The sequence below is a fragment of the Tachyglossus aculeatus genome, chromosome 2 (genome assembly GCF_015852505.1).
Source record: "Tachyglossus aculeatus isolate mTacAcu1 chromosome 2, mTacAcu1.pri, whole genome shotgun sequence".
NCBI classification, from domain to species: Eukaryota; Metazoa; Chordata; class Mammalia; order Monotremata; family Tachyglossidae; genus Tachyglossus; species Tachyglossus aculeatus.
The window spans coordinates 175,328,101-175,470,634 of NC_052067.1; the positions used below are offsets into that span (position 1 = coordinate 175,328,101).

General features: G+C 51.0%; 3 protein-coding genes and 1 gene segment (V, D, J or C); 1 reads left to right on the forward strand and 3 right to left on the reverse strand.

Annotated features, from left to right (window-relative positions):
• The first annotated feature begins 6,764 nt into the window (after positions 1–6,764).
• LOC119940711 (transient receptor potential cation channel subfamily V member 6-like) lies at positions 6,765–43,552 on the forward strand. The gene is made up of 14 exons (XM_038760978.1): positions 6,765–6,808; positions 25,435–25,557; positions 26,171–26,308; positions 26,817–26,915; positions 27,108–27,283; positions 27,902–28,048; positions 28,289–28,501; positions 38,702–38,788; positions 38,924–39,000; positions 39,227–39,392; positions 40,782–40,848; positions 41,353–41,621; positions 41,878–41,984; positions 42,205–43,552. Exons 2-14 carry the CDS (start codon positions 25,503–25,505, stop codon positions 42,551–42,553), a joined length of 1,950 nt encoding a protein of 649 aa, XP_038616906.1. The 5' UTR covers positions 6,765–6,808; positions 25,435–25,502; the 3' UTR covers positions 42,554–43,552.
• A 137-nt stretch (positions 43,553–43,689) lies between these two features.
• Positions 43,690–77,870, reverse strand: EPHB6 (EPH receptor B6). 2 transcript variants are annotated; one of them, XM_038760957.1, is made up of 17 exons: positions 77,834–77,870; positions 57,472–57,684; positions 56,259–56,323; positions 55,109–55,892; positions 53,904–54,059; positions 53,412–53,741; positions 51,141–51,265; positions 50,712–50,874; positions 47,653–47,767; positions 47,045–47,100; positions 46,696–46,815; positions 46,271–46,518; positions 45,958–46,176; positions 45,677–45,826; positions 44,671–44,864; positions 44,295–44,450; positions 43,690–44,045 (listed from the first exon to the last, which is right to left on the reverse strand). In XM_038760957.1, exons 2-17 carry the CDS (start codon positions 57,590–57,592, stop codon positions 43,937–43,939), a joined length of 3,111 nt encoding a protein of 1,036 aa, XP_038616885.1. In that variant the 5' UTR covers positions 57,593–57,684; positions 77,834–77,870; the 3' UTR covers positions 43,690–43,936. The 2 variants fall into 2 exon arrangements, with proteins under 2 accessions (XP_038616885.1, XP_038616893.1); XM_038760965.1 differs by lacking the exon at positions 77,834–77,870 and adding an exon at positions 70,462–70,489.
• Positions 77,871–95,284: 17,414 nt separating this feature from the next.
• PRR29 (proline rich 29) lies at positions 95,285–108,587 on the reverse strand. The gene is made up of 6 exons (XM_038765416.1): positions 108,533–108,587; positions 105,729–105,820; positions 104,616–104,893; positions 103,816–103,886; positions 97,738–97,790; positions 95,285–95,410 (listed from the first exon to the last, which is right to left on the reverse strand). The coding sequence occupies exons 1-6, from the start codon at positions 108,585–108,587 to the stop codon at positions 95,285–95,287; spliced, it is 675 nt and encodes a 224-aa protein (XP_038621344.1).
• Positions 108,588–140,526: 31,939 nt separating this feature from the next.
• Positions 140,527–142,534, reverse strand: part of LOC119944232 — a 10,824-nt gene continuing 8,816 nt past the window's right edge. Inside the window, 3 exon segments of the C gene segment in view lie at positions 140,527–140,836; positions 141,152–141,258; positions 141,903–141,920. Of these exon segments, the coding sequence occupies positions 140,816–140,836; positions 141,152–141,258; positions 141,903–141,920 (146 nt within the window).

Consider the following 142,534-nt stretch of genomic DNA (forward strand, 5'->3'; position numbering starts at 1 on the left):
ACACACAGATAGGCACACACGCACACACACACAGAAACATGGACGGACACACCGACAGACACACACAATGAAACCCAGACTGACAGACACATAGAAATACAAGCAAACACACACAGAAACAAAGACATAGATGCACAAACAGGCACACGCACACAGACACACAGAAACACAGACTGACAGGCACAAGCAGACAGTGGGAACCCTGAGGAACAGATATGACCAAATCCACTATGCCCGTCTGATCCAGTTGTCTACAGGATTGGGAAGGGTTTAGTACAGTGTTCTGCACAGAGTAAGCGCTTATTAAATAGATTTGATTTAGTTGGCTACCCAACCAAATCACCCTAACTGTGGGTGTCCCTCAAGGTTCAGTTGTGGGTCCCCTTCTGTTCTCCATCTACAGTCACTCCTTTGGAAAATTCATTCACTCCCAGGGCTTCAACTACCACCTCTGATACCCAGATGATACCCAAATCTCCATCTCCAGCCTGATCTCTCTTCCCTTTCTGCGGTCTCGTATTTCCTCCTGCCTTCAAGACATCTCTACTTGGATGTCCCGCAGTCACCTCAAACTTAACGTGTCTAAAACAACTCCTTGTCTTCCCACTCAAGCCCTGTCCTTTCCCTGACTTTCCCTTCACTGTAGATGGCACCACCATCCTTCCTGTCTTAATAGTAACTGTGGTAGTTGTTAAGCACATACTATGTGCCAGGCACTGTACTACTAAGTCTTACGAACCCATAACCTTAGCGTTATCCTTGACTCTTCTCGCTCATTCAACCCACATATTCTATCCATCACTAAATCCTATCAGTTCGACCTTCACAATATTGCTAAAATCCCCCCCTTCCTCTCCATCCAAACTGCTACCACTTTTTTCCAAGCACTTAGCCTGTCCCGCCTAGATTACTGCATCGGTTGTATTTATTGAGCGCTTACTGTGTGCAGAGCACTATACTAACTGCATCAGCCTCCTTGCTGACCTCCCTGCCTCCCACCTCTCCCCACCCCAGTCCATACTTCATTCATTCATTCAATCGTATTTATTGAGGGCTTACTGTGTGCAGAGCACTGTACTAAGCTCTAGGGAAGTACAAGTCGGCAACATATGGAGATGGTCCCTACACAACAATGGGCTAGTGCTTAATGCGTGCAGAGCACTGTTTTAATCAATCAATCAATCAATCGTATTTATTGAGCGCTTACTGTGTGCAGAGCACTGTACTAAGCGCTTGGGTAGTACAAGTTAGCAACATATAGAGACAGTCCCTACCCAACAGTGGGCTCAATTTAGCAATAGAGATAATCCCTGCCCACAATGGGCTCACAGTCTAGGAGGGGGGAGACAGACATCAAAAGAAGTAAACGGGCATCAATAGCATCTATATAAATAAGTGGAATTATAGGTATATACACATCAAAACAAGTAAACAGGCATTAACACAAATAGAATTATAGATATGTAAATATATACACAAGTACTTAGTACAGTGCTCTGCACACAGTAAGCGCTCAATAAATACGACTGAATGAATGAAAAGTGCTGTGGGGTGAGGAAGGGGGTAGAGCAAAGGGAGTGAGTCAGGGCGGTGGGGGGGAAGGGGGAGCTGAGGAAAAGGGGGGCTTAGTCCGGGAAGGCCTCCTGGAGGAGGTGAGCCTTCAGTAGGACTTTGAAGGGGGCAAATGTGACTGTTTGGTGGATGTGTGGAGGGAGGGCATTCCAGGCCAGAGGTAGGACGTGGACCAGGGGTCGACAGCAGGACAGGCAAGAATGAGGCACAGTGAGAAGGTAGTGGCAGCAGAGGAGTGGAGGGTGTGGGCTGGGCTGTAGAAGGAGAGAAGGGAGTTGAGGTAGGAGGGGGCGAGGGGATGGACAGCCTTGAAGCCAAGAGTGAAGAGTTTTTGCTTGATACGAAAGTTGACAGGCAACCACTGGAGATTTTTGAGGAGGGGGGTGACATACCCAGAGCGTTTCTGTAGAAAGATAATCTGGGCAGCAGAATGAAGTATGTACCGAAGTGGGGAGAGACAGGAATTTGGGAGCTCAGAAAGGAGGCTGAAGCAGTAATCCAGTCCTGTTAGGATGAGGTGGTGGTACTAATGTGGTAGGAGTTTGGATGGAGAGGAAAGGGCGGATCATGCGATGTTATGAAGGTGAGACCCGCAGGTTTTGGTGATGGATTGGATGTGTGGGGTGAATGAGAGAGAGAGAGGAGTCAAAGGTGACACCGAGGTTGCAGGCTTGTGAGACGGGAAGGATAGTTGTGCCTTCCACAGTGACAGGAATGTCAGGGAGCAGACAGGGTTTGGGAGGGAAGATAAGAAACTCTGTCTTGGACATGTTGAGTTTTGGGTGGCGGGAGGACATCCAAGTGGAGATGTTCTGAAGGCAGGAGGAGATGTGAGCCTGGAGAGAGGGAGAGAGAACAGGGGAAGAGAACTAGATGTGGGTACCATCCGTGTAGAGATGATAGTTGAAGCCGTGGGAGCGAATGAGTTCACCAAGGGAGTGACTATAGATGGAGAACAGAAGGGGACTAAGAACTGACCCTTGAGGAACCCCCACCAGGGTTCCTTCACTTTGCTGCCCGGATCACTTTTCTACAAAAACGTTCAGGACATGTTTCCCCGTTCCTCAAGAACCTCTGGTGTTGCCAATCTACCTCTGCATCAAACAGAAACTTCTTACCATTGGCTTTAAAGCACTCAAATATCTTGCCCTCTCCTACCTCACCTCACTTCTTTCCTTCTAACCACCAGCCCACACACTTGGCTCCCCTAATGCTGACCTTCTCACTGTTCCTCGATCTCCTCTATCTCACTGCTGACCTCTCACCCACGTCCTGCCTTTAGCCTGGAACACCCTCCCTCCTCCTATCGGACAGACAATGACTCTCCCCCTCTTCAAAGCTTTATTTAAGGCACATCTCCTCCAAGAACACTTCCCTAAGCCCTCTGTTCCTTTATTTCCACTCCCTTCTTCTCCACCCTGACTTGCTCCCTTTATTTATCCCCCCTCCCAGCCCCACAGAACTTATGTCAACATCTGTCATTTATTTATTTATATAAACGTCTGTCTCTCCCTTTAAACTGTAAGCTTGTTGTGGGCAGGGAATGTGTCTGTTACACATTGTAATCTCCCAAGATCGTATTATAGTGTTCTGCACACAGTAAGTGGTCAATAAATTTGATTGGCTGCCTGCCTGACTGGGAAGGAGTCAGACAGAAAGCCATTCATTCATTCATTCATTCATTCATTCAATCGTATTTATTGAGCACTTACTGTGTACAGACTACTGTACTAAGCGCTTGGGAAGTACAATCAGAAACAATATGAAGGGAGGTGAGCACTTAGATACTTAATCCGCCCAAAGCCCCACAGCACTTATATACAGTCTTTACACTGGGTTGCTTTCCCATCCGTAATCTATTTTAACGTCCTGTCTCCCCCTAGACTGTGAGCTCCTTAAGGGCAGGGATAATGTCTACCAACTGCATTGTACTTTACTCTCCCTGATGCTTAGTAATAATAATAATTATTATTATTATTACAAGGTGAGGGATACAAGCTGATCAGATTGTCCCACCTGGGGCTCACTGTCTTAATCCCCATTTTATAGATGAGGTAACTGAGGCACAGAGAAGTGAAGTGACTTGCCCAAGGTCACACAGCAGACAAGTAGCAGATCCAGGATTAGAACCCATGACCTTCTGACTTCCTGCCCCATGCTTCATGAGCGCTTACTGTGCAGAGCAATGTACTAGAGAAACAGCGTGGCTCAGTGGAAAGAGCCTGGGCTTTGGAGTCAGAAGTCATGGGTTCAAATCCCTTCTCTGCCAATTGTCAGCTGTGTGACTTTGGGCAAGTCACTTAACTTCTCTGTGCCTCAGTTCCTTCATCTGTAAAATGGGGATTAAGACTGTGAGCCCCACGTGGGACAATCTGATCACCTTGTATCCCCCCCAGTGCTTTGAACAGTGCTGTGCACATAGTAAGTGCTTAACAAATGCCATCATTATTAAGTCACTTCATTTCTTAGAACTGTGCTCAGCGCTTAGAACAGTGGTTTGCACATAGTAAGCGCTTAATTAATGGCATTATCATTATTATTTCCCTGGGCCTCAGTTACCTCATCTGTAAGATGGGGACTGAGACTGTGAGCCCCACGTGGGACAGGGACCCAACCCAATTTGCTTATATGTACCCCAGCACTTAGTCTGGGAAGGCCTCCTGGAGGAGGTGAGCCTTCAGTAGAGCTTTGAAGGGGGCAAATGTGATTGTTTGGTGGATGTGTGGAGGGAGGGCATTCCAGGCCAAGCACTGGGGTGGATACAAAGAGGCCTTTCCAGACTGACCCCCCCCACTTTTCCTCTGCTCTTCCTCCCCTCCCCATCACTCCCACTCCCTCCCTCTGCTCTACCCCTTCCCCTCCCCACATCACTTGTTTACATTTGTACATATTTGTTACTCCATTTATTTTATTAATGATGTGTATATAGTTAGAAATCTACTTATCTATTTTGATGGTATTGACGCCTGTCTACTTGTTTTGTTTTGTTGTCTGACTCCACCTTTTAGACTGTGAGCCCGTTGTTGGGTAGGGATTGTCTCTACCTGTTGCCGAATTGTACTTTCCAAGCGCTTAGTACAGGGCTCCGCACACAGTAAGCGCTAAATACGATTGAATGGATGAGCAAATCGGGTTGGACAGAGTCATGGACGTATGATTGACAGATTGGGAGGAGGTAATAATAATTATAATTATGGTATTTATTAAGCGCTTACTATGTGCCAGGCACTAAACTAAGTGCTGGAAGTGGGACGGAGAGCCAAAGAAGTAGGGGGAGAAGCGGGAGAAAACTCACATATCCCGCGTGGGATGAGCTCGGTTCTCTTTCCCCGCAGCCCTGCCGTTAGCCTTAAGGCCGGGGCCCCTTGCCGGGGGGCGCGGGGAGGGAAGAGGAGGACGGGCAAGAGGAGGAGGAGGAAAAGAAGGAGGAGGAGGAAAAGAAGGAGAAGGAAAAGGAGAAGGAAGAGCGAGGAGGAGGAAAAGAAGAAGGAAAAGGAGGAGAAGGAAGAGCGAGGAGGAGGGAAAGGAGGCAGAGGAGAAGGAAGTGCAAGGAGGAGGAAAAAGAAGAGGAGGAGGAGGAGGAAAAGGAGAAGGAAAAAGAGGAGAAGGAAGAGCGAGGAGGAGGGAAAGGAGGCAGAGGAGAAGGAAGTGCAAGGAGGAGGAAAAGGAAGAGGAGGAGGAGGAGGAAAAGGAGGAGGAGGAGGAAAAGGAGGCGGAGGAAAAAAGGAAGAGGAGAAGGTGGAGGATGTTTGTTAATTTGTATTGATGCCTGTATCCCCCCCACCCCCGACCCTAGACTGTGAGCTCCTAGTGGACAAGGATCGTCTCCCTTTATTGTACTTTCCAAGTGCTCAGCACAGTGCTCTACACACAGTAAGCGCTCCATAAATACGATTGAATGAATGACTGAATGAAGAGGAGGAGGAAAAGGAGGAGGAGGAGGAGGAGGATGTCTGTTTCGTTGTATTGATGTCTGTCCCCTTCCCCACAGCACCTGTATATACGTATATATGTTTGTACGTATTTATTACTCTATTTATTTATTTATTTATTTTACTTGTACATATCTTTTCTATTTATTTTATTTTGTTAGTATGTTTGGTTTTGTTCTCTGTCTCCCCCTTTTAGACTGTGAGCCCACTGCTGGGTAGGGACTGTCTCTATATGTTGCCAATTTGTACTTCCCAAGCGCTTAGTACAGTGCTCTGCACATAGTAAGCGCTCAATAAATACGATTGATGATGATGATGATGATGATGTCCCCCACCCTCACGCCCTCTGCACTGTGAGCTCGTTGTGGGCAGGGATTGTCCGTCTTTATTACTACATTGTACTTTCCCAAGCTCTTAGTACAGTGCACTGCACACAGTAAGCGCTCAGTAAATACGACTGAACGAATGAATGAATGAGGAGGAGGGGGAGGAGGAGGAGAAGAAGGAGGAAGAAGAAGAAGGGGTGGAGGAGGACAAAGAGGAGGCGAAGGAGAGAGGAGGAGGAAGAAGAGGTGGAGGAGGAGAAGAAGGAAGAGGTGGAGAAGGAGGAAGAAGAGGTGAAGGAGGAGGAGGAAGAAGTGGTGGAGGAGGAGACAGGAGGAGGAGGAGGTGGGAGAGGGAGGGGTCCGGCGTGGGTTCGGGTCTGTGGGGCAGCAGGAGGGCGGGCGTTGCTGCCTCTTTAAATGTGGAGGTGAGCGGGGTGGAGGGAGCTAGTGTCGGCCCGCCGCAGCCCCCGGACCCCGGCCCGCCTCCCGCAGCCCCCGGCCCGCAGCCCCCAGCCTCCCGCAGCCCCCAGCCCCGAGAAGGCCCCGCGGCCGGCGTTGGCTCCGGCGTCGGGCCGGCCTCCGCACGGCTGCCCCGGCTCCCGACGGCTCCGGGGGAACCGAGCGCCCGGCCCGGCCCGGCCCGGCCCGGCCCCACCGGCCGCCCTGAGCCCAGAGACAGAGCGAGAGGGAGAGGGAGACAGAGACAGAGACAGAGAGGGACAGACAGACAGAGACAGGGAGAGAGAGCCGCGCTGACCCCCCGAGGGTGGAGGACACGGGTCCGCCGGACAGGCCGCCGAGCCCCGGGGGGCCGGGGCCTCATGGGCCCCCCGGGCCGAGACCCCCCGGGCCGCTCCCCCTCCGCCCAGGCCGGCCCGGCCTGTGGGCCTGGCTCTGCCGCTGCTTCCAGGGGCGGCTGCCCGAGGCCGGAGCCGGGGCCCAGCGCCTGGACGAACTCAGCCTGCTGCAGCACAAGAGGTACGGAGGGACCCGGCCTAAGCCCCCCCGCCCCCGCCAACCGCCCGCCAAACCCCAAGCCCCCTCCAGCGCAAGCCCGACCCGCTCGCAAAACCCCCAGATCTCCAGGCCGGGGCTGCCTCCGCCTGTCCCCCTGCCAGGCCCAGCCCCTGGACGGGGTCACCCCTTGGGGACACCGCCCAGGGGCTGGTGCCTTGACTTTGGAGGGCTTCCGTTAATCATGGCATGGGCGGGGGGGATACAGGGTGATCAGGTGGCCCCCCGTGGGGCTCACGGTCTTCATCCCCATCTTACAGAGGTTCAAGTTAAGTGCCTTGCCCAAGGTCACACAGCTGACATGCGGCAGAGCCGGGATTCCAACCCATGACCTCCGACTCCCAAGCCCGGGCTCTTTCCAGCGAGCCACGGAGTTGCAGGGAGGTCAAGGGGCACCCGTCGGACTCCCCGGGTGGACGGCAGGAGGGACAGGGGCCCGGGGCCCGGGCGCTGCCCATCTGAAAGCTCAGCGTCACCATCGGAATCCTTTCCCACCTGGGAGAGCCTGGGGAAGGGGAGAGCTGTTAATCGGTCAACTGTATTTACTGAGCGCTTTCTCTGCGCAGAGTGCTGTAATAAGCACCTGGAAGGGTGCGATATAACAAAGTGGGTAGATGTGTTCCTGCCCACAGTGAGCTTACAGTCTAGAGGACTGTTAGCCAGAGAAGCAGGGGTCTGCCCACCTCCCCCCGCCCCACCAGGCCCAGAACCCTCTGGGTGGGTGTCAAAGGGTCGCTGGAGGCCAGGAAGGGACACGGGAGGAGACCTTGGGGTCCCCTTTGGTGATGCCGGGTATGCGTGAGAGAGTCCTGGGCTACGTTCCGGGAGCTAGATGAGGCCATCGGACGGCCAGCGGGTAGTTGGCCAAGCTGGGCTCAGCCGGCCAGCGAGGGCCTTCCCCGAAGCTGCCGGAGCGATGTGGACATTTTTATGTGGAAATTCCTGGCACAGCCCCTCCCGGGGCTCCTGTCTGGCTCACCCAACCCTGATCTGCTATTGGTGCCTGTCTACTTGTTCTGTTTTGTTGTCCGTCTCCCCTTTCTAGACTGTGAGCCCATTGTTGGGTAGGGATTGTCTTTATCTGTTGCCAAATTGTACTTTCCAAGTGCTTAGTACAGTGCTCTGAGCACAGTAAGCGCTCAATAAATATGATTGAATGAATGAATGAATGAATGGTCTGGTCTGGGTCCGAGATCTGTCAGAGGCTGGGGGCAATCACTGAGGTGGAAGCCTGGACCCCGCCAGAGGCTGAGGGGGAATCCCTGAGGTAGGCTGGGCCCTGTCAGGGGCAGGGGTCCCTGAGGCGGGACCTTGGGCCCAATCAGAGACCCGAAGGGATCCTTGAGGTGGAAGCCAGGGCCCCGTCAGGGGTTGGGGAGATTCCTGAGGTGGGAGCCCTGACTCTGTCAGAGCCTGGGGAGTTCCTGAGGCGGGAGCCCGGACCCTGTCAGAGACAGGGGGGATCACTGAGGTGGAATCCCGGGCCCTGTTAGAGGGAGGGATCTGTATATATGTATATATGGTTGTACATATTTATTACTCTGTTTATTTATTTATTTATTTATCTTGTACATTTCTATCCTATTTATTTTATTTTCTTGGTATGTTTGGTTCTGTTCTCTGTCTCCCCCTTTTAGACTGTGAGCCCACTGTTGGGTAGGGACTGTCTCTATGTGTTGCCAATTTGTACTTCCCAAGCGCTTAGTACAGTGCTCTGCACATAGTAAGCGCTCAATAAATACGATTGATTGATTGATTGATTGAGGGGGGATCGCTGAGGTGGAATCCCGGGCCCTGTTAGAGGCTGGGGGGAGATCTGGAGAGGCTGGAGGATATCTGGAGATCTTTGAATGCAGTGTAGAGGGGCTCAGTGGAAAGAGCATGGGCTTTGGAGTCAGAGGTCATGGGTTCAAATCCCAGGTCCGCCAATTGTCAGCTGTGTGACTGTGGGCAAGTCACTTAACTTCTCGGTGCCTCAGTTACCTCATCTGCAAAATGGGGATTAAGACTGGGAGCCCCCTGTGGGACAACCTGATCACCTCGTAACCTCCTCAGTGCTTAGAGCAGTGCTCTGCTATAGTGAGTGCTTAATAAATGCCATTATTATTATTATTATTATTATTATTATTATTATTATTATTATTATTATCCCTGAGGTAGCCTGGGCCCTGTCAGAGGCAGGGATCCCTAAGGCAAGGAGCCTGGGCCCAATGAGAGACTGGGCAGATCCTTGAGGTGGAAGCCCAAACCCCATCAGAGCCTGGGGAGAACGCTGAGGCGGAAGCCTGGGCCCCGTAAGAAGCTGGGCGATCACTGAGGCGGAAGCTAGATTGTAAGCTGTTGGTATGTTATACTGTATTGTCTCTCGAGCTTACTACAGTGCTCTGCACACAGTAAGCTCTCCATAAATATGACTGACTGACTGAGTCCTGTCAGAGGCTGGGATCCCTGAGGTGGGAGCCCGGGCTGAAGGTCAGCCCAGCTCCCTAGTAAGCTCCTTGAGGGCAGGGATCCATCTAATAACTCGGTTGCACTTTCCCAAGTGCTCAGTACAGTGCTCCGCTTCCAGTTCATGTTCATACCATTTTTTTTATTGGTGGTAGGTAGTAGTAGTAATAGCATTTATTGAGCACCCGCTTGGGGCAGTGTACTGTCCTGGGCACTTGGGGAGTACAGAATAAAGAAGGCATACGTCCCCTGCCTACAAGAAACTTCTGTTCTAATGGAGAAAATAAACTATTGACTACTCCAGAGGTCTAAATAAATAAAGCAGACACACCGATACTTGTGAAGGTGAGTGGTTGGCTGAGGGGATGATAGGGTTATCATCCCCCTTTTAGACTGTGAGCCCACTGTTGGGTAGGGACTGTCTCTGTGTGTTGCCAACTTGTACTTCCCAAGCACTTAGTACAGTGCTCTGCACACAGTAAGTGCTCAATAAATATGATTGATGGTGATGGTTAAGAGCCCTGGGAGAGGACTCAAGAAGCAGGTTGGCTTAGTGGAAAGAGCCCGGGCTTGGGAGTCAGAGGATATGGGTTCTAATCCCGGCTCCTCCATTTGTCCGCTGTGTGACCTTGGGAAAGCCACTTTTCTGTTCCTCAGTTACCTCATCTGTAAAATGGGGATTAAGACTGTGAGTGCCCTGTGGGACAACCTGACTACCTTGTATCTACCCCAGTGCTTAGAACAGTGCTTGGCTCATAGTAAACACTTAAAAAATACCATTATTATTATTATTATCATAAGACCAACTGGAGGAGGAGGGATTTTAGGACGCTCTGCAGGTAGGGCGTGCCCTGGTCTGAAGGATTTGGGATTTGTGGGGCCCCAGCCGCCGCAGCCCCCCAGGGCAGAGAGCACGTCTGAGTGGCGACGTTGTAGTCGGTGTCGGTGGGGTGACAGAGGACCGTTGTTTCAGAAAGAACAGGCAGGGGCCCAGGGTTTGGAGGAAATGGGAAGCACAGAGGCCTGAAGGATTGAGCCGGCGGGATGGGCCCCCCCCACACCCGGTGGAGGTAAGCGGGCTGGGCTCCCCCGGTAAGGCCCCGCAGGGTGGGCTCCCTTGCTGGAGTGGGCTGACCAAGCTTTCTGAGGGGAGAGCAATACCCCGTTGCAGGGGCGGGAAGACTTGGGTCCATTGATCAATCGATCAATCAATCGTATTTATTGAGCGCTTACTGTGTGCAGAGCACTGTACTAAGCGCTTGGGAAGTACAAGTTGGCAACATATAGAGACAGTCCCTACCCAACAGTGGGCTCACAGTCTAGAAGGGGGAGACAGAGAACAAAACCAAACATACTAACAAAATAAATAGAATAGATATGTACAAGTAAAATAAATAAATAGAGTAATAAATATGTACAAACATATATACGTATAGACAGGTGCTGTGGGGAAGGGAAGGAGGTAAGATGGTGGGGACGACGAGGGGGAGAGGAAGGAAGGGGCTCAGTCTGGGAAGGCCTCCTGGAGGAGGTGAGTTCTCAGTAGGGCCTTGAAGGGAGGAAGATCTCTCAGCTTCTGTCCAAGTCCTGCGTGTTCTCCCTCCGGCCGGCCCCAAGCCTCAGTTTCCCTGCAGGAATGGCCAGCCGTCCTTGAGCAGGTGAGGGTAGGGCCGGGGCCTGAGATGGGGAAGTGGGCAGTGGTGCTCAGGGACCGGATGGTGCCCGACTCTCTGCCCAACTCTGTTCCTCTTTCCCTGGAGGGCGATGGCAGCCGGGTATTTGACAGGAGGGCCGTGGGGCAGACTGGGTCCCGGCCCAGAACATGCCCTCTGGTGACGGGTTGGTACGAGGACACAGGGGACTGGGCAACTTGAGTGGACACGGGCCTGCCAAACGAGGGGTCCCGCAGTGTGGGGGGTAACGGGGATTGCCCGAGGCTGTTGGTGGCAGGGGGGTGGGGGCCTCACCCTGGGGACCTCCATCAGCGGCAGGGACGGGTGACCCTGGGGAAGGGCAGCCCCTGGGGCTGGGTGTGCCAGTGGGGAACTCAAGCCACTCCTCATCCTGCCCCTACTGTGCCCTCCTCCTGGGAGGGGGATGGAGCTCCTGACCTATGTATCCCCACTCCCCAGCCTGTGTGTTTCCTGGCCTGCATGGGAGGGGCTGGGCCTGGCCATCCCTCTGTGTTTCTGGGGGGCACCACAGTGTTGCCTTCTCTGGACCCATTGCCTAGGCTTGCTCAGGCCTGGAATATTACCCACATGGAGACCTGGGTCTATCTGGAGTGGAAATTGCCCTCTCCACACTCTCTCTCTGTGCTGTCTGCAGCAGTTCAGTCCAGGGCCTCCTTGGCCCCCCACGGCCTCCCGTGCCCTCCAGCAGCTCCCTGGGCCTGGCTGGGTGACCCGGGATCCTGGCCGACCCCCTCCCCCCATTGCTCGGCTCCGAGAGCCGCAGGAAAAAGCTACAAAACCTGAATCGGAGCGGGCAGCAGCCCGGACTGCCAGATGGACAGAGGGCCAGCCCTGTGCCGTCCCCCTTACCCCTCCCCTAGCCCCAGCTCCCCTGGCCCATCTCACCCCTCAGCCTTCTCCACCATCCCGCTCTCCCTCTCTGGAGTTGGGCCCTGTTGGGAGCCATACAAGGCTAGGGAGGGCCCATACTTAGGGGCCCTTACTGTAGACGTGTGTGTGTGTGTGTGCGTGTGCACGCGCACACACACCACACACACACCACCACCCCTGTGTCCTGCTTTCCAGTCCCAGGCACACTGCACAGTGTGCCCACACAAGCCTGGGGGAATGGCACCCCCACCCACCCCCACCAAACAACTCCAGCTCCTAGCAACAAAACTAACACACACACACACACACACACACACACACACACAATCCCCTGAACCCATTCCCACACAGAACACACATGCTTTACATTCACCACTCTCTCACACGCCCCTCTCTCCTGCAGGTCGGGGGAGGAAGCAGGGAGTGCACTGGGCAGCAAGCCAGGACACCTGGCTCTGCCCCAGCCGTGGGCGTAGTGCCAAAGAGGCCTTTTCCCCCTGCCAAGCCTCAGTTTCCCCACCCTCTTTCCCTCCCCAAGAGTCCTGGTCACCTTCTTTCTCCATCTTGGTACTCCCTCCACCCTTCCCCCACCAATCCAACAGAACCACAGTGCTCCCTGTTTTCAAAGCCTTCCTAAAATCCTTTCTCCACCATCAAGTCTTCCCTGATTGAGTTCCCAAAACCTGTTACTCAACCCCTCAGCCACCTCTAGCGCTTACAGATGTATATATTGATATTCTTCCTCTGCACTTATATACATAGGTATTGTTCAGTCTATTTTGATTTTGAAAATATTTTCATGTCTGACTTCCGCCCCCCTTTTCTCCTCTCCCTGCCCCAGTGTTTAAGCTCCCTGTGGACAGGGAATGCATCTCACGTTTTTAGGAGCCGAAGTAATAGTAATAGTGCTTATGAAGTGCTTACTGTGTGCTGAGCACTGCACTGAGTTCATGGATGAGAGTTAGATGCGATCCCTGGCTTCCCAGGGGCTCAGAATTTAAGAATGACGTAAGCCAGGGTTTGGTGACAGACATAGTAGTAAAGATGAAATAATACAGATATAATCCAATGTAAATTGTTCAGAATCCACCCATCCAGTGGCATCCAAAGGTTCCCAAGGCTCTAGCATCTGTGAAAGCCTGAAGCTGCCTCTGTGGAATTTCCCGGCGGCTCGGTGTGCATGGGGCGGGTTGGGAGCGGGGCTCCCACATGTCACAGCGGGAGGTGGTGGGTGGATCTCAGTGGCTTCTCTTTGAGGTTCTGCTCGGGAGAGCTTTTCATTGGAGAAGAAGGAAACCCAGCTGAGAGAGAACTAAGAAGGAAACCCAGCTCGAAGAGAGCTAAAAAGGAACCCAGCTCAGAGGGATCTAGAAAGATACTCAGCTTGGCGAGAAGTAGAAAGAAGAAGAAGCAGCGTGGCTCAGTGGAAAGAGCATGGGCTTTGGAGTCGGAGGTCATGGGTTCAAATCCCAGCTCTGCCAATTCTCAGCTATGTGACTTTGGGCAAGTCACTTCACTTCTCTGGGCCTCAGTTACCTCATCTGTAAAATGGGGATGAAGACTGTGAGCCCCACATGGGACAACCTGATCATCTTGTAACTTCCCCAGTGCTTAGAACAGTGCTTTGCACATAGTAAGCGCTTAATAAATGCCATTATTATTTTTTTAGAGGAGCAGCGTGGCTCAGTGGAAAGAGCCTGGGCTTTGGAGTCAGAGGTCATGGGTTCAAATCCCGGCTCCGCCAACTGTCAGCTGTGTGACTTTGGGCATGTCACTTAACTTCTCTGGACCCTAGTTCCCTCATCTGTAAAATGGGGATTAAGACTTTGAGCCCCCCGTGGGACAACCTGATCACCTTGTAACCCCCCAGCGCTTAGAACAGTGCTTTGCACATAGTAAGTGCTTAATAAATGCTATCATTATTATAGAAAGAAAGCCAGCTCGGAGAGCGTTAGAAAGGAACCCAGATCGCCAGTGGCTCCTGTTGTCTGCAAGTCCTCAGTGACTTTATTTCGAAAGTGGTTTGATCCAGCCCTTGATGTGTGGGGGCGGGAACCAGTGGATCAGTGGCTAGAGCTCCGGCCTGGGAGTCAGAAGGTCATGGGTTCTAATCCCAGCTCTCCCACTTGTCTGCTGTGTGACGTTGGGCAAGTCACTTTACTTTTCTGTGCCTCAGTTACCTCACCTGTAAAATGGGGAGCGAGACTGTGAGCGCTACCTGGGACAGGGACTGTGTCCAACCCGATTTGCTTGTATCCACCCCAGTGCTCAGTACAGCGCTTAACAATTTCTACTATTATTATTAGAATGTATCTGAGACAGAGAGTGTGGGGCAGGGGTAGGAAAACCTGCTTGGCCTAGTGGAGAGAACATAGGCTTGGCAGTCAGAAGGAACTGGCTCTTCCACGTAATAACAATAATAATAATAATAGTATTTGTTAAGCGCTTACTCTGTGCCAACCACTGTTCTGTGCACCGGGTAGATACAAGGTAACCAGGTTGTCACACGTGGGGCTCCAGTTTTAATCCCCATTTTACAGATGAGGAAACTGAGGCACAGAGAAGTTAAGTGGCTTGCCCAAGGTCACACAGCGGACAAGTGGTGAAGCCGGAATTAGAACCCACGTCCTCTAATTCCCAAGCCCGTGCCTTTGCCACTAAGCCACACTGCTTCTTCACTTGTCTGCTGTGTGACGCTGGGTTCAAATCCCGCCTCCGCCACATGTCTGCTGTGTGACCTTGGGCAAGTCACTTCACTTCTCTGAGCCTCAGTTACCTCATCTGTAAAATGGGGATTATGACTGCGAGCCCCATGCGGGACAACCTGATCACCTTTTATCCCCCCCCCAGCGCTTAGAACAGTGCTTTGCACATAGTAAGCGCTTAACAAATGCCAAAAAAAAATCACTTAACTTCTCTGAGCCTCAGTTACCTTGTCTGTAAAGTGGGGATTAAGACTGTGAGCCCCTTATGGGACAAGGATTATGTCCAACCTGAATACCTTTTGCCTACCTCAGCACTTAGTACAGTGCCTGGCACATAATAAGTGTTTAACAAATACCAACAATAATAATAATAACGATGATGATGATGATAATATTCCCGGCTGATAAAACTGGCTCTCCCGGAAGTAAGGCCCTCCACCGATCTGACATTTGGACGGTGAGAAAGCGTCCGGTGGCAGTGGGACAGAAACACACCCAACGTGGCTTCTCTGGGCAGTGGGTGTCACTAGGAAAGAAAATGCAGGGGTGCCTGCATAAACGAGGGAAGGGGCCAAATGCAGCTTGAGCCAGAAGGCCCTGGCTTCCAGTCCTTCTCCTCCACTTGTCTGCTGTATGACCGTGGGCGTCACTTCACTTCTCTGTGCCTCGGTTACTTCATTTTTAAAATGGGGATTAAGACTGTGAGCCCCATGTGGGACAGCCACCATGTCCAACCTGATTTGCTTGTATCTACCCCAGTGTTTAGAACAGTGCTTGACACATAGTGCTTAACAAATACCATCATTACTATTTTTAGGGGACCTGTGTTCTCATCCTGGCTTTGCCCCTTGCCCACTGTGTGACCTTAGGAAGTTCACTTAACTTATCTGAGCCTCAGTTTCCTCATCTGTAAAGACAATCAATTGTATTTATTGAACACTTACTGTGTGCAGAGCACTGTAGTGCTTGAGAGAGGACGAGAAGCAGTGTGGCCTAGTGGAAAGAGCACAGGCCTTGGAGTCAAAGGACCCTGGGTCCTAATTCTTGCTCCACCATATCTGCTCCGTGACCTTGGGCAGTCACTTAATGTCTCTGTGCATCTGTCCTCATCTTCAAAATAGGTATTCAGTACCTATGCTCTCTCTTAATTAGAATGTTAGCTCATTCATTCATTCATTCATTCAATCGTATTTATTGAGCGCTTACTGTGTGCAGAGCACTGTACTAAGTGCTTGGGAATTATAAGTCGGCAACATAGAGAAACGGTACCTACCCAACAGCGTGGGCTCACAGTCTAGAAGGGGGAGACAGACAGCAAAACAAATCATATTAACAAAATAAAATCAATTGAATAAATATGTACAAGTAAAATAGAGTAATAAATACGTACAATTCGTTCATTAGCTCCTTCTGGGACTTGATTATCTTGTATATAGCCTGGGGCTTAGTACAGTGCTTGGCACATAGGAAGTGCTTAACAAATACCACGGGCATTATTAATGCAACAGGGTTGGTAGACATGTTCCCTGCCCACAAGAGGCTTGCCATCTAGAGGGAGAGGCAGACACTAAAATCAGTTAGAGACATGGGCATAAGTGCTGCGCGGCTGAGGGTGAATAAAGGGTACAAATCCAAGGGCAAGGATGATGTAGAAGGGAGAGGGAGTAGCGTAAATAAGGGCTTAGTCAGGGAAGGCCTTCTGAAGGAGATACGCTTTTAATAAGGCTTTGAAGGTAGGAAAAGTGATCCTCTGTTGTATTTGAAGGGAAGGACGTTGAGCAGCAGAATGGCCTAATGGATAGAGCACGGGCCTGAGAGTTAGATGGTCCTGGGTTGTAATCTCGGCTCTGCCATTGTCTGCTGTGTGACCTTGGGCAAATCACTTCACTTCTCTGCTCCTCTGTTCCCTCATCTGTAAAATGGGGATTAAGACTGTAAACCCCACATGGGACGTGGAGTGTGTCTAATCTGATTTGCTTGTATCCACCCCAGCGCTTAGTTCAGTGCTTGGCACAGTGTAAACACTCAACAAATACCACAATTGTTATTATTGTTATTAAGGGAGTTCCAGGCCAGCGGCAGGACATGGGTAAAGGGTCAGCCATAAGAAACTGGGGATTCAATACCTGTTCTCCCTCCCCTAATGCTATAAACCCCATGTCGGACAAGCATTGTGTCCAACTTGGTCATCTTCTATCTACCCCAGCGCTTAGTACAGTACTTGGCTCATAGTAAGCTCTGAATAAGCACCATGGAGAAGCAGCATGGCGTCGTGGATAGAGCACGGGTCTTGGAGCCAGAAGGTTGTGGGTTCTAATCCCAGTTCCGCCACTTGTCTACTGTGTGACCGTGTGCAAGTCACCTCATTTCTCTTTGCCTCAGTTCCCTCATCTGTAAAATGGGGATTAAGACTGTGAGCCCCATGTGGTACAGGGGCTGTGTCCAATCCTATTTGCTTGTATCCACCCCAGCGCTTAATATGGTGCCTGGCATATAGTAAATAATAGTATTAATAATGGTATTTGTTAAGCGCTTACTGTGTGCCAAGCACTGTTCTAAGCACTGGGGGGATACAAGGTAATCAGGTTGTCCCATGTGGGGCTCACAGTCTTAATCCCCATTTTACAGATGAGGGAACTGAGGCACAGAGAAGTTAAATGACTTGCCCAAAGTCACACAGCTGACAAATGGCAGAGCTGGATTAGAACCCATGACTTCTGACTCCCAAGCCTGTGATCTTTCCACTGAGCCATGCTGCTTCTCTAAGTCTAAGTGCTTAACAAATACTAGAATTATATAATTCTGTAATATGTACATATTGCTATTATTATTATCATCATCATCATTAACAACAAACGCTCTGCTGCCCTTGTGTGGTGCCCTCCTATTCTATTCTATTCTATTCTATTTATTTTATTTTGTTAATATGTTTTGTTTTGTTCTCTGTCTCCCCCTTCTAGACTGTGAGCCCACTGTTGGGTAGGGACCATCTCTGTATGTTGCCAACTTGTACTTCCCAAGCGCTTAGTACAGTGCTCTGCACACAGTAAGCGCTCAATAAATATGATTGATTGATTGGTGACCTAGGGAAGGAGCACTATAAGGAGCTACCTTTGGTCATTGAGCAAACTGGCCTCCAGTAACCGAAAAATCAATCAGTTGTATTTATTGAGCACTTACTGCACGCAGAGCACTGTGCCAAGCTCTTGGAAGAGTACAACAGAGTTGGTAGACCTGTTTCCTGTCTACAACGGGTTCACATCAAGCTATCAGTCCATAATAATAATAATAATTGTGGCATTTGTTAAACACTTACTACATTCCAGGCACTGTACTAATCGCTGGGGTGACTACAAGCAAATCCGGTTGGACAAAGTCCCAGTCCCACGTTGGGCTCACAGTCTTAGTCCATTTTAAAGATGAAGTAACTTTACTGAGTCCAAGAGAAGTGAAGTGACTTGCCCGAGGCCACACAGCAGAGAAATGGCAGAGCTGGGATTAGAACCCATGACCTTCCGACTCTCAAGCCTGTGCTATTGGCTGAGTACCTACTGTGGGCTGAGCACTGTAATAAGGAAGCAGTGTGGCCTAGTAGATAGAGCCCGAGCCAGGGAATCAGAAGTACCTGGGTCTAGTCCCGGCTCTGCCGCTTGTCTGCTGTGAGACCTTGGGCAACTCACTTCACTTTCCTATACCTCATTTACCGCATCTGTAAAATAGGGATTAAGACTGGGAGACCCATGTGGGACACAGATTCTGTCCAACCTGATTACCTTATATCGTACTACCCTAGCCCTTAGAATAGTGCCTGGCACATAGTAAACTCTTATAAAATACCAAAAAAAATATGCACTTGGGACAGCACCTTAGACGTAGAAGATGCAATCCTTGCCCTTATTGTCTATAATCCAACGTGGATGGCAGACCCTCCTCCCGACCCCCCAAAAAATTGGCAGGTAGCAGGAATCAGTACTTAATAATATAGCAGGTAAATTGATGTAGACACACTAGGGGTGGTTGTAGTGCCAAACTGCTGAGATGAGATTAGGGAAAATGTGGCCCTGCCAGGAGAAAAATGAATCCGGGAAGGCATCCCGGAGGAGATGGGATTTTGGAGTTGCTTAGGAGGTGGGAAGAGCTACCAGGTGGGAAGTGGGAGGGAGATGTGAACAAGAAGAAGGGAGAGCTTAAGAGCGGGAGAGAGGAGAATGAGGGAAATTCATCATCATCATCATCATCAATCGTATTTATTGAGCGCTTACTGTGTGCAGAACACTGTACTAAGCGCTTGGGAAGTACAAGTTGGCAACATATAGAGACAGTCCCTACCCAACAGTGGGCTCACAGTCTAAACTGAGTAGGTTTGGCTTGATGAGTGAGGTGTGTGGACTGGGATGAAGTGAGAGAGAAGTGAGGCTATGCAGTGGGGAGACAGCTGATTGAGGGCCTTATAACTGATGGGCAGGAGTCTCTACTTGATGTGGAGGTGGATGGGACTCCGAGGAGTGGGGATCTGTGCACGGAATGAAATGATCCAGTCAGCGGAGTGAATCAATCAGTTATTCAGTGTATTTATTGACTGCTTATTATGTGCAGAACATTGTACTAAATGCTTGGGGTAGATTCATTCATTCATTCAATCGTAGATACAGAGTAATCGGGTTGGACACAATCCATGTCCCATATGAGGCTCAGTCTTAATAATAATAATAATAATATGATTATTAATAATGATAATAATGGCATTTTTTAAGTGCTTACTATGTGCAAAGGACTGTTCTAAGTGCTGGGGAGGTTGCAAGGTGATCAGGTTGTCACACAGGGGGCTCACAGTCAATCCCCATTTTGCAGATGAGGTAACTGAGGCACAGAGAAGTGAACTGACTTACCCAAGGTCACACAGCAGACAAGTGGAAGAGCCTGGATTGGAACCCTCGACCTCTGACTCCCAAGCCCGGGCTCTTGCCACTGAGCCACGCTGCTTTTCTTATTATTATTATTAGGAGACTACAGTATAACAGAGTTGATAATAATAATAATTGTGGTTTTTGCTTACCACTTACTATGTGCCAGACATTGTACTAAGCTCTGGAGTAGGTAAAAGGTAAGTGGCCAGGACACAGTCCCTGTCCTGCATGGGGCTCACAGTCTTAGTCCCCATTTTATAGATGAGGTAATTGAGGCACAGAGAGGTGAAGTGACTTGCCCAAGGTCACATAGCAGATAAGTGATGGAGCTGGGATTAGAACCCAGGTCCTTTTGATTCCCAGGCCTTTGCTCTATCCACTAAACCATACTGCTTAAATGCCACTGATTGATTGACTGATTGAGTAGAGGGGCTGGGGTTAACTGGCTCTCCATCCCTGCCACATCCCTTCCTTTCCCAAGGAAAGGGGGCAGAAGGATGGAGTTGAGTTAGACGATAAAGTCCTTGGGGGTAGAGGAGTACCTTTTCTTCTTTTGTATGTACATTCCCTCAGCTCCAACCCCAGCACTCTGGTCCCATGGGCTCTGTTCCCACCCACTGCCTCTGTGTATGGTGATGGATAATGGTGATGGTGGTGATGGATAATAGTGATGGTGATGATGGATAATGGTGGTGGTGATGATGGATAATGGTGACGGTGGAGGTGGTGATGGATAATGGTGATGGTGGAGGTGGTGGTGGATAATGGTGGTGGTGGTGGTGGTGATGGATAATGGTGATGGTGGAGGTGGTGATGGATAATGGTGATGGTGGAGGTGGAGATGGATAATGGTGATGGTGGTGGTGGTGATGGATAATGGTGATGATGGAGGTGGTGATGGATAATGGTGATGGTGGAGGTGGTGATGGATAATGGTGGTGGTGATAATGTATAATGGTGATGGTGGTGGTGATGGATAATGGTGATGGTGGTGGGGGTGATGGATAATGGTGATGGTGGAGGTGGTCATGGATAATGGTGATGGTGGAGGTGGCGATGGATAATGGTGATGGTGATGGTGATGATGGATAATGGCGATGGTGGTTGTGGTCATGGTGATGGTGGTGGAGGTGGTGGTTTGGGGCTGTCGGTGGTGATGGTGGGGGTGATGGTAATGGTGGTGGTGATGGTGATGATGGATAATGGCGATGGTGGTTGTGGTCATGGTGATGGTGGTGGAGGTGGTGGTTTGGAGCTGTCGGTGATGGTGGGGGTGATGGTAATGGTGGTACTACTGAGGGTGTTGATTATGATGGTGGGGTGCCGGCTGCTGGTGGTGGTGGTGAGGCCAGTGGTGACGGTGCTGCTGGTAGTGGGAAGAGTTGAGCCTGAAGCCAGAGGCTGAGAGAGTGGTTGGGGATCTCCCTCCTGGCATGGAGCCCATCCGTCTGCCCAGGACCAGGGGCATGGATGGGTTGACCATTGGATAGTTGGGGAGGCCCATCGGTCTGAGGGTCAGGAACCCCTTGGAATGTGCTCAGTTCTGAACCCCAGCTCTCCTTTAGAAAGCTGCCCATGCCTTCTCAGCTTCCCTACCCCTTCCTGGCCCAAATGGCGGGGGGCACAGATGGAAGGAGAAGGGCTGGGTTTCCAATGTCAGTGGAGTGGGAATGACAAAGCGGAAACCCATGCCCTTCCCCCAGCTCCTCCCCACTAGGGGTACTTATGGGAGGGCCATTCTTTGAGCATAAGTCCCGTCTGAGAAGCCGTGGGCACTGGGGGGAGTGTGTCTATGTTAACACTGGGCATTGTGTGCATCCTGACTGTGGGGGTGGGTCACTGGGTAGCTGGCTGTGTGACAGGTGATGATGATGATGATGATGGTATTTGTTAAGCCCGGTATTTGGTATTTGGAAAGAGCCCGGGCTTGGGAGTCAGAGGTCGTGGGTTCTAATCCCGGCTCCACCACTGATCAGCTGTGTGACTTGAGCAAGTCACTTGACTTCTTTGTAAAATGGGGATGAAGACTGTGAGCCCCACGTGGGACAACATGATGAACTTGTATCATCCCCAGGGCTTAGAACAGTGCTCGACACATAGTAAGCGCTTAACAAATGCTATTATTATTATTATTATTATTATTATTATTATTATTATTTGTAAGCACTTACTATGTGCAAAGCACTAGCCTAAGCACTGGGGGGATACAAGGTGATCAGATTGTCCCATATGGGGCTCACAGTCTTAATCCCCATTTTCCAGATGAGGTCACTGAGGCCCAGAGAAGTGAAGTGACTTGCTCAAGGTCACACAGCAGACAAGTGGCAGAGCCGGGATTAGAACCCACGACCTCTGACTCCCAAGCCCAGGCTCTGCAGGCGGGAACCGGCGGAGGGGTCAGGGGGGACGGCTTTGACACCTGTCTACGTGTTCTGTTTTGTTGTCTGTCTCCCCCTTCTAGTCTGTGAGCCCGTTGTTGGGTAGGGACCGTCTCTGTATGCTGCCGACTTGTATTTCCAAAGCGCTTAGTCCAGTGCTCTGCACACAGTAAGCGCTCAATAAATACGATTGAATGAATGAATGAATGAATGAACGAATGAATGAATGAATGAGAGCAGGGATTGCGGCCTTGCTTGGGCAGGGGGTCTGGGCCCGGGCAGCGCGAAGCTGAAGAGTAGGGCTGTCCCAAATTCCCGGTGGGCCATCTAGGAAGCGGGGGGCCTGGGACCTTCAGCCCCCACCCCTCTCCCAGGAATGACCTGCACTGACCGCTGCCCTTGATCTCCTCAGGATCTTGGAGTCGCCACTGCTCCTGGCAGCCAAGGAGGACGATGTGCAAGTTCTAAACAAACTGCTCAAATTTGGCGCCTGCGATGTCCACCACAGAGGTGATCAATCAATCAATCAATCAATCAGTGGCCTTTATTGAGCGCTTACTGTGTGCAGAGCACTGTGCTTGGGAAAGGAGGCATGATTCCCCCTGCCCACAAGGAGCTTGCAGTCGAGTGACAGGCATTAAAATACATTACAGATAGGGGAAGTGGCAGAGTATAAGGTATGTGTAATAATGTTGGTATTTGTTAAGCGCTTACTTTGTATGTGCCAAGCACTGTTCTAAGTGTTGGGGTAGATACAAGGCAATCAGGTTGTCCCACATGGGGCTCACAGTCTTAATCCCCATTTTACAGATGAGGTAACTGAGGCACAGAAAAGTTAAGTGACTTGCCCAAAGTCACACAGCTGACAAGTGACGGACAAGTAGTGTATGTTAAGTATATATGTAAATGCTGTGAGATTCGAGGTGGGGTGAAAATCAAAGTGCTTAAGGGATACAGACCCAAGTGCATGGGTGACTAGACTGAGGAGATGAGTGGTTAGTCAGGGAAGGCTTCTTGGAGGAGGTGTGCTTTTAAGGGGGCTTTGAAAGTGGGGATAGCGGTGGTTTGTCATGTGAAGAGGGAGGGAGTTCCAGGCCAGCGGGAGGAAGTGGACTAGGGGTCGGTGGCAAGACAGATGAAAGCGAGGTACAGTGAGTAGGTTGGCCCTGGAGGAGCTAAGTGAGCTGGCTTGGTAATAGGGGATGAGCTGAGAGCCTTAAAGCCAGTGGTGAGGAGTTTCTCTTGGATGCGGAGGTGGATGGGCAACCACTGGAGATTCTTGAGGAGTGGGGACACGTGGATTGAACATTCATTTAGAAAAAATGATCTGAGCAGCAGAGTGAAGTATGCACCAGAGTGGGGAGACATAGGGAGGCAGGGACATCAGTGAGGAGTCAAGGTGGGAAATAAGTGCTTGGATCGGCATAGGAGCTGTTTGGATGGATTCTAGAGATGCTGGGAAAGTAGAATTGACAGGATTTAGTGACAGACTGAGTATACAGGTCAAATGAGAGAGGAGTTGAGAATAATGCCAAGAGTGGGGCCTGAAAGATAGGGAGGACAGTGGGTTTGTCTACAGTGATGGGAAAGTCAGGGTCAGGAGATGGTCTGACGATCTTTATTTAATAATAAAAATAATAATAATAATTATGGAATGTTTTAAGGGCTTACTATGTGCCAAGCACTGGGGTAGATACAAGATAATCAGGCTGGACACAGGCCATGTCCCACCTGGGTCTCACAGTCTAAGTAGGAAGGAGTAGCATTTAATCTCCATTTTAAAGATAAGGAAACTGAGGTAAAAATGAACAAAGCAGATACTGTCCCTGTCCTATATGGGGCTAACAAACTAAGAAGAAGGGAGAATAGATATTGAATCCCCATTTTGCAGATGAGGGAATTGAGCCCCGGAAAAGTTGAGTGACTTGTCCAGAGTCTCACACGAGGTGAGTAGTGGAGCTGGGACCCAGGTCCTCTGACTTCCAGGCCATCTCTCCGTGAAGATGAGGAGGTCTGTTTTGGACCTGTTAAGTTTGAGGTGTCAGTAGGGCATCAATCAATCGTATTTATTGAGCGCTTACTGGGTGCCGAGTACTGTACTAAGCACGTGGGAGAATACAACAGAGTTGGCAGACACATTTCCTGGCCACAACGAGCTCACAGTCTAGAGGGGGAGACAGTCATTAATAGAAACAAGTAAATTACAGAGATGTACATAAGTGCTATGGGGCTGAGGAAAGAACATAGAGTAGAGAGCTGCTTAGAGAAGCAGCATGGCATAGTGAATAGAGCATGGGCTGGGAGGCAGGAGGTCATGAGTTCTAATCCCGGCTCCGCCATTTATCTGTTGTGTGACCTGGGGCAAGTCACTTCACTTTTCTATGCCTCAGTGACATCATCTATAAAATGGGGATTGAGACTGTGAGCCCCTCATGGGACAGAGACTGCGTCCAACCTGATTTGCTTTATCCACCCCAACACTTAGTACAGTGCCTGGCACATAGTAAGTGTCCAGTGAATACCATAATTAATAATTAGAGATGACCGTCCTGAAGGCAGGAGGAAATGCTAGACTACAGAGAAAGAGAAAAATCAGGGCTGGAGACGTGGATTTGGGAATCATCTGGGTAGAGATGGTAGTTGAAGCCATGGGAGCAAATGAGTTCTCCAAGGGAGTGAGTGGAGATGGAGAATAGAAGGGGACCCAGAACTGAACCTTGAGGAACTCCCACTTTTTAGGAGGTGGAAGGCAGAGGAGCCCAGGAAGGAGACTGAGAATGAGCTACACCATGTCTTCCCTTCTAGACTGTAAGCTCTCTGTGGGCAGGGAATGCGTCTGTTGTATTGTTATACTGTTCTTTCCCAAGTACTTAGTAAAGTGCTCTGCACATAGTAAGCACCCAGTAAATAAGATCCAGTGCTTAGTACAGTGCCTGGCACATAACAAGCACTTAACAAATACCATAACTGTTTTAATTATGACTGATAAAGAGTGGCCAGAGAGACAGGAGGAGAAACAGGAGAGGACATGATCTGTGAAACCAAGGTTGGATGTTTCAAGAAGAAGGGTGTCCCAGGGGGTGACCTGCCCCTTCCTCGGTGGCAGAGAGCACTGAGAATACATCATAGCGGTGATGGCCCTCACAGCAGTCTGAGGTGGACCCCCACTTTTGCTCACCTCGGCTCTCTGACCACATTTGAGTTTCTGTCCCAAATGGGCAGTTCTCCGATCTGGTCGCCCTTTAAAGCCTTTCCCATCCCCCTGTGGGCACTGGGCAGGGACTTAGCGGGGCTGGGGCTTGGGAGGGTGCAGAGATTCCAGAGGGGCCTGAGATCCCTGCCCTGGACTGGCAGTGGGCATGTCCACCCTCAACTGTGCTCCTCCAGGAAGTCCCCTACCTCCACCTAAGTCAACACCTCCTTATCAGGCCTGTCTCCCCCATTCAATGGGCTGTTGACCCTAGGAGAGGTCTGGCTGTAGCTGAGGGCAAAGATCCCCCCTGCCCTGACCCCCATCCTGCCCCACCGCAGGCCCCCCCCCCCCAGACCCTGAGTCTCCCTCCCCTCCCCGCTACCCTCCTGCCACAGGGGCTCTGGGGGAGACGGCGCTGCATGTCGCAGCGCTCTATAACAACCTGGAGGCCGCCAAGGTCATCATGGACGCCGCCCCGGACCTGGTCACGGAGCCCATGACCTCTGACCTGTACGCAGGTGAGGGTGCCCAAATGTGCATGCGTGACTCTGCATGGGAAGATGTTACAGAGGGAGCGGGGATTTGTAGAGGGGCCACATCCGGGTGGGTGAGGAGTGTAGCCCCTTCCAGGGATGGGAGACAGAACCGGGCCCAGCCTTATTCCCTCCCTCATGGGACCATCGAAGGGTGGTGATCTCCCCTAGGAAGGGCATTTTGCCAGTTTTCAGCAGGTCCGACCCCCATCCGGCCTGGTCAGCCGAGGTGTCCGGGTGTCTCTAGGATCACCGACGGGCCACCGACTTCCTTGTGCCTGTTGGGCCCTCGTTAGGGAGGGCAGAGGGATCCTAGGAGAACTTCAGCCCGTCTGTTCCCCACCCAAGGCATCCAGCTCGGGCCTGGCCCCTCCCCGACCTCTTTGAGTCAGAGTTGTTTGCCATCGTCCCCCCAGCCCCTCCACCAGACCTTCCTACTCTTCCTCAGGCCTTCCTTTTGGGTGGTTTGGTCTGGAAGTCCTGGCTGGGGTTGGGGTGAGGAGCCTTGGTTGTGCCCTTGCTCCCCCGTCCTCCATCCTCTGGGCTGAGACCAGTGCCCTGAGGCCCGTCTGTCCGCGGGGGTGGGGGGGTGTCACAGGTCAGACGGCTCTGCACATGGCCGCCGTGAACCAGAACGTGGCCCTGGTGCATGCCCTGCTGGCCCGCGGGGCCCACGTCTCCGCCCGCGCCACCGGCTACGCCTTCCGCCGGACCCCACACAACCTCATCTACTTCGGTGAGGGCCCTTGCCGTCCTTCCCCCAGCTGTCAGGCTCCCCACTGCCGTCCTGCCCACCATCCTTCCTGCCACTCTCCACACCATCCTCCCACCATTCTCTGCACCATCCTCTCCGTTGCCCTCCGCTCTGCCCTGCGCACTGTCCTCCCCGCCATCCTTCCCACCATCCTCTGCGCCTCCCTCCCCTCAGTCCATCCTGCCATCCTCTGCGCCTCCCTCCCCTCAGTCCATCCTGCCATCCTCCCCACCGTGCTACCCACAACTCTCCGCACTGTCCTCCCCACCATCCTCCCCACCTCACCAGGCCTTTCCCTGCTCAGACCCTTCCTCCTCCCCCTCCTGCACTCATTTCCTCCTTCTCCTCCCTCTTCTCTCTCCCTGTTCAGAACCTTCCGCCACTCACCTGCTCCTCCTCCTCACCTCCTCCACCATCCTCCCCGCCTTCCTCCTCGGTGCCCTCCCCTTGCGCCCTCCCCAGAGCTGACCGCACACCCCCGCCCCCTCAGGGGAGCATCCTCTGTCCTTCGCAGCCTGCGTGGGCAATGAAGAGATCGTGAGGCTGATCCTCGAGCACGGAGCTGACATCCGGGCCCAGGACTCCCTGGGTGAGCAGTGACACCAGGGACCGAGGGCGCTGGGGACTGAGGGCCCAAGGGTCTGGGGGGCGGGCGGGGGGGAACCGCCAGAGCCCAGGGGATGGGGACAGCTAGAGGTCTGTGGGGGTGGAGGGTGGCCCAGGGAAGAGGGGCTGGGTTTGTGTGGGCAAACAGAGCCTCAGTTTCCCCCTTGCCCACCAGGAAACACCGTGCTCCATATCCTGGTTCTGCAGCCCAGCAAGACTTTTGCCTGCCAGATGTACAACCTGCTGCTATCCTATGAGAAACAGGGGGGTGGCCTGCAGCCCCTCGAACTCATCCCCAACCACCAGGGCCTAACCCCCTTCAAGCTGGCGGGCGTGGAGGGCAACACCGTGGTGAGCCCCCCATCCAACACCGCCTCATTCGTCCTTTCTCCTCCCACATCTAGAATAGGCTGTCATCAACGGGGAGCCTTGGGGACCCCACTCCTTTCTGCTATCCAGCCCCAGCCAGTGGGGATGCTTGGGGACCCCACCTCTGCTCCCTACCCCCCAGCCAGTGGGGATGCTGGGGGACCTCACCCCTTCCTGCTGACCCTGTACCCCTTCCTGCCTCTAGAATGTGGGCTCAATATGGGCAGGGAATGCATGTACCAACTCTTGTTTTATTGTTCTCTTCCAAACACTTAGTACAGTGCTCTGCACACAGAGTAAGCACTCAATAAATACGATTGATTGATTGACCCTTCCCACACCAGATCCTTGGTGACCCCAGTCCTTCCTGCCGAACCCCCTACCAGGTTGGGGTCAGCCAGTGGGAATGCCCAGGGATCCATCCCTTCCTGTTGACTGCCCCCTCCTCTGCCCAGCTAATGTGGATCCTCCTACCCCTTCCTGCTGACCCTATAACAGCCAGTGGAAATCCTCGGGGCCCCCACCCCTTCCTGGTGACCCCGCCCCAGCCAATGGGGATGGTGAGAAACCCCCACCCTTCCTGCTGACCCTGTCCATCAGATATTCCAGCACCTGATGCAGAAGCGGAAGCATGTCCAGTGGTCGTTCGGGCCACTGACCTCCACGCTTTACGACCTGACCGAGATCGACTCCTGGGGGCAAGAGCAATCTCTGCTCGAACTCCTCGTCACCACCAAGAAGCGCGAGGTTCGGGGGTGGGTGGGGTGGGGTCGTGGTTCTGAGGCGTGAGGGGTGGCATTCGTGGGGAGCGCTGGCTGAAGTTGAGCTGAGCTTTGTGGTGAGGGGGGCCAGCCTGCTGCTGTTCCCTGCACCCCTAACTTTCCCCGCAACTTGTCCCCTCCCCCTGTGGCTCAGCCCTGTGGTCCCGTAGGCTGGGAGCTGACCCATCCCACCCCGGAACCTCAATCTTCCCTTGCTGCCCGCCAGGCCCGCCAGATCCTGGACCAGACTCCGGTGAAGGAGCTGGTGAGCCTCAAGTGGAAGACGTTCGGCCGCCCTTACTTCTGCCTGCTCGGCATCGTCTACATCCTCTACATGGTCTGCTTCACCACGTGCTGCGTCTACCGCCCGCTGAAACCGAGGCCCGACAACCGCACCGGGAAACGTGACACCACCATAGCCGTGCAGAAACTGCTGCAGGTGATGGGAGGGAGGGAGGCCAGGTAGCCGTGGCGGCTGGGAGGAGGGAGGCTGTGAGGTGGGTGGCTGAGGGGCAGGAGGTCAGGGGGAGGAAGGGCTGAGTAGCCTTTGGAGACAGATACACACACATGTACACACACACACACAATTCATCAGTCAGTTGTATTCATTGAGTGCTTTCTGTGTGCAAAGTACAGTAATAAGCACTTGGGAGAATACAATATAACAAAGTTGGTAGACAGTCCCACACCCACAATGGGCTTACAGTGTAGAGGGGGAGATAGGCATTGATGAAGATATTTATTCATACACACCTGTACCTATGAAAAATTCACCCACGGAATTCCTCCAGACTGTAAGCAGGGGGTATGTCTACCAAATCTGTTGTAATGTACTCTCCCAAGCACTTAGGACAGTGCTCTGTACACAGTAAGCGCTCAATGAGTGTCACTGATTGAGTGCATGAGGGATTGAAAAGGCTAGCGTGGGTCTCACAGTCCCAGACATATTATATACCCCTTGTCTTATCATATTTAATATTTGCAGCTCTGGTTGCTGCTTTTTCTTTTTCTTCCTTGTCCCTCGTTCCTCATGCCGCTTTGGCTTGAAGAGAGTCACTCCCTTCTTGCCAGCAGGGTGCCATGCTGTTCTGTTCTCAGCCATTGGGTCCCAGTTTTCAGCCAGGTTGCAGCTTTGTTTTTCCGGGTCCTGAAAAAGGTTCCTCTGCCCTCCCTGCTTTCGGTTTCCTAATCTCACCTCTCCAGGCAGGAGCTGTTTGGGTCTTCTGCTGTCGCCTGTTCTCCTCACCCAGCACCCAGGGGAGCTGTTTTAACATAAGCACAGCTTTGATGCCCTCAACTGGTAACTGGACCTCAGTTACCTCATCTGTAAAATGGGGATAAAGACTGTGAGCCCCATGTGAGAGAGGAACTGTGTCCAACCTGATTACTTTGTATTTATCCCAGAACTTAGAGAACAGTGCTTAGCACATAGTAAGTGCTTAACAAATATCATAATTATTAATGACTATTATCACTCACCCACCTGAGTCTCTGCTCCCTAAGCCCTTATGTATTCGCCCCACCCTCACCTCCTCTGTGCATTATCTTCATACCCAGTTGCTTCCCCCACCTGCAATTCATTTTAATGTCTTTCTCCCCTGCTAGATTGCAAGTTCCTTGAGGGCAGGTACTGTCTTTGCTTACTCTGTTGTACTCCCAAGTGCTTAGTACAGTGTCTTGCACTGAGTAAGCACTTAATAAATACCACTGATGGATGATGGATGCCATGCGTACTGTGAGTCGGGGAGGGTCTGGTTAATAATATTCTTTAAGAGCCAATCCAGCAGGACCACGGGTAAAATCTGATCTTAAGCCTTTCTTCATCATTATCATCAATGGTATTTAGCATGGCATAGCGGATAGAGCACTCCTGGGAGTCAGAAGTTCATGGGTTCTAATTCTGGCTGTGCTGCTTGTGTGCTGTGCACTTCTCTGTGCCTTAGTTGCCTCATTTGTAAAATGGGGATGAAGACTGTGAGCCCTATGAGGGATAGGGACTGTGTCCATCTCAATTTGTTTGTATCCACCCAGAGTTTAGTAGAGTGCCTAGCACATAGTAAGCACTTAACAAATACCATTATTATTATGCACTTAGTGTGTGCAGGGCACTGTTCTAAGCACTTGGGAAAGTACAGTACAGCAGTGTTAGAAACATTCCTGGCCTACAGCAAACTTACAATCTAAAGGGAAGAAGATGGTGATGTTGGTGGCTGTGTTGAGCTCCTGTGTCATATCTTCAGTGGTCCATATGCATAGTAATAATAATAATAATGATGGCATTTATTAAGTGCTTACTATGTGCAAAGCACTGTTCTAAGCGCCAGGGAGGTTACAAGGTGATCAGGTTCTCCCACAGGGGGCTCACAGTCTTAATCCCCATTTTACAGGTGAGGTAACTGGCACAGAGAAGTTAAGTGATTTTTGCCCAAAGTCACACAGCTGACAATTGGTGGAGCCGGGATTTGAAAACATGACCTCTAACTCCAGATCCCGTGCTCTTTCCACTGAGCCATGCTGCTTCTAGGGCTGCTTCTAGGGATGCTAGGGATGCAGCCTGGCCTAGTGGAAAAAGCGTGCATCTGGGATTCAGAGGACCTGAGTTCTGTTTGCGGCTCCACCACTTGTCTGCTGTGTGACCTTGGACAAATCACTCAACTTCTTTATTCCTCAGTTACTTCATCTGCAAAATCGTTACTCAATCCTATCCTCCCGCCTACTTAGACTGTTGGAAAATATGGCCTTAGAAATTGGAATCAAGCCGGGGACCGACTTACTGATTTTTGTGAATCAAATGACATTTTAATTGCCAACACCTTTATCCAACCTAAACACCTGTACACATGGACTTCACTAGATGGACTATATAGAAATCAAATGGACCATATTATTTGCAGTTAGAGATGAAGGAGTTCTACTTTGGCAGCAAAAACACGGCCTGGAGCTGACTGTGGAACAGATTATGAGCTGTTAATGTGTAAACCCAGGCTAAAACTTAGGAAGATCAATCATGCCTTACAGCTGCCCAAATCTGACCCGACAGATATTCTCCCTGAATTTAAGGATCATGTAAAAAATAGGTTTGAGGTGCTTAGTCTCACAGACAAGAAACCAGAGAAAATATGGACAGGGATTTAAAATGCCATCAAGGAAGAAAGTGACGCGGTATTGCAAAAGGCCAGGAAGAAGAAAAAGCCAAAATGGATGTTGAACCTAACTCTGGAAGTAGCCAAAAAAAGGAAGGAAGCAAAAATCAGAGAACAAAAGAACCTGGTTAAAGAACTGAGCCGAGAATTCCAGCACTCTGCCAGGTAGGACAAACAGGAATATTATAACAAAATATGTTAAGAAATGGAAGTCAATAACAGTTGTGGGCCGACAAGATCGGTATTTCAGAAGATTAAGGAAATTAAGGGACCATTTCGCCCTCAGATTGGCTTTGTCAAAAGCAAAGATGAACTGACAATAAATGATACCAGTGGAATCAAATAGAGTTGGAAAGAACACACACAGGAACTATACCAGAAAGATAGCAATATATAAGAAGTATTTGAAGACGTTTATTTTGAATTAGAGCCGCTCATCATGCATAGTGAAGTTAGATCAGCTTTACACTGCCTCACCAAAAATATGGCACCTGATTTTGATAGGCTACCTATTGAGGTGTTTCAGACAGCTGAAGAAGAATCGGTTAAAGTCCTTAGCAAATTATGTCAACAGATACGGCTAACCACTCAATGGCCATCTGCTTGGAAGAGATCAATTTAAGTTCCAATACTGGAGAAAGGAGATACAACTAAATTCGACAATTATCATACAGCTTCCTTAACCTCATGTGCCAGCAAGGTACTGCTAAAAGTTGTACAGCGTCCAATGGAGACCCACATGGCACGCGAATTGCCTGATGTTCAAGTGGGATTCTAGAAAGGATGAGGGACGTGAGATATCATTGCAAATGTCCATTGGATAATTGAAAGGACAAGAGAGTATCAAAAAGAAGGCAACATGTGCTTTATTGATTTTAGTAAGGCCTTTGGCTGCATGGATCATGAGAAACTTGTGATCTTAACACGTGAACTTAGCTTGTGAATTTAACACGAGCGTGTTAAGGAAAATGGGCATGCCGGACCATTTAATTGCATAAATATGGAACCTGGATGAGAAACAAGAGGCTACAATAAGAACGGAATATGGAGAAACAGATTGGTTTCCCATTAGTAAGGGGGCAAGACAAGGATGTATCTAATCGCCTTATCTGTTCATCCTTTACACCGAATATCTAATGAGAGAAACCAGATTGGATGAAGACAAACGGGAGTAAAGATGGGAGGAAGAAATATAAACAAGCTTTGTTATGCTAATGATACAACCTAACTAGCAGAAAGTGAAGAAGATTTGAAGGGCTTATTATTAAAAGTTAAGGAACAGAGCAAAAATATGGGCTTTTATTTGAATATCAAGAAAACAAAGATCATGACAACTGGAAGTTTTAACACATTTGTAGTGGATGGAGAGAATATTAAAATAGTTGACAAGTCTTCACTCCTGGGATCAATTATCAGTAATAAAGGAATTAGTAGCCAAGAAATACGCCGAAGATTAATGTTAGGAAAACTTGTTATGAAGAGCCTGGAAAAAGTCATGCAATGTGCTGATGTAACAATTGCCACAGAAATACAACTTGTCAACTCGATGGTGTTTCCAGTGACAATGTATAGGTCCGAAAGCTGGACATTGAAGAAATAGGATAGAAAGAACATCGATTCTTTTGAAATGTGGTGTTGGAGTATGCTTTTGTGAAAAAACAAACAAATGGATTTTGGAGCAAATTAAACCAAAGTGGTCTTTGGAAGGCCAAGTGACTTGATTTAGATACACATAATCAGGAGGACTAATTCCCTGGAGAAGACACTAATGCTAGGAAAAGTCCAGGAAAAACATGGAAGAGGCAGACGGGCAGCTAGATGGATAGAGACCATAATGACGATAACGGAACAACCATGAGAAATGTTCATTCATTCATTCATTCATTCATTCATTCAATCGTATTTATTGAGCGCATACTGTGTGCAGAGCACAATACTAAGCGCTTGTGAAGTACAAATCATCAACATACAGAGACGGTCTCTACCCAATAACGGGCTCACAGTCTAGAAGGGGGAGACAGACAACAAAACAAAACAAGTAAACAGGTGTCGAAATCGTCGGAACAAATAGAATTAAAGCTATATGCACATCAATAACAAAATAAATAGTAAATATGTACAAGTAAAATAGAGTAATAAATCTGTACAAATTCATACACAGGTGCTGAGGGGAGGGGAAGGAGGTAGGGCGGGGAGGATGGGGAGGAGGAGAGGAAAAAGGGGTTGCAGAGTATGGCAGAGGACAGGACGTTCTGGAGAAAGTATATCCATGGAGTCGCTATGAATCGGAAATAGCTCGATGGCACTTAACATAACTTAGACTGTGAGTCCCATGTGGCACCTGATGATCTTTTATCTATCCCAGTGCTTAGTATAGTTCTTGGCACATAGTAAGCACTTAACAAGTACCATGACTGTTATTATTATAATTGTTGTTACACTCACACAGACTGACAAATAATAGTAATAAATAATGATGGCATTTGTTAAATGCTCACTATGTGTGAAGCACTGTTCTACACGCTCGGGAGGTTACAAGGTGATCAGGTTGTCCCACGGGGGGCTCACGGTCTTAATCCCCATTTTACAGATGAGGTGACTGAGGCTCAGAGAAGTTAAGTGACTTGCCCAATGTCACACAGCAGACATGTGGCAGAGCCAGGATTAGAACCCATGCACTCGGACTCCCAAGCCCATGCTCTTTCCACTGAGCCACGCTGCTTCTCAAAGTGCACAACACACACACATAAACATGACTACTAGCAGTAGTAGCATTTATTAAGTACTGTCATTCAATCGTATTTACAGAGCAGTTACTGTATGCAGGGCACTATACTAAGCACTTGGGAGAGGGAAGTACAACAATAAACTGACCCATTCTCTGCCCACAACGAGCTTCCAGTTTAGAGGCAGGGAGACAGCAATACAAATAAATAAATTATAGATATGTAGGAAAGTACTGTGGGGCTGGGAGTGGGACAGAACAAAGGGAACAAGTCAGGGTGACCCTGGAAGGAGTGGGAGAAGAGCAAAGGGGGTGCTTAGTCTGGGAAGGCCTCTTGGAGGAGATGTGCCTTCAGTAAGGCTTTGAAGAGGGGGAGAGTCATTGTCAGATCTGAGGAATGAGGGCATTCCAGGTCAGAGGCAGGATGCGTGGCAGAGGTCAGTGGCGAGATAGCTGAGATCGAGGCCTAGTGCACCAAAATAAGTACTTGGGAAGTACAGAATAATAAAGGGACATGTTCCCTGCTCACAAGGAATTTACACTCTTTCAGAGGAGACAAACATAAAAATATTTACAACCTGACTCAAAATAAATGAGTACATGTATATGTATAATAATGATGGCATTTATTAAGTGCTTACTTTATGCAAAGCACTGTTCTAAGCACTGGAGAGTTACAGGGTGATCAGGTTGTCCCACGGCGGGCTCACAGTCTTAATCCCCATTTTCCAGATGAGGGAACTGAGGCACAGAGAAGTGAAGTGACTTGCCCAAAGTCACACAGCTGACAATTGTCAGACCCATGATCTCTGACTCCAAAGCTTGGGCTCTTTCCACTGAGCCACGCTAAGTGCCGGGGATGGTATACATAAATTCTTAAGTGCTCAAGTAGATTGAGTGGTGATATGGGTCAGGCTGTTGGGAAACAAGGGATTGTCAGGGAAGGCCTGTTGGAAGACAAGGGATTTAAGGAGGGATTTGAATGTGTGGAGAGCTATGGTCTTTTTGATGGAGGGAGGGAGGGAGGAAGTTCTGAGCAGGGGAACAGTATGGGGCCATCTTAAAAACTTTTTTAATCAATCAGTCAATCATATCTACTACCCATTTACTGCAGGCAGAGGACCAAACTAAGTGCTTGGGATTGGAGAATATAACAGATATTGTTATTAATAATCATAATGATAATAATATTTGTTAAGCACTGTGGACCAAGCACTGTGCTAAGCACTGGGATAAATACAAGATCATCAGGCCCCACATGGAGCTCACAGGTTAAGTAAGAGGGCGAGCATGGATTGAATCCCCATTTTGCAGATCAATCAATCAGTCGTATTTATTGAGCGCTTACTGTGTGCAGAGCACTGTACTAAGCGCTTGGGAAGTACAAGTTGGCAACATATAGAGACAGTCCCTACCCAACAGTGGGCTCACAGTCTAGAAGGGGGAGACAGAGAACAAAACCAAACATATTAACAAAATAAAATAAGTAGAATAGATATGTACAAGTAAAATAAATAAATAAATAGAGTAATAAATATGTACAAACATATATAAATATATACAGGTGCTGTGGGGAAGGGAAGGAGGTAAGACGGGGGGAATGGAGAGGTGGATGAGGGGGAGAAGAAGGAGGGGGCTCAGTCTGGGAAGGCCTCCTGGAGGAGGTGAGCTCTCAGTAGGGTCTTGAAGGGAGGAAGAGAGCTAGCTTGGCGGATGGGCAGAGGGAGGGCATTCCAGGCCCGGGGGATGACGTGGGCCGGGGGTCGACGGCGGGACAGGCGAGAATGAGGTACGGTGAGGAGATTAGCGGCGGAGGAGCGGAGGGTGCAGGGTGGACTGGAGAAGGAGAGAAGGGAGGTGAGGTAGGAGGGGGCGAGGTGATGGACAGCCTTGAAGCCCAGGGTGAGGAGTTTCTGCCTGATGCGCAGATTGATTGGTAGCCACTGGAGATTTTTGAGGAGGGGCGTAACATGCCCAGAGCGTTTCTGGACAAAGGCAATCTGGGCAGCAGCATGAAGTATGGACTGAAGTGGGGAGAGACACGAGGATGGGAGATCAGAGAGAAGGCTGATGCAGTAGTCCAGATGGGATAGGATGAGAGCTTGAATGAGCAGGGTAGTGGTAGGGATGGAGAGGAAAAGGCGGATCTTGGCAATGTTGCGGAGCTGAGACCAGCAGGTTTTGGTGACGGCTTGGATGTGAGGGGTGAACGAGAGAGAGGAGTCGAGGATGACACCAAAGTTGCGGGCTTGTGAGACGGGAAGGATGGCCGTGCCGTCCACAGTGATGGGAAAGTCAGGGAGAGGGCAGGGTTTGGGAGGGAAGACAAGGAGTTCAGTCTTCGACATGTTGAGTTTTAGGTGGCGGGCAGACAACCAGATGGAGATGTCCTGAAGGCAGGAGGAGATGCAAGCCTGGAGGGAGGAGGAAAGAGCAGGGGCAGAGATGTAGATTTGGGTGTCATCAGCGTAGAGATGATAGTTGAAGCCGTGGGAGCGAATGAGTTCACAAAGGGAGGGAGTGTATATTGGGAAAAGAAGGGAACCAAGCACTGAACCTTGGGGAACCCCCACAGTAAGGGATTGGGAGGAGGAGGAGGAGCCTGCAAAAGAGACTGAGAATGAGCGACCGGAGAGATAAGAGGAGAACCAGGAGAGGATGGAGTCTGTGAAGCCAAGGTTGGATAGCGTGTTGAGGAGAAGGGGGTGGTCCACAGTGTCGAAGGAAGCTGAGAGGTCGAGGAGGATTAGGATAGTGTATGAGCCGTTGAATTTGGCAAGCAGGAGGTCATTGGTGACCTTTGAAAGGGCAGTTTCCATGGAATGTAGGGGACGGAAGCCAGACTGGAGGGGGTTGAGGAGAGACTTGGTGTTGAGGAATTCGAGGCAGCATGTGTAGACAACTCATTCAAGTAGTTTGGAAAGGAATGGTAGGAGGGATATGGGGCGATAACTAGAAGGTGAGGTGGGGTCAAGAGAGGGTTTTTTTAGGATGGGAGAGACGTGGGCATGTTTGAAGGCAGAGGGGAAGGAACCAGTGGAGAGTGAGCGGTTGAAGATGGAAGTTAAGGAGGGGAGAAGGGACGGAGCAAGAGATTTCATGAGATAAGAGGGATTGGGGTCAGAAGCACAGGTGGCCAGAGTAGCACTTGAGAGGAGGGAGGAGAGCTCCTCTGAGGATACTGCTGGGAAGGATGGGAGAGTAGCAGACAGTGTTGAGAGCCGGGGGGTTGAAGAAGGTGGGGGGAATGACTTTGGGGAGGTCGGACATGATGGATTTAATTTTATTAATGAAGTAGGAGGCCAGATCGTTGGGGGTGAGGGAAGGAGGAGGGGGAGGAACCGGGGGCCTGAGAAGGAAGTTGAATGTACAGAAGAGCTGATGGGGATGATGGGCATGGGTGTCAGTAAGGGAGGAGAAATAGTTTTGTCTGGCAGAGGAGAGGGCTGAGTTAAGGCAGGAAAGGATAAACTTGAAGTGAACGAGGTTGGCATGGTGTTTAGACTTTCGCCAGCAGCGTTCGGCAGCTCGAGCATAAGAGAGAAGGAGGCAGTAGCAGTGATCCAGGGCTGTGGGTTAGTGGTACGAGAGCGGCGAAGGGAAAGAGGAGCGAGTGAGTCTAGCTGAGTAGAAAGGAAACTGAGGCACAGAGAAGTGAAGTGACTTGCCCATGGTCACACAGTAGGTATTTGGTGGAGCCCGACTCCCAGGCTCGTGCTCTTTCCACTAGTTCATGCCGTAGTCATGTTCCCTACCCACAAGGAGCTTTGGTTTAGAGAGAATAGTAATGTTATAAATCATTCAATAAATCATATTTACCGAGTGCTTACTACGTGCAGAGTACTTATATTAAACGCTTGAGAGAGTACAATATAACAGAACTGGTATAAACATTCCCTACCCACAACAAGCTTACAGTCTAGAAGGGGAGACAGACATTAATATCAATAGATGAATGATTTATATGTACATAGGTGCTGTGGGGCTGAGGGAGGGGGGAATAAACAGTACACATTCATTCATTCAGTTGTATTTATTGAGCACTTACTGTGTGCAGAGCACTGTACTAAACGCTTGGAAAGTACAGTTCAGCAACTGAGACAATCCCTGCCCACATCGGGCTCACACAAGGGCGACATGGGAGAAGAAGTAATGAGGGCTTCGTTGGGGAAGGCCTCTTGGAGGAGATGTGCCTTCAGTAAGGCTTTAAAGGTGGAGCGAGCGATTGTCTGTCGGATATGAGGAGGGAGGGAATTCCAGGCCAGAGGCATGATGTGGGTGAGAGGACGGCAGCGAGATAGACGAGATCAAGGTACAACGAGTAGGTTGGCATTAGAAGAGTGAAGTGTGTGGGCTGGGTTGTAGTAGGAGGCTGGTGATGTGAGGTAGAAAAGGGTAAGGTGATTGAATGCCTTAAAGTCGGTCCTAAGGCGTTTCTCTTTGATGCAGAGGTGGTTGGGTGGCTAGTAGAGGTTCTTGAGGAGTGGGGAAACATGAACACGTTATGATAATATGGTGATTTTAGAAGGGTTGAAGTGGTAGAGGGTCTGGAGCAAGGGATCGGTAGATTCCTGATAATAATTATGGGACTCGTTAAGCACTTACTATGTGTCGAGCCCTGTCTTGAGCAGCGGGGTAGATACGAGTTGATCAAGTTGGACACAATGATGAAAATCATTTGGTCCCAAGTGTCTCTGGTCAGTAGCCAGGCCCCACATCTCCCTAGGGTCCTGACCTTTAACCCCTGGTCGGTTGTCCTTCCCCTGACCAGGAGTCGTACACGACGCCCTCTGACGCCGTCCGGCTTGTCGGGGAGCTGCTGACCGTGTTTGGGGCCGTGGCCATTCTGCTCCTGGAGGTAAGTGGGGGGTGGAATCATCCTAGACCCCGTTTCCTTGGACAGCACATCTCCCCACCCCTTAATCTCAAGCCGGTCTCCGACTCCATGTGGCCTCATCGGCCGTGGTCAGTAACACTGGTCTGTCCCCAGCAGATCCCAGACATCCTGAGGGTAGGAGTGACCCGCTACTTTGGACAGACCATCCTCGGGGGGCCTTTCCACGCCATCTTGTGAGTGTCCACCCCTTCCTTCTCCACCACATTCTTCCCCTTCCTCTCCTCCCTCCTCCTCATCATCCTGCCCATCTTCTCTTCCTCCCCTTCCTTCCTCTCATCCCTGCTCCCTGCTCCTCCACCTCTCCCTGTTCCGGTTCCCTGTGGCCGGGGAGGTTCTGAACTGTGTTTGCCGCGTGTCCCCGGCTCCTTCTCCTCTTCCTCCCTCGGCCACCGCCGCCAGTATCACATATGCGTGCATGATCCTGGGGATATTGGTAATGCGTCTGACCAACACGGACGGCGAGGTGGTGCCCATGGCCTGCGCTCTGGTGCTGGGCTGGTGCAACGTCATGTACTTCGCCCGTGGCTTCCAGATGCTGGGCCCCTTCACCATCATGATCCAGAAGGTGTGAGCCCCCCCACCCCACCCCACCCCAACCCTGGCTTCCCCTCCTCTGCCCTCTCCCGCCCTCGGGCCACCTTCACCCTCATGATCCAGAAGATTTGAGGCTGTGACATGTCCTGTACCCCAGACACACTAGCCCCTGGAGTAACTGAGGGACGCCCAGACCCCTGCCAGCCTTCGCTGGGTCCTTAAGCCCTCCGGTTGTTTCCTTCCTGGGGAGGCAGGAGTTGGGGATCCCTGCACAGCACACCCAAATATCTGCACCCCAATCACTGTCCCATTCCTTTTCTCAAGTCCAGGCATCTCCCAGAAGGAGGAGGGGATCATTCGGGGGCCTAGTGCCCTCACCTTCCCAGGGCTGGCTGCAGGAAACTTGCAGAGAAAGCCCCCACAACCACACACACACCCTCCGCATGTCTCCCTGGCTCCCAAAGTGTCTCTTCTAGCCCTACCACAGGCAGGCCACCCAGGGCAGAAATCTCAATATTGCTGACTAGTCATCTTGCCCGTATTTTTAACATATTAATAGGGCAACAAACAATCTTCCATCCCAAACCACTTTTCCCTACATCAAATGCTTTCTCCTCCCGGGGCCCTCTGAACTTTCCTGTAGTGTTCCTGCGTTTGCATTCCACCTGTCCTTTCTCTGATCCTTTCTCTCCCTCAGGAACAGGAGCCTTGCTCCTCCGGAGTCCAATCTTTGGACCTTGAACCTTCAGGGTGTCCAAACTCTCCCTCCCTGACAGATCATCCCTGATCCCTCTCTGTGCCGTGTCCTTCCAGGCTCACAGCTCCAAGCCTTCCTCTGTCCTGCCGTCCCAGAGTCATGGCTTAAAAGCCTCTCCCCACAAAGTGGCTGAGGATCCCCTTTCCCCCAACTACCTACCTCTGCTTCACCCTTTCACTCCTTCCCTATGTTTGCCTTGGTTACAAGTTAACACCACAAGAGGCATTAGAATCTGCTTAATTACCTTCCCTCAGGGAGCAACACCCAGGACTCCGTCTCCACTGTTCCTCTTCCCCTTCTTGAGGGTGGGGGCTACTTGGACTGACAACTACAGAAATCCCCTTTTCTCTGCTTGGAGTCCTTTCCCCAGAAGGTCCCTAGTCTTTCCCTCCTTACCCCTGCTTGCCCTTCAGCCCTTGGCCCGCCCCCATTTCCCTCACTCATGTGAGCATCTCCAAAATGATCCAGAGGGCCCGAGCCCGCTCTCGGGCTGGAATCCAAGCTCTGGGGAACGGTGGTCCCATGTGGAAACTCAAAGTGGAGTGAATGGGGGTAGCCGGGGCAGGGATCCATCCACGTTCCCCCCCACCTTTCCTCCATGGGGAATGGGGAAGGGGTCAATGGCTAAATGGGCTTCCCCTCTCCCTCCCCCCGCATGCCCAGATGATTTTTGGGGACTTGATGCGGTTCTGCTGGTTACTGGCTGTGGTGCTAATGGGATTTGCTTCAGGTAAGGCCCCTGGGGGGCGGGAACCCTGTTGGGGGTGGGGGGGAAGGAGGAGCACCTGGGGCTGAGGTCAGGGTGAACAGAGCTCCCCGCCAAAACCCACACCCAGCTCTGACACTGTCTGGAGGTGGGCGAGGATGGGAGCCCAGCAAGGGAGCAGGACACTCCCCGGGTCCCCCCAAGCCCCTCGCCAGACTCGCCGACCAGGAACTGAATCAGGCTGGTGTGAGGTCACCCCAGCTCCATTCAGGAACCAAGGCTACAGCGACAGCCTGACCTGATTGATCAGGCCCTTCTCAGTCTCAAGCCTTGCCCAGCAGCCTCTTCCATCTTGCTCCACTGAGAGCTCTTGGGGGAGAGACTTCAGCTCCTGAAATTTGCCCAGCCCACCCCGGCACCTTTGATCCCACCTCTCCCAATGGCCCTTGACATGGGGGCACAGAAGGGATGGCAAGAGCAGTTGCCCCGGTGACCTCCTCTCCCCTCTGCTTCCCTGGGGCTGGGCAGCCTTCTACGTCATCTTCCAGACTGAGGATCCCCAAGACCTGGGCCATTTCTCCGACTACCCCATGGCGCTGTTCAGCACCTTCGAGCTGTTCCTGACCACCATCGACGGTCCAGCCAACTACGAGGTGGACCTGCCGTTCATGTACTGCCTGGTGTACTCGGCCTTCGCCGTCATCGCCGCCCTGCTCATGCTCAACCTGCTCATCGCCATGATGGGTGACACCCACTGGCGCGTGGCCCACGAGCGCGACGAGCTCTGGAGGGCGCAGGTAGGTCAACCGCCAGTGGATGGGGTCACGGCCTTGGGGGAAGGGGCTGGGGGCAGGGCAACAGCACTGGTGAGTTGCTGGGGGTGGGACCACGGTGCAGGTGAGGGGTGGGGCCAGAGCTGGTGAGAGGGCACTGTTTCCGCAATTGGGCTCTGCCCTCCGCCCCCTACCCCTGCGATCACTGGCTCTCAGAGTTCTCTGTCTCGCCCTGCTGTGGAGCCTGAGCCTCCGCCTGGTTGGCGGCAATATCCTGCAGGTGGTGGCCACCACGGTGATGCTGGAGCGGAAAATGCCACGCTGCCTCTGGCCCCGCTCCGGGATCTGCGGGCGCGACTATGGGCTGGGCGACCGCTGGTTCCTGCGGTGAGTGAGTATGCGGGGTGGGGGGCTGAGGACCACTGGGTCCTGCTTGGTGGTTGGGTGTGGGGGGGCAGAGGGTGCAGGAGTCATTGTAGAATGGGCAGGGACATAAAGTGGAACCAAAAGGAGAGGTCCTGGGCCAGAGCAGGGGGCAGAGGAGCAGATGCTGGTTCTGACCCTGGGATGGAAGCAGTGAAGCTCCCCCTCCCCCCTCCCCACACAGGGTGGAGGACCGCCGTGAACGGCGTCACCAGCGCCGGGTGGAGGACCGCCATGAGCAGCATCACCAGCCCCTACAGCGTTACGCCCAGGCCTTCCGAGAGTCAGGGCTCGACGACGACGACAAGGACACGCCGGACAAGCTGAACAAACTGGACAGGCTGGACCTGGCCCTAGCCGCCTTCAAGAAACACCTGTCCATCCCCACCCCCTCCCTGTCCCGCAGCACCTCCCGCAGCAGCGCCAACTGGCAGCGGCTGCGCGAGGGCACACTGGGTCAGCTAAATGGGGTGGTCAACCCGGCCCTGCAGCTGGACAGGGAAGAGGAGGAGGAGAGAGTTTACCAGGTGTGAGTGACCCTCCTCAACACTGCCTCCCCACCATGGGACTGGAACAGGTTGTCATCCCCCCCACAAATACACAGATAATGGGATGGGTTGGTAACCCCCAACACCCATGGAGGGAAAAGACCAGGCTCCTCCTCCAACTCACACACAGTGGAATGGATTGATAACCTCCCAACCTTGGTGGGAATGGGACAGGCTAGTGTTTTCTCTCCTCCCCACCCGCTTTCCCACCCATGGGGTGCACGGAACAGGCTGCCACACACACGCACCCCAGAAATGGAACAGCCTCGTAGGCCTTCCTGGTCTCCCCCACAAAGAGGAAGTGAAACGAACCAGGAGACCCCGTTCCCATCCGCCAGGCTCCCTTCTGCTCTGGCCTGGGTCCCAGGGTTCTCCACAGATAGACACTTCTACCCACCTCCTCCTCCTCCGTGGACACAGGAGGACGAGACCAGATGATATATGCCCGTAGGCCCCATCCGCCAGGCTTCCCTCTGCTCTGGCCTGGACCCCTGGGTGCTCCACAGGAAGACACTTATTTCCACCTCCTCCTCCATGGACGCAGGAGGACGAGACCAGGTGATACATGTCCTTAGGCCCCTTCTCAGAGCCCAGCCTCCCCCTGCCCCTTTCTCCCTCTGATGGCGTAGAAAGGAAACCACTCTTCAGAGGAAGGTTCGGGGGCGAGGACCGGTCAGTGCCCCTTTTTCAAGCCTCAGCAGCCTCGCTCTTCCCTTTTCCCCCCGGTTATTTGCACTGCCAGACAAAAGCACTTTATGGGCAAGCGCAGGCGCCCCCTCCCCTGAGACCCCATCCCAACCACCCAGCAGCCTGAATCCACCTCCCCCTGCTGCCTTAACCCCTGTGACGGGAAAGAGGTGTGAGGGGCTGGCAAGGGGGATAACTGGGACCATTGAGCGGGCACGTCTGGAGACGCGGGTGGCGTGTGAGAGTTGGATTTGGGGTGGTCACTCCCGGCCACAGCCCCTTCCAATAAATTCTGCTCCCTGGCCCGTCTCCCCACCTCTCTGTGTCCACTCTGCCGCGCCTCTGTGAGCACGCCCTCACTCCCAAACAAGCATCCACTGCGGCCGTGGCCCCCAGACCCTTCCTCCTCTGTCACCCTCAAGTCCTCACCATGCTTCCGTTCTTGACAAAATCCCTTTCTCCCCTTTAATGTGTTTGGCGGGTCCAGAGGCTAAGCTGGAGGTGACCCTAAGGCCGGGCTGAGGAAGGTTAACTGATCCGGCCCCGTGTGTCCAGCTGGCTTTGTACGCGGCCAGTCCTGAGCAAAGGGCCCCGGGCCCCCTTTCCACTCCTGATCGGCCCCAGGGCCCCTGAGTGTCCACGTCCATGGCTGTACAGCCAGTGGCCGCCTGTCCGGCCTGCTCACACCTCCACGGAACCGGGCCGGCTCAGATACAGCTGTAGCAGGTGAATGCTGTGCAGGAGTTTCTTCTGGTGTCCAGCCAGGGTGACCCCCAAGGCTTGAAGATCCCTAGGAGACGGGATAGGGGGCACTTGGGACTCGGGGCTTCCTTCCCCGACCCATCCCGGCCACAGCTGGCCTATCTCTGAGGTCCCGGCTGTCGAGGGAGGTGGCATCCACTCCGCCCACTCGCTCCTATTTGAGCCGGGTCTCACCAAATCCAGTTTGAACCGGGTCCCCACCACTGTAGTATGCCCCAGCCTTGCTCCAGTTAGAGCCACCTCCCCTCGCCGCCCGCACCCCCCGGCCCCGACTCACTCGAGCTTGAGCCGGGCCACGTCCTCGAAGCTTCCGAGCCCAGCCTGGGCGAAATTGTCCTGGTAACGCTCCATCCCTATGGCCTGGAGCCAGGCTTGGGGCGTGTCCAACGAGGGGAAGTCAGGTGCCGAGGGGCTCAGCAAGGGCTGGGAGGGTCTGGCGGTGGGGAGGGGGATGCAGTCAGAGACTCCGGAGCAACCCCTTTTCTACCCCACCTGGATCCGGGTGTCTCCGGCCTTCCGCCTCCTCCTCCTCTGCGCCCCAGCACCTCGCTGCCCCTCACCCTCCACCCCCGGTATATTAGTCGCCGGGGTCCCCGCTTCCCTACCAGGCTGCCGTGTCTCTGGGATCCCCGCTGGCCCCCTCCCCAGCTGACCTGTCGCCCGGGTCCACACTGGCCTTCAGGCCATCCGGTTTGCGGATCATCTTGTCCAGGGCGGCCACGAGCTGGTCGAAGCGAGGCCGCTGGGCTCGCTCCCGGTGCCAGGTGTCCAGCATGAGCAGGTGTAGGGGGGCAGGGCAGCCCGGAGGCGGGGGCAGCCGGAATTCCTGCCCTACTGCGGTCAGCACCTGTGAGGAGATGAGGGGCACGAGCCAAGGAAATGGAGGCCGGTCTCAGAGCCCAGGGCAAGTAGAGGGGCAGGCAGGGAGGGGTTAGTTCAGGCCGGGGCGGGGCACGGGAAGGCGGGGTTGTTAATAATAATTATGGTATTTGTTAAGTGCTTACTTTGTGCCAGGGTGGATACAAGCAAATCGGGTTGGACGCAGTCCCTGTCCCACGTGGGGCTCACAGTCTCGATCCCCATTTCCCAGATGAGGGAACTGAGGCCCAGAGAATAATAATAATAGCATTTATTAAGCGCTTACTATGTGCAAAGCACTGTTCTAAGCGCTGGAGAGGTTACAAGGTGATCAGGTTGTCCCTCGTGGGGCTCACAGTCCTAATCCCCATTTTACAGATGAGGGAACTGAGGCACAGAGGAAGTGAAGTGACTTGCCCAAAGTCACACAGCTGACAAGTGGCGGGGCCGGATTTGAACCCATGGCCTCTGACTCCAAAGCCCGGGCTCTTTCCACTGAGCCACGCTGCTTCCCAGAGAAATGAAGTGACTTGCCCAAGGTCACACAGCAGACAAGTGGTGGAGCTGGGACTAGAATCCATGACCTCCTGACTCCCAAGCACACGCTCTATCCACTACACCATGTTGCTTCTGGTTCTTTTGGGTTGTTCTGGTTTGGGGAGGTTGACTGTGAGCCCACTGTTGGGTAGGGACCGTCTCTATATGTTGCCAACTTGCACTTCCCAAGTGCTTACTACAGTGCTCTGCACACAGTAAGCGCTCAATAAATACGATTGAATGAATGAAAGGGGAGGGGCTCACCTCCTGGTCACTCATGTCCCAGTACGGCCGCTCGCCATAGCTCATGACTTCCCACATGATCACCCCAAAGCTCCAGACGTCGCTGGCAGACGTGAACTTGCTGTGGGAGACCACCTCTGGAGCGGCCCAGCGCGGCGAGGGCCGTCCGTCCTGGGGGAGACAAAAAGGGGTCCCCTCTTTTGGCCCTGAACCTCCCCCGCCCTCCCTGCCTACCGTTCTGGGCTCCCCCGGGCCCCTCCATCCCCTCCCCTGCCCAAGCCTTTCCCTCCTAGGGGTCTCACCTGGGGGGCGGGGCTGGAGGAGGGAGGGGAGCCGTCCTTGGGGCCGGCGGGGCCGTGTCCAAGCCGGGCCACCTTGCACACCAGGTGGCCGTTGACCAGCACGCTGTGGGCCGCCAGGGCCCGATGCACGAAGCCCCGTCCCGAGAGGTAGAGCAGAGCCGCCGCCACGCCTCTCTGCATGGACACCAGCTGCAGGACGCTGAACTGACCCTCCCGCTGCTGCAGAGCGGGCATGGCAAGGGGCAGAGTCAGGGGCTGGGGGGAGGCAGCCCCACTCCCCACCCCCGTCCCCTCCCACCGGTCCCGGGCTGACCCTGAGGAAGGAGTCCAGGGGCCCATGCTCCATCAGCTCGGTCAGCACCATGAGCGGCCGGCTCTTGGTGACCACGGCCTCGAGCCGCAGGATGTTGGGGTGCTGGAACTGGGCCAGCAGAGACGCCCGAGCCAGGAAGGCCCGGCGTTGCCCCTCCGTCCAGCCGGCGCGCAGGGTCTGGATGGCCACCGCCTGTTCCCTCCGGCCCACGGGCTGCAGCCGGCCCCGGCACACCTCTCCGAAGGAGCCTGGGGGCAGGTGAGGGGTCAAGGGCGACCGGGGCCGGGGGCAGGTCTAGCCTGGGGGTCCTGGGCCGCAAGGAGGGGAGGGGAGCGACCAGAGGTCCATTCAGTTGGGCTGGGATGACTACAGCGAGGAAGTCTCCGCCCCCCTCCCTTCCGCCCCCCACGCTGTTCACCCCCTACCCGTCCCGATGACCTCCTCGATCTTGACCTGGGCGGCGTCCACCTCCCGGGCAAACTCGCGGACGGCCTGGTTGGGGTCTTCGTAGATGGACGGGTCAATGTAATGCTTCACCCCGAGACCTGACCCCGGCATGGGGAGCGGGTTGATGAGGGGGTGGGGTGGGGCAGAACCCCCAAACCCTACCCAACTTCTCCCTCCGTCCTCTGCCCCCTCTACTAGGAAGTATCCTCACCCCCTTTCCTCCCCACTCCGCTCAGCCCCGGCCTCAGTCTCCTTCCACCCTGGACCACTCCAACCCCTCCTCGGCCCCAGGCCCAAGTCCCCCTGACCCGGCCACCGCCCCCTCACCGCGGGAGCTGATGCGATGCTGCAGTCGTTCAGAGTAAACGGATGGCCGCCGTTTCCTGGGGAAACACAGACCTAGGCCTCTGAGCGCCCTTCCCCACGACGTCCTGGCGTCCCCGTGCCCACCATCCTGGCAGTCCTCTCGTGGCCTTTTTCAGCCGTAGGCACGGGTGAATGGGGTGGTTAACTGGGAACCCTGTGCTTCTAGTGTACTCTTCCAAGGGCTCGGTACAGTACACTGCATCCGGTGGGCGCTGAGACTACGCCCCATCCACCGCTACTGCTAGGAGGTGGGCACGGCCTGGGCCAGGCTCGGTAGGGGGAAGGGGAGGGGTCAATGTTTCTGTAATGGCTCTGGGGACGGCCACTCTTTCCGTCCTGCATGGAGTGTGACTGCCAAGGGTCAAGGTCGGCACCAGGGCCAGAACTGGTGTCATCCAGGGTCAGGCCAGCGCAGGGAAATCTGGGAATTAGGGGAGGCAGGGTCCGGGAGCGTGGGAAGTTAACAGGGAGGGCCTGGCGGCCTGGAAAGTTAGCAGGGAGGGCCCGGAAGCCTGGAAAGTTGGTGGAAGAGGTAGGGGGGCCCGGGTGGGGGTCTCTGGAGGCGGCACCTCTTGAAGACGAGTGTGAGGATGGCGACGGCAGCCAGAGCGAGGAACACCAGGGCCCCCAGTGCTGAGCCGACCACGAGGGAGAGCCGCTCTGGAGCCAGGTGAGACTGCTCACCTGAAACACACCCGCGGCCAACCCATCACACACACCGGGCCGTCACATAACCCGGGACTGTCCTACACCCTGGGCCCGTCTCACACCCACAAGCAGCCCACCACACACTCTGGGCCCATCTCACACCTCGGGCCTGTCACACCCACAGCCTGCCCGTCACACACTTCGGGCCTATCACAAACCCACGGCCAGGACGTCACATACCCTGGGCTCACCCCACACCCTGGCCCCACTCCATCACACATCCACAGCCAGCCTGTCACACACCCCGAGCCCGTCACACACCCACAACCCAGCCCATGCCACACCCTGGGTCCATCCCATCCCACACCCAGAGCCTGCCCATCATACACCCTGGGCCTGTAACACGTCCACTATCAGGCCATCACACACGCCGGGCCCATCACAAACCCTGGGCCAGCTCCATCACACACCCACAGCTAGTCCGTCACACCCCCTGTACCCATCACACACTCACAGCCAGCCCTGTGCTGCCCCATGGTGCACCTGTGCTTCTCAAACACTTATGTTCACCCTGTCATTCATTCATTCAATCGTATTTATTGAGCGCTTACTGTGGGCAGAGCACTGTACTACCTGTGCCCATCATACACCTATGCCCAACTCCCTCCTGTGCCTGCTCCACCTGGGTTCCTCCACCCTGCCCAGTCTCCCCCAGTTCCAGACTCCCATAACCCCTGAGAGTAGGTGGGTGAGGATGAAGACTTTTTTGGTATTTAAGCGCTTATTATGTGCCAGGCACTGTACTAAGTACTGGGGTAGATACAAGCAGGTCAGCTTGGACAAAGTCCATGTCCCAACTGGGGCCCACAGTCTTAATCCCCATTTTATAGATGAGGCAACTGAGGCATGGAGAAGTGAAGTGATTTCCCCAAGGTAACACAGCAGGCAAGTGGTGGAGCCGGGATTAGAATCCAGGTCCTTCTGATTCGCAGGCCCAGACTTAATCCAGTAGGCAACACAGCTTCTAACTCACATGACCAGCTCTGCCAACTGTCAGCTGTGTGACTTTGGGCAAGTCACTTAACTTCTCTGTGCCTCAGTTCCCTCATCTGTAAAATGGGGATTAAGACTGTGAGCCCCCTGTGGGGCAAACTGATCTCCTTGTAACCTCCCCAGTGCTTAGAACAGTGCTTTGCACATAGTAAGAACTTAATAAATGCCATTATTATTATGACCAGACTGAGGCCTGTTTCCTCAAGGTTCTGCCCAGATCGGCTACACCCCCTAGCCCAACATGCCCTCCCCAGCTTCAGATCCGTATGGGGCTCTGCAGCCTGGCAGGAGATGAGACGAGAGAAGCGGCTTGGCTTAGTGGAAAGAGCATGGGCTTGGGAGTCGGAAGTTGTGGGTTCTAATCCTGCCTCCGCCACTTATCAGCTGTGTGACTTTGGGCAAGTCACTTCACTTCTCTGTGCCTCAGTTACCTCATCTGTAAAACGGGGATTAAGATTGTGAGCCCCCCGTGGGACAACCTGATTACCTTGTATCTACCCCAGTGCTTAGAACAGTGCCTGGCACATAGTAAGCGCTTAACAAATACCAGCATTGTTATTATCATTATTATTTTTATATTGGGTATTTATTCATTCATTCAATTGTATTTATTGAGTGCTAACTGTGTGCAGAGCACTGTACTAAGCGCTTGGGAAGTACAAATTGGCAACAAATAGAGACGGTCCCTACCCAACATTGGGCTCGGGCAGGGGAGAACAGGTTATTATTCTCCTGCAGGGGTGTAAGAGCTGCCCTGTGCACAAATCCCTAGCTGTTGCCCAGCCAGCTGAAGGGTGCTTTCCTTTGCCCCTCTTGCGGCACGGCTATCCCTCTCTCTTCTCAGAACAAAACCAACAATAATAATAATAATAACAATAACTGTGGTATTTGTTAAGCACTTACTGTCAAACACTGTACTAAGCGCTGGAGTAGATACAAAATAATCAGGCTGGACACAGTCCATGTCCCACATGAGGCTCACAGCTTAAGTAGGAGGGAGAACAGGCATGAATACCCATTTTACAGATGAGGAAACGGGCTCAGAGAAGTGAAGTGACTCACCCAAGGTCACAAAGCAGACAAGTGGTGGGGCTGGGATTAGAACAAGCACGGCTCAGTGGAAAGAGCCTGGGCTTTGGAGTCAGAGGTCATGTGTTCAAATCCCAGCTCCGCCAAGGGTCAGCTGTGTGAATTCAGGCAAGTCACTTAACTTCTCTGTGCCTCAGTTACCTCATCTGTAAAATGGGGATGAAGCCTGTGAGCCCCCCGTGGGACACCCTGATCACCTTGTCACCTCCCCAGCGCTTAGAACAGTACTTTGCACATAGTAAGCACTTAATAAATGCCATTAAAAAAAAAAAAAACAGGTCCTCTGATTCCCAGCCTGTGCTCTTTCTGCTAGATCACGCTGCTTCCATTCCTGGGCTGTCTGGCCCTCGCTGACCATATTAACATTGTCCTTAAAGTTCTTTCTTCCTTCCTCTCCCACTTTCTCCTTCTCAATCCCTCTTCCTCTCCTCCCTCCCTCTGTCTCCCTTTCCCTCTTTCCTCCTCCCTCCCCTTCCCACTGTGTCTCCTCTCCCATCCTCCCTCCATCACCCATCCTTCCCTCTTTTAGACTGCGAGCCCACTGTTGGGTAGGGACTGTCTCTATATGTTGCCAACTTGTACTTCCCGAGCTCTTAGTACAGTGCTTTGCACACAGTAAGCGTTCAATAAATACGATTGATGATGATGATGATGATGATTCTCCCTCCAACACCCACTGCTTCCCTGCCTCTCCCCATGGCTCCCTCACCTTCCCCGACCCCAGGACACTCCACTCTCTCCCTGCAGCAGAGAATGGCGTCCCCTATCCCCGGGTCCAGGGCCGGGCCGACTGACACTGGCAGGGCAGGGCACTGTGCCCGGGCCTCTGCCCGCTCACCTCGGGGCAGGGTTTGGAAGTAGGCCTTTCCTCCGTAGGGGCCGTGGCCGGCGGCACTCCGGGCCCTCACCTGGAAGGCGTAGACGTGGCCGGGGCTGAGCTGGGCCACGGTGGCCACGTTGGTCTCACTGGTCAGTGTGGAAGAGCTGGCCTCATCCTCTGCCTGCACACCCACACAGCGACTCTCACCCCCCGCGCTCCCCCTATCCACCAAACCTGACCCCTGACCCCACCCTGGCCCCACCCCATCCCATTCTAGATGACAGCCCCTCCACCAACCCTGCTTCCCCACTCCCGCCCCCCTTCTCGCCTCAGACCCCCATCCACTGCTACCACCGCCCGCCTCCAACCCCCAACCCCTGCCCCCCACCCACTGTCGCCTCTCCAATCCCCCCCCACACCCAACCCCCGCCCTCTCTCCACACCCACCTGGTCGCAGTAGCGTAGCTGATAGTCCAGGATGAGGCCGTTAGGCTGGTCAGGCTGCGGCCACGATACTGTGATGCTATCGGCTGCCCTGCTCACCTGGTGGACCACGGGGACAGCCGAGGGCACTGTGCGGGGGGTTGAGGGGGGGCCTGGGTTAGGGTTAGGGTTAGGATTACCCTAACCCCAGAGGTGAGGCAAAGGGGTCAGCTCTAGCCCAGGGGCACCCCACCCCCCTTGAAGGCACACGGTACTGAGGGGAAGAGGGAGGAGCTGGACCGGTGGGGGACAGCATCCAGAGTGGGAGTCTGTCCAGCACGGGGGTGGAGCGAGAGAGAGAGAGAGAGAGAGAGAGAGAGAGAGAGAGAGAGAGAGAGAGAGAGAGAGAAAGAGAGAGAGTGTGTGTGTGTGTGTCCGTGAGTGTGTCTGTGTTTGTGTGACTGTATGTGCGTCCTTGACTGTGTGATTATGTGTGTGATTATTACATTGCCAAGATCCGCCCTTTCCTCTCCATCCACACCGCTACCCTTCTCGTTCATGCTCTCATCCTATCCCGTCTGGACTACTGCATCAGCCTTCTCTCTGATCTCCCATCCTCGTGTCTCTCCCCACTTCAGTCCATACTTCACGCTGCTGCCCGGATTGTCTTTGTTCAGAAACGCTCTGGGCATGTTACTCCCCTCCTCAAAAATCTCCAGTGGCTACCAATCAATCTGCGCATCAGGCAGAAACTCCTCACCCTGGGCTTCAAGGCTCTCTATCACCTCGCCCCCTCCTACCTCACCTCCCTTCTCTCCTTCTACAGCCCACCCCGCACCCTCCGCTCCTCTGCCGCTAATCTCCTCACCGTACCTCGTTCTCGCCTGTCCCGCCATCGACCCCCGGCCCACGTCATCTCCCGGGCCTGGAATGGCCTCCCTCTGCCATTCCACCAAGCTAGCTCTCTTCCTCCCTTCCTCCCTTCAAGGCCCTACTGAGAGCTCACCTCCTCCAGGAGGCCTTCCCAGACTGAGCCCCTTCCTTCCTCTCCCCCTCGTCCCCCTCTCCATCCCATCTTACCTCCTTCCCTTCCCCACAGCACCTGTATATATATATATATGTTTGTACATATTTGTTACTCTATTTATTTATTTACTTATTTTACTTGTACATATCTATTCTATTTATTTTATTTTGTTAGTATGTTTGGTTTTGTTCTCTGTCTCCCCCTTTTAGACTGTGAGCCTAATGATGATGATGATTATGTATGTCTGCCCTGCCCCCAGCTTCATCATCATCATCATCATCAATCGTATTTATTGAGCGCTTACTATGTGCAGAGCACTGTACTAAGCGCTTGGGAAGTACAAATTGGCAACATATAGAGACAGTCCCTACCCAACAGTGGGCTCACAGTCTAAAAGGGGGAGACAGAGAACAAAACCAAACATGCTAACAAAATAAAATAAATAGAATAGATATGTACAAGTAAAATAAGTAAATAAATAAATAGAGTAACAAATATGTACAAACATATATACATATATACAGGTGCTGTGGGGAAGGGAAGGAGGTAAGATGGGGGGGATGGAGAGGGGGACGAGGGGGAGAGGAAGGAAGGGGCTCAGTCTGGGAAGGCCTCCTGGAGGAGGTGAGCTCTCAGCAGGGCCTTAAAGGGAGGAAGAGAGCGAGCTTGGCGGATGGGCAGAGGGAGGGCATTCCAGGCCCGGGGGATGACGTGGGCCTGGAGCTGAGGCGAGGAGAGAGGGCAGAGGGGTGGAGGGAGGGGAAACGGGAGAGAGCCGGGGTCCCTGTCCCACAGGGAGCTCACAGTCTTAATCCTCATTTTACAGATGAGGAAACTGAGACTCAGAGAAGTGAAGTGACTTGCCTAAGATCATGGAGCAGACAAGTGGCGAAGCAGGGATTAGAACCCACAACCTTCTGACTCTCAGACATGCGCTCTATCCACTATGCCACACTGGAAGAACAGCTAAAACACTAGTTCTCTTTTTTGTCTCTGTCTTGGTCTCTGTCTCGGCCTCTCTCCTCCTATCTCGGTCTCCATCACGCATGCTCTCTCTTTGGCCTCTGTCTCTATCTTCCTCTCGGTCTCTGCCTTGGCCTTGCTCTCAGTCCCTAACTAGGACCTTCTCTCTGTTTTGGGGTCACCCCTTGCGACGACCCGGGTGCGGAGCTGAGTTGGGGGGACCAGCCTTAGAGAGGGGAGGAACAGAGCAAGGAGGAGAAGGAGGAGGAGGGGGTGGGAGAGGGAAGGTGGGAGCAGGGTCTCACCCGCATGGCTGGTGGTGACGTTGACAGGGGTGGCCTGGGGCGGGTCAGGGCTGAGCTCGGATACCCCGTTGACGGCCTGTACCTCTAGCGTGTAGGGCACGTGTGGCCGCAGCCCCGCCACGAGCACGCGGCTCTCCGAGAGGCCGCGCTGGCACGGGTCGAAGCGCACCCCGTCCCCGCAGCGTCGGCAGACGGTGCCCTCGCACTCCTTGCACACCACGTTGAACACCACGTCTCCTCGCCCCCCCAGATCCAGGGGCAGCCGCCAGTGTAGCAGAACCTCAGAGCCCTGGATCTCAAAGCGCAGGTCCTGGGGAGCCGATGGGGGGCCTGAGGAAGTGTGGGGGAGGAGAAGAGCGAGGTGACAGGCCAGGAGGGGAAAGATAAGGTGCCCAAGGGATGAAGAGGGGGGAGCCATCATCAGCCAAATCCCCCTGAGCTCTCCCTCTCCTCCCTCCCCCACCCCTTGGCACCCCCAGATGGGCTCCTCACCTGTGCAGGGGGCATCCGGGGGATCCGAGCCGGGCCGGAAGAAACCACTCAGACAGGGGCAGACGGGGGTCCCGGGCTCTGGGGCCTGGCTGCGGGGAGGGCAGGGGGTGCACAAGGCATCTCCCGCTGCGGCCTTGAATGAACCCACGGGGCACGCTGTGGAGATATACGGCGGTGGTTCTGAGCCCACGGGCAACCCAGCAGCCCAGGCCCCGCCAGATATCCGGTCTCCCTGCCTGCTGCACCCTCTCGGTTTCCCTCCATCCCATGCTGGGCCCCGTCCCTGGCCTCGTCTGATAAGCAGCTTGGCATAGTGGAAAGAGCACAGGCTTGGGAGTCAGAGGATGTGGGTTCTAATCCCGTCTCCGCCACTTGTCTGCTGTGTGACCTTGGGCAAGCCACTTAACTTCTCAATGACCTCATCTGTAAAACGGGGATTAAGACTGTGAGCCCCACGTGGGACAACCTGATTACCTTGTACCTACCCCAGCACTTAGAACAGTGCGTGGCACACAGTAAGCACTTAAATACCATCATCATCATCAAAGTAGGGGCAGCTCACACTGCGGGTTTGGGCCACAGGACAGAGCGAAAGGCTAAAAGTTTGGGGATCTTCAGAGATCAGGACGGGGAGTTTGCAGTTGAGGGGAAACACTAGGGGCAAGCTGCGGGAGGAGTGCAGACTCTGGGGAGGAGGCGGGTCTCACCTCAAAAGTCTGGGAATACTACTACTAATAAAAATGATGGTATTTGTTAAATGCTTACTATGTGCTAAGCACCGTTGTAAGCACTGGGGGAATCGGTTTGGACGCAGTCCCTGTCCCACATAGGGCTCACAGTCTTATTCCCCATTTTATAGATGAGGGTACTGGGGCACAGAGAAGTGAAGTGGCTTGCTCAAGGTCATATAGCAGACAACTGGCAAAGCCGGGATGAGAACCCATGACCTTCTAACTCCCATGACCTTCTAACTCCCAGGCCCGGGCTGTATCTACTAGGCCAAGGGAAGTTGGGCGGATCTCTCCCCTCAGTAGGCAGCGAGGGGGTCATCTCACCTCAGCAGGCTGGGGGGAAAGGCGGGGCTCACCTGAGTGGTTTATGGAGTGGGGGTTCATCTTAGGGATTTGGGGGGGGTGTCAGCTCGGCAGTCTGGGGGACAATGCGGGGGCTTACCTTGGCAGTTTGTGGGGGTGGGGGTGTCTCACCTAGACAGGCCTGCTCCTCAGCAGCGGGCTGGAAGCCGGACCGGCAGTGGCAGCGGCCCACCGGCACCATCCACTCGCCCTCGCCGTTACAGTGCAGACGTGGGGAACTCCCGGGCCCGGGTCCCACCCCGCCGGGCGGGCCTTCCGCCTCAGGCTCTGCCTGCGCCACACACGTGCCCGCCGCCTCCACCAGCGACGCCCGCTCCCCGCCGGCCCGCGTCTCCGGGAAGGCCGCGAAGGCGTGCAGCACGGCGGGGCATTTGTAGGCGAACACCTGGACGGCCACAAGCGACAGGCAGGCGCCCGTGTCCTGGAAGGCCAGGTAGAAGCCACGCTGGCTCAGCGGGCCAAAGCCACGCTCCTTGATGTTCAGGCCCGGGCCGGGCCGCCGCCAGGCCCGGTCCTCTGTCCCCACGGCCCACACGGCTCCTGCTGCCGAGGGCGGGGGCGCGGGGAAGCTCTCGTCCGCCGCGATGGTGTCCACCTTGATCCAGGGCCCTCGGTGCCAGGCCGGGCCCGCGGGGCCGTCGCCGTCCGCTTGGCGGTAGTACAGGGTGAAGGTCTCGCGGCAGGTGGGACCCCCGGCGGGGCGACCCCCGGCCCCGAGGCTGGCACAGGCCCGTACCGAAAAGAGCAGCCGCACGTGGGCCCGCTGCGCCCCATGCCGCTCCACGAAGTGGGTCCGCAGCCAGTTGTCCTGCTCGCCCCCTGGGCCCGCCACGTGGCACGCCTCGAAGGTCCGCGCGGGGAGCCGCTGGTCATCCAGGACGCTGACCTCGTCCCACTGCAGGTAGATCAGGGAGGTGCCATCAGGAGGCTGCTGGTGGGCTGGGGGAGGGACTGGGGCTGGTCAGGAAAGGGGCAGGGGGCAGGGCAGTGGCTGGGGGGCTGGGGCAGGGGCTGGGGGGCAGGGACTGGGCTCTGGGCGAGCCGTGATCGAACAACCTGTACCTGGCCTGCTCTCTCCGTGGGGATGTGAGCCCTCCCCTCCACCACACCCCCACATCCTGCTCCCTTCCCTCTATCCAGAGGTCATGACCCGGAATCTCTGCCCTCTCCAGAGCCCGTGGAGCAGGCAGTGAGCCCGTGGAGCAGCCAGCGGGAGGGGGAGTGGCATCCCGAGCTGACACCCGGAACCGGAGGTACCCACGCTGCCTGGAGGATAGGTGAGCCAGCCGATCTCGGAAGTCGCCCCCGTCGTGTCCAGCAGCATCTCTAAACCCGAGAAAATCGGGAAGTCGTATGGCTCCCTCCCCTTCCACCACTCTCCTCCCAGCCCTTCACGCCTCCATCCTTCTCCACTCCTCCAATTCTCCCCTCCTCCATCCCTCTCTTCCCGTCCCTCCACCCCGCCACCACGCACCTTCCATCCCTCCGCTCTCCCCTCCATCCCCACCTTTCATTCCCCATCCCTCTCCCTTCCTCCCTTCATCCCTCTCCTATCTTCCTTCCCTCTGCCCTCTCCCCTGCCCTCTCTCCCCTCCATCCCCCCATCCCTCTCCCCTCCTCCCTTCATCACTCTCCCCCCACAGAGCGCCTTCCATTCCTCCCACTCCACCCCTCTCTCATCCTCCCTCTATCCCCCTCCACTCACCTTCCATCCCCTCTCTCTCCCCTCTGCTCCCACCTTCCTCCCCTTCCCCCTCCTCTCTCCATCTCCCACCAGGCACTTTCCATGCCCCCCTTCCCTCCACCCCCACCTTCCGTCCCCCTTTTCCCCTCCCCACTCGTTTCACACAGAGAAGCAGCATGGCCTAGTGAATACAGCAGGGGCCTGGGAGTCAGAAGGTCATGGGTTCTAATCCCCACTCCGCCACTTGTCTGCTGTGTGACCTTGAGCAAGTCACTTCACTTCTCGGTGCCTCAGTTACCTCATCTGGGAAACGGGGGTTGAGACCGTGAGCCCCACATGGGACAGGGATTGGGTCCAACCCAATTTGCTTGTATCCACCCCAGCACTTAGTACAGTGCCTGGCATGTAGTAAACACTTAACAAATGTCATAATTGTGATGATATTATTATTCCTCTCTCCCCACCATCTCTCCAGCCTCCATCTCCCCTGCCCCTTTCGTCCCCCATCCAGACTCCCCATAGCAGGACACCTGGACCAATTCCATCACCCCGGCCTCGGGTCCAACCCCCCACAGCCCAGCCCCCTTTCCCCCTCACCGACAGGCTTCTCCTGTTCCCCCCGACCCTGGGTAGGTGAAAAGTCACTGGCCCGTTCAGAGCTCTCTTCCTTCTCCCATCTCTCCTCCATCCCATGTCTCCACCCCCTATTCCTCCATGCCCAGTCTCCTCCCAGCCTTCCCAATTCCCAGATCCTGGGGTAGGGGCGAGGGTGGGGACGGGGTCTCCTTACCTTCCAGGGCTGCTGTGGGAGGCAGGAGGCCGAGCGCCCAGAGGCACAGATGAAGACGCAGGAACGGGGCCCACATCCCCCGACCTGTGCCCCACGGCCCGGTGAGGTTCTTAGCAACCATGGGGTATCTGTGAGGGTCTCATCATCTTCCCAACTGGTGGAGGGTGGGGCGGGGAGGAGGTTGATGCTCTTTCCGGACTCCGGGGTCAGCTCCTGGGGGGGCACACAAATGGAAAAGGGAAAGGGACGGCTACAATTATTCCTCACCAGATACCCCATCCCCCGGATTCCTCCCCTTCTCCCCTCGCCCAATGCCCTCCCCCGGGAATCTCCACCCCTCCGGACTATTCTCCTCTCTTCGAAGACCCCATCTCCCGGAAACCAGAACACCCCCCGGCGTTTCCTTGGATATTATGTGCTCTCGGACACCTCATCTTCTGTACACCTCCACCTGTAAAGTGTGAGCTCCTTGTGGAAAGAGACTGTCTACTACTACTACTAATAATGATGACGGTATTTGTTCAGCGTTTAGTATGTGCTAAGCACTGTTCTAAGTGCTGGGGTAAACCCAACGCAATCAGGTTGTCCCACGTGGGGCTCACAGTCACGTGCCCAAGGTCACAGAGCAGAAAGGTGACGGGGCCCGGGATTAGAACCCACAACCTCTGACTCCCAAGCCCGTGGAAAGAGAAAATGCTGGGGAGAGGATTCAGGGGGAGGGGAGCTGGGGGGAAGGATGCTGGGGGGGATTCAGGGGAGGGGAGGCTGGAGGGAGGATTCAGGGGGAGGGGGCTCTGGAGGGAGGGTTCAGGGGGTGGGGCTCTGGGGGGAGGATTCAGGGGGAGGGGGCGCTGGGGGGAGGATTGAGGGGGAGGGGGCGCTGAAGGGGCAGGGTGGAGGGCTCGGGGGCAGAGGCAGAGGCAGAGGCTGGTGGCAGAACGCAAGCCTCGGGTGTGGGTGTGGTGGGGCCGGATGGGCCGGGGGTCAGCCCGGGGAGGGGTCACAGAGCTGGGGAGCCCCCCCACCCCCGGCTGCCGGTACTTCATTAATAAAATTAAATCCATCAGGTCCGACCTCCCCAAAGTCACTTCCCCTCCCCTTCTCCAACCCCCCGGCTCTCAACACTCTCCGCTACTCTCCCATCCTTCCCAGCAGTATCCTCAGAGGAGCTCTCCTCCCTCCTCTCAAGTGCTACTCCGGCCACCTGTGCTTCTGCCCCATTCCCTCTCATCTCATAAAATCTCTCGCTCGGTCCCTTCTCCCCTCCTTCACTTCCAACTTAAAACGGCTCACTCTTCACTGGTTCCTTCCCCTCTGCCTTTAAACATGCCCATGTCTCTCCCATCCTAAAAAAACCCTCTCTTGACCCCACCTCACCTTCTAGTTATCGCCCCATCTCCCTCCTGCCATTCCTTTCCAAACTCCTTGAATGAGTTGTCTACACACGCTGCCTAGAATTCCTCAACAACAACTCTCTCCTCGACTCCCTCCAGTCTGGCTTCCGTCCCCTACATTCCACGGAAACTGCCCTCTCAAAGGTCCCCAATGACCTCCTGCTTGCCAAATCCAACGGCTCATACTCTATCCTAATCCTCCTCGACCTCTCAGCTGCCTTCGACACTGTGGACCACCCCCTTCTCCTCAACACGCTATCTGACCTTGGCTTCACAGACTCCGTCCTCTCCTGGTTCTCCTCTTATCTCTCCGGTCATTCATTCTCAGTCTCTTTTGCAGGCTCCTCCTCCCCCTCCCATCCCCTTACTGTGGGGGTTCCCCAAGGTTCAGTTCTCAGTCCACTTCTGTTCTCAATCTACACTCACTCCCTTGGTGACCTCATTCACTCCCATGGCTTCAACTATCATCTCTACGCTGAAGACACCCAAATCTACATCTCTGCCCCTGCTCTCTCCCCCTCCCTCCAGGCTCACATCTCCTCCTGCCTTCAGGACATCTCCATCTTGATGTCTGCCCGCCACCTAAAACTCAACATGTCCAAGACTGAACTCCTTGTCTTCCCTTCCAAACCCTGCCCTCTCCCTGACTTTCCCATCACTGTTGACGGCACTACCATCCTTCCCGTCTCACAAGCCCACAACCTTGGTGTCATCCTCGACTCCGCTCTCTCATTCACCCCTCAAATCCAAGCCGTCACCCAAACCTGCCAGTCTCAGCTCCGCAACATTGCCAAGATCCGCCCTTTCCTCTCCATCCAAACCACTACCCTGCTCATTCAAGCTCTCATCCTATCCCATCTGGACTACTGCATCAGCCTTCTCTCTGATCTCCTATCCTCGTGTCTCTCCCCACTTCAATCCATACTTCATGCTGCTGCCCGGATTGTCTTTGTCCAGAAACGCTCTGGGCATGTTATTCCCCTCCTCGAAAATCTCCAGTGGCTACCAATCAATCTGCGCATCAGGCAGAAACTCCTCACCCTCGGCTTCAAGGCTGTCCATCACCTCGCCCCCTCCTACCTCACCTCCCTTCTCTCCTTCTACAGCCTTGCCCGCACCCTCCGCTCCTCTGCCGCTAATCTCCTCACCGTTAGGCCTCTTTCTCACCTGTCCCGCTGTCGACCCCCGGCCCACGTCATCCCCCTGGCCTGGAATGCCCTCCCTCCCAACATCCGCCAAGCTAGCTCTCTTCCTCCCTTCAAGGCCCTACTGAGACCTCACCTCTTCCAGGAGGCCTTCCCAGACTGAGCCCCCTCCTTCCTCTCCCCCTCCTCCCCCTCTCCATCCCACCGTCTTACCTCCTTCCCTTCCCCACAGCACCTATATATATGTATATATGTTTGTACATATTTATTACTCTATTTATTTATTTTACTTGTACATATCTATTCTATTTTATTTTGTTAATATGTTTGGTTTTGTTCTCTGTCTCCCCCTTCTAGACTGTGTGCCCACTGTTGGGTAGGGACTGTCTCTGTATGTTGCCAACTTGTACTTCCCAAGTGCTTAGTACAGTGCTCTGCACACAGTAAGTGCTCAATAAATACGATTGATTGATTGATTGATTGATTGGGAGCAAGAGCAGAGACAGCGGGGTCAGTGGTGTCTGCAGGGCTGGCAAGGACCGGGCTTTACCATCCGCCGCCTCGGTGGCCGTTCCTCCGCCACCCTGCCCAAGCCCCCCGGGCCCCCCTATCCCCGATCCCCCAGGGTAACCTTCTCCCTGGGCCTCCAGCTTGCCTGGCTCGCGTCCTGCCTCTGGCCTGAAACACCCTCCCTCCTCATGTCAGACAACCACTCTTCCCCGCCTTCAACGCCCTACTGAAGGCGCACCTCCTCCAAGAGGCCTTCCCAGACCAAGCCACACTTTCCTCAACTCCCCCTCCCTTCCACATCCCCTTGACTCGCTCTTTTTGCTCTTCCCCCAACTCCCTGCTCCGCAGCACTTATGCATATATGTATATAGCTATAATTTTGTTTATATCAATGCCTGTTTACTTGTATTGAAGTCTGTCTCCCCTCCACTAGATTATGATCTCACTGTGGGCAGGGATTGTCTCTCTATTTCTGCATTGTACTTTCCAAGCGCTTAGTAGTGTTCTGCACACAGTAAGCACTCAGTAAATGCGATTGAATGAATGAAGCCCCAACATACCCCACATAACCCTTATTTGGCAGGGCCGCCAGGCCGGACTGCAATTCCTTAGTGGGCACAGATGTCCCCTGTCTGCACACCACACACACGTCTCTCTCATCCCCACCATAAACCTCACCCCGCTCCTCAGAAGTCAGCTGTCAGCTGTCCCCATGGCACCTTCTCTGCTTCTGGCAGGGGAGCCCTCTGTCTTCTTCCTCCCTCCCTCCCTCCCTCCTTCTCTGCTTCCTTCCAATAATAATTACTATTATGGTGTTTGTTAAGCGCTTACTATGTGCCAAGTACTGTTCTAAGCACTGGGGTAGATACATGGTAATCAGGTTGTCCCACGTGGGGCTCACAGTCTTCATTAGAGAAGCGGCGTGACTCAGTGAAAAGAGCACGGGCTTTGGAGTCAGAGGTCAGGGATTCAAATCATGGCTCCGCCAATTGTCAGCTGTGTGACTTTAGGCAAGTCACTTAACTTCTCTGTGCCTCAGTTCCCTTATCTGTAAAATGGGGATTAAGACTGTGAGCCCCACGTGGGACAACCTGATCACCTTGTAACCCCCCAGTGCTTAGTACAGTGCTTGGCACATAGTGCAAACAGTGGTTTGCACATAGTAAGCGCTTAACAAATACCATCATTATTATTATTATTATCCCCATTTTACAGATGAGGGAGCTGAGGCACAGAGAAGTGAAGTGGCTTCCCCAAGGTCACAAAGCAGACAAACTGCAGAGCCGGGATTAGAGCCCACATCCTCTGACTTCCAAGCCTGTGCCCTTTCCACTAAACCATGCTACTTTTCCTCTTGCCCCGACCCTGCAGGCCTACAGATCCACCCCAATTGCAGAAACACGGATGCGGTGGGGGGGCTGCTGCCTGGAGGGGAGGCGGGAGGGCAGGGGCTCCAGAAGGAAAGAGAGTTGGGGAGGGGGTGGGTACCCAGAACATCACTCCTTCTCTTCTGAGACCCCCAGGCCTGGGCAAACACTTGGCACCTCAGCGAGCTCCTGCACAATTGACAGTATCTGCACACATGTGACCTCAATCACTCTCCTCCAAGCACTCAATCTCAGAGGCAATAATGACGATGATGATAATAAAAATCATATAGTATAATAATACATAACAAATAATATAGTATTTGTTAAGCACTATGTCTCACACTGTAGTCAATTAATCAAAGGAATTTATTGAGTGTTTATTGTGTGCAGAGTACTTACTGTACTAAGTGCCTGGGAGAGTACAGTATAACAGAGTTGGTAGATACATTCCATGTCCATAATAAGCGTTCAGTCTAGAGCTCTGAATGCTGGGGCAGATACAAGATAATCAGATTGGACACGGTCCCAGTCTCCACCTGGGGATCAGGTATTTATACCCCATTTGACAGATGAGGAAGCTGAGCCACAGAGAAGTTATTATTATTATAATGGCATTTGTTAAGTGCTTACTATGTGCCAAGCACTGTTCTAAGCACTGGGGAGGGTACAAGGTGATCAGGTTGTCCCACGTGGGGCTCACAGTCTTAATCCCTGCTTAGAGAAGCAGCGTGGCTCAGTGGAAAGAGCCCGGGCTTTGGAGTCAGAGATCATGGGTTCAAATCCCGGCTCCGCCACTTGTCAGCTGCGTGACTTTGGGCAAGTCACTTAACTTCTCTGTGCCTCAGTTACCTCATCTGTAAAATGGGGATGAAGACTGTGAGCCCCACGTGGGACAACCTGATCACCCTGTAACCTCCCCAGCGCTTAGAACAGTGCTTTGCACATAGTAAGCGCTTAATAAATGCCATTATTATTATTATTATTATTATCCCCATTTTACAGCTGAGGTAACTGAGGCACAGAGAAGTTAAGTGGCTTGCCAAGGTCACACAGCTGACAAGTGGCGGAGTCGGAATTCGAACCCATGATCTCTGACTCCCAAGCCCAGGCTTTTTCCACTGAGTCACGCTGCTTCTCTAGTTAAGTGACTTGCCCAGGGTCACAGAGAAGGTGAGTGGTACTGCTGTGAATAGAACCCAGGTCCTCTGGCTCCCAGACCCTGCTGCTTCTAGGCTGCTAGGCTACATTGCTTCCCTAGAAGCCTCCCGGGGAAAGGAACGGGCTGGGGAGGAGGTTCGTACTGGCCGTAGTTGTAGTAGTAATATTTACTGAGCACCCACTTGGGGCAATGCACTGGAAAGTACAGAATAATAAAGTGACAGGACCATGCATAGGGAGCTTACACTCTAATGAGGGAGACACATAAGGACATTTACAGCTAATGTGTACAGCTATTGGTACAGATATTTATTTTAAATAACTGAGTAAACCTGCACTTGAGTGCTGAGATGGGAATTCATTCAATCGTATTTACTGAGCACTTACTGTGCGCAGAACACTGTACTAAGCGCTTGGGAAGTACAATTCAGCGAAGCTGCATGGTTTAGTGGAAAGATCACGGACTTGGGAGTCAGAGGACACGGGTTCTAATCCCGGCTCCGCCATTTATCTGCTGTGTGACCTTGGGCAAGCCACTTCACTTCTCTGTGCCTCAGTTACCTCATCTGTAAAATGGGGCTGAAGACTGTGAGCCCCATGTGGGACAACCTGATTACCTTGTATCTACCCCAGCGCTTAGAACAGTGCTCGGCACATAGTAAGCACTTAACAAACACCATAGTTACTATTATTAGACTTTTAGACTGTGAGCCCACTGTTGGGTAGGGACTGTCTCTATGTGTTGCCAATTTGTACTTCCCAAGCGCTTAGTACAGTGCTCTGCACACAGTAAGCGCTCAATAAATACGATTGATTGATTGATTGATTATTATTATAAATGCTGAAGTTGCTTAGTAGGAGGATATTGCTCAGGGGGCTGGAGGATGAGCAGTGTGGTCTAGTGGAAAGGGCATGGTCCTGGGGGTCAGAGGCCCTGGGTTCTAAACCCAGCTCTGCCATTTGCCCGCTGGGTGAACTTTGGCAAGTCACTCAACTTCTCTGTGCCTCAGTGTCCTCATCTGTAAAATAGGGATTAAATACATGCCCTCTTTCCTACTTAGACTGTGAGCCCTATGGGAGCAAGGACTGTTTCTGATTTGAATAACTTGTATATACCCCCAGTTCTTAGAACAGTGGATGACACATAGTAAGCACTTAAACATAATAATCATTAATTAATCAGGGTAGGTTGCTGAAAGAGGTGGGACATGAGGAGGGCTGTAAAGGATGGGAGAGTTGGGATCGGTCTGATTCATTCCTTCATTCAATCGTCTTTATTGAGCGCTTACTGTGTGCAGAACACTGTACTAAGCGCTTGGGAAGTACAAGTTGGCAATATATAGAGATGGTCCCTACCCAACAACGGGCTCACAGTCTAGAACGAATGCAGGTGGAGGTGGGGGGATTCTGGGAGAGATGTGTCCATGGAGGCACTATAGGTCGGAGACAACTCGACAGAATAAGACAAGAAAGATTGCAACAGAGAATACTAAAGATGAATACAGACCTGGGACTGAGAGGATCTGGATTTTCAACCCAGTTTTATCACTTGCCAGCTGTGTGACCTTGAGCAAGTAGCTTAATTTTTCTGGGCCTCATTTTCCTCCACTGTAAAGTGGGGAGTCAATAACCGTTCTCCTTGTGAGCCTCGCGCTGAACTGGGACTGTGTCCAATCCGAATATCTTGTATCTACGCCAGTGTTCAGTTGAGTGCTTGGCACTTAACAATACCATAATTATCATCATTATTCCAAAGTTTACAAAGCAGGAATGGGAACCTCGCTGATTTTCACCATGACAATTTCACAGAGATTCCTCAAGGTCTCTTTAAGTACTCAGCTTTGGCTTTTACTTTCCATTTAATTTCATTAGATAAGCCTGTTTTCTAGTGTATCCGGGAATATTTTACTAATTTATCTCATTTTTCTTTTCCTTAACTACACTTCCCTCCTGTGATTATTTTTGTCACCTGTACTTCCCAAATCCTTTAGATTCAAATATTTTCTTGCCCAACATTTGACTCCCCATTCCATATTTTTTTACTGATTTACAAATAGCATCAATTACTGAGTGCAGAGCAGTGTACTAAGTGCTTCGGGGAGTACAATATAATACAAACAGACACGTTCCCTGCCCATAATGAGCTTACAGTCTAAAGGGAGAGACAGACATTATTATAAGTAAATAACTTACAGATGAAATTAATACATTGAAAATATAACAAATATATTACAGATAAACCAATCGACACCATCCTGGTAATAAAACAAGAATGCCAGAACTAAACGAGATGAAAGTGTTGTAAGAGGAGTGAAAGGAAAAAATCAGGGGAAGACTTCTCCAACTAAGTTCTCATTTCCCCTAATCCCCTGTCTTCTATGTCAACTACACACTTGATTTTGTTCCTTCAAGTGCTTAATATTCACTCCATCCTCAGCTGCACATCACTTATGTACATATCTGTCTACGCATCAGGCAAAAACTCCTCACTCTCGGCTTCAAGGCTCTCCATCACCTGGCCCCCTCCTACCTCACCTCTCTTCTTTCCTTCTACAGCCCAGCCTGCACCCTCCACTCCTCTGCCGCTAACCTCCTCATTGTATGTGTTTAATATTCACTCCACCCTCAGCTGCACATCACTTATGTACATATCTGTCTACGCATCAGGCAAAAACTCCTCATTCTCAGCTTCAAGGCTCTCCATCACCTGGCCCCCTCCTACCTCACCTCCCTTCTTTCCTTCTACAGCCCAGCCTGCACCCTCCACTCCTCTGCCACTAACCTCCTCATTGTGCCTTGTTCTCACCTGTCCCGCTGTCAACCCCCGGCCCACATCCTCCCCCTGGCCTGGAATGCCCTCCCTCTGCACATCTGCCAAGCTAGCTCTCTTCCTTCCTTCAAAGCCCTACTGAGAGCTCACCTCTTCCAGGAGGCCTTCCCAGACTGAGCCCCCCTCTTTCCTCTCCCCCTCCCCATCCCCCCTGCCCTACCTCCTTCCCCTCCCCATAGCACCTGTATATATGTTTGTACAGGTTTATTAATATATTTATTTTACTTGTACATATTTACTATTCTATTTGTTTTGTTAATGATGTGCATCTAGCTTTACTTCTATTTATTCTGATGACTTGACACCTGTCCACATGTTTTGTTTTGTTGTCTGTCTCCCCCCTCTAGACTGTGAGCCCGTTGTTGGGTAGGGACCATCTCTCGGTGTTGCCAACTTGTGCTTCCTAAGCGCTTAGTACAGTGCTCTGCACACAGAAAGTGCTCAATAAATATGATTGAATGAATGAATAGAAGGGGGAGACAGACAACAAAACAAAACATGTGGACAGGTGTCAAGTTGTCCCTGATGTGGGGAGGGAAGGAGTTCCAAGCCAGTGAAACAGTGTGATGAGGAAGCACAAATGGGAGAGATGAGAGGTATGGCCAGAATATTGGCTTGTGGCTGGGAACAGCCCAACTCTGTTATATAACAGTATAACTCTGATATACCACTCTCCAAAGCACTTAGCATGGTGCTCTGTTTACAGTAAGTGCTCAATAAATATGATGGATTGATTGATTAGGGACAGGGTGGAAGAACAAAGGGTTTCTACACAGGCTGGGTACCTCCAAGGGGCGGAACTAACACATAATCAGTAGCTCTGCGGTGTGTATGTGTTTAAGAGCATGAACGGGCACTCAATCCATAGCATTTATTGAGCATTGACTCTGCACAGAACATTGCACTAAACCCTCGGAAGGGTACAATACAGTTAGCAGAAACAATGTATCCCTGTCCTCAAGGAGCCTGGGTTTGAAGAGCGGGCAATACGTGTGCATGTCTGTGAGTGGTGGTAGGAATCTGATGCTTGTTTACTTGCTTCGATGTCTGTCTCCCCCTTTGTAGACTATGAGCCGGATGTAGGCAGGGATTGTCTCTATTTGTTGCTGAACTGTACTTCCCAAGTGCTTAGTACAGTGCTGTGCACACAGTATGTGCTCCATAAATATGATCATCATCATCATCATCAATCGTATTTATTGAGCGCTTACTATGTGCAGAGCACTGTACTAAGCGCTTGGGAAGTACAAACTGGCAACACATAGAGACAGTCCCTACCCAACAGTGGGCTCACAGTCTAAAAGGGGGAGACAGAGAACAAAACCAAACATACCAACAAAATAAAATAAATAGGATAGATATGTACAAGTAAAATAAATAAATAAATAGAGTAATAAATATGTACAACCATATATACATATATACAGGTGCTGTGGGGAAGGGAAGGAGGTAAGATGGGGGGATGGAGAGGGGGACGAGGGGGAGAGGAAGGAAGGGGCTCAGTCTGGGAAGGCCTCCTGGAGGAGGTGAGCTCTCAGCAGGGCCAATGATTCATTCATTCATTCATTTAATCATATTTATTGAGCACTTACTGTGTGCAGAGCAGTGTACTAAGTGCCTGGAAAGTACAATTCAGCAACAGATAAGAGACAATCCCTACCCAACAATGGGCTCATAGCCTAGAAGGGGGAGACAGACAACAAAACAAAACAAGTAGACAGGTATCAATAGCTGTCCGAGCCCCCTCCTTCCTCTCCCGCTCCTCCCCTTCTCCACCCCCCCGCCTTACCTCCTTCCCTTCCCCACAGCACCTGTATGTGTGTATATATGTTTGTACGTATTTATTACTCTATTTATTTATTTTACTTGTACATATCTATTCTATTTATTTTATTTTGTTAATATGTTTTGTTCTGTTCTCTGTCTCCCCCTTCTAGACTGTGAGCCCACTGTTGGGTAGGGACCGTCTCTATATGTTGCCAACTTGTACTTCCCAAGCACTTAGTACAGTGCTCTGCACACAGTAAGTGCTCAATAAATATGATTGATTGATTGATTGATCAAAATAAATGGAATTATAGATATATACACATCATTAGCAAACAGAATAATAAATATGCACAAATATACACAAGTGTTGTGGGGAGGGGAAGGGGGCCCCTTTTAGACTGTAAGCCCACTGTTGGGTAGGGATCATCTCTATATGTTACCAACTTGTACTTCCCAAGAGCTTAGTACAGTGCTCTGCACACAGTAAGTGCTCAATAAATACGATTCAATGAATAAATGAAAGGGGGTAGAGCAGAGGGAGGGACTAGAGGTGATGGGGACGGGAGGAGGAGCAGAGGAAAATTTGCTCAATGTCACACAGCAGACAGGTCACAAACCCAGGGTTAGAACCCAGGTGTCCTGATTCCCAGGCCCGAGTTCTTTCCACTAAGCCATGCTGCTGTGGGACATGATGGTCCTATATCCCCCCTTGGCTCAAAACTACAGGCATCCCAATTGACCATGTGTATACCAAATATCTACAGAAGGACGTGCTTACTTACCCAAGGCTTGTCTTTCAAATCCTCAGAACGTGTGAGCCAAGCTAATAAGTCAATGAGCCACTCATTTCCTACAAAATTGGAGGGCAAACGTCTGTTCTCTACCTTCTACTGGTTTATTCATTTCTAAATACAAATGGCCTACTTGATGTAGATTTTAGGAGATCTCCTCTATGCCCTGGCACAATCACAGTGATCTTCTCAACTGTTAACTGCCAGTAAAATGTGTATCTAAATCAGGATTTATATCTAAGTCCAAAAGGGAAGCATTCAGTACCGTCCCTCTAAACATTTATTGATGTCACTTTTGAAAAAGGAATACCGGGCTGGATGGGTCAGTGATCTGACATACAGCATTTTTTAAATTTCTACATTGCAATGTGCAAACACAGACATTACTTTCATTATTTTTCCACAGCTGAATCTGACTTTTCTTACCAGATAGGGTTTCTGGACCACTGTATATTATTCTAGATTCTAAGGTCGTTATGGGCAGGGAATATGCCTGCTAATTCTGTTCTACTGTACACTCAGTACAGTGCTCTGCATGTAGTAAGCACTCAATAAATACAGTTGATTGTAATTCATTTACATGAATTTGTTAGTTTTTCTACTGTCTCTCTATTTCAAAACATCTGGGTGGAGAAGGTAGTTGATCTACATGAATTTGTTAAGTTCCTCTACTGTCTCTCTCCTACTAGAAGATAAAACTCCTCATTGGAAAGGATTGCATTTTTTCCTTATTTTGTGTGTTCCTCTATCACCTAATATAATAATGATGGCATTTATTAAGTGCTTACTATATGCAAAGCACTGTTCTAAGCGCTGGGGAGGTTACTGGGGAGATTACTTCCTGATTACCTTGTATCTACCCCAGCACTTAGAACAGTGCTTTGCACAGAGTAAGCGCTTAACAAACACCAACATTATTATTATTATTACAAAGTGATCAGGTTGTCCCACAGGGGGCTCACAGTCTTAATCGCCATTTTACAGTTGAGGTAACTGAGGCACAAAGAAGTGAAGTGACTTACCCAAAGTTACACAGCTGACAGTTGGCAGAGTCAGAATTTGAACCCATGACCTCTGACTCCAAAGCCCATGCTCTTTCATTCATTCATTCAATTCATTCAATCATATCTATTGAGCGCTTACTGTGTGCAGAGCACTGTACTAAGCGCTTGGGAAGTACAAGTTTGCAACATATAGAGATGGTCCCTACCCAACAGCAGACTCACAGTCTAGAAGGGGGAGACAGACAACAAAACAAAACATATAAACCAAATAAAATAAATAGAATAAATATGTACAACTAAAATAAATAAATAGAGTAATAAATATGTACAAACATATATACATATATACAGGTGCTGTGGGGCGGGGAAGGAGGTAATAACTTCTCCATCCCCCCAACTTACCTCCTTCCCTTCCCCACAGCACCTGTATGTATGTATATATATTTGTACATATTTATCACTCTATTTATTTATTTATTTATTTTACTTGTACATATTTATTCTATTTATTTTATTTTGTTAATATGTTTGGTTTTGTTCTCTGTCTCCCCCTTCTAGACTGTGAGCCCACTGTTGGGTAGGGACTGTCTCTATATGTTGCCAACTTGTACTTCCCAAGTGCTTAGTACAGTGCTCTGCACACAGTAAGCACTCAATAAATACGATTGATTGATTGATGATTGAGGTAAGGCGGGGGGATCGGGATGGGGAGGAGGGGGAGAGGAAGGAGGGGGCTCAGTCTGGGAAGGCCTCCTGGAGGAGGTGAGCACTCAGTAGGGCTTTGAAGGGAGGAAGAGAGCTAGCTTGGCGGATGTGCGGAGGGAGGGCATTCCAGGCCAGGGGGAGGACGTGGGCCGGGGGTCGACTGCGGGACAGGCGAGAACGAGGCCTAACGGTGAGGAGACTTGTGGCAGAGGAGCGGAGGGTGCGGGCTGGGCTGGAGAAGGAAAGAAGGGAGGTGAGGTAGGAGGGGGCGAGGTGATGGACAGCCTTGAAGCCGAGGGTGAGGAGTTTTTACCTGATGCGTAGGTTGACTGGTAGCCACTGGACATTTTTGAGGAGGGGAGTAACATGCCCCGAGCGTTTCTGCACAAAGACGATCCGGGCAGCGGCGTGAAGTATGGATTGAAGTGGGGAGAGACAGGAGGATGGGAGATCGGAGAGGAGGCTGATCAATCAATCAATCAATCAATCGTATTTATTGAGCGCTTACTATGTGCAGAGCACTGTACTAAGTGCTTGGGAAGTACAAATTGGCATCACATAGAGACAGTCCCTACCCAACAGTGGGCTCACAGTCTAAAAGGGGGAGACAGAGAACAGAACCAAACATACCAACAAAATAAAATAAGTAGGATAGAAATGTACAAGTAAAATAAATAAATAAATAAATAAATAGAGTAATAAATATGTACAACCATATATACATATATACAGGTGCTGTGGGGAAGGGAAGGAGGTAAGACGGGGGGATGGAGAGGGGGACGAGGGGGAGAGGAAAGAAGGGGCTCAGTCTGGGAAGGCCTCCTGGAGGAGGTGAGCTCTCAGCAGGGCCTTGAAGGGAGGAAGAGAGCTAGCTTGGCGGATGGGCAGAGGGAGGGCATTCCAGGCCCGGGGGATGACGTGGGCCGGGGGTCGATGGCGGGACAGGCGAGAGCGAGGTACAGTGAGGAGATTAGTGGTGGAAGAGCGGAGGGTGCGGGATGGGCAGTAGAAGGAGAGAAGGGAGGTGAGGTAGGAGGGGGCGAGGTGATGGACAGCCTTGAAGCCCAGGGTGAGGAGTTTCTGCCTGATGCGCAGATTGATCGGTAGCCATTGGAGGTTTTTGAGGAGGGGAGTAATATGTCCAGAGCGTTTCTGGACAAAGATAATCCGGGCAGCAGCATGAAGTATGGATTGAAGTGGAGAGAGACACTAGGATGGGAGATCAGAGAGAAGGCTAGTGCAGTAGTCCAGACGGGATAGGATGAGAGCTTGAATGAGCAGGGTAGCAGTTTGGATGGAGAGGAAAGGGCGGATCTTGGCAATGTTGCGGAGCTGAGACCGGCAGGTTTTGGTGACGGCTTGGATGTGAGGGGTGAATGAGAGAGCAGAGTCGAGGATGACACCAAGGTTGCGGGCTTGTGAGACGGGAAGGATGGTAGTGCCGTCAACAGAGATGGGAGAGTCAGGGAGAGGACAAGGTTTGGGAGGGAAGACAAGGAGCTCAGTCTTCGACATGTTGAGCTTTAGGTGGCGGGCGGACATCCAGATGGAGATGTCCTGAAGGCAGGAGGAGATGCGAGCCTGGAGGGAGGGGGAGAGAGCAGGGGCAGAGATGTAGATCTGGGTGTCATCAGCGTAGAGATGATAGTTGAAGCCGTGGGAGCGAATGAGGTCACCAAGGGAGTGAGTGTAGATTGAGAACAGAAAGGGACCAAGCACTGAACCTTGGGGAACCCCCACCGTAAGAGGATGGGAGGGGGAGGAGGAGCCTGCAAAAGAGACTGAGAAAGAACGACCGGAGAGATAAGAGGAGAACCAGGAGAGGACGGAGTCTGTGAAGCCAAGGTCAGATAACGTGTGGAGGAGAAGGGGGTGGTCCACAGTGTCAAAGGCAGCTGAGAGGTCGAGGAGGATTAGGATAGAGTAGGAGCCGTTGGATTTGGCAAGCAGGAGGTCATTGGTGACCTTTGAGAGCACAGTTTCCGTGGAATGAAGGGGACGGAAGCCAGACTGGAGGGGGTCGAGGAGAGAGTTGTTGTTGAGGAATTCTAGGCAGCGTGTGTAGACAACTCGTTCAAGGAGTTTGGAAAGGAATGGTAGGAGGGATATGGGACGATAACTAGAAGGTGAGGTGGGGTCAAGAGAGGGTTTTTTTAGGATGGGAGAGACATGGGCGTGTTTGAAGGCAGAGGGGAAGGAACCAGTGGAGAGTGAGCGGTTGAAGATGGAAGTTAAGGAGGGGAGAAGGGATGGAGCGAGAGATTTCATAAGATGAGAGGGAATGGGGTCAGAAGCACAGGTGGCTGGAGTAGCACTTGAGAGGAGGGAGGAGAGTTCCTCTGAGGATACCGCTGGGAAGGAGGGGAGAGTAGCAGAGAGTGTTGAGAGCCGGGGGGTTGGAGAAAGGGGGGAAGAGACTTTGGGGAGGTCGGACCTGATGGATTTAATTTTGTTAATGAAGTAGGAGGCCAGATCGTTGGGGGTGAGGGAAGGAGGAGGGGGAGGAACCGGGGGCCTGAGAAGGGAGTTGAATGTACGGAAGAGCTGGCGGGGGTGATGGGCATGGGTGTCAATAAGGGAGGAGAAATAGTTTTGTCTGGCAGAAGAGAGGGCTGAGTTAAGGCAGGAAAGGATAAACTTGAAGTGAACGAGGTTGGCATGGTGTTTAGACTTTCGCCAGCAGCGTTCGGCAGCTCGAGCATAAGAGCGAAGGAGGCGGACAGTGGCAGTGATCCAGGGCTGTGGGTTAGTGGTGCGAGAGCGGCGAAGGGAAAGGGGAGCGAGCGAGTCTACCTGAGTAGAAAGGGTAGAGTTGAGAGCAGTAATCTGATCATCAAGACTGGGTAGAGAGGAGAGGGCGGCGAGGTGGGGTGTGAGGCGCTCCGAAAGATGGGTGGGGTCCAGAGAGCGGAGATCTCTGTGAGGGAGTAATACGGATTTACGGGGGAAAGGTGTGTGAGTGAGGAGGCAGGTGAGAAGATTATGATCAGAGAGAGGGATCACAGAGTTGGTGAGGGTGGACACAGTGCAGCGGTAGGAGATGATGAGGTCGAGGGTATGACCAAGTTGGTGAGTGGGTGAGGTGGGGTGGAGGAAGAGGTTGGCAGCGTCAAGGAGAGATAGAAGGCGGGAGGCAGAGGAGTCGTTAGGGATATCCATGTGGATATTGAAGTCTCCGAGGATCAGATGCAGTAATCCAGTCGGGGTAGGATGAGGGCTTGAACGAGTAGGGTAGCGGTTTGGATGGAGAGGAAAGGGCGGATCTTGGCAATGTTGCGAAGCTGAGGCCGGCAGGATTTGGTGACGGACTGGTGATGGACGGACTGGATGTGAGGGGTGAACAAGAGAGCGGAGTCGAGGACGACACCAAGGTTGCGGGCTTGTGAGACAGGAAGGATGGTAGTGCTGTCAACAGTGATGGGAAAGTCAGGGAGAGGGCAGGGTTTGGGAGGGAATATAAGGAATTCAATCTTGGACATGAGCCATGCTGTTTCTCTATGTTTCTCTATTATAATAATAATAATGATAGCATTTGTTAAGCGCTTACTATGTGCAAAGCACTTTTTTAAGCGCCGGGGGTGGGGGGAAACAAGGTGATTAGGTTGTCCCATGTGGGGCTCACAGTCTTAATCCCATTTTACAGATGAGGTAACTGAGGCTCAGAGAAGTTAAGTGACTTGCCCAAGGTCACACAGAAGACATGTGGCAGAGCCGGGATTAGAATCCATGACCTCTGACTCCCAAGCCCGGGCTCTTTCCACTGAGCCACTATGGTACTCTGCACCCAGTAGGTGCTCAGTAAATACAGTTCATATTCTGTTGCAAGGAGGTGAATGGAATCTACTTATTTTTTATAACATTGGATATCCAGAGACTTCTGTTGCTAGCTTTTTTAAAATGGTATTTGTTAAGTACTATGTGCCAGGCACTGTACATGGCTCTGGGGAGGTCACAGGCTAATCAAGTTAGAAACAGTCTGTGTTAATCCCCATTTTACAGATGAAATAACTGAGGCACAGAGAAGTTAAGTGGGATTACCCAAGGTCACGCAGCAGGCAGGTGGCAGAGCCAGGATTAGAACCCAGGGCCCACTGACTCCCATGCCAGTTGCTCTATCCACTGGACCATGCTGCTTTGCCAATAACTGGCTTCTCTGTCCTTCCCTTTCTTTCTACAAATAATGAGGGTGCTTCTGTGTGTCTCTTAATCAATCAATCATATTTAATGATTGAGTGAATCAGTGAATCATTGTGAGTGTGTAGGACCAGGACTACATGTCTAAATGTCTGTGAATTCTTGTGTGTGTGACAGAATGCAACCAGGCGTGTATGTGTGTGTGTGTGAGAGAGAGAGATTGTGTGCATACATGGCCTGGTTAAGTCTGTGCCCCCGTGGACGTGGTGGTTCAGACCGGGATCTATCCCATTGGATCTCTGGTAAGAAGATGGCACAGACATAGCCTGGCACAAAGCCTGGGCTTGTTTCTGGGGCTTGCCCCCACCTGCCCCTCTCCCTGGGTTCTGACCTCAGGCCCAGAGGGGTGGACCCAAGCTGAAAGGGCCAGAGCCAGGGCCAGGCAGGATCCTCGGGAAGAGGAGCGAAAGGACCCTAGGGATCGACTGTGAGCCGTCTTCTAGACTGTGAGCCTGTCTTCTAGACTGTGAGCCCATTGTTGGGTAGGAACCATCTCTATATGTTGCCGATTTGTACTTCCCAAGTGCTTAGTACACTGCTCTGCACACAGTAAGCGCTCAATAAATACGATTGAATGAATGAATGATTGGGTGCCCAATTAAGAAGCAGCCTGGTGTAGTGGATAGAGCTCAGGCCTGGGAATCAGAAGGCTTGGATCTAATTCCAGCTCCACCACCTGTTTGCCCTGTGACTTCGGGCAAGTCACTTCACTTCTCTGAGCCTCAGTTACCTCATCTGAAAAATGGGGATTAAGACTGTGAGCCTCGTGTGGGACATGAACTGTGCCACAAGTGATCAGCATGTATCTACCCGAGCGCTTAGTACAGGCCTGGCACATAGTAAGTGCTTAACAAATATCCTTAAAAAAAATTCCAGAGAAAGGAGCCCAGAGGGCACCTTGGCCTCTATGCCTCTCCCTTCCTCTCACTATGCCTCAGTTTCCCCACTAGAGATGGGCAGAGCAAAGTATCCTGGGGCCAGGTGGATGGGTGCCCACCCTCCCCTTGCCCGCACTACCTCTGGAGGCCATGGGCATGTGGCGGGCCAAGGATCCCAAGCCCTGCTGGTCCATCCCCCACCTTCCACCCCACCTGTTTCGCCAGGCTCAGTCCGGGATGGGAACCTGATCCCCTGGCCCGAGCTGGACTCGTAAGGTCCTCTCCATCTCCGCCCTGGGCCCAGTCCAGCCCCTCCGCCATGGGGAGGGGGAGGGGTCCTGCCCACACCGCCTGCCCTCCGGGGGGCCGGGTTGGGCCCTGGGGCCAGGGTGGGGGCTCTAGGAGCTGTCCAATTAATCAATCAATCAATCGTATTTATTGAGCGCTTACTGTGTGCAGAGCACTGTACTAAGCCCTTGGGAAGTACAAGTTGGCAACATATAGAGACAGTCCCTACCCAACAGTGGGCTCACAGTCTAAAAGGGGGAGACAGAGAACAAAACCAAACATACTAACAAAATAAAATAGAATAGTTGTGGACAAGTAAAATAAATAAATAGAGTAATAAATATGTAGAAACATATATACATATATACAGGTCCAGTCATCAGGGCTCTCATCTCTGGGCAGATGAGGGAGTGGCACCTCAGCGACCCTGAGAACAGTAATAATAATAATGATGCTATTTGTTAAATGCTTACTATGTGCCAAGCACTGTTCTAGGCGCTGGAGTAGATACAAGGTAATCGGGTTGTCCCGCGTGGGGCTCACAGATCTTATTCCCCTGTTACAGATGAGGTAACTGAGGCACAGAGAAGTGAAGTGGCTTGCCCAAGGTCACACAGCAGACAAGTGTCAGAGGCGGGATTAGAACCCATGATGCTGGCCGGGCTGGTCCGGCTCTCTGCTCCCCGGGGGAGGGCGCCGAGAGGGAGCGGTGAGGGCGCCGAAATCAATCAATCAATCGATCAATCGTATTTATTGAGCGCTTACTATGTGCAGAGCACTGTACTAAGCGCTTGGGAAGTACAAATTGGCAACACACAGAGACAGTCCCTACCCAACAGTGGGCTCACAGTCTAAAAAGGGGAGACAGAGAACAGAACCAAACATACCAACAAAATAAAATAAATAGGATAGAAATGTACAAGTAAAATAAATAAATAAATAAATAAATAGAGTAATAAATATGTACAACCATATATACATATATACAGGTGCTGTGGGGAAGGGAAGGAGGTAAGACGGGGGGATGGAGAGGGGGACGAGGGGGAGAGGAAGGAAGGGGCTCAGTCTGGGAAGGCCTCCTGGAGGAGGTGAGCTCTCAGCAGGGCCTTGAAGGGAGGAAGAGAGCTAGCTTGGCGGAGGGGCAGAGGGAGGGCATTCCAGGCCCGGGGGATGACGTGGGTGGGCCGGGGGTCGACGGCGGGACAGGCGAGAACGAGGTACGGTGACGAGATTAGCGGCAGAGGAGCGGAGGGTGCAGGGTGGGCTGTAGAAGGAGAGAAGGGAGGTGAGGTAGGAGGGGGTGAGGGGATGGAGAGCCTTGAAGCCCAGGGTGAGGAGTTTCTGCCTGATGCGCAGATTGATTGGTAGCCACTGGAGATTTTTGAGGAGGGGAGTAATATGCCCAGAGCGTTTCTGGACAAAGATAATCCGGGCAGCAGCATGAAGTATGGATTGAAGTGGAGAGAGACACGAGGATGGGAAAGGAGCAGAAAGGGCGTGGAGAGGGGCAGAGGAAGAGGGAAAGGCGCCGAGAGGGCACGGAGAGGGGGCAGAGAGAGAGGGGGGCCGCGGAAAGAGCGCGGAGGGGGCTCCCCGCCATTCGGAGGCGGGTGGGGCTGAAGGCGGGGATCGGAGGAGGGGCGGGGGGGCGGGCGAGACCCCGGCCCGGGCTCAGCCCCCAGCCCAGGCCCACCCCCCAACCCCCAGACCCCAGACCCCGGCCCAGGCCCCTAAACCCCCAGCCCCCAGCAGCCAGTCCCCGGCTTAGCCCCCAGCCCCCAGTCCGGCCCCCAGATCCCGACCCAGCTCCCAGGCCCCAGCCCCCAACCCAATTCCCAGCCCCCAGCCCCCGGCCCAGCCTCCAGCTCTGAGCCCCCAGCCCTCCGGAGCGGGAGGAGAGAGGGGCATCCCGACCTGCTGTTGGATTCGGGGGGCGGGGGGGGGAGCTGGGAGGGGCGGGGGTCCCGCTGCGGAGACAATGAGTGGGGGGGGCGGAATCCTCCGCGAGAAGGGGGGTAACACCTCCCACCAACCCCCTCTGCCCCGCCTGCACCCCCGCCTCCCCCCACCCCCCACCTGCCTCTATGACCTCGTTGTGGGCAGGGAGTATTATTTATTAATAATAATAATGATAATAACTATGCGCTTACTATAATAATAGCATTTGTTAAGCGCTCACTATGTGTAAAGCACTGTTCTAAGCGTTATGTGCCAGACACTGGACTAAGCGCTGGACTGGATACAAGCAAATCGAGTGGATACAAGCAAATCCATTCCCATTTTACAGATGAGGGAACTGAGGCCCAGAGACGTGAAGCGACTTACCCCAGGTGGCACAACAGACAAGTGGTGGCTTCGGCGTTGGAAGCCCGGTCCTTCTGACTCTTAGGTCCGAGATCGTTCCACTAGGCCACGGTACTTCCCAAGCCGCTTGGCTCTCTCTATTGCTGTAGTTGCCTTTCCCAAGCCTTTAGCACAGTGCTCTGCACAAGGTAAGCTCTCAGGAACCACGATCGAATTGAAAAAGGAGTCGGGATTCGGTCCCGCTCGGCTGGCCCCGGGGCTGGAAAGGCTTGCAGGACCCGGGAGAAGCCCCCAGACCCGCTCAAGGCGCCTTAACCCCTTCCTCCCCGCAGACCCCCCCCCCCCGGCCCGCTCCCGCCCCGTAGGTACCTGAGGGTCTCCCGGTGCCGGCGCCTCTCGCTCCGGAGCCCCCTCCCCAAATCCGGCGCTCCTCCCCCTCCTCCCCCTCGGCCGCCGGTGCCCTCCGGGGTGGGTCCGGATCGGGGGCGGGGGTCTTTGGGGGAGAATCCGGGGAGGGGGCGGGGGCGGCGGGGGGGCCTGGGGGTCCGGGGGTCCGGGGTGTCTCCCCCCCGGCCTCTCGCCCCGGCCGAGCTGTAAGGCAAGTGTCGCGGCCGCCCGGTCCTGTCCAGTCCAGTCCGGGGCTATGGCACCCAGCTCCGCCCCCCGACCCTCGTTTTTCCCCTGCCCCCCCGACCCCCGGTCCCTCCTCCTCCTCCTCCCCCCCTTCTCCCCCGGCTCCTCCTCCCCCCCGCCCCCTCCTCCTCCTCCTCCTCCTGTCCCCGTTTTCCCCTCCTTAGCCCCTCCTCCACCTTTCCCCCCCACTCCCCTTCCCTCCCCTCCCGACGCCCGCTCCACCTCCCCCGTCTCTTCTTCTCTCCAGCCTGGCCCATCCCACCGTTTTCCACCGTTCCCCATCATTCCCCTCCATTCCCTTCTCCACCATTCCCCATCATTCCCCTCCATTCCCTTCTCCACCATTCCTAATCATTCCCCTCCATTCCCTTCTCCACCATTCCCCATCATTCCCCTCCATTCCCTTCTCCACCATTCCCCACCATTCCCTTCCCACCGTTCTCCACCATTCCCCACCATTCCCTTCCCACCGTTCTCCACCATTCCCCATCATTCCCCTTCCCACCATTCCCCACCATTCCCCACCATTCCCTTCCCACCGTTCTCCACCATTCCCCACCATTCCCTGCCCCATTCCTCCCCATCCCGCCCGCCTTCCCGTCCTGTGTCCCGCCGGGCCCGCCGGCGTTCCGCGCCGTGACGGTCGTTGTCGCGCTAAGCCAGGCCCGGGGGGAGGGTCCCCCGCTGCCGCCGGGCACGGGGGGGGGGGGGGGAACCGAGTCACGGAGCGCGGCGCGGGGAGGGCACAAGGGCGGAAGGAGCAGGGGGTGGGGAGAGGGAGGAGGAGAGGGAGGGAGGTGGGGAAGAGGAAAGCGCTCCGGTCATTTCTCCTAAGGCTTTTTAATGTCGGCGGGGCTGCCGGGCCCACGCCCCTCGCCCACACCCCCGATTTTTGGGGGGGCTCCGAGGAGGAGCGGAGGAGGGAGCTTCCTCCCAGCCTGGGCGGGCTCTGACCCGGGGCCCGAGGAGGAGGAGGGAAGAGACGAAGTCCAGGCCCGAGCGCGGCCTCCCGCATCCTTTCCTCTCCGCGGGGGCTCAGATGGTCCCCAAAGCGGGGTGGGGGCGGGAGGGAGGGTCGACCCCTCGGAAATCATTCATTCAATCGTATTTATTGAACGCTTACTGTGTGCAGTGCACTGTACTAAGCGCTTGGGAAGTACAAGTTGGCAACATATAGAGACAGTCCCTACCCAACAGCGGGTGGGACAGGCCCCTCTGTTCCCTGGACGGATTCCTGCCATTGAACCCTCTTCCCCTCCCCTCTTGGGGCATAGGGACTCTCCTTGATTATCTTAATGATGACAGTGTTTGTTAATAATAGCAATAATGATGGCACTTGTTAAGCGCTTACTATGTGCAAAGCACTGTTCTAAGCACTGGGGAGGTTACAAGATGATGAGGTTGTCCCACGGGGGCTCAAAGTTTTAATCCCCATTTTACAGATGAGGTAACTGAGGCACAGAGAAGTGACGTGCCCAAAGTCACACAGCTGACAGTTGGCCGAGCCAGGATTTGAACCCATGACCTCTGACTCCAAAGCCCGTGCTCTTTCCACTGAGCCACGCTGCTTCCCCTCCCACCAAACACTTACTATGTGCCAAGCACTGTTCTAAACACTGGGGTAGGTACAGGGTAATCAGGTTGTCCCACGTGGGACTCACACTTTTAATCCCCATTTTACAGATGAGACAACTGAGGTACAGATAAGTTAAGCGGCTTGCCCAAGGTCACATAGCAGCCAAGTGGCAGAGTGGGATTCGAACCCACATCCTCTGACTCCCAAGCCCGTGATCTTTCCACTGAGCCACGCTGCTTCTTGCACCTAACTCAGAGTTTAGAGCAATGCTCGGTACATAGGCTCTTAAATACCTCATTTTTCTTATTATTATTATCCATATTATCATTATTACTGTTCCCCTTATTATTATCATATTCCCAGCTCTGCCACTTGTCTGCTATGTTACCGTGGGCAAGTCACTTCACTTCTCTGTGCCTCAGTTCCCTCATCTGTAAAATGGGGATTAAGACTATGAGCCCCCTATGGAACAGAGACTTTGTCCACCTCGGTTTGCTTGTATCCACCCCAGCGCTTAGTATAGCGCCTGGCACAAAGTAAGCACTTACGAAATACCGTCATTATCATTATGTTCCCCGCTGCTGTTTCCCCTGCCCTCAAGCCCACCCAATCGGGCTCTTAATTTTTATTAATTGGCCCAGACACCATGATGTACACGTGCTTGGTCACACCCCCTTAACGACACCCTTCCAAACAATCCCTGACGCACCCACACATTCATGCACTTGTGCGCAAGGCTAGGCCCAAACACGCAGGCACGCGTGCGCGCGCACACACACACACACACACATATATATTCATACATATACACACACCCCACCCACCCTCCTACCCACCCCTTCCCGCTCCTCTCCTTGCTCCTTTCCTGGCTCCTCTCCACCTCCTGCCACCCCCGGGGTGTTTGCGTTGCAGGAGAACTGGATTCTGCCCAGCCTGTGGATGATTCCATTGTGTAGCCGGGCCAGTAGTGGAGCTCTTAGCAGAGGGTGGGGGCCTTGAGAAGCCATTCTAATCATTCATTCATTCATTCATTCATTCAATCGTATTTATTGAGCACTTACTGTGTGCAGAGCACTGTACTAAGCACTTGGGAAGCACAAGTTGGCAACATATAGAGACGGTCCCTACCCAACAGTGGGCTCACAGTCTAGAAGGGGGAGACAGAGAACAAAACAAAACATATTAACAAAATAAAATAAATAGAATAAATATGTACAAATAAAATAAATAAATAAATAGAGTAATAAATACGTACAAACATCTATACATATATACAGATGCTGTGGGGAGGGGAAGGAGGTAAGGTGGGGGGATGTGGAGGGGGAGGAGGGGGAGGGAAGGCCTCCTGGAGGAGATGAGCTCTCAGTAGGGCTTTCTACCCCTTCCCCCCTCAACCATTCATTCATTCAATAATAATAATAATTATGGTATTTGTTAAGCGCTTACTATGTGCCAGGCACTCTGCTAAGCGCTGGGGCGGATACAATAATAACAATAACAATGGCATTTATTAAGCGCTTACTACATGCCAAACACTGTTCTAAGCACTAGGATAGATACAAGGTGATCAGGTCGGACACAGTCCTTGTCGCACGTGGGGCTCACAGTCTTAATCCCCATTTGACAGATGAGGGAACTGAGGCCTAGAGAAGTGAAGTGACTGGCCCAAGGTCACACAATAGACAAACGGCGGAGCTGTGATTAGAACCCGTGACCTTCTGACTCCCAGGGCTGGGCTCTAGGCACTGCACTTTATTGATCTTATAGATTCCTGTCTACTTATTTTGTTTTGTTGTCTGTCTCCCCCCTTCTAGTCTATGAGCCCATTGCTGGGTAGGGATTGTCTCTATCTGTTGCCAAATTGTACTTTCCAAGCACTTAGTACCATGTTCCACACGCAGTAAATGCTCAATAAATATGATTGAATGGATGAATTGAATGATTATGCTGTGCTGCTCCCCCTCTATTCAGTCGTATTTATTAAGCACTTACTATGTGCAGAGCACTGAACAAAGCACTTGGAAAAGTACAGTACAACAATGAACAATGAACATTCCCTGCACACAACGAGCTTTCAGTGTGTGTGTGTGTGCGGCCGGGAGAAGACATCAATGCAAATGAATAAAATTACAAATATGTGCATAAGTGCTCTGGGGCTGGGAGGGAGGAAGGTGAGCCCGTTGTTGGGTAGGGACTGTCTCTTAATGTTGCCAACTTGTACTTCCCAAGCGCTTAGTACAGTGCTCTGCACACAGTAAGCGCTCAATAAATATGATTGAATGAATGAATTCAATCATTCAATCAATTCAATTCATTCAATCAATTCATGAATAATATTAATAATAATGGTGCCATTTGTTAAGCGCTTACTATGTGCAAAGTACTGTTCCAAGTGCTGGGGAGGTTATAAGGTGATCAGCTTATCCCACGGGGGGCTCACAGTCTTAATCCCCATTTTACAGATGAGGTAACTGAGGCGCAGAGAAGTTAAGTGACTTGCCCAAAATCATACAGCTGACAATTGGCGGAGCCAGGGTTTGAACCCATGACCTCTGACTCCAAAGCCTGGGCTCTTTCCAATGAGCCACATTGCTTTTCAAAGGGATAAGTAAAATTACAGACATGACTATCGTCCCAGGGCCTGGAGGGTGGTGTGGGGGGAGAGGAAGGTTGGTGGGAGAGGGGGCAGGAAGCAGCCAGGAATTTGGGACTGGTTTAACAGCCATTGTGATAGCCCCCCCCCACCCCCCCTTTCTCTCAGACCATGGTGTGCTATCAAGACCACAGACTGTGGGCTCCTGTTTGTGTCGGGCTTCCAACTCTCCTTGTCATGCCCCCTGTTCTTTTTTTTAATAGCATTTGTTAAGAATTTTCTATATGTCAAACACTGTTGTAAGCGTTGGGGTAGATACAAGTTAATCAGGTCTGTCCTACATGGGGCTCACAGTCTAAATAGGAGACAGAACTGAAGCCCAGAGAAGTGAAGAGACTTGCCCAAAGTCACACAGCAGTCAAATGGCAGAGCCTGAAACTAGATCCAACTTCTGAATGACAAGAAATTACCGTGGGGGTTTCAGCAAGGCCCTCAATTTTTTTATGGTATTTTTTAAGCACGTACTATGTATCTACGTGCTGGCATAGATATGAGTTAATTAGGTCGGACACAGTCCCTGTCCCGCATGGGACTCACGGTCTAAGTAGGAGAGAGAATGGGTATCCCCAGTTTACAATTGAGGAAACCGAGGCATAGGGAAGGGGAGCGACACGCCCAAGGTCACACAGCAAGCAATCGGCAGAGCTGGGATTAGAACCCAGGACCTTCTGATTCCCAGGTCTGGGCTCTTTCCACTGGGCCACGCTGCCTTCTCTCCCCATCGCTCGGCCCACGTCTCGTCCCCCTCCTTGCCTCCTGCCCTCCCCAGCCCCTGCCACCGCCACACCCCGGGCGCGCTCTCCCAAGGGGTCAGGCCTGTCTTCCCCCTTCTAGACTGTGAGCCCACTGTTGGGTAGGGACTGTCTCTATATGTTGCCAGCTTGTAATAATAATGATAGCGTTTATTAAGCGCTTACTGTGTGCAAAGCATTGTTCTAAGCGCTAGGGAGGTTACAAGGTGATCAGGTTGTCCCACGGGGGGCTCACAGTCTTCACCCCCATTTTACAGATGAGGTAACTGAGGCCCAGAGAAGTGAAGTGACTTGCCCAAAGTCTCACAGCTGACAAGTGGTGGAGCCGGGATTTGAACCCATGACCTCTGACTCCAAAGCCCGGGCTCTTTCCACTAAGCCACGCTGCTTCTCCCAAACTCCCAAGCTTCTGCTTCTTGTACTTCCCAAGCACTTAGTGCAGTGCTCTGCACACAGTAAGTGCTCAATAAATATGATTGATTGATTGATTGATTGATTGGTAGCTGACCCAGTGGAAGGGGCCCCCATGGCGGCCCACTGCCTGTCTTCGGATCCAGAGGCTGCCAAAGAAGAGGAGCAGCAAGGAGCAGGAGCAGCAAGGAGCCATCCCGGGCCAGTCAGAGGCTTTGCAAGATTGGGGACCTACCCTTCCCCCCATAATTACATTAGGAGGTGGGGCTACAGGGAAGCAGTATGGCCTAGTGGACAGGGCACGGGCCTGGGAATCAGAAGGACCTGGGTTCTAATCCCAGCTCTGCCAATTGCTTGCTGAAATACTTTGGACATGTCACTCCCCTTCTCTATGCCTCAGTTTTCTCAACTGTAAATTGAGCGTACCAGTTCTCCCTCCTACTTAGACTGTGAGCCCATGCAGGACAGGGACTGTGTCTGACCTAATTAACTTATATGTACCCCAGAATTCATTTATTCATTCAATCGTATTATTGAGCGCTTACTGTGTGCAGAGCAGTATACTAAGCGCTTGGGAAGTACAAGTTGGCAACATATAGAGACGGCCCCTACCCAACAACGGGCTCACAGTCTAGAATCAGCATGGCTCAGTGGAAAGAGCACGGGCTTTGGAGTCAGAGGTCATGGGTTCAAATCCCTGCTCCACCAATTGTCAGCTGTGTGACTTTGGGCAAGTCACTTAACTTCTCCGGGCCTCAGTTACCTCATCTGTAAAAGGGGGATTAAGACTGTGAGTCCCCCGTGGGACAACCTCATCACCTTGTAACCTCCCCAGCGCTTAGAACAGTGCTTTGCACATAGTAAGCACTTAATAAATGCCATCATTGTTATTATTATCATTATTAGAAGGGGGAGACAGACAACAAAACTGCAGTGTGGCCTAGTGGATAGAGCCTGGGCCTGGGAGTCAGAAGGACTTGGGTTCTACTTCTGACTACGCTTCTTGTTTGTTGTGTGACCTTGGGCAAATCACTTTTAACATTTTACCTTATCTGTAAAATGGGGGTGAAGACTGTGAGCCTCATGTGGGACATGGACTATGTCCAACGTGATTACCTATTATCTACCCCAGTGCTTAGAACAGTGCCTGGCCATAGTAAGCGCTTAACAAATACCATTAAAAAATAACATACTAAGCGCTAAATAAATACCATTAAAAAAAATTGTGGGCCTTGCTGAAACCCGCATGGGAATTTCTTGTCGTTCAGGAGTTGGTTCCAGTTTCAGGGAAACTTCTAGGGTCATTTAGCCAATCAAACACAAGCTCAAAATCGGTATTCTCCCGAGAACGTGTACACACCCCCTCCCCACCAGGGACCAGGATACCGAGTTTGCAGAAAGTGATTTGATCGGCGTCCCCAAAGCCCTGTAGAGGAAAGAGTGAGGGAACAAATTATCAGCTGTAGCTTTTGGAAAGTCATCCCCACCCAGGCCCCCCGCCTCCAGAAACAGGTGCTCGGGTCCCTAAAATAGCCTTGCCCAAGGGTCTCCCCACGCTGGGGCCAGCGTGGGTTCCTTCTCAATCCTCCTCCCCTCCACCGGCCATCTCCCACATCCGGATAGCTCATCCCTCTCTAACCTCCATTGCTTGGAGGGTTTTGCAGTTCCTTGTGCCGTGCTCTTCCCACAGCTGCCTTGAAGAACAGCCACTTGCCAAACTGGAAATTTCCTGACTGGATCTTCCCTGCCCAGAGCTGCAGGCCTTTCCCAGGCCCAGCCCCAGTCCCAACCCAGTCTGCACCCAGACCTGGAAGCCAGCCTCCACTGCTCTGTGTCTGTCTGCCTCAGGGGCTGGGCTGGGCTGGGCTGGACCGGGCCGGGATGGACTGGGGGTTGGTCTGGGCCTGAAAGCCCTGCAGCTGCTGTAGTGAGCCCTGGGCTCTGGGGTCGGGTGGAGGCCCAGGGGATCGCAGACCGAGGGTTCCCTCAACCTCCCTACCCTGCCCCCAATCAGTCAGGAGGGACTCAGGACTGAACCATCTCCTGGGCCTCCTCAGAGTTGGGGACTACGGGGGCCAGGAAGGCCTTTGGCACCCTCAGTGTCCCAGCTCCATCACTCATCTGCTGTGTGACCTTGGGTAAGTCACTTCTCTGTGCCTTAGTCTCCTCAGCTGTAAAATGGGGATGGAATCCTACTCTTCTACTTAGACTGTGATCTCCGTGTGGGACAGGAATCAATCAATCAGTCAATCAGTCATGTTTGTTGAGTACTTACTGTGTGCAGGGCACTGTACTGAGCGCTTGGGAGAGTACAACATAACAATATAACAGACACCCTGCCAATGGCAAGCTTATAGTCTAGAGGGAGAAGGACATTAATATAAATAAATTATGGATATCCAATCTGAATACCTTATATCCACTCCAGCACTTAGTAGAGTACTTGGCACAAATACCAAAATTATCATTATTATTATTAATAATAATAATAATAATAATAACCTCACCTCACTTCTCTCCTTCTACAACCCAGCCCACATACTTCGCTCTTCTGATGCTAACCTTCTCACTGTACCTCCATCTCATCTGTCCCACCACCGAGCCCTGGCCCATGTCCTACCTCTGGCATGGAATGCTCGTCCTCTTCAAATCCACCAGACAATTACTCTCCCCCTGCTTCAAAGCCTTACTGAAGGCACATCTCCTCCAAGAGGCCTTCCCAGACTAAGCCCCACTTTTCCTCATCTGCCACTCCCTTCTGCATTGCCCTGGCTTGCTCCTTTTGTTCTTCCCCCGGCTCCCAGTCCACAGTACTTATCTATACAGCTGTAATTTTATTTATTTGTATTGATGTCTGTTTATTTCTATTGATGTCTTCCCCCACCCCCCAAGACTGTGAGCTCACTGTGGGCTGGGACTGTCACTCTTTTTTGTTGTATTGTACTTTCCCAATCACTTAGTACAGTGCTCTGCACACAGTAAGTGGTTAATAAATATGACTGATTGAATAATAATAATAATTATTATTACTCTATCCTAATCCTCATAGGCATCTCAGCAGCTTTTGTCACCATGGACCAGCCTCTTCTCAGTCAATCAATCAGTGGTATTTATTGAGTGCTTACTATGTGCAGAACACTATGTCTCCTGGCAATACTATCTAACTTTGGTTTTTCTGACACTGTCCTCTCTTGGCTCTCCTCTTGTCTCTGTGGCTGCTCATTCTCAGTCTCTTTTGTCAGCTCCTCCTCTGCCTCACACCCCCTTATTGTGGGAGCCCCTCAAGGCTCAGTTCTGGGTCCCCTTCTATTTTCCATCTATCCCCATTCCCTTGGAGAACTCAGTCACTCCCGTGGGTTCAACTACCATCTCTCTGCAGATGATTCCCAAATCCATCTCTCCAGCCTCGACCTCTCTCCTTTGCATCTCATGTTTCTTCCTGCCTTTAGGACACCTCTACTTGAATGTCCCACTGACATCTCAAACTCAACATGTCCAAAACTGAATTCCTCATCTTTTTTATGGTATTTATTAAATGCTTACTATATGCCAGGTACTTTACTAAGCACTGGGGAAGATACAAGTTAATCAGGTTGGACACAGTCCATGCCCCACATGGGGCTCACAGTCTTAATCCCCATTTTACAGATGAGGTAATTGAGGCCCAGAGAAATGAAGTGGCTTGCCCGATGTAACACAGCCATCAACGCAGATCCTTCTGACTCCCAGGCCCATGGTCTATCCAGTAGGCCACACTGCTTCTCTTCCCACCCAGGTCTTCTCCACCCACATTCCCAACTCTGGAACATTGTAGACAACACCACCATCTTCCCTGGTTCACAATCCTGTAACCTTGGCATCATCACTCTGATTCAACTCATATACTCAGTTTGTCACCAGACGCTGTCAGTTCCACCTTCACAACAACTCTAGAATATGCCCCTTCCTCCCCAACCAAACTGCTACCATGCTGGCCCACGCACATGTCAAATAAAAATAAAAAATAATAATAATGATAATGGCATTTGTTAAGCGCTTACTATGTGCAAAGCACTGTTCTAAGCACTGGAGGGGGATATAAGGTGATCAGGTTGTCCCACGTGGGGCTCACAGTCTTAATCCCCATTTTACAGATGAGGTAACTGTGGCTCAGAGAAGGTCACACAGCAGACATGTGGCAGAGCTGGGATTAGAACCCATGACCTCTGACTCCCAAGCCCATGCTCTTTCCACTGTTGCCTAAATCCTGCCTAAACTACGGTGTCAGCCTCCTCAGTGACCTCCCTGCCGCCTGTCTCTCCCCTCTCCAATCTGTACTTCACTCTGATGCATCGACCATTTTTTTCAAAATTATTCTGCATCTCTCCTCATTCTTTGAAAACCTCCAAGTTTTTCCCATCTATCTCTGCATCAAGTTGAAACTCCCACCCATTAGTTTTACAACTGTTTCTAGATCTAAGCTCATTGTGGTTAGGGACTGTCTACCAACTCCGTTGTACTCTCCAAAGTGCTTAGGACAGTAATCTGTTCACAGTAACTGCTCAATAAATACCATTGATTTTTTAAAATGGTATTTGCTAAGGGATTACCATGTGCCAGGCACTGTACTAAGCACTGGGGTAGATGCAAGGTAATTAATTTGGATACAGTCCATGTCCCATATGGGACTCAGTCTTAAATCCCCATTTTACAGATGAGGGAACTGAGGCACAGATAAGTTAAGTGATTTTCCCATACCTTGATCTCCTCTATCTCCCCACCAACCTCTCTCCCATGTCCTGCCTGTGGCCTGGAATGCCCTCCCTCTTCATATCCAATGGACAATTACTCTCCCCTGCTTCAAAACCTTATTGAAGGCGCCTCTCCTCCAAGAGTCTTCTGTGACCAAGCCCTCTATTCCTTCTCTTCCACTCCCTTCTGCGTCACCCTGACTTGCTCCCCTTATTCATCCCCCTCCCAGCCCCACAGCACTTATGTACATGTCTGTAATTTATTTATTAATGTCTGTTTCCTCCTCTAGACTGTAAGCTCATGGGCGGGGATTGTGTCTGTTATATTGTTGTATCGTACTCTCCCAAGTTCTTAACACTGTGCTCTACACACAATAAGTGCTCAATGAATATGATTGATTGAGCAGAGAAGTGACGGAGCTGGGATTAGAACCCAGGTCCTTCTAAATCTCAGTCCCATGCTCTGTCCATTAGGCCACACTGCTTCTATAATTGATTAATTTAAAATCCTAAATCAGCTTTTCTCCCTCTTACCATCCTCGCTCTTCTTCCATTACCCCTCTGCCCACAGATTTTACTCCTCTAATACCAACCTACTCACTGCGCCGTATTCTCATCTCTGGGAAATTGCTCCCGCTTCAATGCCCCACAGGCTGCTACTCTCCCCATCTTTCAAAACTGTACTGTCACTCAATCAGTGGTGTTTCCTGAGCGCTTACTGTGTGCAAAGCACTGTATTAAGCACAGGAGAAAGTACAGTGGAGTTGGTAGACACAGTTCCTGCCTACAGGGATTTAACAATCTAATGGGGAGGCAGACATTGAAATAAGTGACTGACAGGAAATGGGGGAGTGAGCCCATTGTTTGGTAGGGACTGTCTCTATATGTTGCCAATTTGTACTTCCCAAGCGCTTAGTACAGTTCTCTGCACACAGTAAGCGCTGAATAAATACGGTTGAATGAATGAAGCAAGAGCATTTATGTAACTGCTGTGGGGCTGGGGATGGGGTGAATATCACATGTTAAAGTAGTACAGATCCAACTACAAGGGTGACACTGAAAGAGAAGAAGCGTGGCGCAGTGGAAAGAGCACAGGCTTGGGAGTCAGAGGTTGTGGGTTCTAATCCCGGCTCCGCCACATATCAGCTGTGTGACTTTAGGCAAGTCATTTAACTTCTCTGTGCCTCAGTTCCCTCATCTGTAAAATGGGGATTAAGTTTGTGAGTCCTACGTGGGACAACCTGATCACCATGTATTCACCCCAGCGCTTAGAACAGTGCTTCGCACTTAGTAAGCACTTAATAAATGCCATTATTATTATTATTATTATTATTATTGGGAATGGGAGTACGGGAAATGAGGGCTTAGGAAAGGCCTTTCGGAGGAGGTGTGATTTTACTAGGGCTTTGAAGGTGGAGAGAGTAGCTTTCCCTGACTAACCTCATTTCTCCACCCTATTTTACCTCCCTACTGCATCATTTGTGCATTTAAGTCCATATACCTAGTAAGCACTTAGGTACTTACCCCTCCTTGTCCCCCACAGCACTTCTGTATGCAATTCCCCAACCTATAATTTATTTCAATGCCTGTCTCTCGCCCTAGATTGCAAGATCCTTCAGGGCAAGGATCATGACTACTTTCTCTGTAGTTCCTGTCCAGGCAGAGCAGAGAACCATGCTCTGCACACACTAAGTGCCCTGTAAATACCACTGATTTTTTAAAAAATAACATTTGTTAAGTGCTTACGCTGTGCTAGCCACTGTTTTAAGTGTTGGGATAGTTACAAGTTAATCAGGTTGGACTTAGTCCATGTCTCACGTGGGGTTCACAGTCTTAATGGCTATTTTTCAGATGAGGTAACTGAAGAACAGAGAAGTGAAGTCATGTGCCTAAGATCACACAGCAGACAAGTGGTGGGTCCCGAATTAGAACCCAGGTCCTTCTATCAGGCCTGGGCTCTATCCACTACGCCATGCTACTTCTCTAATTAGGCATTAGACTGGCAGGAACTTGTGCCACCCTCACCCTGTGTCCCTGAACCCTGTACTGACCGAGGGTCTAACACAATCCAACCATTCAGTAGTGCTCATAGAGTGCCGGTTTTCATTCATTCATTCAATTCAATTGTATTTATTGAAGGTTTACTGTATGCAGAACCCTGTACTAAGAGCTTGGGTGTGTACAATGTAACAATAAACAGGTACATTCCTTGCCTACAGTGAGCATACAGTCTGGAGCATACAGTTCTTTTAGACTGTGAGCCCACTGTTGGGTAGGGACTGTCTCTATATGTTGCCAACTTGTACTTCCCAAGCGCTTAGTACAGTGCTCTGCACACAGTAAGCGCTCAATAAATATGATTGATTGATTGATTGATTGAGGGAGGAGACAGATTTTAATATAAATAAATAAATGACAGATATGTACATAAGTGCTATGGGGCTGGGAGCGGGGATGAACAAAGCGAGCAAGTTAGGGTGACGCAGAAGGGAGTGGGAGAAGAGGAAAGGGGGGCTTATCAATCAATCAATTGTATTTATTGAGTGCTTACTGTGTACAGAGCACTGTACTAAGCGCTTGGGAAGTACAAGTTGGCAACATATAGAGACAGTCGGCCTCTTGGAGGAGAAGAGGCATGGCCTAGTGGATAAAGCATGGGCCCGGGAGTCATAAGGTCATGGGTTCTAATCCCAGCTCCGCCACTTATCCACTGTGTGACCTCGGGCAAGTCACTTCACTTCTCTGTGCCTCAGTTCCCTCAACTGTAAAATGGGTGTGAGTCCTAACCTGGGACAGAGACTATGCCCAACCCAATTTTCTTGTATCCACCCCAGTGCTTAGAACAGTGCCTGGCACACAGTAAGCGTTTAACAAATACCGCAATTGTTCTTCTGATTATTATTAATAAATCTTTGAAGCGGGGAAGATTAATTGTCTGTTGGCTGTGTCGGCAAGGTAGGCAGAGCACCGCACTCAGCCTGGAAAAAAATATCCTGACTGGCTTTAGACACTGTCCCTGGCTCTGAAGGGTGTCCTAATCTAAGGATAAAGGGGAGGTCGGGCAGTGCTGGAAACATACAGAAGGGTGGAAGCATAAAAACATGAAAGGCACATAAGAGAGAAGGACCAGGATAGCTACAATAAGAGCAATGTATATATAGTTGTCCTTCACATTCAAAGAAGACACCACTGGTGGTGAAGTAAGTGTGTGGGTGTGTGGGTGTGGCTGAATAGGCCAATGATAAAGCCATAGTCCTGGCCACAGTATGTGCACACAAAGATCGTCACTTGTGTTGTCATGCTTAATATATGCAACACCTGATGCATGCTGTTTTCTCTTTTGCCCCCTTGTCTCTCGTCCTTTACAAAGCTTTTGAACTGCTCCTTTATAGAAACCTGCTGGTCTGAGCTCAGCTACCAACTTCCGGTTTTCAGACAGGTTGTAGCATTGTCTCAGATTTTGGTTACCATGTCCTCCTTAAAATGTTTTCTCTGTCCTCTTTACTTTGAGTTTCCAATCCACTGATAGCATTCATTGAGCACTTACTATGTATAGGGACACGATATTGAGGTCTTGAGAGAGTACAACAATCAGTCAATCAATCAATCGTATTTATTGAGCGCTTACTGTGTGCAGAGCACTGTACTAAGCGCTTGGGAAGTACAAGTTGGCAACATATAGAGACAGTCCCTACCCAACAGTGGGCTCACAGTCTAGAATAAATAAATAGGCATTATCTCTGCCCTCAATCAATCAAGCAATCAATGGTATTTATTGAAGGCTTACTATGTGCAGAGCACTGTACTAAACACTTGGGAGAGTACAATGTAATAATATAACAGACATGTTCTAGAGGGGGAGACAGACATTAATATGAATAACTGAGTAATTTACAATACATAATTTAAAGATTTGTTTGTAAGTGCTTACAGTGCTTATTAACCTATCCGTCATTTATTTATTTACATTAATGTCTATCTCCCCCTCTAGACTGTAAGACTGTTATGGACAAGGACTTAGAACAGTGCTTGGCACATAGTAAGCACTGTCGTTCCGAAGGGACGGGCGATGGCCTCCGTTGCCCTCAGCCCATCCGCCAAGCTAGCTCTCTTCCTCCCTTCAAGGCCCTACTGAGAGCTCACCTCCTCCAGGAGGCCTTCCCAGACTGACGCCCTTCCTTCCTCTCCCCCTCGTCCGCCTGTCCATCCCTCCATCTTACCTCCTTCCCTTCCCCACAGCACCTGTATATATGTATATATGTTTGTACCTATTTATTACTCTATTTATTTATTTATTTATTTTACTTGTACATATCTATTCTATTTATTTTATTTTGTTGGTATGTTTGGTTTTGTTCTCTGTCTCCCCCTTCTAGACTGTGAGCCCACTGTTGGGTAGGGACTGTCTCTATATGTTGCCAACTTGTACTTCCCAAGCGCTTAGTACAGTTCTCTGCACACAGTAAATGCTCAATAAATAAGATTGATTGATTGATTAATTGATTAATAAATGCCATCATTTGGGCGAGCGCAGTGGCTGTCTCCTCTCAGGGGCTCTGAGGGCAGCCTCACCCAGCAGAAGAAGCTGGCCAAATCCAAGTACGACTTCGTGGCGCGCAACAGCAGCGAGCTTTCCGTCATGAAGGATGACATCCTGGAGGTGACCCCAGACTGAGCCCCCTTTTTCCTCTCCTCCTCCCCATCCCCCCGGCCCTACCTCCTTCCCCTCCCCACTGCACCTGTCTATATGTTTGTACAGATTGATTATTTATTTTACTTCTACATATTTACTATTCTATTTTCTTAATGATGTGCATCTAGCTGTACTTCTATTTGTTCTGATGACTTGACACCCATCTACATATTTTGTTTTATCGTCCAACTCCCCCTTCTGGACCGTGAGCCCGTTGTTGGGTAGGGACCGTCTGTATATTGTACTTCCCAGGCACTTGGTCCAGTGCTTTGCACACAGGAAGCGCTCAATAGATACAATTGAATGAATGAATGAATGAGGGGCTTGGCCGGACCCCGGGACTGAGGCCCTGGATGCCGACCGGGGCTCTGCCTTCACCCCTTTGCCTGCTTGGGGAAGCGACGTGGCTAAGAGAAGCAGCGTGGCTCAGTGGAAAGAGCCCGGGCTTGGGAGTCACAGGTCCTGGGTTCTAATCCCGGCTCCGCCACTTGTCAGCTGTGTGACTTTGAGCAAGTCGCTCCACTCTGTATCCCCCCCAGTGCTTAGAACAGTGCTTGGCACATAGTCAGACGTCATGGGTTCAAATTCCGGCTCGGCCAGTTGTCAGCTGTGTGACTTTGGGCAAGTCACTTCACTTCTCTGGGCCTCAGTTCCCTCATCTGTAGGGTGAGGATTAAGATTGTGAGCCCCACGTGGGACAACCCGATCGCCTTGTATCCCCCCAGCGCTTAGAACAGTGCTTTGCACATAGTAAGCCCTTAACAAATACCATCATTATTATAGTAAGCATTTAAATGCCATCATTATTATTCTCTGGGCCTCAGTTCCCTCATCTGTAAAATGGAGACAAAGACTGTGAGCCCCACATGGTACAACCTGATGACCTTGTAACCTCCCCAGCAGTTAGAACAGTGCTTTGCACATGGTAAGCACTAAACAAATACCATTATTATTATTATAAGGAATATGTTCATTAATTCTGTGTATTGCACTCTCCCTCCTACCTCTCCTTCCTTCCCTCCTTCTACATCCCAGCTCACACACTCCGCTCCTCTGGTGCTAACCTTCTCACTGTTACTCGTTCTCACCTGTCCTGCTGTCGACCCCTGGCCCACATCCTACCTCTGGCCTGGAATGCCCTCCCTCCTCAAATCCACTAAACAATCACATCTCCCCACTTCAGAGTCCTACTGAAGGCTCACCTCCTCCAAGAGGCCTTCCCACACCAAGCCCCCATTTTCCTCAGCTCCCCCTCCCCATCACCCCGACTCGCTCCGTTTGCTCTACCCCCTCTCCCTGCCCCACAGCACTTTTGTATATATTTACATATCTATAATATATCTATAATTCTATTTATTTAAATTGATGCCTGTTTACTTGTTTTGATGTCTGTCTCCCCCCTTCTAGACTGTAAGCCCGTTGTGGGCAGGGATTGTCTCTATTGCTGAATTGTACTTTCCGAGTGCTTAGTACAGTGTTCTGCACACCGTAAGCACTCAATAAATATGATTGAATGAATGAATGTATGAGGAATGAGCATAGATAACAGGGAGAAAGCTGGTTGGAAGTACTGCAGCCAGTAATCAGAAGTTTTTACTTGATGTGGCAATGGATGGGCAACCACTTGAGGTTTTTGAGGAATGGACAGAATGACTTTGTAGAAAAATGATCTTGGCAGCAGAGTGAAATATGGATTGGAGAGAGGAGAGGCTGGAGGCAGGGAAGTCAGCGAGGAGGCTGATGCCAGTAGTCGAGGTGGGCTATGACTCGTGCTTGGACCAGCGTGGAAGAGGTTTGGTTGGAGAGGAAGGGAGCAGAATCTAGAAATGTTGTGAAGGTAAAAATGGCAGGATTTGGTGACTGACTGACTACGTGGGTGGAAGAAGAATACAGGTAAGGCCAAGCTTGCCCAATCTCAGCTCTTCCCACGGCAGTTGTTTGGGTTTCCTGCTGTGGCTCATTCTCCTCCCACGTCCCACCCAGTGGAGCTGGGCTAAGGAGATCATAGCTTTGATGCTAGGAGACTAATGACATTCCAGGACTCCATTGTCCATGATCTTATCTCGCCGCTTGACATTGAGTCTGGCCCCTCGTTGACGCCAGTTGAACTGGTGGAGGTGCCGGATGTGGTGTCTGTGTGGAGTCCAGATCTTTCAGCAGACAACAGAGCACAGGCCTGGGCGTCGCAAGAACCTGAGTTCTAATGCGGCTGTGACACTTGTCTGCTGTGTGACCTTGGGCAAGTTACTTAACTTCTCTGGGCCTCAGTTATCTCATCTGTAAAATGGGGATTGGCACTGCAAACCCCTTGTGGGAAAGGGACTGGGACCAACCTGATTAGCTTGTGTCTACACCCAGTGCCCGGCACATAGTAAGTGCTTAACAAATACCCTTAAAACAAATCAAACACTCCAACTCTGGAGACTTTTAGTGTTGTCTGGAGCCTGATATCACATGCACTCTGTTTGACAGTGGTCCTGAGGATGTGTTGGCCTGCTTGATTTGGTTCTCTACTTACTGAGGAGTAAACAGGCTCTGAGGTGAGAAGAACAGAGCTTCTGAGGTCAACAGGTCAGCTTCTCTCCTGGGCCCCTGAACCAACCATCTGATGGTCTGGGAGAATGTTGCTGAACTGCACTTTCCAAGCGCTTAGTACAGTGCTCTGCACACAGTAGGCGCTCAGTAAATACGATTGAATGAATGAATGAATGAATGCATTCATGATCTCCTGAACCAGCAACCCCTGGGGACAACCATGTCTCCATCAAAAGAAGCAGCATGGCCTAGCGGATAGAGCCTGAGCCGGGGAATCAGAAGGACCTGGATTCTAATCCTGGCTCTTCCACTTTGCTGTGTTACCTTGGGCAAGTTACTTGGCTTCTCTAGGAGAAGTATCGTGGCCTAGTGGATAGATCTAGAGTCTGGGGGTCAGAAGGTCATGGGCTCTAGTCCCAGCTCTGCCACTTGTCTGCTGTGTGATTTTGGGCAAGTCACTTCACTTCTTTGTGTCTCAGTTCCCTCATCTGTAAAATGAGGATTAAGACTGAGCCCTATGTGGGACAGGGACTGTGCCCAGCGCTTAGAACAGTGCCTGCTGCACAGTAAGTACTTAAAAAATACCATAATAATAATAATAATTATTATTATTCTCTGGGCCTCAGTCCTCTCACCTGTAAAATGGGGGTTAAGACTGTGAGCCCCATGTGGGACAGGAACTGTGTCCAACCTGCTTAACTTGAATCTACCCCAGCACTTAGTACAGTGCCTGGCACATAGTAAGGGATTAAAAAATACCATTAAAATCAACCAATGTTATTTGAGTGTTTTCTTTGTGCAGAACACTGTACTAAGCCCTGGGGAGAGTACAGTTTTGAAGCGGCATGGCCAGGCGAGAGTCAGGAATCTGAGTTCTAATCATAATTAATTAATTAGATTAATTAATCACATCTAATCCTGGCTCCGCCACTTGTCTACCTTGGGCAAGACACTTAACTTCTCTGTGTCTCAATTCTCTTATCTGCAAAACTGGGATTCAATTCCTGTCTTCCCTCCTACTTAGTCTGTGAGCTCCATGTGGGACATGATGATTTTGTATCTATCCCAGTGCTCAGTGCAGTGCTTGGTACATAGTAAGTGCTAGTGCTTGGAACAGTGCTTGGCACACAGTAAACGATGCCATCATTATTAAATACCACAATTATTATTATTATTCTTTGGTAGGTATGATCCTCAAGGAACCTACAGTGTAATGGCGGACACTGATAATAAAATATAGGTAAGAGAAGCAACTGAGTGTAAGGATATGTACATAAGTGCTGTGGGGCGAGGAACTAAGTGTTTATGGGGTGGGATTAAGTACATGGGTGAGCCAATAGGGAGGGAAAATGGCCAGCCAATGTCTCAGACGAGAGCAACCCCAGGGGGGCCTACGCCAACCGTCAGCTGGGTGACTTCGGGCAAATCACTTCACTTCTCTGGGCCTCAGTTCCCTCATCTGTAAAATGGGAATTAAGACTGTGAGCCCCGCGTGGGACAACCTGATCACCCTGTAACCTCCCCAGCGCTTAGAACAGTGCTTTGCACATAGTAAGCACTTAATAAATGCCATCGTTATTATTATTATTACTCCAAGAGGCCTTCCCTGACTAGGCCCTCATTTCCTCTTCTCTCACTCCCTTCTGCATCACCCTTGCACTTGGATTTTCACCCTTTATTCACTCTTCCCTCAGCCCCACAACACTTATATACCTATCCATAATTTATTAATTTATATTAATGTCTGTCTTCCCTGTAGACTGTAAGCTTGTTGTGGCAGGGAATATGTCTACCACCTTTGTTGTATTGTATGCTCCCAAGTGTTTAGTACAGAGCTCTGCACACAGAAAGTGTTCAATACGATCAATGGATTGATTGATTGATTGAGGGTCTTGGTTGCCCAGCCTGCCGCTGCCCACAGACCTTCACTTTGGCAGGTCACCTGGGAATCAGTCAACAACACCTGCACAGACTGGCCCCCAGAAGCAGTGTGGTCTAGTGGAAAGAGCCTGGAAACCTAGACCTTGGAATCAGAAGACCTGGGTTCTAATCCCAGCTCCTCCACTTGTCCACTGTTTGGCCTTGGACAAGTCATGTAACTCCTTTGTGCCTCAGTTTCCTCAACGACAAAATGGGGATTAAACTGTGCACCCTATGTGGAATAAGGAATGTGTCCAATCCTATTGTCTTGTATGTAGCCCAGGGCTTAGAGAAGCAGCGTGGCTCAGTGGAAAGGGCCCGGGCTTTGGAGTCAGGGGTCATGGGTTCGAATCCCGGCTCTGCCAATTGTCAGCTGTGGGACTTTGGGCAAGTCACTTAACTTCTCTGGGCCTCAGTTCCCTTATCTGTAAAATGGGGATGAAGACTGTGAGTCCTCAGTGGGACAACCTGATCTCCTTGTAATCTCCCCAGCGCTTAGTACAGTGCTTTGCACATAGTAAGGGCTAAATAAATGCCATCATTATTATTAGTAGTAGTAGTACAGTGCCTGGCACATAATAAGCGCTTAACAAATACCACAATCTTTATTATTATTATTATTTATTATTATTGTTATTATTATTATGTGCTTAAGCATCTTGGCTTAGTGGAAAGATCACGGGCTTGGGAGTCAGAGGCTCCGCCACTTGTCTGCTGTGTGACCTTGGGCAAGTCACCTCACTTCGCCTCAGTCACCTCATCTGTAAAATGGGGATTAAGACTGTGAGCCCCACATGGGACAACCAGATTACCTTGTATCTACACCAGCGCTTAGAACAGTGTTTGGCACGTAGCAAGCGCTTAACAAATGCCATTATTATCATTATTAATAATAATAGTAATAATAATAATAACAAATACCACACACACACAAAAAGGCCATTCAAGGGCTCCCTCTCCTGGCGGCTGCTGTTGCTGCATCCCGGGGAGCGCAAATTAGCCGCGCATGCGCCGATATCCCGTGGTTCAGCTTGGAGCATCAATCAGTGGTGTCTTATGGAGCACTTGCGGCCTGCAGAGCTGAATCACAAATGTCCCAGGCTCCTGGTGGCCGGAGTCCTCTGCTGCTGCTGCTGCTGAGCATCGTCTCTTCCCATTCTCTCAGCCCACTCCTTCCTCCCTCCTCCCTCCTCCTGACTCCCCTTCCCTCGTGGGTGGGGTGGGGCGGGGGGTAGAAAATCAATCAATCAATCAATTGTATTTATTGAGCGCTTACTGCGTGCAGAGCACTGTACTAAGCGCTTGGGAAGTACAAGTTGGCAACATAGACAGTCCCTACCCAACAGTGGGCTCACAGTCTGAAAGGGGGAGACAGAGAACAAAACCAAACATACTAACAAAATAAAATAAATAGAATAGATATGTACAGGCAAAATAAATAAATAAATAAATAGAGTAATAAATAAGTATAAACATATATACATGTGCTGTGGGGAAGGGAAGGAGGTAAGATGGGGGATGGAGAGGGGGACGAGGGGGAGAGGGGGAGGGGTTGGAAAGCGCTTGGAAAGTACAAGTTGGCAACGTATAGAGACAGTCCCTACCCAACAGTGGACTCACAGTCTAAAAGACACTGGACTAAGTGCTTTTTTTATGGCATTTATTAAGCGCTTACTATGTACAAAGCACTGTTCTAAGCGCTGGGGAGGTTACAGAGTGATAAGGTTGTCCCATGGGGCGGCTCACAGTCTTAATCCCCATTTTACAGATGAGGTGACTGAGGCCCAGAGAAGCGAAGGGACTTGCCCAAAGTCACACAGCTGACAATTGGCGGAGCCGGGATTTGAACCCATGACCTCTGACTCCAAAGCCCGTACTCTTTCCATTGAGCCACGCTGCTTGCTTACTATGTGTCAACCACTGTTCTAAGTACTAGGGTCGATACAGGGACTCTCCCGGATAATCTTGCACCTACTTCAGAGTTTAGCGCAATCCTTGGCACATAAACGCTTAGCTAATACCACATTATTTTCTTCTTATTATTACTATTATCATATTCCTGGCTCTCTTGTCTGTTGTGTGACCATGTCTCAGTTACATCATCTGTAAAATGGGGATTGAAACTGTGAGTCCCCCTTGGGACAGGGACTGTGTCCACCTTGATTTGCTTGCATCCATTCCAGCGTTTAGTACAGTGCCAGGCACAAAGTAAGCGCTTAAATACGATCATTATTATTATTATACAAGGTAACCCTGTCGGACACAGTCCTTGTTCCACATGGGGCTCACAGTCTGAGTAGGAGGGAGAACAGGCACTGAATCCCTGTTGTACATATCTTTAAATTATACGTTATAAATTATTTACATTAATGTTGGTCTCCCCCTCTAGACTGTAAACTCATTCTGGGCGGGGAATGCGTCTGCCAACTCTGTTATACTCTCCCAAGCAGCGTGGCTCAATGGAAAGAGTGCGGGCTTTGAAGTCAGAGGTCATGGGTTCAAATCCCGGCTCCGCCAATTGTCAGCTGTGTGACTTTGGACAAGTCACTTCACTTCTCTGGGCCTCAGTTACCTCATCTGTAAAATGGGGATTAAGACTGTAAGCCCCCCCATGGGACAACCTTATCACTCTGTAACCTCCCCAGCGCTTAGAACAGTGCTTTGTACATAGTAAGCGCTTAATAAATGCCATCAAAAAAAGCACTTAGTCCAGTGTTTTGCACAGAGTAAGCGCTCAGGGTGACTTTGTGGAAAGAGCATGGGCTTGGGAGTGAGAGGATTTGGGTTCTAATGCCGGCTCCACCTTGTCTGCTGTGTGACCTTGGGCAAGCCACTTAACTTCTCTGTGCCTCAGTTCCCTCACCTGTAAAATGGGGAGTAAGACTGTGAGCCCCACATGGGACAACCTAATTATCTTGCATCTACCCCAGAGCTTAGAGCAGTGCTTGGCACATAGTAGGTGCTTAACAAATACCCTAATTTAATCATTATTAAATGCCATTGATGAATCAGGCATTCAATTGTATTTTTTGAGCCCGTACTGTGTGCAGAACACTGTACTAAGCGCTTAGGAGAGTACAATATAACAATAAACAGACATTCCCTGTTCACAGTGATCTTACAGACTAGAGGGGAAGGCAGACATTAATATAAATAAATAGATTACAGATATGTACATAAGTGCTGTGGGGTTTGGAGGAGGGTTGAATACAGGGAGCAAGTCAGGTCGACGCAGAAGGGAATGGGAGAAGAGGAAAGGAGGGCCTAGCCAGGGAAGGCTTCGTAGAGGAGATGCCCCTTCAATAAGGCTTTGAAGTGGGGGAGATTCATTGTCGGATATGAAGAGGGAGGGTGTTCCAGGCCAGAGGCAGGACGTGAGACAGAGGTCGGTGGCAAAATAGACAAGATTGAGGTGATGATTTTACAAAGGAGCAAACAGGCACAGAGAAGTTAAGTGACTTGCCCAGATCACAGAGCAGGCGAGTGGTGGAGCCGGGATTATTACCCGGCTCCGCTGGCTCCTAAACTGATGCTTTAATCCACTAGGCCACCCTGTTTTTCCTTCCCTGTACCCTCTCCCTAGATGAGCTCCGCTCCGCAGAGATCCAGGCGGGCGTGGACGTGGAATTGTGCTGCTGCTGCTGCTGCTGGTGGTGTTGATGGAGAGAGGAGAGCATTTCCAATCGACGTGGGCAGGTAACATGTCTGTCAGCTCTGTTGTATTGTGCTCACCCAAGTGGTTAGTACATTCCTATGCACACAGTAAGCAGTCAGTAAATACCACTGATTGATATGGGAGCAATCAGCAGTAATAAGACACATGTTCTCTGTCCTCAAGCTGAGAGACACACAGGAACCCTTTCCAGAGAAATTATTGACACCCTACAAATGCCAACTTATTTTATATACTTTATTCATTCAATCATCATCATCATCAATCGTATTTATTGAGCGCTTACTGTGTGCAGAGCACTATACTAAGCGCTTGGGAAGTACAAGTTGGCAACATATAGAGGCAGTCCCTACCCAATACTGGGCTCACAGTCTAAAAGGGGGAGACAGAGAACAAAACCAAACATACTAACAAAATAAAATAAATAGAATAGATATGTACAAGTAAAATGCATAAATAAATAAATAGAGTAATAAATATGTACAAACATATATACATATATACAGGTGCTGTGGGGAAGGGAAGGAGGTAAGATGGGGGGATGGAGAGGGGGACGAGGGGGAGAGGAAGGAAGGGCTCAGTCTGGGAAGGCCTCCTGGAGGAGGTGAGCTCTCAGTAGGGCCTTGAAGGGAGGAAGAGAGCTAGCTTGGCGGATGGGCAGAGGGAGGGCAGAGGAGCGGAGGTTGCGGGGTGGGCTGTAGAAGGAGAGAAGGGAGGTGAGGTAGGAGGGGGCGAGGTGATGGACAGCCTTGAAGCCCAGGGTGAGGAGTTTCTGCCTGATGCGCAGATTGATTGGTAGCCACTGGAGATTTTTGAGGAATCGTATTTATTGATCGCTTACTGTGTGCAGAGCACTGTACTAAGCACTTGGGAAGTACAAGTTGGCAACATCCTTGGCCTTGTTGAACATATGTGTATGTTTTTATTTCTCTATTTCTCTATCCCTTCAAAGCCCTACTGAGAGCTCACCTCCTCCAGGAGGCCTTCCCAGACTGAGCCCCCTCCTTTCTCTCCCCCTCCTCCCCCTCCCCATCCCCCCGCCTTACCTCCTTCCCCTCCCCACAGCACCTGTATATATGTGTATATGTTTGTACATATTTATTACTCTATTTATTTATTTATTTTACTTGTACATATTTATTCTATTTATTTTATTTTGTTAATATGTTTTCTTTTGTTGTCTGTCTCCCCCCTTCTAGACTGTGAGCCCGCTGTTGCGTAGGGGCCGTCTCTATATGTTGCCAACTTGTACTTCCCAAGCACTTAGTACAGTACTCTGCACACAGTAAGCGCTCAATAAATACGATTGAATGAATGAATGAATGAATCTAATGATGTATTAGCTATTTCATCCTGGGGTATTTGCACGGGCTCTTGTCCCAGCCCTGTTCTTTCCCCCGTTCCCATTCTTTGTGAAGGTTTGGGGTGGCCAGTAGGCCCCAGAAAGAATCTCCTCCATGGTTCCACTGCCGCCTTTCCGGAGTTCCTCACAGTTGCGCCTCAGCTGCGGTGTAGTACTCTGGGATAATAATAACAATAATGATGGCATTTGTTAAGCGCTTACTATGTGCAAAGCACTGTTCTAAGCGCTGGGGAGGTTACAGGGTGATCAGGTTGTCCCACGGGGGGCTCACAGTCTTCATTCCCATTTTACAGATGAGGTAACGGAGGCTTAGAGAAGTTAAGCGGCTTGCCCAAGGTCACACAGCAGACATGTGGCGGAGCCTGGATTAGAACCCGTGATCTCTGACTCCCAAGCCCGTGCTCTTTCCACTGAGCCACGCTGCTTCTCTAAAGAGGGGTAATGGTGAGCGCCCGCCTCCATGGGTCCCCCAGCACCCCCCCCAACCCCCACCCCAGTGTGGTCAGAGGACCCCAGCCTTCCTGCTGAGATGGAGCATGGCTTAGTGGATAGAGCATGGCCCTGGAAGTTCGAAGGTCATGGGTTCTAATCCAGACTCCGCCACATGTCTGCTGTGTGACCTTGGGAGAGTCACTTCACTCCAGTGCTTAGAACAGTGCTTGGCACATAGTAAGCGTTTAACATTTAGCTTCTCGACTGTGAGCCCACAGTTGGGTAGGGACTGTCTCTATATGTTGCCAAGTTGTACTTCCCAAGCGCTTAGTACAGTGCTCTGCACACAGTAAGCGCTCAATGAATACGATTGAATGAATGAATGAACAAATACCATCATTATTATTGTCTGAGCCTCAGTTACCTCATCTGTAAAATGGTGATGAAGATTGTGAGCCCCATGTGGGGCTGGGACTGTGTTCAACCGGAGTACCTTGTATCGACCCCAGTGATTAGAACAGTGCTTGGCACATAGTAAGCGCTTAGCAAGTACCATCATTATTATTCCCGCTAGGGTCCAGGTGGCAGCTGGTGGGGGAAGGGTGGGAAGGGGCAGAAGGTGGGGCACCTACCTGGGTCCGGCGGCACCTCTGCTCCCACGGTCCCGGTAGCACTCGGGGGCGGTGGCGGGGGCACCAGTTTCCTGGGAGGGGGGCATGGGGAGGGGAGGACCGCCCCTTTCCTGGGAGTCGGGGGGAGGCACAGGGAGAGGAGGAGGGGATGCAGTTGGGGAGGGGCCGAGTCATTCCACAGGATAGGGTCAAAGCCGCCCACCCGCATATCATCATCATCATCAATCGTATTTATTGAGCGCTTACTGTGTGCAGAGCACTGTACTAAGCGCTTGGGAAGTACAAGTTGGCAACATCTAGAGACAGTCCCTACCCAACAGTGGGCTCACAGTCTAAAAGGGGGAGACAGAGAACAAAACCAAACATACTAACAAAATAAAATAAATAGAATAGATATGGACAAGTAAAATAAATAAATAAATAGAGTAATAAATATGTACAAACATATATCCATATATACAGGTGATGTGGGGAAGGGAAGGAGGAAAGATGGGGGGATGGAGAGGGGGACGAGGGGGAGAGGAAGGAAGGGGCTCAGTATGGAACAGAACAGAACACTGAGTGCATCTTGGGCAAGGGTCGTGTCTAGTTTGTTGTTGTACTCTCCCAAGCGCTTAGTATAGTGCTTTGCACACAGTAAGTGTTCAATAAATAGGATTGAATGAATGAGTGAATGAATGACAGACAGAACTGACCTTCCCCTCTGCCCCCTCCTCTCCAACCCAGACAGGACGGTCTGGACCTCTGCCCCCTCCCATAACAGGGTGGCCCTCCCCTTCCCTAGGCCATCCCGCACTCACGAGTTGGGGCTCCTGGTGGGGATGGGGAGAGGGGAGTCCGGCGGGAGATGTCGGATCGCGGGGGTCTTCGGTGGCCCAGGCCAGAGGTGGCCCATCCAGAGGGGCAAGGGGGTGGGGACCAGCCAGGGATAAGCCAGGTACAGGTGGTGGAATACCAGAGCCCCCCTTTCTGCATCCTCTTCTTCTTCTTCTTCCTCCTCCTCCTCCTCCTCCTCCCATTCCATCTCATCCTCCTTCTCCTCCTCCGGAGTCCTCTCAGGCAGGACCAGAGAGCTGACCTGGGGTGAGGAGAAGGGAGGTGAGTTTCAGGCCATGGTTGGCGGCGGTGGTCCTTGCTAATAATGATGGTATTTGTTAAGCACTTTCTATGTGCCAGGCACTGTACTAAGTGCTGGGGTGGTTACAAGCAACTCAGGTTGGACACAGTCCTGTCCCATGTGGGGCTCACAGTTTCAATCCTCATTTTACAGATGAGGTATTATTATTATTATTAGCGTTATGTCATTTGTTAAGCACTTACTACGTGCCAGGCACTCTACTAAGCACAGGGGTGGATACAAGCAACTCAGCTTGGAGAAAGTCCATGTCCCACATAATAGTAATAATAGTGATGGCATTTGTTAAGCACTTAGTATGTGCAAAGCACTGTTCTAAGCGCTGGGGGGATACAAGGTGATCATGTTGTCCCACGTGGGGCTCACGGTCTTAATCCCCATTTTACAGATGAGGTAACTGAGGCTCGGAGAAGTTAAGTGACTTGCCCAAGGTTACCCAACAGACATGTAGGGGAGCCAGGATTAGCACCCATGACCTCTGACTCCCAAGCCCGTGCTCTTTCCATTGAGCCACGCTGCTTCTCACGGTCTTAATGCGCATTTTACAGATGAGGCAATTGAGATACAGGGAAGTGAAGTGACACTTGCCCAAGGCCACACAGCAGACAAATGGCAGAACCAGGATTAGAACCCATGATCTTCTGACTCTCAGGCCCGGGCTGTATCCATCATGCCATGCTGCTTCTCCCTCAGGACTGGAGGTGAAGGGGATATGCACATCCGTGGGGTGGGGGCTGGGCATGGAAGGATCCGGGGTAGAGGGGCAGGGAGGTCCCACCTGGCAGGGGTAGGGGGTTGGAGGGCTCAGGGCCCACGCCGTGAACACCTGGTTCGCCTGCATGTTGAGCGTAGCCATCAGCTCCAGGAGACCTTGCCGGGGAGAATAATAATAATAATAATTCATTCAATCGCATTTATTAAGTGCTTACTGTGTGCAGAGCACTGTACTAAGCGCTTGGGAAGTACAAGATGGCAACATATAGAGATGGTCCCTACCCAACAGTGGGCTCACAGTCTAGAAGACTGTGGGCAAGGAACATATTTACCAACTCTGTTGTAGTATACTCTCCCAAGGGTTCAATATAGTACTCTGCAAACAGTAAGCGCTCAATAAATGTCACTGATTGATTGAGCGAGTTTTAGGTGGGTTCCTGAGTCTCTTTCACCTGGAATGCCCCAGTTTGCCATGGCTGGGACGGCTTGCTTGTATCATCATCATCATCATCAATCGTATTTATTGAGAGCTTACTATGTGAAGAGCACTGTACTAAGCGCTTGGGAAGTACAAATTGGCAAGATATAGAGACAGTCCCTACCCAACATTGGGCTCACAGTCTAAATGGCATTTATTAAGCGCTTACTATGTGCAAAGCACTGTTCTAAGCACTGGGGGGATACAAGGTGATCAGGTTGTCCCACAGGGGGCTCACAGTCAACCCCCATTTTACAGATGAGGTAACTGAGGCCCAGAGAAGTTAAGTGACTTGCCCAAGGTCACACAGCTGACAACTGGCGGAGAAGAACACCTGAAGGCTCCACTCTCCACTCTCCACTCTCAGGCCCGCCCATCGCAGTCGCATCTCCCCACCGCCCCGCTCTCTCTCTCTCCTTCCCTCCTCTTTTCAGCGTCCCTCTTCCCTTCCTAATAATAATAATAATAACTGTGGTATTTGTTAAGCGCTTACTGTGTGCCAGGCACTGTACCAAGTGCTGGGGTGGATTCAAGCAAATCAGGTTGGACACAGTCTCCGTCTCCCATGGGCCTTCCAATCTCAATCCCCATTCTACAGATGAGGGAACTGAGGCACAGAGAAGTGAAGTGATTTACCCAAGGTCACACAGCAGACAAGTGGCAGAGCCGGGATTAGAACTCATGACCCTCTGACTCCCAGCCTGTGCTCTATCCACTACGCCAGGCTGCTCCTAATTCTAACCTTCCTCTCTCTTCCTCCCCATTCTTTTGTCTCTCCTCAGTGCCCTCCACCGGGAACCATCCTGCCCTAGGAGGGCAGAGAGCTTGGGGGGCTGCCTGGGGGACTCTGACCTTACAGTGGAGGGGGCGGTGGGCTGGAGGGATCAGAACTCATGGTAGGAGGCGACCTGAGGGGCTCAGACCCCACAGCGGGGAGGGCAACCGGCTGGGCTGGGGTGATTGTGGATTCCAATCCCAGCTCCACCACTTGTCCACTTGCTGCTGCTGTCTCTTTCCATTCTCTCAGCCCGCTCCTCACTCCTTCCTCCTGACTCCCCTTCTCTTGGGGTGGGGTAGCGGGGGTAGAAAAGGGGTCAGACACCCCCCCGACACAGATTTTTTTAAATCGTACTTGTTAGAATAATAATGGCATTTATTAAGCGCTTACTATGTGCAAAGCACTGTTCTAAGCACTGGGGAGGTTACAAGGTGATCAAGTTGTCCCATGGGGGGCTCGCAGTCTTAATCCCTATTTTACAGATGAGGTAACTGAGGCCCAGAGAAGTTAAGTGACTTGCCCAAAGTCACACAGCTGACAATCGGTGGAGCCGGGATTTAAACCCCTGACCTCTGACTCCAAAGCCCGGGCTCTTTCCGCTGAACCATGCGCTTACTATGTGTCAACCACTGTTCTAAGCGCTAGGGTAGATACAGGGACTTTCCCTGATTATCTTGCACATACCTCAGAGTTTAGCGCAATAAACTCTCAACAAATACCACATTTCTTCTTCTTCTTCTTCTTCTTCTTCTTATTATTATCATATTCCCGGCTCTCTTATCTGCTGTGTGACCATGGGAAAGTCACTTCACTTCTCTGTGCCTCAGTTACCTCATCTGTAAAGTGGGAATGAGACTGTAAGCCCCATGTGGGACAGGAACTGTGTCCAACCCAATTTGCTTGTATTCATTCATTCATTCATTCAATCGTATTTATTGAGCACTTACTGTGTGCAGAGCACTGTACTAAGCTCTTGGGAAGTACAACTTTGCAACATATAGAGACGGTCCCTACTCAACAGCGGGCTCACAGTCTAGAATCCACCCCAGCGCTTAGTTCAGTGCCTGGCACACAGTAAGCACTTAACAAATGCCACAAATATAATTATTATTAACCCATGGAGAGTAACCTGAGGGGCTTAGACCCCAGGGGGAGGGGGAGCTTGATGCCAGAGAGGCAGTGAGGGTCAGCTGTGGGGTATCCTGGGCTATTGCGTGGCTCAGTGGAAAGAGCCCGGGCTTTGGAATCAGAGGTCATGGGTTCCAATTCCGGCTCCGCCACTTGTCAGCTGTGTGACTTTGGGCAAGTCACTTAACTTCTCTGGGCTTCAGTTCCCTCATCTGGAAAATGGGGATTAAGTCTGTGAGTCTCACATGGGACAACTTGATTACCTAGTACTGTCTCTATGTGTTGCCAGCTTGTACTTCCCAAGAGCTTAGTACAGTGCTCTGCACACAGTAAGCACTCAATAAATATGATTGATTGATTGATTGATAGTATGTACCCCAGTGCTTAGAACAGTGCTTTGCACATAGTAAGTGCTTAATAAATGCCATTATTATTATTATTGTTATTATTATTATTATTATTGCCCCTCCTGTCCCTGGCTCACCTTCCTTGAGGGGTCGTGACCCAGTGTCAGCTCCAGCTGTGGGCAGAGTCTGCATGGCGTCCCTGGAGAGTGAGAGAAGGGAGTAGGGCTGGGGTGGGGGTGGAAGGGCTAGTAACTTCATCCGTCAATGCTCTGCCTGGCCCCGGACCGCCCCTCCTCCCCCTCAATCAATCAATCAATCAATGGCAGATTAAACCCTTTTGCTCATTTCCCACTCCCTTCTGCATCACCCTGACTTGCTTCCTTTGCTCTTTTCCCCCTCCCACCACTCCCAGCCCCACAGCACTGATGTTCATATCTGTAATTTTATAATAATAATAATAATGTTGGTATTTGTTAAGCGCTTACTATGTACCAAGCACTGTTCTAAGCGCTGGGGTAGATACAAGGTCATCAGGTTGTCCCACGTGGGGCTCACAGTCTTCATCCCCATTTGACAGATGAGGGAACTGGGGCACAGAGAAGTGAAGTGACTTGCCCAAAGTCACCCAGCTGACAAGTGGCGGAGCTGGGATTTGAACCCACAACCTCTGACTCCAAAGCCCGGGCTCTTTCCACTGAGCCATGCTGCTTTGTACTGATGTCTGTTTATTTGTATTGATGTCTGTTTCTTCCACCCCACCCACCGCCCCCCAGACTATGAGCTCATTGTGGGCAGAGATTGTCACTGTTTATTGTTGCATTGCACTTTCCCAAGCGCTTAGTACAGTGCTCTGCACACAGTTAGCGCTTAATAAATACGACTGAATAAAAAAATGGCATAGTGGAAAGAGAATGGGCCTGGGAACCAGGAGATCGAGGTTCTAATCCCGGTTCTGCCACTTGCCTGCTCTGTGACCTTAGACAAGTCACTTCACAGCAGTGAAGTGGGCCTCAGTTCCTTCATCTGTGAAATGGGGATTGAAACTGTGAGCCTCAGAGGGGACAGGGACTGTGTCCAACCTGATTTACTTGTATCCACCCCAGCCCTTAGTTCAGTGCCTGACACATAATAAGCACTTAACAAATACCATAATAATTATTATTATTACTATTAGAGGGGGAGACAGACTTTAAGATAAATAAATTACAGATATAGACTGTGAGCCCATTGTTGGGTAGGGGCTGTCTCTATATGTTGCCGATTTGTACTTCCCAAGCGTGTAGTACAGTGTTCTGCACACAGTAAGCGCTCAATAAATACGATTGAATGAATTAATGAATGAATGAATATAGACATAAGTGCTCCAGGGCTGAGGGAGGAGTGACTATCAAGTGCTTAAAGGATACAGATCCATGTCCATAGATGATACCCAGAAGGGAGTGGGAACCAGGGAAAAGATGGTTTAGTAGGGGAAGGCCTCTAGGAGGAGATAATAATAATAATGATGGCATTTATTAAGCGCTTACTATGTGCAAAGCACTATTCTAAGCGCTGGGGAAGTTACAAGGTGATCAGGCTGTCCCACATGGGGCTCACAGTCCTAATCCCCATTTTACAGATGAGGGAACTGAAGCACAGGGAAGTTAAGTGACTTGCCCAAAGTCACACAGCTGACAAGTGGCAGAGCCAGGGCCTGGGCTCTTTCCACTGAGCCACACTGCTTCTCCTAATTAAGGAGATGTGACTTTAATTAGGCTTTGAAGATCGAGAGAGTGGTGATCTGGAATATATGGAGTAAAAGGGAGTTCCAGGCTAGGAGAGGACGTGGGAAAGGGGTTGGTGGTATGACAGATGAGATCAGAGCACAGTAAACTGGCTCTAAAGGAGCCCAGTGTGTGGGCTGGGCTGCAGTAGGAGATCAGTGAGATAAAAGAAGGGGAAAGCTGATTGAGTGCTTTAAAACCAAAGGTAAGGAGTTTCTGTTTGATGTGGAGGTGGATGGAGAACCACTGGAGGTTCTTGAGGAGTGGAGAAACATGGATCGAACATTTATGTAGAAAAATGATCCAGGCACCAGAGTGAAGTATGGACCGGCTTACCTCCTTCCCTTCCCCACAGCACCTGTATATATGCATATGTGTTTGTATGGATTTATTACCCCATTTATTTATTTATCTTACTTGTACATATCTATTCTATTTATTTTATTTTGTTAATATGTTTGGTTTTGTTCTCTGTCTCCCCCTTTTAGACTGTGAGCCCACTGTTGGGTAGGGACTGTCTCTATATGTTGCCAACTTGTACTTCCCAAGCGCTTAGTACAGTGCTCTGCACACAGTAAGCGCTCAATAAATACGATTGATTGAGTGCTTCCCCCCCGCCTTACCTCCTTCCCTTCCTCACAGCACCTGTATATATGTATATATGTTTGTACGGATTTATTACTCCATTTATTCATTTATCTTACTTGTACATATCTATTCTATTTATTTTATTTTGTTAGTATGTTTGGTTTTGTTCTCTGTCTCCCCCTTCTAGACTGTGAGCCCACTGTAGGGAAGGGACCGTCACTATATGTTGCCAACTTGTATTTCCCAAGCGCTTAGTACAGTGCTCTGCACACAGTAAGCGCTCAATAAATATGATTGATTGATTGATTGATTGAATGGATTAGGGATAGACACGAAGCAGGGAGGTCAGCAAGAGGGCTGATTTAGGAATCAAGGCAGGATAGTCTAAGTGCCCAGATCAGCATAGTGGCTATTTGGATGGAGAGGACAGGGCGGATTTTAGCGGTGCTGCGTAGGTTGAACCGACAGGATTTGGTGACACTTAATATTTGGACTGAATGAGAGAGATGAATGTGTGGCCTACTGGAAAGAGAATGGGCCTGAGAGTCAGAGGACCTGGGTTCTAATACCGCTCTTCCAATTGCTTGTTGTGTGACCTTGGCCAAGTCACTTCGCTTCTCTGTGCCTCAGTTTCTTCAATTGTAAAATGGGGATTGAATATCTGTCCTCATTCCTACTTAGACTTTGATACCCATGTGGGACAGGGACTGTGTCTGACCTAATTAACTTATACCTACTCCAGGATTTAGAGCTATGTTCAACACATAGTAAGCACTTAGCAGATAGCATTAAAAAAAAAATGGTGAGTTGAGGACAATGCCAAGGATATGTCCCCTAAGTCTGGCCTCCCCAATTCCACCACGCCCAGCCCCATCCCACCCCTTCACCCCCGACCCCCATCTCGCTCCTTCCACCTCTCACTGCTCTGCCTCGTCCTCTCCGCCCCTAAGCCCCGCCCCTGTTGTCCGGGCTTCGTGGCTAACACAGTTCATTCATTCATTCATTCATTCAATCGTATTTATTGAGGGCTTACTCGTTAATCGTATTTATCATTAATCATTAATCGTATTTATTATTATCGTGGGCAAAGCACTTTATTAAGCGCTTGGGGAATTACAATACTACAATAAACAGTGACGTTCCCTGCCCACAACGAACATATGGGCCTACTGGATTTATTGTTTTATTTATAAACAAGCATGACAACATCCTTCGGCTTCTGTCCGCACTAGCAAAATGAATTTGAGCAAAGTGGTCTCATAGAAGTAACGTGGCCTGGTGGAAGGAGCATGGGACTGAGAGTCAGAGGAGCTATGTTCTAATTCCAGCTCTGTCACTTGTCTGCTGTGTGACTTGGGCAAATCTCTTCGCTTCTTATGCCTTAATTCTTTCATTGGTGAAATAGGGTTTAAATCTTCCCTCCAACTTGGACTGTTGGAGGACAGGGACTGTGTCCCAGATGATTAGTAAGTGGGGGGGGAAGTCCTGGTCTCCCCCGCCCCCCTGCCGCCCCCTCCTTGCTCCTCATCCCAGAGCCCCTAGTGAATCTTTAGACTGTGAGCCCACTGTTGGGCAGGGACTGTCTCTATGTGTTGCCAATTTGTACTTCCCAAGTGCTTAGTAAGTACAGTGCTCTGCACACAGTAAGCGCTCAATAAATAAGATTGATGATGATGATGATGATCTCCCTGGTCTGGGGCAGAGTCGCCCAGTGCCCAGACTCCCCCGACCCCTTTTCAATCAATCAATCAATCAATCTTCACAGAAGCTCCCAGTCTCTCCCTCCCCGCGAAGGCCGCTTAGCCCTCTCCCCAACTACCTTCATACAGGGACTCTCCCCCTGGAGATATAGAGAAGCAGCGTGGCTCAGTGGAAACAGCGCGGGCTTTGGAGTCAGAGGTCATGTGTTCAAATCCTGACTCTGCCAATTGTCAGCTGTGTGACTTTGGGCAAGTCACTTAACTTCTCTGTGCCTCAGTTACCTCATCTGTAAAATGGGGATGAAGACTGTGAGCCCCACGTGGGACAACCTGATCACCTTGTAACCTCCCCAGTGCTTAGAACAGTGCTTTTCAGATAGTAAGTGCTCAATAAACACCATAATTATTATTATTATATAGGGTTGGCTCCCCGATGCTCCTACCGTCCCTGTGGCATTGGGGGTTGGGGTGGGGCACTGCTCACCGGGGGAGGCTCCTGGAAAGGGGCTGTCCCCCCAACTGTCTCCCACCTCTCACATAATAATAATAATTATTACGGTTTTTGTTAAGCGCTCACCATGTGCCAAGTCCTTTTCTAAGCTCTGGGGTAGATGCAAGGTAAGCATGTTGTCCCACGTGGGACTCACAGTCTTAACCCCATTTTACAGAAGTGGGAACTGGAGGTCCAGAGAATAATAATAATAATAATAAGGGTATTTGTTAAGCGCTTACTGTGTGCCAAGTTCTGTTCTAAGCGCAGGGGTAGTTAAAAGTAATCAGCTTGTCCCCCATGGGTCTCACAGTTTTAACTCCCATTTTACAGATGAGGTCATTGAGGCACAGAGAAGTGAAGTGATTTGCCCAAGGTCACAGAACTGACAAGTGGCAGAATGGGGATTAGAACCTGTGACCTCTGACTCCCAAGCCCAGGCTCTTTCCACCGAGCCATGCTGCTTGTCTTATGGAGAAACATGAGACTTGGAGATGGTACATGGAGGGCTTACTCTCTCCTGTCTAGAATCCTGCAGAACCCAGCACTAGTACTAGTACTAGTACTAGTACTAGACTGTGAGCCCACTTTCTAGACTGTGAGCCCACTGTTTCTAGACTGTGAGCCCACTGTTGGGTAGGGACTGTCTCTATGTGTTGCCAACTCGTACTTCCCAAGCGCTTAGTACTGTGCTCTGCACACAGTAAGCGCTCAATAAATACGATTGATTGATTGACTGATTGCCTGGCACATAGTAAGCGCTTAACAAATATCATTAATATTAACCCCATCTCCCCTCCATAGAGCTCCAACTCCCACTCTCTCCCAAACGGAATCTCCAACTCACCCCCTCATTTTAGGCCCCAACTCCCCCATGAAGCCACCCAATCCCTTTCCCCAAAGCAGTCTGGATTCCTGGATCCTTGTCCCTTTCTGATGGCCAGCCCCCCACCTTCCCCGGGGGAGTGTGGAGACCCCAGCCCCAATTCCTGCCCTCCCCAATTACACTTTGGGGGGGAGAGTACCCCGGGGCGCTATGTCCCTGCATTAGCTGGCCAGCCTCTGTCCAGAGAGAGGGTGACCACCCTCCTATGGATGGGCTGGCCTGGCCACTGGGGATTGGGAGGGTCTCTTCTGGTGTCCCTGGCTCTGCAGTCGCAGGACTCCCTGTCTGTCCCTCACTCTGACCCCTCCCCTCCGGGGGGGAAGGGAAAAGGGGAGATTGTGCCCTCCCACCGGGCCCTGGGAGAGGAAAGGCCTCACTGGCTGACGCCCTTCTCTCCCATGGGGTGGGAGGTGCTGGCTGGGATCTCCTTGATCTTCTTGAGAAGCAGCGTGGCTCAGTGGAAAGAGCACAGACTTGGGAGTCAGAGGTCATGGGTTCTAATCCCGGCTCCCCCACATGTCTGCTGTGTGACCTTGGGCAAGTCACAACTTCTCTAAGCCTCAGTTACCTCATCCGAAAAATGGGGATTAAGACTGTGAGCCCTACGTGGGACAATGTGATCACCTTGTATCCTCCCCAGCGCTTAGAACAGTGCTTTGCACATGTGCTTAACAAATGCCATTATTATTATCTCCTACGTGGCCCCCCTCCCTGTGCCGCCAAGTTTTTCAGACCGCTCCCCAAATGCATAAAGAAAAATAAAAAACCCCCACCAGAACAATGCTTCTTACCTCTACCTTGAGGCCGGGGCCTGTCGGAGGAGGAAGGAGGGAGGAATCGCATCCCTGCGTATCTAGGATACGGTCCTCGGGCCGTCCTTGCTCCCTCCCAGCGCGCCCCCTACTGGTGCGGCCGGGAGGCGCCTCAGAGTCCCAAGAATGATAATAATTCATCTAATCGTATTTGTTGAGCTCTTACTGTGTACAGAACACTGTACACAGCTTCCCCTCCTTCCACCACCCCCCCCACCCCCACTTAAGCGACCTTCCCTATAGTGCCCCCCAACCCCCTTTCCCGGTCCGGTACTGACTGACTCTTCCCCACCCCCTGAAAAAGGCCCTTGTTAGCACTAAGTTACATTAACGACAACCTCATTCGCACCAACTCAGCCCTCCCGTCATCATCATCATCATCAATCGTATTTATCGAGCGCTTACTATGTGCAGAGCACTGTACTAAGCGCTTGGGAAGTACAAATTGGCAACATATAGAGACAGTCCCTACCCAACAGTGGGCTCACAGTCTAAGAGGGGGAGACAGAGACCAAACATACTAACAAAATAAAATAAATACAATAGATATGTGCAAATAAATTAAATAAATAAAAAAATAGAGTAAAAAAATATGTACAAACATATATGCATATATACAGGTACAGATATATACCTGTACAGATGTCCCGCCATCGACCCCCGGCCCACGTCCTCCCCCGGGCCTGGAATGCCCTCCCTTTGCCCATCCGCCAAGCTAGCTCTCTTCCTCCCTTCAATCAATCAATCAATCAATCAATCAATCGTATTTATTGAGCGCTTACTATGTGCAGAGCACTGTACTAAGCGCTTGGGAAGTACAAATTGGCATCACAAGGCCCTACTGAGAGCTCACCTCCTCCAGGAGGCCTTCCCAGACTGAGCCCCTTCCTTCCTTTCCCCCTCGTCTCCCTCTCCACCCCCCCATCTTACCTCCTTCCCTTCCCCACAGCACCTGTATATATGTATATATGTTTGTACATGTTTATTACTTTATTTATTTTACTTGTACCTATCTGTTCTATTTATTTTATTTTGTTAGTATGTTTGGTTTTGTTCTCTGTCACCCCCTTCTAGACTGTGAGCCCACTGTTGGGTAGGGACTGTCTCTATATGTTGCCAGCTTGTACTTCCCAAGCGCTTAGTACAGTGCTCTGCACAAAGTAAGCGCTCAATAAATACGATTGATTGATTGATTGATTGATTACTAAGCGCCTGGGAAGTACAATTCGGCAATATATAGAGACGGTCCCTACCCAACAACGGGCTCAGCCCTTACCATGTGCCAAGCACTGTTCTAAGCGCTGGGGGGGAGTACAAAGGGATCAGGTTGTTCCACGTGGGGCTCACAGTCTTAATCCCCATTTTACAGATGAGGGAACTGAGGCACAGAAAAGTTAAGTGACTTGCCCAAAGTCACACAGCTGGAATTGGCAGAGTCGGGATTAGAACCCATGACCTCTGACTCCCAAACTCGTGTTCTTTCCACCGAGCCACGCCCAAGATCACACAGCAGACAAATGGCAGAGCTGGAATTAGAACCCAATCCTCTGACTCGCAAACCCGGGCTCTTGCCACTAGTCCATAATGATGGTACTTGTTAAGCGCTTATGGCTACTACTACTAATAATGGTGTTTGTTAAGCACTTACTATGTGCACTGTACTAAGCGCTGAGGTGGATACAAGCAAATTGGGTTGGACACAGCCCCTTGGCCAAGGAGGGGTCTCACAGTCTCAATCCCCATTTTACAGATGAGGTACCTGAGGCACAGAGAAGTGAAGTGACTTGCCCAAGGTCACAGAGCAGACAAGTGGTGGAGCCAGGATTAGAATCCATGACCTTCTGAATCCCAGGCCTATACTCTTTCCACTACGCCATGCTGCACTGTTCTAAGTGGTGGGGTAGATACAAGTTAATCAGGTTGGACACAGTCCCTGTCCCACATGAGGCTCATGGTCTTAATCCCCATTTTACAGATGAGGGAACTGAGGCACAGAGAAGTTAAGAGACTTGTCCAAGGTTACACAGCAGACATGTGGCAGAGCGGAATTAGAACTCAGGTCCTTCTGACTTTCAGGCCCGTGCTCTATCCACTAAGCCACACTGGACATTGGAGCGGTGCTCAGTCTTCCCCCCGGCAAAGCTCCCCGACTTCAGTGGTCAAGCAGTTACACCTACCCCAGTCACATTGTACACAACAATTTATGCTCTTTGCTGCTTCCCCCTCCCCGACCACTGCTCTCCCTCTCCCCTTAGACTGTGAGTCCGTGTGGGACAGAGGGTGCATGTACTCTGATGCTATATCTGTCCCAGGGCATAGCACAAGTAAGTGCTTAATAAACACCACTATCGTCATAATTATTACACACTTATTGTCCTGTCCATTTTTCCATTCTCAAGCTCAAATCATCGGTTGATTGTGAGCCACATGTGGGACAGGAACTGTGTCCACTCTCTAAGAGAAGCAGCGTGGCTCAATGGAAAGAGCCCGGGCTTGGGAGTCAGAGGTCATGGGTTCAAATGCCGACTCTGCCAACTGTCAGCTGTGTGACGTTGGGCAAGTCACATAACTTCTCTGTGCCTCAGTTGCCTCATCTGTAAAATGGGGATGAAGAATGTGAGCCCCACGTGGGACAATCTGATCACCTTGTATCCTCCCCAGCACTTAGAACAGTGCTTTGCACATAGTAAGCACTTAACAAATGCCACCATTATTATTATTAACCTTATATTTATCCAAGCGCTTAGCATAAAGTAGTGCTTAATAATTGCCTTCATTATTGTGTTCTCTTTGTCCTCCAATGATAAATAATTTTTGTTTGTCTCCTCTGCTAGAAGGCAGGGATCACTCATTCATTCATTCATCCAATCGTATTTATTGAGCCCTTTCTGTGCACAAAGCACTGTACTAAGCGCTTGGGAGAGTACAATACAACAATTGACCCATTCCCTGCCCACAACGAGCTCACAGCCTAGAGGATCGTATTCTTTTATCTTCATTGTCTTCTCCCAAGCGCTTAGTAGAGAGGTCCACACACAAAAGATGCTCAATAAATAGCAGAAAATAAAGTGGCGGTCCCTCCCACCCCCTCCTCTTTCCTCTTCCATCAGCTTCACCCCTCCCCTTCCACCCCACATCCATCCCACCCTTCCTGAAACTTCCTTTCACCATGGCAAGGAATCAGATCTGGTGGCCCTGGGAACTCAAAGAGGAACAGCATGGCCTAGTGGATAGAGTACCAGCCCAAGAGTCAGAGCGACTTGGGTTCTAATGGTGGCTCCACACTCGTCTAATGTGTGACCTTGAGCGAGTCACTTAACTTCTCTGTGCATTACTTACCTCATGAGTAAAATGAGGATCAAGACTGTGAGACCTGTGTGAGCCAAGGACTGTGTCCAACCTGATTGGCTTATTTCCGTCCCAGCGCGTAGTACAGTGCCTGGCACATAGTAAGCACTTAACAAATACCATATATTTTAATAAAAAAGAGCAGAGGGAAGGGGATGAGGTGAAAACATGGCCCATCTTCCCTTAGAGGTGGGGTGGACGTGGGTATCAGTGGGGGTCGGTCCCATCTTCACAACATCGCTAAAGTCCGCCCTTTCCTCTCCATCCAACTGCTGAGCACTTATTGTGTGCAGAGTAGAGAAAAAGTGTGGCTAACTGGAAAGAGCCCGGGCTTGGGAGTCAGAGGTTGTGGGTTCTAATCCCGGTTCTGCCACTTGTCAGCTGTGTGACCTTGGGCAAGTCATTTAACTTCTCTGTGCCTCAGTTACCTCATCTGAAAAATGGGGTTAAGACTGTGAGCCCCACGTGGGACAACCTGATAACCTCGTACCTCCCCCAGCACTTAGAACAGTGTTGGCACATAGTTAGCACTTAACAAATACTTTCATTATCATTACCTTACTACTAATAATAATAATAATTATTATTATTGTATTTCTTAAGCACTTACTTTGTGTCAAGCACTGTTCTAAGCACTGGGGTAGATACAAGGTAATCAGGCTGTCCCACATGGGCCTCACAGTGTTAATCACCATTTTACAGATGAGATAACCGAGGTCCAGAGAAGTGAAATGGCTTTCCCAAGGTCACACAGCAGGAAAGTGGCAGAGCTGGGATTAGAACCCACATCTTCTGACTCCCAAGCCCGGGCTCTTTCCACTAAGACAGGCTACTTCATCTTTTGGTGTTGATATGCCCCAGTCCTGCCATGAGTTACCCAACCAAATAGCCGGAGATATCGAATTGGGGCTGGTGCCCCTAACGACAGGGATCATGTTCCATGTCTCCAAAAACCCTAGGAGCAGGAAAAAAACAATGAGAGACAATGAAGAAAATCAGGGACAAAACAATAATAATGGTGGTGGTATTTTTTAAATGCTTACTATGTGCCAGGCACTGTAGGGAGCTGGTCTACCTTGTTAAACCAACCAATCTCACTGTACCTCTATCTTGTCTAACTCACCGCTGACCTCTTACCCACATCCTACCTCTGGCTTGGATCTCCCTCCCTCCTCATATCAGATGGATTCATTCATTCATTCATTCATTCAATCGTATTTATTGAGCACTTACTGTGTGCAGAGCACTGTACTAAGCGCTTGGGAAGTACAAGTTGGCAACATATAGAGACGGTCCCTACCCTACAACGGGCTCACAGTCTAGAAGGGGGGAGACAGGCAACAAAACAAAACGTGGACGGGTGTCAAGTCATCAGAATAAATATAAGTAAAGCTAGATGCACATCATTAATAAAATAAATAGAATAATAAATTTGTACAAGTAAAATAAATAGCATAATAAGTCCATATAAACATATACAGGTGCTGTGGGAAGGGGAAGGAGGTAGGGTGGGGGGATGGGGAGGAGGAGAGGAAAAAAGGGGCTCAGTCTGGGAAGGCCTCCTGAAGGAGGTGAGCTCTCAGTAGGGCTTTGAAGGGAGGAATACTCTCCCCCACTTCAAAGCCTTATTGAAGATACACCTCCTCCAGGAAGCCTTCCCTGACTGAGCCCTTCTCTCCTCTTCTCCCACTCCCTTTTGCGCAGTTCCTACTTGCTCCTTCAGTCATCCTCCACTGATGTACCATTTCAGTCTATACTTCACGCTGCTGCCCGGATCATCTTTGTGCAGAAACTCTCTGGGCATGTTACTCCCCTCCTCAAAAATCTCCAGTGGCTACCAGTCAATTTACACATCAGGCAAAAACTCCTCACTCTCGGCTTCAAGGCTCTCCATCACCTCGCCCCCTCCTACCTCACCTCCCTTCTTTCCTTCTACAGCCCATCCCTCACCCTCTGCTCCTCTGCCGCTAACCTCCTCGCTGTGCCTTGTTCTCGCCTGTCCCGCCGTCGACCCCCAGTCCACGTCCTCCCCCTGGCCTGGAATGCCCTCCCTCTGCACATCCGCCAAGCTAGCTCTCTTCCTCCCTTCAAAGCCCTACTGAGAGCTCACCTCCTCCAGGAGGCCTTCCCAGACTGAGCCCCCTCTTTCCTCTCCCCGTCCCCACCCCCCGCCCTACCTCTTTCCCCTCCCCACAGCACCTGTATATATGTTTGTACAGATTTATTACTCTATTTATTAACCTTGTACATATTTACTATTCTATTTATTTTGTTAATGATGTGCATCTAGCTTTACTTCTATTTATTCTGATGACTTGACACCTGTCCACGTTTTGTTTAGTTGCCTGTCTCCCCCTTCTAGACTGTGAGCCCGTTGTTGGGTAGGGACCGTCTCTATATGTTGCCAACTTGTACTTCCCAAGCGCTTAGTACAGTGCTCTGCACACAGTGCTGTGCACACACTCTGCACAGGGCACTGTGCTGGGCGCCTGCAGTGCAGAGAGTGCTGTAGAAGTAGAAGGCAAGTCCCCGCCCCCTTAGTCATTTACAAATCTAATGGTTGTGATAATGAAGATCTGAGAAGCAGCGTTGTGTAGTGGATAGAGCACGGGCCTGGGAGTCAGAAGGTCATGGGTTCTAATCCTGGCTCTGCCACTTGTCTTCTGTGTGACAGTGGACAAGTCACTTGGCTTCTCTAGGCCTCAGTTTCCTCATCTGTAAAATTGGGATTGAGACTGTGAGCCCCACATGGGACAGGGACTGTGTCCAACCCGATTTGCTTGTAATAATAATAATAATGATGATGGCATTTATTAAGTGCTTACTCTGTACAAAGCACTGTTCTAAGCGCTGGGGAGGTTACAAGGTGGTCAGGTTGTCCCAAGGGGGCTCACAGTCTTAATCCCCATTTTACAGATGAGGTAACTGAGGCACAGAGAAGTTAGGTGACTTGCCCAGAGTCACACAGCTGACAATTGGCAGAGCCGGGATTAGAATCAATCAATCAGATCGTATTTACTGAGTGCTTACTGTGTGCACAGTCTTTTAGACTGTGAGCCCACTGTTGGGTAGGGACTGTCTCTATGTGATGCCAATTTGTACTTCCCAAGCGCTTAGTACAGTGCTCTGCACATAGTAAGCGCTCAATAAATACGATTGATTGATTGATTGATTGATTGCAGAGCACTCTACTAAGCGCTTGGGAAGTACAAGTCGGCAACACATAGAGACAGTCCCTACCCAACGGCGGGCTCACAGTCTAGAAGGGGGAGACAGAGAACAAAACCAAACATACTAACAAAATAAAATAAATAGAATAGATATGTACAAGTAAGATAAATAAATAAATAAATACAGTAATAAATATGTACAAACATATATACATATATACAGGTGCTGTGGGGAAGGGAAGGAGGAAAGATGGGGGAGATGGAGAGGGGGACGAGGGGGAGAGGAAGGAAGGGGCTCAGTCTGGAAAGGCCTCCTGGAGAAGGTGAACTCTCAGTAGGGCCTTGAAGGGAGGAAGAGAGTACCCATGACCTCTGACTCCAGAGCCCGTGCTCTTTCCACTGAGCCACCCCAGCTCTTAGTACAGTGCCTGGCATGTAGTAAGCGCTTAACAAATACTATTATTATTATTATTATGAAGAAGGGTTCCGAGCAGGACAGAAAAGTACCAAGTGCCCTCAGTCCTGCCGATCCCGTAGGTTTGGGTTTGCTCTACGGCTGGGCTAGAACGCGACGGCCGAACCAGGGGACGTCTTCTGACAGCGCGCGTCTGTCTGGATATAGCCCAGCAAGGGGCGGAGTAGAGGCTCTGGGCCTGGAGGGAGTCATCATCATCATCATCATCAATCGTATTTATTGAGCGCTTACTGTGTGCAGAGTCGGAGGGCGAGTTTTCCTTAGGGCGAGGTTGTGCAGAGCTCGCTCCGCCCCTTGGTTTTGAGGCCAACAGATGCAGCCCTACAAAGTGGCTCGCCACTCACCAGGAGGAGGCAGCGTTTCTCCAGCCCTCTCTGGCTCCATCTGTCAATCTATCAGTGCTATTTATTGAGCGCTAACTATGGCCAGGCCACTGTACTAAGCGCACGGGAGAGAACACTATAACAGAGTTGGCAGGCACGTGACACGTTCCCTGCCCGCAACGTGTTCGCAGTCCAATAATAACAATCATAATGTTGGCATTTGTTAAGCGCTTATTATGTGCAAAGCACTGTTCTACGCGCTGGGGGGATACAAGGTGATCAGGTTGTCCCACGTGGGCTCACAGTCTTAATCCCCATTTTACAGATGAGGTAACTGAAGCTCAGAGAAGTTAAGTGACTTGCCCAAGGTCACACAGCAGCCATGTGGCGGAGCCGGGATTCGAACCCAAGACGTCTGACTCCAAAGCCCGTGCTCTTTCAATTAATGTAAATAAATAATTTATAATAATAATGATTAATTATGGTATTTTGTTAAGCGCTTCCTATGTGGCTTCCTGCACGCTTCCTATGAGAAGCAGTGTGGCTCTGTGGAAAGAGCACAGGCTTGGGAGTCAGAGGTCATGGGTTCTAATCCCGGCTCCGCCGCTTGTCAGCTGTGTGACTTTGGGCAAGTCACTTAACTTCTCTGTACCTAAGTAACCTCATCTGTAAAATGGGGATTGACTGTGAGCCCCTCGTGGGACAACCTGATCACCTTGTATCCACCCCAGCGCTTAGAACAGTGCTTTGCACATAGTAAGTGCTTAACACATGCCATCATCATCATTATTATTATTATTATTATTATGTACCAACCAGTGTTCTAAACGCTGGGAGAGATACCGGTTGTTCATCAGGTTGTAATCAGGTTGTTCCACGTGGGGCTCACAGTCTTAATCCCCATTTTACTGATGAGGTAACTGAAGCACAGAGAAGTTAAGCAGTTTGCCCAAAGTCACACAGCAGACAAATGGCGGAGCAGGATTAGAACCCACGTCTTCTTGTTGTGATCGGGTTTGTCTGATATCCATTTTTGTTTTCACATCCCTTCCTCCCATCCCTTTGTACACCCTTCTTCACGGAAGAAGAATGCCCGCAAAAACTTCCCGCCACAAAACCTGCCTAACCAAGGCCTCCCCCACCCTGACCTGCCTGACAAAAGCCATCCCTGTTGTCCACTAGCGGACTTGACATGACTGACTCCATTTTGTGCAGGCTAAGAGAACAACTCCTTTTTGTATTGTCTGCGACAGATGCCTTCAAGGCCATTAAACAAGTAACACTTATCTATGTAAGGTCCTAGGTCAGATGACATCCTGACAAGACAGTGACAACAGAAGATAACAGAATTTACACACCTATCTATGCAAGGCCATATGGCAGATAACAACAACCTTTACAAGGCAGTAAAAACAGAGAATTTACAGCATCCTGTTGGTCCTAATTGGATTCCTGAAATTCCTAAATGCTCCCTCCCATGTTGCTGTAACTGAATGAAAGACGCAGTGAGAATGGGATCGGGGCTGCTTGATCTGGGTCCCTGGCCCCTTGCAGCCACGCGCTAATAAAATCCACTTCTAAATTTCTACCCGGGTCTCACTCGCTGATTCTCGGCACAACATTTGGAGGCCCCAGTGAGATGCACGGTGTCCCGTGTCACCGTGGAGACCCAACCTGGGAGGACCTCGGCCTCGGGGGAAGGAGACCATTCTGCTCTGACTTCTAGGGGGGCCGGCCCCTGAGACGTTCCAGGGCCCCGGAACTCAAGGCTGAGAGGTCTCAACTGTCCCCTGAAGCCGACTGATCCTCATTTCGGCCTGGTGGATCCTGGGATCGGCAACGATCAACTACTTCCGGAGGTAACCTGGTTTCTGTTTTCTGGAGGGAACGAGTGCCGGACGCGGCAGTTAGCGCTTTGCGCCTCGATTCCCCAGGCACCCCAAGACGTTGGGTCACTGCCCGATTCTGGTTCTGGTTCTGGTTCCGCGGTTGTCTGTGAATCTGCTCTATATGTGGAAGCGTTGCCTTTAGGAAATTCTGTTTTACGATCCTCTGTCTGAAACCTCCTCCCTCACAGACTGCCAGGCAGGTTTCCACCTGGATCGGGGACGAATATCTTCAGGGCAACTTCTCCAATGTCTACTGGAAGGATGTGTTCGCCTCCAGGTTGTTGTTTGTTTGTGTCTCTGTGTTGTATGAATGGGAGGTTCAGCCAGCACGCCAGAAACGCCTTTGAACTGTATGCTCAGTCACTTTAAAAAAGGATACCGGGATGGGTATGACTATGGGATTACCCTAAAGAAACAGAAGCTCATTCTATTTTGCATGAATGAGTGGCCCACCTTGGGGGTGGGGTGGCCCCCTCAGGGTAGTTTTGATAAGCAAATTGTAAACAAGGTTTGGAGAATTGTGACTGGGACCCCTGGCCACCCCGATCAGTTCCCCTATATTGACGTTTGGCTGGACCTCATTACCCACCCCCCTCCCTGGTTGAAAAATTGCTCCCTGAAAAGGGGCATCCGAGTTCTTTTTGCCCAACCTAAAAAAGGGCCCCCTTCCAGGGACACCCCCCCCCCAAAAAAAGTCCTCCAGGAGTCCTAGGAGGATGATCTTCCCCCTCCTTGTAACCCGGGTGCCCTTTGGGACGTCCCGCAGTTTGAGAGCCCGCCCTGGACTCTCAGAGAGAGTCGAGTGGCATAGGCCCCATTAAAGGTACCCAGATTCGAGTATTGGGATGGACCTCCAAAATATGGACGGGGGAGGTTACTTATCGTTGTACGTGTTTCCATAAGCGCTTAGTACCGTGGTCAGTGCACGGTTAAAGTTCTCTAGATACTAGAAAGTGACGGGAGTGTCTGTTTGACTTGAGGAAATGAAGGTGGGAAAAGGAAAAATCTCAGTCAAAACCGAGTGGTGGGAAGTCCCACCCGGAAATTCCGGAAGGCAGTCCGATGAACTTTCAAAGTCTAAGAGAAAAGAGAAGAAATTAATTATAAAAATTATTATTAAATAATTACATATTACTGCCTAACTTGGGCTGGCGCCCACCTCGGAGGGAACGTCTTCTGGCCAAAGTACGGATCCTCCGAGGACTGGGTTTGCCAAGAATTGAACATCTATGTAATTATGAGGGAACCCCGGAATGATGGGGAATTTGTGTATGCCGCAGTCTGGCGGCCGTCGGTGGGTAAATTTGTGCTGAAGGAAATAGATGAGAAGAAAGATAGAGGGGGAAGAAAGAGAAAAACCGGCACACCAAAGTGATGTTGCAGACTCCAAAACAACAGGAAAAGCAAAGAAAGATTATGATATAAATCGTGCAGATGGTGGCAAAGTTGATCATGACTTGTTACACCTGCGGCCGGCAGGGGCATATGAAAAGAGAGTGTCCTCAGCGGGAAAAAGAAAAGAGTTCTAGGTACATGAAGGAAAAGGGAAGGTGAAAAAATTGCAGTTGAAGGAAATTGTCTGGTCAGGCATCTACACCCTGCGAAGCAGGTGTCCCATAAGGGGGGAATTAGGGGTGGAGAGATTGCCTCTGAAGGAAATTGTATGTGTATGAAGGTTAGAGTAGTGTGTGTGAAGGAGAAAGAGAAGGGACAGGAGATAATTTTAGTAATTCCTTCGTGGAGGGGGAAGACTAGGGGGATCAGGAGCCCATAGAACAAGCCCACCCTGAGCCCTTGACAAATTTGAAGGTGGGCAGAGAAAAACAAGATTAACAATGTTATATCTTTGATAGGCCCGGGCGCTACCCGATCGTCTCTAACCAGACTGCCGATCGGGGCCAGAATCGAGAGGGAAATCATTAGGATCTCGGGGGTGCAGAGGGAGAACTTCCCAGTACCTGTTACAGAGACCTTAGAACTAGAATACCTAGGGTCAAACTTCTCGGAAAAATTCCTAATCATACCCGAAGCCGGGGTAAACTTGTTGGGAGGGCTCTTAACCTCGGCGGGAAAAACCATTAAAAATAAGGAGATTTTGTTTTTACTAGACGCAGTCTGGATGCCGGCCCGGGTGGCCAGCATCCATCGCCCCGGGCACCAGCACGGGGACTCACCCAAGGCCACTGGCAATCAGGCGGCGGATGAGGCTGCCCGAGAGGCAGCAAAGTCCCCTCCCGGCGTTGCCCCCTTATGCCCTGTTTTTGACCCTAATGATACACCGGCCCCTCACTACTCCCCCTCGGATGATTCCTTCGCAAAACAAAAACGGGGGACTAGAGACGGGTCAGGATGGTGGGGCCTTCCAGAGGGAAGAATTTTTGTCCCTGAGGCAGTAGGGAGAGAATGGATCACGTGGCTACACCAGATCACCTATCTGGGGGCACGAAAGATGGGCTTGTTGTTGAGAGATGGGTACTTTATCCCACACTTGGACAGCCCCTTAGCTAGCATAACCACCCGGTGTGGAACATGTGCGCAGGTAAATGCGAAGCAGGGGAAGGCTGCTCCCTCAGGAGTCAGATTGCCGGGATTGCAGCCAGGAGAAAACTGGGAGGTAGACTTTACAGAGGTGAAACCCCCCGCGGCACGCTATCGATACCTCCTGGTATTTGTTGACACTTTTAAGGGTGGGTAGAAGCTTTCCCAGTTAAACACGAAACAGCCATGGTAGTGGTGAAAAAGATTCTAAATGAACTTCTCCCACGATTTGGTCTCCCACTGGGACTCGGGTCTGAAAATGGTCCAGCATTCATAGCCAAAGTGTCCCAAGGCATAGCCAAAGCTTTAGGAATAGAATGGAAATTACACTGTGCCTATCAACCACAGAGTTCAGGTCAGGTAGAAAGGACCAACCGAACTCTTAAGGAATTCCTTACCAAACTGGTCCTTGAAACTCAGGAAAATTGGGTCATGCTCCTCCCACTGGCCCTACTCCGAAGCCGATGTACCCCCAATAAGTCGGGTCTCGCACCTTTTGAGATTCTGTTTGGTAGACCCCCGCCAATCCTCCCTCTAATCAGGGAGGAACTCAGGACGGACGCTACTAATTCTTCCTTGATTAAGTTCCGGCAGGGTCTCCAGAAAACACAGGGAACATTCCTGAAATCTGTCCGAAACGCCCTGCCAGTTCCCACCTCTGCACCCGCACACGCCTTCCAACCTGGGGACTCGGTCCTGGTCAAGAAAATCACCGCCTCCGGCTTGGAGCCTAAGTGGAAGGGCCGTTACACCATCATCCTGACCACGCCAACAGCCGTCAAGGTTGACTCCGTTCCTGTCTGGCTCCATCACAGTCGAGTGAAACCTGCTGCGGCCCCGACATGGAAGGTGGAGGCACAGGCTGACCCCTTAAAGCTAAGACTCTCCCGCATTTCCTCCTCCTCGCCTCCCTAATGACCCCCTCTCCCTCGATGTCATTCAACCCTCATGCCCCAAAACCCAAAAACACCTGGACGGTGAAAAAGGGGGATCGGGTACTCTGGACATTCTATGCAGAAGATGGTACATGGACCCATAACCAAGGTTTGAATGATGGCCGGTATTTCCGGTTGGATTTATGCTCCCTCTTCCCCACCTCGATCGGAGGCGCTTCCCCTTGTAGTAATCCGTTTTCTGAAGTAAGAATGTGCCCGGGGTTCCTTACAGATGGCTGGGATGCCAGGTGCCTGGATAGGTCGTCCCATTTCTGCCCGAAATGTGCCTGTGTGACCGCCATTGTAGTATCCTCGTTCCGCGGGGCGGCTTGTGGGGCCAAAGAAGGCCGCGTGGGGATGGATCCGCACTTGACTATCCAAAAGGACCCAACCCCCGTATCCACAACCTTGTTTCTCACCCTTCGCGACCCTGAGAGTAGGTTCTGGAATACTCCCCATTCGTGGGGCATGAGATTAGATGGCAGAAATAGGGCCTGGGTGGACCCTCGGATTATCTTTACCATTGCTAAGCAATCCCCCGTAACGTTCTACTTGCCAATCGGCCCCCTTGGGAAATCAGCTCTGCCCCCCCAAATCCTCCCTAGTCCTTGGGCCCCGTCCTTTGCTGTCCCACCCCCTCAGACACCCGCCGGGGAAATTGTCTCTCCAGAGCCAGGTGAGGGGGGGGTCCTCCAGCCAGAAACCCCCTCATCCTTCAGTCATGGGCCTCTTACAGGCCGTTTAGGGGGTGATCAACTCCACTCGACCGGACCTGGGCCTAAGCTGTTGGCTATGCATATATGCCCAGCCTCCATACTATGTTGGAGTGGCTATCAATAACCCTGTGTCTACCACCTCCGATTCTGACAACTGTGAATGGGACCAGCCAGGGTTGACTCTTGGGGATGTCCAGGGCTCTAGGGTTTGCTTAATCTCGGATAACACGAACCTCCATGCCTCCCCATACTCGCCTGTCTGCTCCCTCAATGTGATGGTCCGGTCCTCCTCCGGTTCTGCTTACTTCCCCGCCCTACCGGGCACCTGGTGGGCATGTTTGAACGGAATCACTCGATGTGTTTCAGCCCGAGTTTTCCTTGCTCACCCCAGTGGCCCTCTCTGTGTGCTAGTCTCCATCGTCCCCAGAGTGTCCTTGTTGCCTGGCGCTGATGGGTGGGACCACTTTTCCCTGCGGGAGGATTGGTCCCTCTGTCATAAGCGGGCTTCCCCGCTGTTCATCCCCATTCTAGTGGGGTTGGGTTTAGCGGGTTCTGCCGCCCTGGGCACTACCGCACTGGTGCGGGGGGAGGCTAGCTACAGAGAACTCCGCACCCAGGTGGATATTGACCTCACCCACCTTGAGCACTCCATTTCCACTCTGGAGTGACAGGTTGACTCCCTAGCGGAGATGGTCCTCCAGAACCGGAGGGGTTTGGACTTATTGTTTCTGAGACAGGGTGGCCTCTGTGCCGCCCTGGGAGAGGCCTGCTGCTTTTATGCGAATAACTCTGGAGTTGTTCAGGAGAGCCTCTCTCGGGTGAGGAAAAATTTAGCAGACAGGCAAAGGGAGCGTGAAGGGGCCGAAACCTGGTACCAGAGTCTTTTCCGGACATCCCCGTGGTTAACCACGCTTGTGTCTGCCCTAGCTGGCCCCTTGTTTCTCCTCGTAGTTGCCCTGCTCGTCGGACCCTGCTTAGTGAATCGCCTCCTAGAATTTGTTAAGTCCCGCATCAACTCGGTTAAGCTGCTCCTCATTAGGGTTCTCCACTATCAATCCCTACAAACTGAGCCCGTTGGCCGGTATGACGATGTCGCCACAAACGTGTCAAGGGTTTGACACTCTGTCCATAAGAAGTGGGGAATGTTGTGATCGGGTTTGTCTGATATCCATTTTTGTTTTCACATCCCTTCCTCCCATCCCTTTGTACACCCTTCTTCACGGAAGAAGAATGCCCGCAAAAACTTCCCGCCACAAAACCTGCCTAACCAAGGCCTCCCCCACCCTGACCTGCCTGACAAAAGCCATCCCTGTTGTCCACTAGCGGACTTGACATGACTGACTCCATTTTGTGCAGGCTAAGAGAACAACTCCTTTTTGTATTGTCTGCGGCAGATGCCTTCAAGGCCATTAAACAAGTAACACTTATCTATGTAAGGTCCTAGGTCAGATGACATCCTGACAAGACAGTGACAACAGAAGATAACAGAATTTACACACCTATCTATGCAAGGCCATATGGCAGATAACAACAACCTTTACAAGGCAGTAAAAACAGAGAATTTACAGCATCCTGTTGGTCCTAATTGGATTCCTGAAATTCCTAAATGCTCCCTCCCATGTTGCTGTAACTGAATGAAAGACGCAGTGAGAATGGGATCGGGGCTGCTTGATCTGGGTCCCTGGCCCCTTGCAGCCGCGCGCTAATAAAATCCACTTCTAAATTTCTACCCGGGTCTCACTCGCTGATTCTCGGCACAACATTCTGACTCCCAAGCCCGTGCTCTTGCCACTAAGCCACGCTGCTTCTTATATATAGAATTATATATTATATTACATGTAGATTATAATATATAATTTAAAGCTATGTACTCAAATGCAGTGGGGTTGAGGGTGGGGCGAATATCAAATACGCAAAGCCACAGATCAATCAATCAATCAATCGTATTTATTGAGTGCTTACTGTGTGCAGAGCACTGTACTAAGCGCTTGGGAAGTACAAGTTGGCAACATATAGAGACGGTCCCTACCCAACAGTGGGCTCACAGTCTAGAAGGGGACTAGATCCAAGAGCACAGACGATCCAGAAGACAGAAAGAGAGCCGAGGAAAGAGGGCTTAATCAGGGAAGACCTGTGGGAGGAGATGTGACCGCTGTCTCTCTTTCTTTCCCCCACCTCTCCTCTCTCCCTTTTTGTCTCTCTCTCTCCTCCTCGTTCTCCTTCCCCCCCCTTCTTTTTGTCTCTCTCCTCTTTCTTTTCCTCACCTCTTCTCTCTCTTTGACTCTCCGTCACTGTCTTCTTTCTCTCTCTGTTTCCATCTCTCTCCATTTCTATCTCCCTCTTTCTCACCTTCTCTCATTTACTCCCACCCAGCGCCGTTATCTTCCGTTATCACCCACCCAGGGCAGAATGACTCACTTGGCCTCTCCAGTCCTTCTGCTTCAGCGGTGACTCAGGTGGAAGCTGGGGGTTTCCGGGTGGGGCGGGCCAAGGGTCACAGTTTGCACCTTTCCCGGGCCTCTCCTCCTCTGGACCTCATCCTCCTCCTCCTCCTGCAGGGAACCCGGAGGATTCTAGGAGGAGAAGGGGCTCTGGAGGCATCCACAGAAATGCGTTAGGAGTGGGCAGGCCACTGCCTCCTCCACTGCAGAGTCTAAGGAGGCTGGGAAGGGGGGCTTGGTTGACTCCCGAGGGGAGCGCAGAGGTAATAGACCTTCCTGAGTGTTCTCTATGTACTATGCACTGTACTAAGCATCTGGGGGGTAATAATAATAATAATTATTGTGTTTGTTAAGTGCTTACTATGTGCCAAGTACTGTTCTAAGCGCTGGGGTAGATACAAGGTAATCAGGTTGTCCCACGTGGAGCTCACAGTCTTAATCCCCATTTTACAGTTGAGGGAACTGAGGTACAGGGAAGTTAAGTGACTTGTCCGAGGTCACACAGCAGACAAGTGGTGGAGCCGGGATTAGAACCCACGACCTCTGACTCCCAAGCCCGGGCTCTTTCCACTAAGTTCAAAGAATCAATCAATCCATGAGTGGTATTTATTGAGCGCTTACTGTATATGGAGCACTCTATTAAACACTTGGGAAAGTACAATAGAGTATGTAGATTTGATCCTTTCCCTCAAGGAACTGACAGTCTAACGGGGACAAGTGGACAAGAATAATGAATCCCATTTTACAGAAGGTAAAATGAGGCACCCAACTCCTTAATCTTTACGAAAACAATGTTCCTCCCCCACCCCCTCCTCCTTCTTCTCCTCCTCCTCTTTCTCCTCCTCCCCGCCTACCATTTTCACAGGAAGCGAGGAAAAAAAAGTGGGTGTAGAGAGAAACCGAATGGAGGAGCAGAAAAAGCAAGTGACGAAACTGAAACCCCGAGACTGTTAAAAACAAAACACCATCTTAAGAGACTCGGGTACCAAAAAGCCAGAAACCCTGCAAGGCTAATTGGAAGAGTAAAATCAATCCATCGGTGGAATTACTGACTGCCTGCTGGTTGCAGACTGTACTAAGGGCCTAGGGAGAGTAAACAAGGTTTGTGGGTATCATTTAAAAGAGTGGGAAGTTTGCCTGAGGCAGGGCAGAAAAGTCAATAGGCAGGGAGAGGTCGGGGCAAACAGGAAATAGGTGGCCAGAGAGTCGTCTTAGGACTCTGCTGGACACAGAAACTCCTAGCAAATGATTCTCCCAGTTTATCAGAAACAGGAATCAAGCTCGGAAATCTGTGGGGTCAAGGGTGCAGTTAGGGCTAAGAAAATGAACATCAGGAGGCTCTCAGAGGAGTCCTTTCTTTTGTCTACCCTGAGAAAGAAGTTAGTGAGGTCCCACCTCTAAACTAGGGGGTCTGGACAGGTCAAGGTATCTGGATGAGTTGGAGTTAATTGATCAATAGATGAGAAGTTGCAGTATGGTGGTGTGGTGAAACTGGCCTTTTTTAGGTCACCTTTGGGCCAGAGGCTTGGTGAATCAGCAGAGAAATCTTAGCCTACTCCACAGGGATTTGAGCAGTAATCTGGAAGTTCTTAAGTAGTGGGTCTCTCCCCTGGACATTCTAAATAATAACAATAATAATAATAATAATAATGTAATAACATTTGTTAAGTGCTTACTATGTGCCAAGCACTGTTCTAAGCACTGGAGTAGATACAAGTTAATCAGGTTGAGGACAGTTCCTGTCCCACATGGGGCTCACACTCTTAATCCCCATTTTGCAGATGAGGGAACTGAGGGACAGAGAAGTGAAGTGATTTGCCCAAGGTCACACAGCAGACCTGTGGCAGAACTGGGATTAGAACCCTGGTCCTTCTGACTCCTAGGCCAATGCTCTGTCTACTAAGCCAGTGGGCGTCACTCCTGGGCATTCTAGAGAGCTGAATCTTGCTCATGGACATTCTAGAACAGGGGGGTCTCACTCCTGGTCATTCTAGAACAGTGGGTCTCATTTCTATGCCCCTCACAGAAATCCAGTGTCAGCTTAGGGAAATATTTCAGAAAATCCAATTTCTTAGCAGCATCGCCTAGTGGAAAGAGCATGGGAAATTCTCCATCCACCATTCTGCAACTTCTTATCTATTGATCAATTAACTCCAACTCATCCAGATACCCTGACCTGTCCAGACCCCCTAGTTTGGAGGTGGGACCTCACTAACTTCTTTCTCAGGGTAGACAAAAGGAAGGAATCCTTTGAGAGCCTCCTGATGTTCACCTTCTTAGCCCTAACTTCACCCTTGACCCCATAGATTTCCAATTCACTTTTCTGGGCCTCAATTAACTACCTGTTCTCCCTCCCCCTTACAGTGGGAGCTCTGTGTGGGACAGGGACTGTGTCTGACCTGACGATACTATATTTACCCCAGTGATTAGTATGGTGCTTGGCACATAGAGGACATGGATTCTAATCCCAGCTCCACCACATTGCTGCTCTGTGACCTTCAGCAAGTCATTTAACTTCCCTGTGCCTCATTTACCTCATCTGTAAAGTCTGTAAGACAGTGAACCCCATGTAGGACAGGGACTGTGTCTGACCTGATTACTTTGTATCTATCCCAGTGTTTATAACAGTACTTGGTACATAGTAAGAGCTCAACAAATGCCATGATTATCATTATTATTATTATTATTGCATAGTAAGCACATCACAAATACTGCAGGTATCATTGTTAAAGACTTTAGACAACTGAGTGATCGGGGATTGGAGTAGTCATGGGCATAGGCCTGGCATGGGTAGAAAGCTGGTTAAATGTTGAGGAGAAGGATGAGTTAGAGAAACTCGTTTCAGACTGGAGGCAGGTAAACAGTGTGTCTCCCTAGGGTCGGTGACAGGGCTGATGTGGAAAATGCCCTTGTAAATGCCTTGGATGGAGGGGGGACTGTGCAGTGAGACCTCCTAGCTTGCAGATGACACCCTACTCACTGGGTGGTGAAGGGCAGCAGGCCTCTGGGAGGAAGCGGAGAGGCAGTAATGGGCTGATGTGTGTCAGGAGAACGCCTGGGAGCCCATTCAGTCAATCATATTCATTCAATCGTATTTATTGAGCGTTTACTGTGTGCAGAGCACCGTACTAAGCACTTGGGAAAGTACGGTATAACAATAAGCAGGTACATTCCCTGCCCACAACGAGCTTACGGTTTATGGCTCGAGGCCAGGGTGTGTGTCACTGCTGGCCAGTTTGTTGAACTGTGGTGGCTGACTGAGCTCTGGGCACCCTTGGGCAGGGAATGGGTACTGGAGGGAGGGGAGGCCCTGGGACCCTGCAGGAGGCTGAGGGGGCAGGGGGGGCACCCAAAGTGGGTCAGGGAGGCTCCTGCAGCTCCTCCCTTGGCCCCTCCCCGGCCAGCGGTTCCACAGCTTGTCCTCTCGAGATGGGGGACAAGGGGTCCCAGTTCCCCAACCCCCCTTCCGGGAGGTAGATCTCGGTGGCACGGCTGGGGAGCGGAGGAGGCCGGGGCCCAGGAAGTGGTGGGTGCGGTTCCTGCCGATACTCAGTGTTGGGGGGCTGAGGGAGGGGCTTTCACACGCAACCCAGCTGTCGGCCTCGGCAAATGTCAAACCGCATCCTGTCTTGTCTCTGAAAGTGGGGCCCTGGGGTTGCCGGGGGGAAAGAGGGAGGATGGGGCAGGTGAGCCAAGTCTCTGAAGTCAACCGCCCTTGTTGGTGTCTTACAGCAAAATAGCTCAGCAGCTGGCAAGGGGTTGTGGGAGGCCCTCATCCCTCCTGGCCCCTCAAACCCTCCCCTAACCCCTGCCTAGAATAGGTTTCTGTGTCACCTGCCGTGGCCTTCCCCTCATTTCCCACCCAGGGTCTCTGCCTGCAGAGATCTTCTTTTGCTTCTCCCTCTGCCTTCCCCCCACTCCTCCCTGTCCTTTCTTCTTCTCCTCTCCTTTTTCTGTCCCTCTCCTGGGGATCCCTGGGCCCCATTTGCAGCATGGGCTTCTGAACTGAGCTGGAAGCAGATAGCTAGGACTCCTGGGTTTTCTGATTCACCATGGGATGCTGGGCACCCACCCAACACTATCTATCCTTTCCTGTTTCCTTTCTGGGACTGGGGCCCTTCTCTGGTTCATTCATTCTTTCAATTGTATTTATTGAGCGCTTACTGTGTGCAGAGCACTGTACTAAGAGCTTGGGAAGTACAAGTTGGCAGCATATAGAGACGGTCCCTCCCCAACAACGGGCTCACAGTCTAGAAGGGGGAGACAGATAACAAAACAAAATATATTAACAAAATAAAATAAATAGAATAGTAAATATGTACAAGTAAAATAAATAGAGTAATAAATCTGTACAAATATATATACAGGTGCTGTGGGGAGGGGAAGGAGGTAGGGTGGGGGGGACGGGGAGGGGAGAGAAAGGAGGGGTGGTTCCTTAGGAGGTCAGTTTTGGGGGCTGTTTGGGGATGGGGAGACCTGAAGAAGACCCTCAAATGACTCCAGTGGACTCCTTCAATATCGTCTAGGGCCTAGCAAGGCCTGCCTCTACCCAGAATCCAAGAAAGCCTAGAGCCAAGGGCTGCGGTGAAGGGCCTTGAGTAGGTGAGCCCTGCGGGAGGCCTCAGTAGGTGCCTGGGTCACCCCAAGTTCCCTTGACTCCCCTTCTAATCCCTCAAATCTCCCCATTCCCTTCTGAGCCCCCCTATACTCTAGTTATCTATGAGTGTTATGTATGAGTCTATGTACATTAATTTCTGCATGTCCACATGTGTTGGTGTTTAGGTGTTAGTGTGGGCCTGTAGTGTATGTGTACATTAGAGAATGTCAAGCTTTGGGTGTGCACTTGTTTGTGTGTCTGTGTGTGTTATGTTTGCATCTACATGTGCATATTTTTGAATTTGATTGGCGACGACTCTACGGCAAAAGACAAAACAAGATCTATATGTACCTGTATCTGAGTTTGTGGGTCAGAGTGTATGGGCGGAAGGGGCGAGCCAGAGGGGGTGGCACAGTGTGGGGAGACCAGGAGACGTAGATTCCTGTCACCTAGAAGGATTCTCCCCGCTCCAAACATCGAATCACTTTCCCTCTGCAGGCTAAAGTGACCCAGACTCCTCCAGGAAACTTTTCCTGAAATTTTCCCTGGTGGGTGGGGTGTCCTGATCCCCAGACTGAGCCCTCTTTTTCCTCTCCTCCTCCCCATCCCCCCAGCCCTACCTCCTTCCCCTACCCACAGCACCTGTATATATGTTTGTACAGATTTATTACTCTATTTTACTTGTACATATTTACTATTTATTTATTTTGTTAATGATGTGCATTTAGCTTTAATTCTATTTATTCTGATTCATTCATTCAATTCTGATGACTTGACACCTGTCTACATGTTTTGTTTTGTTGTCTGTCTCCCCCTTGTAGACTGTGAGCCCGTTGTTGGATAGGGACCGTCGCTATACGTTGCCAACTTGTACTTCCCAAGTGCTTAGTACAATGCTCTGCACACAGTAAGCACTCAATACATACGATTGAATGAATGAATGAATGAATGAGTTATTTTACCTGCTTGGGTCACTTGTCTGTCTCTCCGTCAACCTGTCTCCCTCTCTGCCTTTTGCCATTCTTCTATCAGTCCACCCCTCTGTCATTATGTGGATGCCAAGCTAGTCCAGAGCCGGAGGCCGAAGGGCCTCCTTGAGCAGTGGAATGGGGGCTACTAAGCCAGTGAGCCTCTGCTCCAAGCCGGAGCTCTGAGCCAGCCCTGTGCACCCAGCACCGTCAAGCATTGATTTGGGGCCTTCACACCGGGCAACCCCACTGTGCCCACTGCACCCCTAAAGGGCAGCTTCACCATCCCCTCTGTGGTGATGACGATGGTATTTGTTAAGCACTTACTCTGTGCCAAGCACTACTCCAAGTACTGGGGTAGATACAAGGTAATCAGGTTGTCCCACGTGGGGCTCACAGTCTTAATCCTCATTTTACAGAGCACAGAGAAGTTGAATGGCTTGCCCAAAGTCATACAGCTGACAAGTGGTGGAGCCGGGATTAGTACCCTTGACCTCCGACTCCCAATCCCATGCTCTCTCCACTGAGCCATGCTGCTTCTACTCTGTGCCCCTATGGGTGCCCACTGCACCTTCAAGGGCAGCCCCACCACAGCCACTGCACCTCCAAGGCAGGGCTGATCTCCCACCACATCTGCCTCACCCGGTGCCCCCTCCCCACCTGCCTATCACCCAGCCCCTGGCAGGCCCATCCCCACATCCGCACCGCTCTCTGCCTCTTCCTCCACCTGCCCATCCCTCTGCTTTCCACTCCCCCCACCCCACCCATGTGCCCTCTCCTCACCCACTTTGTTCAGCTCTCTCACATCCCCCTTTCTCCCACATCCGCCACTGGGTTCCGGGTTTTGTTTAGCGTCCTGCTTTCTCATTCAACCCACATATTCAATCTCATATGAAATACTGTGGTTGCAACCTTCACAACATTGCTAAAATCTGCCCTTCCCTCTCTACCCAAACTGCCACCATATGATCCAAGCACTTATTCCGTCCCTCCTTGACTACCCACCATAATGATAATAATAATAATAATAATAATAATTCTGGTGTTTGTTAAGCACTTACTCTGTGCCAGGCACTGTACTAAGCACTGGGGTGGATACAAGCAAATTGGGCTAGACACAGTCCCTGTCCCAAGTAGGGCTCACAGTCTCAATCCCCATTTTACAGATGAAGTAACTGAGGCCTGGAGAAGTGAAGTGACTTGCCCAAGGACATACAGCAGACAAGTGGCAGAGCCAGGATTAGAACCCATGACCTTCTGACTCCCAGGCCTGTGTTTTATCTACATTTGCCTCCTTGCTGACCTCTCTGTCTCCCATCTTTCCCGATTCCAGTCCATATTAGACTCTGCTGCGAGGATCATTTTTCTAATTAAACATTCAGGCCTTGTCTTCCCACTCCTCAGACAGCTCCAGCAATTGGCCAGCCATCTCTGTATCGAACAGAAACTCTTCACTATCGGCTTTAAGGCAGTCAATCAGCTCATCCCCTCCTACCTCACCTTGCTGATCTCATACTGCAGCACAGCCCCCGTTGCTCCTCTAGTGCCAACCTACTCCCTGTACTTCTATCTCATCTGTCCCATCACCATTCCCTCGCTCACGTCATCCCCCTGGCCTGGAACTCCCTTCCCCTTCGTATACAACAGACCACCACTCTCCCATTCTTAAAAGCCTCATTAAAATCACATCTCCGCCAAGTCGTCTTCACCGACGAAACCCTCATTTCTCCAACTTCCTCTCCCTTTTGTGTCATCTATGCTCTTGGAACTGTACACTTTAGGCACTTGATAAAAATTCATTCATTCAATCGTATTTATTGAGCGCTTACTGTGTGCAGAGCACTGTACTAAGCGCTTGGGAAGTACAAGTTGGCAACATATAGAGACAGTCCCTACCCAACAGTGGGCTCACAGTCTAGGTGATATAAATATCACCTTCAGCCCCATAGCCCTTATGTATATATCTGTAATTTATTTTAATGTCTGTCTCTCCCTCTACACTGTAAGCTCCTTGTGGGCAGTGAACTTGTCTACCAACTCTGCTGTATTGAACTCTCCCAAGCACTTAGTACACTGCTGTTCACATAGCAAGTGCTCAGTAAAACCCATTGATTGATTGATTGATTGATTGACCTACTCCTATCTGCAATTTCCTTTAGCAATCACCTTTCCTACTAGAACCCTCTCTCTGGTTCCATCTGAAATATTATATCTACCCCAGGGTTTAACATATATTTAGGCCTTTCTAAATACCATAATTTTTCGATTGTGGGCTTCTTGAGGGCAGGAATTGTGTCTGCTATCTCTACTGTCCTCTTTCAGGTTCTTGGTACAGTGCTCTTTTCCCAGTAAATAGATTGTAAACTCCTTGAAGGCAGGGATTATGTCTACCAACTCCATTGTCCTTTTTCAGGCCCTTAGTACAGTGCTCTGCACAGTAAATAGACTATAAGCTCCTCAGGGGCAGGGATCAGGTCTACCAAATCTATATTACTCTCTCAAGTGCTTATTACAGGGCTCTGCACACAGTAGACTGCAAGCTCCTTGAGGGCAGGGATAGGGTCTACTAACTATATTGTACTCTCCCTGGCGCTTAGTTCAGTGGTCTATTGTCGGTCAGTCAGTTGTATTTATTGAGCACTTACCTTGTGCAGAGCACTTTACTAAATGCCTGGCAGAGTACAACAGAAACAGCGTGGCTCAGTGGAAAAGAGCCCGGGCTTGGGAGTTAGAGGTCGTGGTTTCTAATCCCGGTTCTGCGGCTTGTCAACTGTGTGGCTTTGGGCAAGTCACTTCGCTTCTCCAGGCTTCAGTTCCCTCATCTGTCAAATGGGGATGAAGACTGTGAGCCCCCTTGGGACAACCTGATCACCTTGTAACCTCCCCAGTGCTTAGAACACTGCTTGGCACATAGTAAGCGCTTAACAAATACCAAAATTATTATAATAATTATTATTATTACAATATAAAAGTATAATGGACACATTCCCCACCCACAACAAGTTTTCAGTGTACAGTCTAGAGTTTACAGTCTTCATACACAACAAGTGTTCAATCAGTACACTTGATAGATTAATTATTCCTGTGCTCAGGGTGGTGTTGGCCTCTCTTCCCTTTGGGATTGCTGAGTAAAACCTTTGGGATCCCCCGTCACCTCCCCCTGTGACCCTTGAGGGCCCCACTCCCGACCCACTCGATGCAGACTGGACTGCAGGGAGATTGCACAGCGGCAGGTCCATATTTCCACAAACGCTAGAGCCTTGAGAAGCTTTGGATGCCACTGACTCTGAATGACCTGGGTGGCAGCACCCTGAGTCCACCTATGGGTCTTGAACCACAGGTCTGGGTGGACTCTGAACCTTGTCTTCTATGTAAGTAATAATAATAATAATAATATTTATGGGACTTGTTAAGTGCCTACTATGTTCTAAGGACGGTACTAAACTCTGAGGACGATAAAGTATAATCCCTGTACCACACAGTCCTTGCCCCACATGGATTTCAAAAGGGAGTAGAATTTTACAGATGAGGGAACCGAGGCACAGATAAATTAAGTGACTTGCCCCAGGTGACTCACCTGGCAAGTGGTGGAGCTAGGATGAGAACCCAGGCCCTCTGACTCTCAGACTAGAACTCTTTCCACTATATCACACTGCTTCACAGTGCTTATGTTGTTTTTGTATTTATTTATTTCAATTTTCCTACTGTGTCTGCCACCAAACCCCTCCCTACCTTATGATTCAATTATGAGCCCCTGGTCTAACTCTCACCTGTGTATTCTGTCCCAGTGCTTAGTACAGTGCTCTGCACATGATAGGTACTTAACAAATACTCTGATGACCTACTACTTTTCCAGCTTCACCGCTGATGCTTGGACCACCTGGGACCCAATAGGGAGGGTTCCCTAAGAGGACAGAGGAGCATTACCAACCAATCCAAACTATGAATGCAGTACCTTCTGCTCACAGATCCCTATACAAAGTGCTTGGGAGAGCGTAGTAGAAGTATAGGATGCATTCCCTGCCCTCTAGGAGCTTCCAGTCTATTGGTGGATTTGCAGAGAGGAGAATGAGAGTGGAAAGATGTCAAGGTGAATGGCCAAGTGCTTAAATTGTAGAATATGTAAATAATATCGGACAGAAGTGCCGAGGGTGGTCATGAGTGTGGGACCGTAGGGGTGGCAGAGGGAGAACATAGCAAATCAGGAGAGGCCTCCTGGAGGAGGTGAGATTTCAGAAGTATGTTGAAGATGGGGAGAGTTGTGGCCTTGGTGTATATTGCTGGGCAACAGAGCCAGAGCAAGGTACTGAGTTTTGCCAGGTAGGACTGTGTCAGAGTGGTTGGTGGAGACAGAGTGGGTAAGCCTCCTGACCCCTGCCGCTGCCCCTGCTCTTACCGCTTGTTCCTACCAGAGTCTGTCCCCAGTTTAGGGGGCAATTATGGCTCCTTTGTGGGGAAGCCGGGACAGGGAGAATCATTGACCGAGAGCAGCTGAGTCAGCCAAGATCTCTTTATTTGTGTCAGAATTTATCACCTCCTGATGGACAAACAGGTGGACAGATGGACAGGCAGGCAGACAGACAGATAGGCAAGAGGACAGATGGACAGGTGAACAGTCGTACTCTGCTGGGAGATGGGTCTGGGCTGGGGGTGGGATAATAGCTGGGATTCGGGGAAAAGGGCTTTGGGGGAGGGGGATTAGAGCTGGGTTCTGGAGGGATTGTCCAGGACTCTTCTCCTTCTTCCATTGCCAAGGGAGAGAACGAGGTGCTGCGATCACCTTACAAAGCATGTTTTTTGGCCTGGGGGGAAACAAAGGAATCCAAAGTCAAAGAGCCTTCCTAGGCAACCCCAGTCCCCCAACTTCCTAGGCTGCAGCAGACATCAGCCCCCAGGGCAGAGAGGTGTGCCTCCGGAGGAGCTCCAGGCCCTGTGTCAGAGGGCGGGGGTTTCCCTGGCCCCCAGCCCCCTCCCTTCTCAGTTCCTCCTGCACTCCCCCATGAAGGGCCTGAGCCCTTGGCATTTTCTCTGGAGCTTCTTCCCTCTCCCCCAGCTCCGGGGTGGGGGCCAGTCCCTACTTCCTCAGTGTTGCTCCCCCAGCCCTGGGCCCCCTTTACCTTGGCCTTCCACACCAGGGTGCTGACCAACACTGCATAGACCAAGGCCTTCCCCAAGAGGATCTCGTAGAGGAAGGTGGCTGACTGGATGCTCTTCTGGTAGGATGCTGTTGGGGGAGGAGGACCCCAGACTGGAGCTACAAGCTCTGGGGACCCCCTCGGCCCCACCCCCTAGACCTCATCCCATTGGCCCCACCCGATCCCTGATCTGCTCCCAAGGATCACATGCTCCAGAGGCTCTCCCACCCAATGGTGGCCTGGACTCACAGCCCTGGGTATCAGGGTCGCTCAGGCTGGAGGGCCATGGAGCTGCCTTGACCTGCTGCATGGGCACGGAAGCCCACCAGGGTGTTAGTGACCCTTCCCTGAGGACCCCACTCCCGGCCAGTTCTAGCACGCAGGTCCCAGTGTCTTTCCATGTTGAGCCACCGACACCTCTGTCCACTTCTAGGGCTCCTTCTCCAGCCCCACCTACAGGCTCACCCCCACCCCCAACCCCACCTTAAGGCCTAGCCCCACCCCTACTTCCCGCACGCTAAGCCTGACCCCCCCCACCCCCCAAGGCTGACCCCACTCCACTCCAAAGTCCTGGTGGAAGGAAGGTAAACGTGGGGATGTGGGGGGAGGATGGGGAGAATCCTGGGGGCTCAGCCAAGATCAGACTTCAGTGATCGAGGGATGAGGGAGTCTGAGGCCTCGGGAAGCAGGAACGGATAAGGGGATGAGGAAGGGAGAGCCAAGATTCACTCACCTGCGGTGATTCCACAGTCTGAAACAAACAGAGAGAGGTAGGGGGAAAGGGAGGGTTATTAAAGTGCCATATTCCTTGGGGAAAGTCAAGTTTAACTCAACCATGCAGCTTAACCCAGGCCCACAAGCCTAAGAGGGAGAAGTTGAATAAAATGGGAAACCCCTGCAGCCTTCAGCTCCCAGTCTGCCCTTTCCCCATCCTGATGATCCAGTCAATCATTGCTAGACCATGGCCTTGAGGGATGGGGCCATAGGGGACTTTGGGGGCTTGGTGACTCCAGGTCCTGCTCGCCCTGGCTCAGAGAGTCCCCTGCATGGGCAGTGACCTTTGCCCCACTGGTGCTGACCCACTGGTGCTGACACTGACTCTCTGGTGGTGACCATAGCCCACTCACGATGACCCTGATCTATTGGTCTTGACCCCTGATCACACATTCAGGCATTCAGGAGAGGCAGACACGCACCTGCCTGATCGGGGGGTCACTTTCGTCCTGCTGACCTAGTCCTTTGACCTCTGTCTCTGGATTCACCATGTCTTCTTTCCTTCAATTCTCCCTCCCTTTATCTCCTCCATCCCTGTCCCTCTGACTCCCTTTTTTCCTTGTATCTCCTCCCAGTCTACCTCCCTTTTCT

Coding starts and splice junctions, on each gene's coding strand:
- EPHB6 (XM_038760957.1), bottom strand. CDS start 57,592: ATGGTTGCTAAGAACCTCACCGGGCCGTGGGGCACAGGTCGGGGGATG. Junction 56,324..57,471: donor TCCCACAGCAGCCCTGGAAG/GTAAGGAGACCC, acceptor TCTCGGGTTTAG/AGATGCTGCTGGACACGACG. Junction 55,893..56,258: donor TCACCTATCCTCCAGGCAGC/GTGGGTACCTCC, acceptor ATCTACCTGCAG/TGGGACGAGGTCAGCGTCCT.
- LOC119940711 (XM_038760978.1), top strand. CDS start 25,503: ATGGACGCCGCCCCGGACCTGGTCACGGAGCCCATGACCTCTGACCTG. Junction 38,789..38,923: donor TGGCCATTCTGCTCCTGGAG/GTAAGTGGGGGG, acceptor TGTCCCCAGCAG/ATCCCAGACATCCTGAGGGT. Junction 40,849..41,352: donor GCTAATGGGATTTGCTTCAG/GTAAGGCCCCTG, acceptor GGGGCTGGGCAG/CCTTCTACGTCATCTTCCAG.
- PRR29 (XM_038765416.1), bottom strand. CDS start 108,587: ATGCAGACTCTGCCCACAGCTGGAGCTGACACTGGGTCACGACCCCTC. Junction 104,894..105,728: donor CAACCCCCTACCCCTGCCAG/GTGGGACCTCCC, acceptor TCCTCACCCCAG/GTCAGCTCTCTGGTCCTGCC. Junction 103,887..104,615: donor CCCACCAGGAGCCCCAACTC/GTGAGTGCGGGA, acceptor CCCCCCTCCCAG/GAAACTGGTGCCCCCGCCAC.